The 138,446-nt window shown below is 38.6% G+C and overlaps 4 protein-coding genes, 4 long non-coding RNA genes and 2 pseudogenes across 10 annotated transcripts; 5 read left to right on the forward strand and 5 right to left on the reverse strand.

Annotated features, from left to right (window-relative positions):
• The first annotated feature begins 1,214 nt into the window (after nt 1-1,214).
• Nucleotides 1,215-5,541, forward strand: LOC139938486 (E3 ubiquitin-protein ligase TRIM71-like). The gene is made up of 2 exons (XM_071934045.1): nt 1,215-1,452; nt 2,753-5,541. Exon 2 carries the CDS (start codon nt 2,771-2,773, stop codon nt 4,019-4,021), a length of 1,251 nt encoding a protein of 416 aa, XP_071790146.1. The 5' UTR covers nt 1,215-1,452; nt 2,753-2,770; the 3' UTR covers nt 4,022-5,541.
• Nucleotides 5,542-8,531: 2,990 nt separating this feature from the next.
• Nucleotides 8,532-11,110, reverse strand: LOC139938488 (uncharacterized). The gene is made up of 2 exons (XR_011786161.1): nt 10,753-11,110; nt 8,532-10,094 (listed from the first exon to the last, which is right to left on the reverse strand). It is a non-coding gene; the product is annotated as an uncharacterized lncRNA (long non-coding RNA).
• A 288-nt stretch (nt 11,111-11,398) lies between these two features.
• Nucleotides 11,399-12,750, forward strand: LOC139938487 (E3 ubiquitin-protein ligase TRIM71-like). Its single transcript, XM_071934046.1, has one exon. The coding sequence runs from the start codon at nt 11,748-11,750 to the stop codon at nt 12,657-12,659; it is 912 nt and encodes a 303-aa protein (XP_071790147.1). The 5' UTR covers nt 11,399-11,747; the 3' UTR covers nt 12,660-12,750.
• Nucleotides 12,751-20,924: 8,174 nt separating this feature from the next.
• LOC139938426 (uncharacterized) lies at nt 20,925-93,226 on the reverse strand. Of its 3 annotated transcripts, XM_071933951.1 has the most exons (10): nt 92,788-93,226; nt 91,305-91,494; nt 88,843-88,964; nt 86,009-86,124; nt 84,003-84,092; nt 78,103-78,192; nt 41,859-41,948; nt 39,646-39,735; nt 38,204-38,240; nt 20,925-20,952 (listed from the first exon to the last, which is right to left on the reverse strand). In XM_071933951.1, the coding sequence occupies exons 2-9, from the start codon at nt 91,309-91,311 to the stop codon at nt 38,225-38,227; spliced, it is 621 nt and encodes a 206-aa protein (XP_071790052.1). In that variant the 5' UTR covers nt 91,312-91,494; nt 92,788-93,226; the 3' UTR covers nt 20,925-20,952; nt 38,204-38,224. The 3 variants fall into 3 exon arrangements, 2 of the variants coding, with proteins under 2 accessions (XP_071790052.1, XP_071790053.1); XR_011786154.1 differs by lacking the exons at nt 20,925-20,952; nt 38,204-38,240; nt 39,646-39,735; nt 41,859-41,948 and adding exons at nt 80,334-81,507; nt 82,077-82,200; nt 83,216-83,337 and having other exon boundaries at nt 78,110-78,188; nt 84,003-84,088; XM_071933952.1 differs by lacking the exons at nt 20,925-20,952; nt 38,204-38,240 and having other exon boundaries at nt 39,107-39,735; nt 84,003-84,088.
• On the forward strand, nt 21,050-28,185 carry LOC139939106 (E3 ubiquitin-protein ligase TRIM71-like). Its single transcript, XM_071934844.1, has 2 exons — nt 21,050-21,168; nt 23,775-28,185. Exon 2 carries the CDS (start codon nt 23,804-23,806, stop codon nt 25,067-25,069), a length of 1,266 nt encoding a protein of 421 aa, XP_071790945.1. The 5' UTR covers nt 21,050-21,168; nt 23,775-23,803; the 3' UTR covers nt 25,070-28,185.
• On the forward strand, nt 30,972-34,378 carry LOC139938425 (uncharacterized; annotated as a pseudogene).
• Nucleotides 54,919-57,542, reverse strand: LOC139938851 (uncharacterized). The gene is made up of 6 exons (XR_011786216.1): nt 57,444-57,542; nt 56,891-57,208; nt 56,554-56,671; nt 56,329-56,454; nt 55,869-56,011; nt 54,919-55,390 (listed from the first exon to the last, which is right to left on the reverse strand). It is a non-coding gene; the product is annotated as an uncharacterized lncRNA (long non-coding RNA).
• Nucleotides 61,750-63,234, forward strand: LOC139938094 (uncharacterized; annotated as a pseudogene).
• LOC139938037 (uncharacterized) lies at nt 64,172-66,831 on the reverse strand. Its single transcript, XR_011786114.1, has 3 exons — nt 66,750-66,831; nt 66,566-66,625; nt 64,172-64,327 (listed from the first exon to the last, which is right to left on the reverse strand). It is a non-coding gene; the product is annotated as an uncharacterized lncRNA (long non-coding RNA).
• An 8,369-nt stretch (nt 93,227-101,595) lies between the features above and the next one.
• LOC139938427 (uncharacterized) lies at nt 101,596-104,904 on the reverse strand. The gene is made up of 6 exons (XR_011786155.1): nt 104,687-104,904; nt 104,134-104,451; nt 103,797-103,914; nt 103,572-103,697; nt 103,112-103,254; nt 101,596-102,608 (listed from the first exon to the last, which is right to left on the reverse strand). It is a non-coding gene; the product is annotated as an uncharacterized lncRNA (long non-coding RNA).
• Nucleotides 104,905-138,446: the final 33,542 nt, after the last annotated feature.

A 138,446-nucleotide genomic window follows, 5' to 3' on the forward strand; every position in this document is an offset into this window, starting at 1 on the left:
TATGGCTCAATGATATGGCTCAAGATTTGAGCTGAGCATAGAGTGCCGACACAACTCTATCTTCAGCGTTGCTGGCACATCATGAACACCAGGTGGATTAGAGCAGATGAGCAGAGTGGCTGGGCAGTACGGCAATATTGCTGCTCTTGTTGGATCCAACACCATATAACAATTACACGTCGGAATGTTTTTCTGGCTATCTACTTTGCATAATCACTTTGCATAAATTGTTACTTCCCTGGACCAGGGTTACATAACCTAAAATATCTAAACCTGAAACACCATTAATAAATGAACAAGGGGATAACTAACCTCTATATACCCAAATAAGCCTAATATTAATTAGTTTATTTATTAATACAGTTTATAAATACAGCAAACTATACAGGCAAAATTCAGCAATTTTGTGACAGGTTGAAAGTTTCTGTTCTTTGTGGGATATGTGCAGTGGATTCGGGTATAAAGCCCGTGTGGTAAACGCTCACTTCCCTTAAAGGCACTGGATTCTATTGATAAGTACTCACAGCAACTGATACATAACAACTCACTCTGCTGATTCTGAAACTTAGTCCAGTGCCCCAAACCGCTTTACAACGGGATCACTTACAGAAAGACAGTGACACTATTGGCAATAACTCACAATAACTATTAGCATAAAACCTTACTTTATCCCATATTTACATGCAGCAATATTATGATGCATTTAAAGACACTGGACACTATTGGTAATTGTCAAAGACTAGTCTTCACACTTGCTGTATCTGAACAAATGCTTAAAATAACAAACCTGTGCAAGATTGAGCTCAATTGGTCGTCGAAGTAAAAGAAAAAACACCCATGCCACACGAAGTTATGTGCTTTAATAAGGTTGATTTCAAGACCTCAAATTCTAAATCTGAGGTCTCGAAATCAATTTGGTGGAAAATTACTTCTTCTCAAAAACTACGTCACTTCAGAGGGAGCCGTTTCTCACAATTTGTTATACTATCAACCTCTCCCCCTTACTTGTTACCGAAGTAAGGTTTTGTGCTAATAATTATTTTGAGTAATTACCGATAGTGTCCACTGCCTTTAATGAGAGCTGGTTCACATCTATAATCAGCTTGAAATCAGCCACTCCTCAGTCTCAAAGTCCAAGTGTATAAAAAAGTGCGGGAGACGCAACCATCTGTGCAGATACAGACCAATACAACACCCACACTTGACTGTGACATCATTGGATCTATAATAGGACGGGGATTTTTGTGTTTCAAGGATAGGTGAGCAATGTACCAATATTTCAAGTGCAGAAGGTATCAGTGTGTGTACGCATCATTGTGAACAGACCTACTCACACACCCAGTACTTATCCATGCACAGAGTAGTTGTGGATGTTAAAACACCAGAAGTCACAACTTGTTGGGGTTTACTGATGCCAAGAGACCTCGAACGACATCAAAATCGCATACAATTGTAAGTACATGCTTTATAGTCCATGAAATGTAAGGGTGTGTGGCAAATGGTTATTTCTGTAATTGTTGTCAAATAGTGAACCGCAAGGGAATGTGACGTGGTAACATTTGAACCAATGATGTTGGTGGTCATTCCATTTTGTCAATATCATTCTTCTTGTGTGCAAGTCAGAAGCCAATGCAACCGTTAACTACTGAGTTTACAATGAAACATGGGAAACAGCAGCCATATTAGGGCCACCTACAGGGATGCCATTTTATTTTATTTTTTTATCAAATAATAAAACACAAGTGAAACTGACAAAGTTGTGACACCGTCACTGAGTATTAATCACTGGCTATTCATGGATCATCATCTTAGATGATTTGTCTTTGGTTTTGAAAGCACCACTCTGCAATCTATGGTGTTTTACATGTGCATATATCTACATAAAGTACCTTTCATTTCCGGAAACATTGACAACTTGGGGCCTCTAATAAAGACACTGGACACTTTTGGCAATTGTCAAAGACCGGTCTTCTCACTTTGTGTATCTCAACATATGCTTAAAATAACAAAGCTGTGAAAATTTGAGCTCAACTGGTTGTCGAAGTTGCGAGATAATAGTAAAAGAAAAAAACACCCACGTCACACGAAGTTGTGTGCTTTTACAAGGTTGATTTCGAGACATCAAAATTACTTATTTCTCGAAAACTATGTCACTTCAGAGGGAGCCGTTTCTCACAATGTTTTATATTATCAACATCTTCCCATTACTCGTCACCAAGTAAGGTTTTATGTTAATAAGTATTTTGAGTAATTACCAATAGTGTCCACTGCCTTTCAATTGTACATTTTAAATTGAATACTTGCACAGTCATAGTACCGTAGCAGTCAAAATTACTAGGACATACAGTGACACAACAAGAATTTTCATCTTGGGGTACCTCCATACCGCCATTGGATTGACTAAAAAAAAAAAATGCAAAAATTAAAAGACTGTAGGGTCACTCATTAGTAGCTGGGGATTAGAGGTAAAACTCCTTCAAAGGCAGTTTTGACTACATTTGATTGAATTTTTAAACCAACATAATTGTACCAGAAGAGTGCAGCAAATTTTGGAGCCTCAATCACCCCGCCCCCCAGTAACAAATTACATGTGATAAATCGTATTGTAAATGACGTGTACAATTGGCAATTTTCGTCCTAAAATGTTGATGACATGGTTCCAGCAGACAACACATGAATGGTGCAACTTTGAATAATACGAGTATAGAAACATGTACTTACGAAAAGAAAAAAAATGTGTTTGTGCCAACAGGGAAAGCTAATATCAGAGATGGCTGCCCGTATCACAGTCCATTCAGTGCTTGATAAGATCAGTAAGGATCATCTAGAATGTCCAATATGCACCAATCGCTTCATCAATCCAACAATGCTAGACTGTCTACACAGCTTCTGCTTCACATGCCTCAGGGTGCTTCACCAAAAAGATCCTAACAGCTCCATCCTACTGTGTCCTCTGTGCAGAAAGAAAACAACACTAGAAGACAACAAGGTTGACAGTCTACCTAAGGACTTTAAACTCAATGCTCTGGTGGATGAGTTTACTGTTCAGGAGCAACTCATGGAGGGTCATGGGTCAGAGGTCAAATGTCAAGCCTGTGAAAGAGATCATACGGCTGTTTCCAGATGTATTGACTGTGAACATTTTATTTGTCAAGACTGTCAACAATCACATCAGAATATGGCTGTCTTAAAATCACATCAAATCTACTCACTTGCTCAATTGCAATCAGGTGTTGTAACCTACCGCAGTAAAATCAGGGAGTACATTCCAAAGTGTGGCAAGCACAGTGATCAGACTCTGAACATCTACTGCAACACATGCCAGAAGTTAGAATGCACAACTTGTACCATTCTTGATCATGCAAACCAAAGACATGACTTCACCGGAATACCTGAAGCTTTAGACAAATGCAAAAAGGAAATCGCGGAGCTGGTTGCAAAAGCTGAGAAATGCAAGGCAGATATTAAAACTGCCATGGAACAAGCTAGTGAGTCTCGTCAGAAACTGGAATATTCATATGCTGAAACCAATATGAAAATCTCCGAGAAGGCTGCCAAGGAGAGAGCAAGGATCACTGAAGAGGAAAGGCAGCTGAAACAAGAGGCAGAGAGTGTTTACAAAGACAGAGTCCAGACATTTGAAACTGCAGAGGCAACCAACACAAAAGAAGTGACCCAGGTAGAGCACAAGCTGGATGAAGTGAATCAGTTCATGACCCAAGCAAGCTCTCATGAGATTCTGGATTTCAAGCTGAAACTTATAAACAATCTTAAAGAACTAACTAAGAAACAGGGTGAGATTGCATCTGACAGGCTTTCATTTCTTGAGTTTAAAGAAGGTGAAAGGTCAGTGGGAAGACTGGTGCTGAAAGATGAGCAACAAGCCGCGTATAGGCCGAGGGGCAGAATGCGACGGATGCCTGCTCAAGAACCGCCGCGGACCTTCGTCATCGACCACATGCAATCTAGAAACCAGCGGCTCAATAACCGACAGCGGACCGACATCGGCTACCACAACTGACAGAGGCCTGAACTGGCAGCAGACCGATCCATCGGGAACCACTAGAAAACAACCAGAGGCATGCCGCTCAAAAACCGACAGCGGACCGACGAACCACCGGAAACCCTTCACAGAGACCCACCGCTCAAGAACCGACAGCGGACCGACATCATAAGTTATGAAAGGGAATAGTGACTGGTTCTTAAGACTGGTTCATACTGGCTACGACTGCTTGCACGCACCCGACAATTCGAATTTTGGATTCCAACGTTCATACTTCAAATAGTATGCGACCGTCAATATTTGTGTTCATATACTTTCGTCTAGACTTGATTCAAGTCCCATTCTTGTGTGATGAGAGGTCCCTATAATTTGTGTTATGCATAACACGCAAACGCACTGTCAAACAACCCGTAGCATATAGACGTGCGCGCTCGCCATCAAAATGTGGTCCCGAGAATTATCGGGTTCAACCAACTACATCTGGTTTAAAATGGCGGGCTTTTCCTCTTCACACTTTGCAGATAATGTTCTCATTATTAAAAGCCATTGAACACTTTCTGAACAGAACAAAAATTAAAAGTTCACAGATTTACAAATAACTTACAGGGTTTACAGAAGGTAATGGTGAAAGATTTCCCATGAAATGTTATTCCATGAAATGCTTTACTTTTTGAGAAAACATTACAATTTTAAATTCTCGATATCGAGAATAATGGATGTATTTTAAACACATGTCATGACACGGCGAAACGTGCGGAAACGAGGGTGGGTTTTACTCATATAGTTATATATAACTCTATGGTTTTACTGTTATTTTTTCCCGACTCCGATGACCGATTGAACCTAAATTTTCACAGGTTTGTTATTTTATATATTAGTTGTGATACACGAAGTGTGGGCCTTTGGACAATACTGTTTACCGATGTTGTGCGATTGCTTTAAAGCACGATGAATGGCTTGATGCCAGAATAATTCATTAGTGTGGTCACTTCTGTTAAATAAAATGATGATGATTTTCTTTTCATTTCACTATTTTTATAATTTCCATTTTGGATTAAAATTATGGAAAGCACTTCATCTTTAATATCTGCTGCATATGTAAAAAGCTTTCAAAACAAAAAGACAAGTATTCTGTGCAAATGGCAAATATGTAATGAAAAGTTTAAATGTAGTTTGACCATATAGTGATACCCGATGGGTTTATAGTGCTGGTGGAGTATGGGTTTGGATCCTGGGCTAAATTTATTGAGCTGCAATAAGACCATAAATTAGGTAAGCACAATAAAATAACAAATTAAGGTTATTATCAATCATGACATTCCATATGTACCATCTGCTCTTTTTTTTTTAAGCAACAAAAAATATTTTAAAGCAATATTTATTCCTGAACAGCTCAAGTTTGACCGTGGTTGCCTATGTGGCAGCCCTGTAAAAGTGTACAATAAACAATTGTTGCACGCTGTGACGGGGTCCATGGCGTTTTGCACACCCTCGGTGGCAAATGGCACCCCGGCTTCGCCTCGAGTGCCATTTCCCCCTCGTGTACAAAACGCCATGGACCCCGTCACAGCGTGCAACAATTGTATAATGTACGTCCTGTGTGAGGTGGTAATAGTGATCATTCGTTTTGCACGTTCAAAGCACCGTTGCACGTCCAGATCTTGCCAATGCCCAATCACAAGCTGGATACTGAAGGCTCCACCCTACTCGGACCGTTGTCTTTGTTAAACACTATACATATTCATGTATACGTTATTCAATAGAGGCAGGAGAGCTGATGGAGGCATGTGTAAGCCCCAGGAAAATTCTCTTATTGTCTGCTCCTTGTAAAGCATGCAGGTAGCAGACAATCACTCACAAGACAGTGTAGTGTTAGCATTCATTATTAAGGAAAGATTTACTAAGAATTGCTGTTGTCAACTAGTGCCCAGCCAAATTTAACCAAAGGAAAAAGCGAAAAGGGGAACATTTTGTAATTATTTTTAAGTACCCTCCTAAACTATTTTGCAAAAAAATGTATGTTAAGAAGGGGCCGGGTGAAGTATGTTGGGTGTCACTGTGGCCGAATAACATAAGGATTTATTTTTAACTGTTAAAGCTGATACTCCAGCGTCCTTACTTACTGTTATTATGTGCAAACACAAAAACACCATATTCATATCACTCAGATGTTGGATTGAATCTCCAAAATCCAGTAGTGATCACTCAAAGTAGGGTTTAAAAAGAGAAGAAAAAAGGAATATAATTTTGTAAGTGACCAACTAATCTTGTTTGAATGTGAACAGCAGTCCTGAACATCATTACAGATGAACGTTATCTTATTTGAATGTGAACAGCAGTCCTGAATATCATTACAGATGAACGTAATCTTATTTGAATGTGAACAGCAGTCCTGAATATCATTACAGATGAACGTAATCTTATTTGAATGTGAACAGCAGTCCTGAATATCATTACAGACGAACGTAATCTTATTTGAATGTGAACAGCAGTCCTGAATATCATTACAGATGAACGTTATCTTATTTGAATGTGAACAGCAGTCCTGAATATCATTACAGATGAACGTTATCTTATTTGAATGTGAACAGCAGTCCTGAATATCATTACAGATGAACGTAATCTTATTTGAATGTGAACAGCAGTCCTGAATATCATTACAGATGAACGTAATCTTATTTGAATGTGAACAGTCGACCTGAATATCATCACAGACGAACGTAATCTTATTTGAATGTGAACAGCAGACCTTCTCTTTACAAGTTGAGCACACCTACATTGTTAGGATCCAACTGCCCAACCAAAGGGACTTGCACATGTTGGATTGAGCTCACAAGTAGTGGTATTATACTGTATAGGATATTGTTGCATGTTTTTTACACACCCTGCTTGCTTAGCAATGAATGCTAACATCACCTTGTGAGTGAATGTCCGCTACCTGCATGCTTTACAAGGAGCAGACAATAAGAGAATTTTCCTGGGGCTTACACACATGCCTCCAGCTCTCCTGCTCTATTGAATAACATGAATATGTATAGCGTTTAACAAAGACAACGGTCCGAGTAGGGTGGAGCCTTCAGTATCGAGCTTGTGATTGGGCATTGGCAAGATCTGGACGTGCGACGGTGCTTTGAACGTGTAAAACGAATGATCACTACTAGGCCTACTCACTGAAGAGCACAACTCTCTCGCCATCATTACATAATTTAGGCACAATTTCATAGAGCAGTTTGAGTAGCAAAGATTGGTTGAAGATTGAGTAGGATTTATACCAATTAAAGGTATTTATATTAGGCTGAGAACCTTGTTGTAGGCCTACTACTTTGTGTGTTTTTAAAAAAGCTCTATGAAATTGGGACCTGGCTCAGCACACTTCACCATAGCAAAGCTTGATTATAAAGACATTTATACATAAACATGTTTTGTTTTACTGAAGATATTTGGTCAATTTTGACAGTGCAGTTGTATAAATCTAATCATACAGTGGTTAAGCTTTTCTAAAATTCCAATCAAAAGAAACGAGGTCTAATGTTAACCATGTCTGTTATTCTTAAAAAAATATAAAACATGGACAATGTCTCATTCATAAAAAAAATCGAATATTACACAGTACCTAGTCTTGGCCCAAGACGATGGTGCTTGATTCTGGATAGTGTACTACGCGCGGTTGAATCGCCAAAGCGCGCCCGCCACGGTATGATTTAGTTACGTGGACGGCTCGAAATCTAGACTACACTCTGCAAGCTACCATCGTCTTGGCAATCATGCAGCGCTGCGTGCACTGTGGGCGTTGCCGTATTATGTTAATAAGGCCGTTGTCGAGGTTGTGTAATGCATATTCAACATGTGAACAACATGGCAGCGCCCAGCAGCATGAAATGAAGTCGGGCCACAGTCGGACGTACGGGACGAACGAGTGATACTATAATATGATTTGCCTAGCCATACCATGGAGGAATTCCTCCATGGCCATACTTAACGAACGCAATGCAGGGATTTAAATTCTACATCCCCTTTTCCCAGAAAACCAATTAATAATTATTGTCGTTATTCTGAAGAATAGCTGAATACAGAATGTCTGAGAGAAAACTGACTAAGGAGGAATTAAGTAACAAAATGCTTCGTTACGTGTCGTGTTTGTTTTATGGTTTTATACTTCCCGAATGATTTGTCGTGGGCAGATCACATGAACCACAGACAGACGAACTACCCTCAGTGCATATATTACACCATGGAGGTACCTACATGATTATACTCACATGGAGGTAGAAACCTCCATGATACTACCGTATATAGTAGTTTTACTACAGCAAACACTATTCACTGTACAAGTACAATTTATTGTCGTTCTGAGGCATCGACTTATATGACTTTGCACATGTATTAAACTTTAGGGCTACTAATTGTGTCACAATCACATGAATACCTAATAGTCAGTACGTTATAATTAACAATGATGTATTGTGTCTTAAAACAATTGATACAGTTTAATTCAAATTATTTCTAAATAAAGGCCAACACAAATTACTTGTTCATAAAATTGATTTCTTTCTTTATTGCCAAACACAAATTCTTCACAGAACAGTGGCTATTAAAATGATCAGGTTTGTAAACAGGCTATAACAACGATACCCCACAATTAAAGCCTGAGCGACTAGTGAAATTTGCTTCTCAACTATTCGTGCCTCAAATAGTCGCAACTTCAACACACTAGTCATTTTTCATGCCCCAAAATGCATTGCGACGTATTATTTGCTGCAGGTGCAATAGAGTAAAACTCACGCTGAAAGGATTTAAGGATTGTGTCACTTTATGTCTAGGGCTGGGCGACTAGTGTGACACAGTGTCAAACTTGTCGCACAGTCGAGATTATTAAAATCACAAGTCGTGTTGCGACTACTTTTTTTAATTCCTAATTGAATAATCGTGTACTCCAAAAATAGTAACAACTTCCTGTTTGGTGAACTGTCTATTGTATCGCTCACGACTATTCATGGCAACATAATTTACTTACGAAACACAGTCAGTGACACCAGTGACAATCCTTCAATCCTCTAAGCACGAAATTTACCATATTGCCCCTGCGGCAAACAAGTCATGACTAGTGTCGTAGTCATGACTTTTTGAGGTGTGACTAGTTGAGTAGTAACTTACACAAGTGGCCCAGGCTTACTGATGTCTGGTTGTGTTTCATAGGTAAATTATGTTGCCATGAAAAGTCGTGACTGTGAGCGACACAATTTTTTCAGCAAGCAGGAATAGGAGCAACTATTTTAGTTGTTGTGGTGGCTTGATTTACGGAGTAGGTGAATAATGGCAGTCGCAACTCGACTAAGCAATAACTAGTTGCGATTTCGACATGAATCGTAGTGCGTACCACTAATCGCCAATCACAGGCTTTCCCACAGCAGCATTTAAAGTGCACAGGTATCACAGCAGTTATACACAATACTGTTTGTACTATGTACCTGTATGAGCGGCTGAGCCTACGACCACTCTTCTACATTGTGGGGTGCAATGCAGTTTTCATCTGATTCTCCGTGTCTTAGATAGTTTATGGCAGTTGAAAGACCATGTTGCTCATCTCGCCCAACTCTTCCACTTAGTTGTACATTTTCATCTTGGTGTTCAAAATAATGACAAACATCAACCCCAGTCCAAAAGCATCGGTTGCTAAGAGTATGCACACAGTTCCCACAGTGTTGAAAAAGCTATGTAAACTCATCTTGAAAGTCAATCTCTGTATTGGTATGGTATGATACATGTCGACAATAAATTGTGATACAGTGGTGGAACTTTGCAGCAAAATGTAGAGTACAGTTCTTCACATACGACAGTTAATATGATGTTCCATCTTTTCCTTTTCTCTTCTTGAGACTTCCTCTGCAAAACAGCAAAATATCTCTTCCACAATTATATACGCTTGAATCTTGATTCTGTCACAGATTTGTCTCTCTTGAATCAAGAACTCCATTCCTTAATTGCAGAGCAGTCGACTACCCATTCATCTGACAAGACGAGGCCTAAAAAGTATCAGTACTCCAAGGTGGGCATGCAGCAGTTCTCTAAAAGCCTTTCCTGGAAATGTGCCCTATCAGAAGAATGAAACAAATACAAATCATAGAATAAGTTCAGTGATTATATTGGGTCTTATTGTGCTAAACTTTTTCTGCATCAAGCTTAATGTAAAATGTACATCTGTTTTGATTATAAATATTAAACCGTTGACCAGCGAGGGTTACGATTTACGATCATCAATCAACCCAACTATAGCAATTGCAAACAAGTGTTAATTGCTTGTGCACAGAAGAAAAATGTAAGTTAAAAAAAAAAAAGTCAGCCAATGAGATGAGCCATTTTCAAATCGAGGGATATGAATCTGTGTGCATTGAAGTGTTGGTGACTCAAGTCAGACAAATCCAATCTCACATAAAGCTGGGCTATGTTCGTTCCAAACCGAAACAAAACCAAGGAGTAGGCTCATACTTCCTTCGAATGCGAATGCGAAGTGTATTTTGGTGAGGCAATACTTTTACGAGCTGCCCTTCCATAAGTGAGACACAAGAAAATTGTGCTTCGCATCATGAAATAGCACTGCTATTTAGCAGGAAGGAGGTCTACCTACATAAATAACAACAAGTTTTGAAGTATTCAAACATGACAAACAATGACTACTTACAAATGTATGACTTTACGTTTTCTAATTCTATACAGATTCGATCAATATAAACAAGATTCTCTCCACTCACCACTTTGTGACACTGACAGTTACATAATGACTTGGGATCCATGACTTGCTCAGTTGCAAACGTTGGTCGTATGTGGTATCATGCTCTAGTTCAGAGTTCCCTATAGTTTATTCACACCCGGACATCCTACCTCATAGTCCAACTGCTGCCTGCATGCAGCAGACGAAGCACACGAGAACTGACGGAGTTTATCGCAAAACCAGACCGTCCGCAGAGAGGGCACTAGCTGGTATATTTTGACATAGTCGTTCATTAATTGCCATCTAGATAGCAGATCAATATAGCTTCGGCTCACTTGTTCATCTTTAACATTCATAATCGTGAATATTTCCTATTTTCTTACGATTTTTCCTCCACGACAAACATGAATGACCCCGGGGTCAACTAAACATTATGTTAATTTATTAACAACGATCGCACGCTGATTGGTTCTACAGAAAGCTGTAGAAGAAAACAATGAAAAAGTTAACACAGCGCTGCAGGATTGCCAAGACGATGGTAGCTTGCAGAGTGTAGTCTAGATTTCGAGCCGTCCACGTAACTAAATCATACCGTGGCGGGCGCGCTTTGGCGATTCAACCGCGCGTAGTACACTATCCAGAATCAAGCACCATCGTCTTGGGCCAAGACTACACAGTACCTAAAATTTGTATGTAATATTGTATTATTATTAGTACTATTTGAATACGTTTGGGTTGAACAATGACAAATTGATGACTATTAAGGAAGAGTTGAGCAACATGACTGTAAAATAAGCAACATGACTGCACACACAATTTGAGTTCTTCAGCGCGTCCACATCGCAGCTGTCTGACAGTCTACCTAAGGACTCATTGCCCTGGTGGATGAGTTTACTGTTCAGGGGCAACTCACCATGATAGGGTCATGGGTCACAGATCAAATGTCAAGTCTGTGAAAGAGATCATACGGCTGTTTCCAGATGTATTGACTGTGAACATTTTATTTGTAAAGACTGTCAACAATCACATCACAATATGGCTATCTTGAAATCACATCAAATCTACACACTTTCTCAACTGCAATCCGGTGTTGTAAACTACCGCAGTAAAATCAGGGAGTACATTCCAAAGTGTGGCAAGCACAGTGATCAGACTCTAAACATCTACTGCAACACATGCCAGAAGTTAGAATGCACAACTTGTACCATTCTTGATCATGCAAACCAAAGACATGACTTCACCGGAATACCTGAGGCTTTAGACAAATGCAAACAGAAAGTCGCAGAGCTGGTTGCAAAAGCTGAGAAATGCAAGGCTGATATTAAAACTGCCATGGAACAAGCTAATGAGTCTCGCAAGAAACTGGAATCTTCATATGCTGAAACCAATATGAAAATCTCCCAGAAGGCTGCCAAGGAGAGAGCAAGGATCACCGAAGAGGAAAAGCAGCTGAAGCAAGAGGCAGAGAGTGTTTACAAAGACAGAGTCCAGACATTTAAAACTGCAGAGGCAACCAACACAAAGGAAGTGACCCAGGTAGAGCACAAGCTGGATAAAGGGAATCAGTTTATGACCCAAGCAAGCTCTCATGAGATTCTGTATTTCAAGCTGAAACTTATAAACAACCTTGATGAACGTACTAAGATACAGGGTGAGATTGTGTCTGATAGGCTTTCCTTTCTTGAGTTTGAAGAAGGTGAAAGGTCAGTGGGAAGACTGGTGCTGGAAGATGAGCAACAAGCTAAAGCAGAGGCTCAGGCCAAGGAACATGAAACAATCCATACAAAACAGGGGTGGAATCTGAAGGAAAGTTTCAATAATTGTGGCCTCACAAACTTTGCATTTGCAAGGTATGTTGCATCTTTTTCCAACAATGAAATAGTAGTATTAGATACACGACACAAAGCACACTGCTATGAGATTGTTTTCATCCACTGCAAGGCATGACGGGGAAACTTTCTCTCACATAGTTTGAACTGATCATGGGGCATATATTTCCTAAGTAGGATTTGAAACTTTGCATGGTGGAGATAAGATATAGAAGAGTTTGCGGTAACACCATGTAATAGAGATTGTTATTACATGGTGTTACCGCAAACTCTTCTATATCATATATTTCCTGTTAAAGACCTTGACTTCTAGATTGTCAATCACCTACAGGAGATCATTATTGCCCACAGTGAGTGCTGTTGGGTTAGTAAGTCCTTTGACTTTTAATCTTTTTGGGCAGTGAGTAGATTGTGATTTGTTTGCTGCTAATTTAGGTTTTAATGCAAACAGTGAGTTGTTTCCACTAGTTCATGTAAAATGCAACGTTGGTGACACATTTGCTGGTCACATTTTCATCAATAACATAGTGAATAGGTCAAGTTGTGTCGACATGTTTTGAGACAATATTTGTTGTACCGGGCTGCAATTTTGTAACCGATACTCTGTTTCCAAAAAAAAGAACAAAGTAGAATTATGTAAATTTTAACCAACCAAACCCAAAACAAAGTCACAAATAAAGGGAAAGTTTACCTTTTTTTTTTTACCGTATTGATTGTTTTAGATAAAAATAAAACCAAACAAGATTTCAGAACGTGGTACCGTTTTTAAAATAGTTTATTGCAAACAGTCTGTCAGTAAGGTTTCACAGACTTAAATGTTTGGGGAAGATTATCAATTTTTTTCCCATGACTAAATTGAAAAGAGTCTCAAAATGTGTTTTACTTCTAAATGATTCTGTTCTAACCCAGTAAATTGGCATTGCCATTAATGTTTAGAGTGATAACCAAATGTATCCCTTCACTTCAGAATCGTACAGTAAAGGAAAAGGGGGTATATTTGCATCAACTGAAAATTCAGTCTTCCTGCTTATCATTTTGCAAACAGTCTTATTAATGACTCTCGTTTAAAATTTCTCTCCCCCCCCCCAGACCAGAGAGAGTGTCCATGGTAGGAATACTCGCAATGCAAAACAATATTCAACTCTTCCACTGAGAACATCCCGTTTTAAAAACAGTCCGACCCCTTATTTTATTAACATTTTAAATAAATAATTGTGTGTTTTTGTTTTTAGTTGTTGTTTTAATAATTTGATCTTAAGTTATATTTTTAATATATTTATATGTAGAGTCACATGCAATTTGGCCCTTGGGCCACAATTTGTAGTGACAAGAAAATTAATTTGATCAATCTGTTATGTACATTATGTGTATTATTGTGAAAGGTATCATTGGAAGTGAACTCTTTGGACACCTTGTATTTGATTTGTCAAAAAATCTGGACCATTATTTGCCTGATCCTGAGTAAAACCTCAAGGGGCATCAGCAACCTGAAATGTCTAAAGCCAATGGCGAAGGAGGTAAGATGGCATTGTGTATATTATAAGTGGTCACAGTACACACAGGTTGTATTCAATTCAACTTAATTCAGTAACATTTATTTCAAAGCTGTAATTCATTACAAAAAACACCTAATGTTGAAACTACCCAAGTAACACAGTTGTATATGATCTAAATTACTGTTGAATTGAGGTGAAAAAGGAGTGGTAGAATGTCAAAAGGTTGCATGTGTTGTGTGACACGAGTCTTACTATAAATAACCCAAATGTAAAAAGTTAGAGGACGAGATATGATGTTGTTCCGCAAAGAACTTTCTTGCGAGATACAAATTTCTCGCAGAATCGGATTAAGGTAAAAACCTACAGTAGAAATACACTCATAACCCCAAAACCACCTTGCATCATGGTTGCATGGACACAACATTTTAATCAGTGGACCATACTTCAAATTTGAAGAGTTGTTGCATCCAACTACTGCACTCTGCCTCTTCACACTTTGCAGGTTTTGTTTAGAATTTAATTTCCTAAATACAAAGATGCCGAAGAAAAAAAGAATAAAAACTTTAAAAAAAAATAAAAAATAACAAGATTGTTAAACATCTGTATGCACGTATTGATGTTCAGATGGACAGAGCTTTTTAATTGAAACTTCGTGGTTTTGTTTTACATTTAACTCTAAAAGAGATTAGATTTAAACAAAATTATATAAATTCACTGATTGATCCGGGGCACAAAAAATTAAATTAAAATAAATTAACTTATTGATTGATAAAACCATTGAAAAACGGTCGATAAATTCGACAGATCTAGGTAATGAATACTCTTTAAGGTATTACAAAAAAGGCGATAATGTATTTTATATAAAAAAAAAAAATTGCTGGTGAGTTTTGATTTTCCGGCCAGTCTGGGTCCATGATTTCACTCGAGGATTTGTTATTTATCTGTCATTATACTTTAAATGGCTTGATGTGGATAATAATGTCAATTTATTTCTTAATTGTGCAGTAGTATCATCAATAGAAAGTACCATTTCGCTTTTTTGATAGTTCCAACTTAGAATCACATAATCAAAGATTGCATATTTTCAAAGATTACCATTTAGTAATTTTAAAACCGAGTGATTCAATCTCAGTCAATGAATATTCCAGGAAATTTCTTTGAGGGTCTCTGGGATAAACACCCCCATTTAAAGACACACACTAATTTAGAATCAAAGAGCAACACAACAATCTTGCTCCATTTTACATTTTATATGTGATCAAACTTGAAAATTATAAGTTTCCTGGAAGACATTGAGTTTAGAATTTAAGCAGGGTTGGAACTATCAATGGTGTTTGTGAACAAAATGTGAACAGCGTCAGTAAAATAGCGGTGTACAAAAAAACCTGACTCTCAGATCATACCTAATTATTCCTACTTTGAGTTCAAATTATTTTACAACTTGTAATAGTAAATCGATCGAAGTACTGGCTGCATTGATGAAATAAATACCTTAATACATGTCAGGTATATTTTGGTTTCCAAAAAACCGTGGATTATTTCTTGATTGTTAATTTAATTTGTAAATGTTGTATATGCACGGTATAGAACCATCGCACTTAAAGGAACACGTTGCCTTAAAAAAAGTATACCCGTTTGCTATATGCATATGGTTGGAAAGATGTTTTAAAAGTAGAATATAATTATCAACACAAATATGCCTCGAAATTGCGTGGTTTTCCTTTTACCTCGTCGACTAACACGGTCGGCCATTTATGACCCCCATAAATTGCCGACCGTGTTAGTTCGCAAAGCAAAAGGAAAACCACGCAATTCTGAGGCAAATTTGTATGGATCATTCTATTCTACCTTTCAAACATCTTTCCAACCCAAAGCTTTTTGTTACAAAATGTTTTTCATACTGCCAACTCGTCCGATCCAAGGCATAGTATCGCTTTAATGTTCTCTTCTTCACTCTCAATACACAGCCTTTGTCAAACTCCACAATAAACGATGTACATTTGTTACTGAGGAAACAAAATACAGAAACATCTTTTCCTGCCCTTCATTAGTTGGCGCCATGGCAAACGCCAAAAGCAGGCTAAACTTTGAGAAATTATTTTACAGCTCGAGTGTTTTGGCCCGCCCGACAGACATGAACAATTATCAATTAAAACAGGCAACAAGTCCTTTAACTTTTCATAAAAGCATTGTCTCACCAAAGAGGCAGTTCATAAAAAGACGACCCCTAAAAGCTCATTAGTTTAAAAATCAACCTGTCGCGTGTGCAATACAAAAATGGGACAAATGCAAGCAGAGTTGATGTTTTAGAAGAAGGCTATTGTTGCTGGTTTGCTTATATTATTCAAAAGACTGTATAAGACCATCGTCTTATTTCAAACCCACCAAGTTTGTCTCAACTAATATGGATGTTTATGTTTGCGTCAACAGTGTCTTGAGAAATGAAAGCGAACAATGCTTTCTTGACGCACATTAATCCACTCCCCTGGTCGATTCCAAAGTGACAATCAGGTCCATGTTATTTGAATGACGAGTCTAGTTTGGACAATATAACCGCTGATCCAAAACAATGTTTAAAAAACCAGTCACCGCGACGTACTACCCCCCCCCCCAAGCCCCACCCCTGTTATAACCTAACGACGGGTTTTGGCTACACGAACTAAAGTCCACTCGGAATGCTGGTCAACTCGTACGGAATATTGGAATACATCAGAGCATCTCTGCCACATCTTTCTCAGTTGTCTTAATATAAGCGAATAAAATAATATTTCTTGTAACTGTAGCAATAACACTATTCAAAATTAATGTTGATTTATCAACACAGTTTTGGGTGGGAATTCTTCACACAAAATGCACTGAAAATATAGCAATGAAATCAATAAAGCTGGTTAACTTACAGTCAATCCATTGGTGGTTCTGCCGATTATCTTATGTGCAAATATTTTGTTGACAATTTTCACCCTGCTATGTATGGCTCAAGATTTGAGCTGACCATAGAGTGCCCACACAACTCTATCTTCAGCGTTGCTGGCACATCACGAATACCAGGTGGATTAGAGCAGAGTGGCTTGGCAGTACGACATAGACTGTGCAAGTCTCGCGAGAAATTGAACTTCCGGGACCATTGTGGTCCCAACCTAATGGAGTTTTACGTTGGGGAGATTTTGTTCTGTCAATAATTTTAGTTTAACATAAGTTATGACTCTAAAAAGTGAATATGTTCTTGGGAATGAAAAAATAAGTGATTAAAAACAGAAAAGTAAAATCAATTCAACAAGTTAACGAAGAAAACTAAAGAAAAAAACTTGACCTCCAGTTTCCGGTTTACTCTAAACAATTAAGAATATTACCCAATTGACGTTCCCATTATCGCTGAACCTATGTGATGATCGCACCAGTTGGACGTGATTCACAAACGGGGTTTATTAAAAAAAACCATCCAGGTCGATGTCGAACAGCGATCCTCGTCCCGATAAATGTAAAATTGTTACGTTAATTTAAACAAAACAATTATTATGTACACGAATTAAAATAATAATTATACAAAAAGTACGTTAAAAATAATAATCTTTAAGAATTTAAAAAAAAATAACAATTTCATACAATTTAGTTTGGTACAAAAATATACTTTTTTTCGAATTAAGTTCTCGTTTTTGCTACGTGCGAGACTTGCACAGTCTATTACTGCTGCCCTTGTTGGATCCAACACCCTTATAACAATTACACGTCTGTGCGGCACCTTAATGTAGCCCGAGACATTTAGGTGCCGCACACACGTCGGAATGTTTTTCTGGCTTTCAAATTTGCATAATCACTTTGCATAAATTTGACTTCCCATGACCAGGGTTACAAAACCTAAAACATCTATACCTGAAACACCATTGATAAATGAACAAGGGGATAACTAAACCACTCTACACCCTAGTAAGCCAAACATTAATGTCAACAAAGATAATATTAAAAACAACCTGCGACTTAGACCAATTTATAAATACAGCAAACTATATCGGCAAAATTCAGCAATTTTGTGACAGGTTGAAAGTTTCTGTTCTTTGTGGGATATGTGGAGTGGATTCGGGTATAAAGCCCGTGTGGTAAACGCTCACTTCCCTTAAAGGCACTGGATTCTATTGATAAGTACTCACAATAATTGATACATAACAACTCACTCTGCTGATTCTGAAACTTAGTCCAGTGCCCCAAACCGCTTTACAACGGGATCACTTAAAGAAAGGCAGTGACACTATTGGTAATTACTCAAAATAATTATTAGCATAAAACCTTACTTGGTAACGAGTAATGGGGAGAGGTTGATAGTATACACATATTGACTGCTTCGAGTGCTATGGTTAAAACTATGACTCCCGAGGTGATCCCCGGAGCTGTCTATTTTCCCGAGGCGAAGCCGAGGGAAAATAGAACGCTACGGGGATCACCTCGGGAGTCATAGTTTTAACCATTGCACGAGTAAAAGCAGTCAATATTTGTTTTATAACACCCCAAACATTTCTAAATACTGTACTAATTTACATACCTGAATGCTACAATCCACGGACGACGCGAATACAGATTGCAAAAACTTTTACTGTGCTGCATCATAGTGTCGTGCAATCCGAAATGGTTACAGACTATTAATTTATCATCCTCGTACACGCAACGGACGTCTGGGTACTGCACGCCATGTGCTAGTCTTCGGACTAGCGCACGGCAAACCGACGCACTATCACACGGCCGTCGTCCAGCAAAACTAAGACATGTCATGTGACGCGCTCTAAACCAATGAGCAGGCAGAATACTTGTAAGGGGTGTTATAATATAAAACATTGTGAAAAACGGCTCCCTCTGAAGTGACGTAGTTTTCGAGAAAGAAGTAATTTTCCACGAATTTGATTTCGAGACCTCAGATAGTTTGAGGTCTAGAAATCAACCATCTAAAATAAAATCACACAACTTCGTGGGACAAGGGGTGTTTTCTTTCATTATTATCTCGCAACTTCGACGACCAATTCAGCTCAAATTTCAACAGGTTTGTTATTGTATGCATATGTTGAGATACACCGAGTGAAAAGGCTGGTCTTTGACAATTACTAAGTGTCCAGTGACGTTTATAATAATAATACAGGTTTTAGAAATGTTTGGGGTGTTATAAAACAAATATTGACTGCTTTTACTCGTGCAATGGTTAAAAACTATGACTCCCGAGGTGATCCCCGGAGCGTTCTATTTTCCCTCGGCTTCGCCTCGGGAAAATAGAACGCTCCGTGGATCACCTCGGGAGTCATAGTTTTAACCATAGCACTCGAAGCAGTCAATATTTGTATATTATTATGAATTGAATTGCCTAAACCAACAAGTTGTGGTGCAATAACTAGACAACACTTGTAAACTCTATTCATTGTGACTAGTATACAGATAATTATAGTGTAGACCAGCCAAATCCCATTGAGATGGTTTGAACCCATGTTGCCCTTTTGATGCGTATGGTTTTGTTTGTGATACATCTGGAGCTGATACCCCTCCATTTATCCCATATTTACATGCAGCAATGTATTATGATGCATTTAAAGACACTGGACACTATTGGTAATTGTCAAGGACTAGTCTTCACACTTGCTGTATCTGAACATTGCTTAAAATAACAAACCTGTGAAAGTTTGAGCTCAATTGGTCATCGAAGTTAAAGAAAAAAACACTCATGTCACACGAAGTTATGTGCTTTAACAAGGTTGATTTCAAGACCTCAAATTCTAAATCTGAGGTCTCGAAATCAATTTCGTGGAAAATTACTTCTTTCTTGAAAACTACGTCAAACGTGTGCGCACACGTATGCAATGTCGTGAAACAATTCGCATTTATGTGCGCACACGTATGCAATGTCGTGAAACAATTCGCGAATATGTGCGCAAACGTATGCAATGTCGTGAAACAATTCGCGAATATGTGCGCACACGTATGCAATATCGTGAAACAATTCGCATATATGTGCGCACACGTATGCAATGTCGTGAAACAATTCGCGAATATGTGCGCACACGTATGCAATGTCGTGAAACAATTCGCGAATATGTGCGCACACGTATGCAATGTCGTGAAACAATTCGCGAATATGTGCGCACACGTATGCAATGTCGTGAAACAATTCGCGAATATGTGCGCACACGTATGCAATGTCGTAAAAAAAATCGCGAATATGGGCGCACACATATGCAATATCGTGAAACAATTCGCGAATATGTGCGCAGACGTATGCAATGTCGTGAAACAATTCGCGAATATGTGCGCATACGTATGCGAATTTATTTGCAATGTCGTGAATTTTATTGCATACCGTGTCGCATACCTTTCAATTAAATTCCTAATGAACTGGGGAGTTGTAGCAGCTAGTCTGGAATCTAGACGTACAGATGGATATTATAATGGGACCAGTGCCAATTGCGTACTCCCTAGATCACTAACAAATTGACCGCAACTATGACATCATCCCAAAGGTATGCGACAAGGTATGCAATAAAATTCACGACATTGCAAACAAATTCGCATACGTCTGCGCACATATTCGCAAATTGTTTCACGACATTGCATTCATGTGCGCACATATGTTCGCGAATTGTTTCACGACATTGCATACGTGTGCGCACATATTCGCGAATTGTTTCACGACATTGCGTACGTGTGCGCACATATTCGCGAATTGTTTCACGACATTGCATACGTGTGCGCACATATTCGCGAATTGGTTCACGACATTGCATACGTATGCGCACACGTTTGCGATATGCGATGTCCCTTTAGGGCCACCATACTTATAAGTGCCAATGAATTAATTGACAGACGGCGCCCAATAATATGAGACCCATCCACTATGCACATAAATTGTACATGTATGTACCGCACTTGACTGTGACATCATTGGATCTATAAATAGAGAGGGTAATTTTTTTTTCCGGGAGTGATGAGCAATATGCCACATACAGTGTACATGTTGTATACCGTGCACAATGCATCATACAGACAGCACAGACCAATCAAGTATAATGATGAGTGTTGGAGGTTGTGGATAAAACACCAGAAGTCACAGCTTATTTAATGGATGAACTAATGAAGAAGGACCTTTAACAACCGTATGCAATCGTAAGTTCATGTTCTTAGTCTAGATTAAGTATAAAGGGACAAAATATGTTTGTATGTTCAAGGATGTCTGTGCCGTTACATTGCATGCAACGGAGGAGTCCAACCTAGTTGGCTCATGTACTATAATATGACGGTCTACCCACAGGTCACTCGATATAAGTTTCCTTTGTGATTTATCTGCACGAGTTTGCGTGATTTTTCATGCGTGACATCGGTTTGAATATAATAATTAGTCCAAAGGTCTTTTTCGGCCTTATCTGAAAAGTATTGACAGAAATAATGTTATGGTGGCCCTGAAGGGACATCGCACATCGCAAATATCTTTGCAAATCTTTCCGATATCGCAAATATCTTTGCATACTTGATGACTTGAACTTAACAATTAATCTAATTTTGACTCATTTGCATAATAAATTATGAAACTAGACACAACAGAAGATCCGTGCTACTTCGTGAAACAAAAAAAAGTGCGAACTATGTCTTACTGCGTTTTCACGAAGTAGCACTCGCCTATGCTACAACACAGCTTTTTGTGTTACTTTATGAAACTAGGTCAGCGCGCGCGCGCTCACACAACTTGCGTGCTACTTCGTGAAAACGTTTTTACCACACTTTGACTCGAGTGCGTGCCATGCATACAACAGTAAACAGAGGTTCGGGTGCTCCTTCGTGAAAACAAAAAATGCCACGTTTGTGCCAAAATTGAAAACACTAATTAGCTTAATTAAAAAAAGTAAAGCTGTCTGAGCTTCGAAACATTATGGAATTGTAGGTCTTCGTGCATTATCAACAGAAATGTCGCAAATATCTTTGCAAATATTTGCGATGTCGCAAATATCTTTGCAAATATTTGTGATGTCGAACATTTTATCGCATTCCTTGTCGAATACTTTGTGGCATAGTTTGCATATTTGTGGCGAGAATTCTTTTTATCTACAAAGATATTTGCGACATCACAAATACTTGCAAAGATATTTGCGACATCGCAAATATTTGCAAAGATATTTGCAAAGATATTTGCGACATCGCAAATATTTGCAAAGATGTTTGCGATGTGCGATGTCCCTTCAGGGCCACCATATAATGTAGAAGTACATTGAAATGAAGAGCATATCGTTAAATTTTAAAAAGAGAAATTTGTATGGTGCCCCGACCAGGCAGCGTTAGTCAATAACAAAAGAGCCCGTCTATACCATGGGATGAATGAGCTGATCCTCATTCAACTCATAGTTTAGACAGGCGCTTTTACCATACCAACGAAAAACAGCTTGCTGCCATATTCGGTGATGATGTCATCGTCAGCCAATCACCCGTGCAGGAAATCCATGCTGTCTAATAGTTGATTTTTTCGTAATGGGAGTTTTGGATTAACGGTGGAAATCGCTGTATCCTGACTGGACTAGGTACGATCCGGTCTCGCTTTTAACGTTTCCAGGTAGAATATGAAATAATCTATTCATACATACTAATTGGGGACTGTTGCCGACATTCATAACGGGAAAATTTGCCGTGTTTTTGTGACTTGTTTTCTCTGTTTTTGAAGCCATTTTTACGTACAAATTTCTCTTTTTAAAATTTGAGTTGCACCGATTTTTTGTTTATACTTAACGACAAATATGCTCTTCGGTTCAATTTACTGGTACATTATTTTGGAGGAGACTTTTCAGAAAAGGCTGAATGAAAATGACCGAATTCCAGAAGCCCTTTTGACTAATTAATATTCACACAGAGGTCACGCACGAAAAAACGACGCATACTCTGCAGATAAATCACAAAGGAAATTGCTGCCGTGAATGATACATTATTTTAAAAACTGGGTCAAAGGTCACGATATCATATTAAAGATTACAGTAAACTACGTTTCTAAAAATTTATTTTTAACAAAAGAAATGATTTGAGCATGCAATTCCCATCATTTTTATACCAAATTTGCATATATGTGATACAAATTGACATGTTATGACATATTATTACCAAAAAGGTGGTATTTTACCCTAAAATGTCAGATTTTAGTGGTTTCTGCCCTGACCACATGGTAAGTCGGATCGGGCTAAAAATTGGTGTTGGTCTGACATGGAATTATATAATAAGTACCTGCTGTTTGCAGTAACAATGTAACAGTGATAACTTGGGACGGCACTTTTTAAATAATGTGAATTTGTGATTGCCTAATTGTACCATAAGATCTTAGCAGTCAAAATTGTACTTGCAGCATTTGAATTCACCATAAATTAATACACACATACACGTTCAGCTTGGTTTAAAAAAAGGTCAATCAATGAATGCTGTCAGGGGCAAAAACTCGACCAAATCATCCAGTTCTGCAATTTCAAAGAAAAAATATGGAATGCGTCAGGCCCACATGCACCAGAAGAGGGCGCTAAATTTTGGAGCCGCAACCCTGCCAGCAATCTAAGGAAGTTTGTGTATTTTGTGAGAACATGAACACTGCATAATTTACGTAGTAAATTGGTAACAACATGGTTCCACAACATTGTCTTCCGTGCAAGTACAGTCACCTACGTCACCTACTAATATTTTTAGATTTCGGACATTTCATGGTGTCAAATAAAAAAAAAAATTTTTTTACCTTTTTTAACAAACAGGAAAAGATTCTAACAAGCTAAACTCAAAGATGGCTGCCAGTATCACAGTTCATTCAGTGCTTGATAAGATCAGTAAGGATCATCTAGAATGTCCAATATGCACCAATCGCTTCATCAATCCAACAATGCTAGACTGTCTACACAGCTTCTGCTTCACATGCCTCAAGGAGCTTCACCAACAAGATCCTAACAACTCCATCCTACTGTGTCCTCTGTGCAGAAAGAAAACAACACTAGAAGACAACAAGGTTGACAGTCTACCTAAGGACTTTAAACTCAATGCCCTGGTGGATGAGTTTACTGTTCAGGAGCAACTCATGGAGGGTCATGGGTCAGAGGTCAAATGTCAAGCCTGTGAAAGAGATCATACGGCTGTTTCCAGATGTATTGACTGTGAACATTTTGTTTGTCAAGACTGTCAACAATCACATCAGAATATGGCTATCTTGAAATCACATCAAATCTACTCACTTGCTCAACTGCAATCAGGTGTAGTAACCTACCGCAGTAAAATCAGGGAGTACATTCCAAAGTGTGGCAAGCACAGTGATCAGACTCTTAGTATCTACTGCAACACATGCCAGAAGTTAGAATGCACAACTTGTACCATTCTTGGTCATGCAAACCAAAGACATGACTTCACTGGTGTACCTGAGGCTTTAGACAAATGCAAAAATGAAATTGCGGAGCTGGTTGCAAAAGCTGAGAAATGCAAGGCTGATATTCAAACTGCCATAGAACAAGCAAGTGAGTCTCGCAAGAAACTGGAATCTTCATATGCTGAAACCAATCTGAAAATCTCCCAGAAGGCTGCCAAGGAGAGAGCAAGGATCACTGAAGAGGAAAAGCAGCTGAAGCAAGAGGCAGAGAGTGTTTACAAAGACAGAGTCCAGACATTTGAAACTGCAGAGGCAACCAACACAAAACAAGTGACCCAGGTAGAGCACAAGCTGGATGAAGTGAATCAGTTCATGACCCAAGCAAGCACTCATGAGATTCTGGATTTCAAGCTGAAACTTATAAACAATCTTAAAGAACTAACTAAGAAACAGGGTGAGATTGCATCTGACAGGCTTTCATTTCTTGGGTTTAAAGAAGGTGAAAGGTCAGTGGGAAGACTGGTGCTGAAAGATGAGCAACAAGCCGCGTATAGGCCGAGGGGCGACATGCGAGGCTTTTGCCGACGGCCGCCCGCTGAAGAACCGCAGCGGACCGACGTCAGCGTCCGCTGGCCATCTAGAAGCCAGCGGCCCATCAACAACCGACAGCGGACCGACATCGGCTACCACAACTGACAGAGGCCTGAACCGACAGCAGACCGATCCATCGGGAACCACTAGAAAACAACCAGAGGCATGCCGCTCAAGAACCGACAGCGGACCGACGAACCACCGGAAACCCCTCACAGAGACCCACCGCTCAAGAACCAACAGCGGACCGACATAAGAAGTTATGAAAGGGAATAGTGACTGGTTCTTAAGACTGGTTCATACCGGCTGCGACTGCTTGCACGCACCCGACAATTCGAATTTTGGATTCCAACGTTCATACTTCATATAGTATGCGACCGTCAATATTTGTGTTCATACACTTTCGTCTAGACTTGATTCAATTACTATATTCTCGTGTGAGAGGTCCCTATAATTTGTGTTATGCTCACACGCATACGTACTGTCAAACATCCCGTAGCATACAGTACAGTGCGCGCTCGCCGTCAAAATGTGGTCCCGAGAATTATCGGGTTCAACCAACTACATCTGGTTTAAAATGGCGGGCTTTTCCTCTTCACACTTTGCAGATAACGTTCTCATTAAAGCCATTGGACACTTTCTGAACAGAACAAAAATTAAAAGTTCACAGATTTACAAATAACTTACAGGGTTTACAGAAGGTAATGGTGAAAGATTTCCCATGAAATGTTATTCCATGAAATGCTTTACTTTTTAAGAAAACATTACAATTATCAATTCTCGATATCGAGAATAATGGATGTATTTTAAACACATGTCATGACACGGCGAAACGTGCGGAAACGAGGGTGGGTTTTACTCATATAGTTATATATAACTCTATGGTTTTACTGTTATTTTTTCCCGACTCCGATGACCGATTGAACCTAAAATTTAACAGGTTTGTTATTTTATATATAAGTTGTGATACACGAAGCGTGGGCCTTTGGACAATACTGTTTACCGATGTTGTGCGATTGCTTTAAAGCACGATGAATGGCTTGATGTCAGAATAATTCATTAATGTGGTCACTTCTGTTAAATAAAACGATGATGATTTTCTTTTCATTTTACTTTTTTTATAATTTCCATTTTGGATTAAAATTATGGAAAGCACTTCATCTTTAATATCTGCTGCATATGTAAAAAGCTTTCAAAACAAAAAGACAAGTATTCTGTGCAAATGGCAAATATGTAATGAAAAGTTTAAATGTAGTTTGACCATAGTGATACCCGATGGTTTTATAGTTCTGTTGGAGTATGGGTTTGGATCCTGGGCTTAATTTACTGAGCTGCAATAAGGCCATAAATTGGGTAAGCACAATAAAATAACAAATTAAGGTTATTATCAATCATGACATTCCATATGTACCATCTGCTTATTTTTTTTTTTTTTTTAAGCAACAAAAAATATTTTAAAGCAATATTTATTCCTGAACAGCTCAAGTTGGACCGTAGTTGCCTATGTGGCAGCCCTGTCAAAGTGTACAATAAACAATTGTTGCACGCTGTGACGGGGTCCATGGCGTTTTGCACACCCTCGGTGGCAAATGGCACCCTCGGCTTCGCCTCGAGTGCCATTTCCCCCCTCGTGTACAAAACGCCATGGACCCCGTCACAGCGTGCACCAATTGTATAATGTACGTCCTGTGTGAGATGGTAATAGGCCTAAAGAGCACAGCTCTCTCGCCATCATTACATAATTTAGGCACAATTTCATAGAGCAGTTTGAGTAGCAAAGATTGGTTGAAGATTGAGTAGGATTTATACCAATTAAAGGTATTTATATTAGGCTGAGAACCTTGTTGTAGGCCTACTACTTTGTGTGTTTTTAAAGAAGCTCTATGAAATTGGGACCTGGCTGCACACTTCACCATAGCAAAGCTTGATTATAAAGACATTTATACATAAACATGAGTTGTATTACTGAAGATATTTGGTCAATGTTGACAGTGCAGTTGTATAAATCCAATCATACAGTGGTTAAGCTTTTCTAAAATCCCAATCAAAAGAAACGAGGTCTAATTTAAACCATGTCTGTAATCCTAAAAAAATATAAAACATGGACAATGTCTCATTCATAAACAAAATTCAAATATTACACAGTACATAAAATGTGTATGTATTACTATTATTTGTACTATTTGAATACGTTTGGGTTGAACTATGAAAAATTGATGACTGAAGGAAGAATTGAACAAAAAACGGTGAATTGCTGTAAAATAATCAACATGACTGCAGCCACAGGTCCCATCCACTGTACAACATCTCCATACAAAAGGGTCATTGTGATGGTTCATGTATAAGAAACTAATTACCATATCAGAAGAGGGATCATAATGTTGACCTTTGAAAGTTTGTTATGCTATATTGTGTTTTATAACACCCCTTGCAAGTATTGTGCCTGCTCATTGGTTTAGAGCGCGTCACATGACATGTCTTAGTTTTGCTAGACGACGGCCGTGTGATAGAGCGTCGGTTTGCCATGCGCTAGTCCGAAGACTAGCACATGGCGCCGTGCGCTAGTCCGACAGACTAGCACACGGCGTGCAGTACCCAGACGTCCGTTGCGTGTACGAGGATGATAAATTAATAGTCTGTAACCATTTCGGATTGTCCGACCCTACATGCAACACAATAGGTAAAAGTGTTTGCAATCTGTGTTCGCGTCGTCCGTGGATTGTAGCATTCAGGTCTGTAACTTAATAATAATAATACAGGTTTTAGAAATGTTTGGGGTGTTATAAAACAAATATTGACTGCTTTTACTCGTGCAATGGTTAAAAACTATGACTCCCTCGGTGATCCCCGAAGCGTTCTATTTTCCCTCGGCTTCGCCTCGGGAAAATAGAACGCTCCGTGGATCACCTCGGGAGTCATAGTTTTAACCATAGCACTCGAAGCAGTCAATATTTGTATAATACATGCAAGCAGGAAAGTCAGGTACAACTCCAACAGTTTAATGCCTGAAGCTGAGTGCATGCACTTTCTACAGCATCGGTAATCATTGATATGTAAACAAAGATATTCACACAGAGTGTTAACCTAAACCTATAGACAATTTATTAAAAAAAAAAAGGAAAAAAAAATTGCTGAGCTAAAACTAATGTGATACCATCTTTCATTTGTCCATCAAAAATTTCACTATTTGTTATTGTCAAATGCTGACATCAGAATAAAACCAAGTGACTATATATTCAGTACTGTATATATTGCAACGGTTTCTTATGAAGTTGAAGAGTTTGATTTCCTTTGTCATTCGTGGAAATTTGGTTTTGCTATATACTGATAGAACTGTGAGATTGAACAATCCAGAAACGGAACAGGTCTCTCCAAAGCATAAATGTTGAGTATAGGAAATTGGCTTCATTCAAAATAACTGATAATGTTGAACACTTCTTTTGAAAGTAACTTGATGATGTGAATATGTGATTAGAGCAGGACCAGAGATCCGTTCAGCAAGGGGGAGGCTCGTCGGAAGGGGGAACAGAGTGCCCCCTCCCAAAAAAGGGGGGAGGAGGACACCTACATGTACATGTACATTGACAAACAATCTCATTTGACTGTCACAATACGAACACCTAGAAGCTATACACGTACAAAAACGTGACAAAAAAGTGCCATTGTGGTGGCCTGTGGCTGCCTGCGAACTTGTAGCCTTGATCAAGGCGCTACAGCCAGCCGCGATCTGCAAAATCCCAGTCCCCATCATTGAATTCCGCCAGCGCACCCCCATACATAACCCAGTGCATATACGTGTACAGCGTATGTACACATACGTACTATGTACATGTACCATCAGTATACGGTACACTTACGGTACATGGGTCTTCCCAAGTAGCGCCTTGATGGTTTTGTATCTGCCAAAATTTAGGGCGGAGCTCATTATGCTAATGTTTACTAACAACCCGTTCTCATTGGTTGTTGGTTGACCTATAAACTCTCGCTGCGATGTCAATCACAACGTTGTTCTGCAAGCACTCGCACACATGTGCTCGTCGACGTATTGTAAAGAAGCAGTGGCTGTAGTATAGTTGCAATAATGGCGGCGGGCGAGGGAGAAATCCCTACTAGTAAAACAAAACTGTAAGTCGCTGGAAATCAATGGAGTATAATTTGCAACACAACTACAGAAACTTTCAACAAAATATAACAGCCGCGTTTAATGCATCAATCATGGGTTTAGAAATAGAAGGAAGGAAATTAGACCATGTGAAATGTGTTTGAGAAAGGTTAAAAAAGTATCCAGGTGTCATGGGTTTCCGGCAAGATGGCTACTTGGTAAGAATTCTTAGGTGTTGGGCATAATATGACAGTACAACACACCCCATCCCCTTGAAGCAAAAACACAGACCAGATGAGATAAGAAACCCAGCTGTTTATTTTGTCTTAATGTAGAAATATATTATTCATTACGTTTCTCGCGGTAAATCAAAGTTGGGGATCGAAAATATGTGTTGTCGACAGACGGTAGAAGATGGCATGTGGCTGAACAACAACTAAATAAAGTTCAATTTCATAAACTTACTCTTGCCATACTACTAGTACTACACTACAACGTTACACTTATATAGTACAGCAGCTTCCAATTCAGGGACAAATCTACCAGCTACGTTGTAATTATAGTCCTCGTGTTATAATGAAACGCAAGACAACGGAAGTTGTTCGAAGTTGTTCCACACCATTACCGACCGGGCGAGTCATGTCCGGCTCACCCGTCCGGCAGCGCATTCAGACCCCTTACAATCATAGCTAATATACACCACGCTCCCGACATTGCTATAAAAAGCACGTAGTACACTACATGTACATATACAGCTAGCGTTCAGCGTACACACACATGGATGTGGCATGATTGCTAGCAGTAATACGTCATTCTCAATCGCGCCTGTGATTGGCCAATGTTTAGAATGACACGCCCACATCATGAATACCCGTTTATCGGAATTCCGATAAAGCTTTACACACCCATCAAGGCTGTTGTTTGAGCCACGTGTATGAGGTTGAAAATACAAAGACACGACCGTTCTCACGACTACGCTATACTGTTCTCGCTGTACAATGTATGGTAATGTACATTTGTGAATGTACTGCATGCATGTGCCGCGAACGGGCCGGGGAACAGTACGTCAACAGCCTTGATCAAGGCTAGCGAACTTGCTGTGCCTTGAGGAGTTTTGGACCATTATATTTCCAAACCCAAACTTATGAGGTGCCTAAGAGACTAGTAACATTATTCACAACTACTCCATCAACCATTTTCGAAACCAAACACAACAAACAGGACGCCGAGACATTTGTTAATTTGTCCAGATAGCAGTAGTAGAGTAGAAGAGATTATAATCTTGAAATTTAGTAATGACAAGAACAACTTATAAGAAACTCCCATAAGTACAATACAACATTTAAAACAAACTAATTGTAAACAATGCTGAAACTTTGCAACTTGAAGAAAATACAGAATCAACTGGGTTGGTTTTCTTTCCTCAGCTATCAAATTTAAGCTGTAAAAATCTCTTAAAGACCTGGACACTATTGTTAATTGTCAAAGACTAGTCTTCTCTCTTGTTGTATCTCAACATATGCATAAAATAAAAAACCTGAGAAAAATTGAGCTCAATATTGGTGGTAGAAGTTGCGAGATAATAATGAAAGAAAAAAACACCATTGTCTCATATGAAAAGCTATGACTGATATGTGTTTCAGTGCTGATTGAGACAAACCACGGTATGTGATCTACCCTTATTTCTGATAAACGAACTGTGGATCAACATGTTGTTTTCGTTAAAAACTACTCAAAAACATTAAATAAAAATGGTAAGGGCTTTATTGTTCAACTCCTTAATTAAAAGACTTTCATAACGGCATTAACATGCCATTCTACAATCACTCACTTGACGAATAAATCAGCTTGAAAAATTCCACTTATTATGTTTATAGAATGTGCAAAATAAGACCCATCCACTAATGCACATACATTGTACATAATATTGTACGTACTGCGCTTGACTGTGACCTCATTGGATCTATAAATAGAAAGGGGATTTTTTTTCAGGGCGTGAGAATATGCCACGGTGTTATACATTGTTAATACCGTGCACACAGCCCGAGCCAGTATAATGATGAGTGTGTGAGGTTGTGGATAAAACACCAGAAGTCACAGCTTATTTATTGGGTGAACTAGTGAAGAAAGAACCTTCAACAACCGTATCTATTGTAAGTTCATGTTCTTAGTCTAATCAAAGTATATAGGGAAAAAAATATGTGTGTATGTTCAAGGATGTCAGCATTGCATGGTTGCATGCATGCAACGGATGAGTCTAAACTGCAACCTAGTGTGTGTGTGCTCAACGAAGTAAACGGTTTCACGTGATTGTTGACTAAGATCACTGACTGGTAACTTTATGAATGAAAAATGTAGATTTTCTGTCCATCATTCAGAACAAACCTCTGTTATTAGTTTTTTTCTGATGTTGACTAAAGTTACACGCTCCTTTCACACTTTACCTGATGAATGTCATGTGAAGATTTGTTTGCTTTTCAAATTTGAATTACTGACAAAATATTGATGTATGTACATTAGGACGTCATAGTGCTGTGGCGATGTATGCAACGGAGATTTCCAACCTGGGCTCATGTACTGTATGGAGTAAATGGGCTCATCATCGGCTTGGTAGCTTGAAATGGCTTTAAAATTGATTGATTTACTTTTTAAAAACTTATTTCCCCTTTTTTATCCTGAGATGCTAGGTTAGTGTACTCAACATTCAAACTCAACAAAAACTAGCTGCATGGCAAGCTGAATTTCCTGTAATAAGTACCTGCTATTTGCAGTAACAATGTAACAGTGAAAACTTGGGACTGCACTTTTTAAATAATATAAATTTGTGATTGCCTAGTTGTAGCATAAGATCTTAGCAGTCAAAATTGTACTTGCAGCATTTGAGTTCAAAAATTAATCCACACAAACACGTTCAGCTTGGTTAAAAAAAGGTAAATCAATGAATGCTGTCAGGGGCAAAACTCGATCAAATCATCCAGTTCAGCTATTTCAAAGAAAAAATATGGAATGCGTCAGGCCCACATGAACCAGAAGAGGGCGCTAAACTTTGGAGCCTCAACCCTGCCAGCAAACTAAAAGGAAGTTTGTGTTATTTGTAAGAACATGAACACTGCATAGTTTACGTAGTAAATTGGTAACAACATGGTTCCACAACATTGTCTTCTGTGCAAGTACAGTCACCTGTGTAGGTCACCTACTAATATTTTTAGATTTCGGACATTTCATGGTGTCAAATAACAAATAAGATGTCATAACAAATTAGATTTCGTACATTTCATGGTGTCAATTAACAAATAAAATAAATTTACCTTTTTTAACAAACAGGGAAAGATTCTAACAAGCTAAACTCAAAGATGGCTGCCAGTATCACAGTTCATTCAGTGCTTGATAAGATCAGTAAGGATCATCTAGAATGTCCAATATGCACCAATCGCTTCATCAATCCAACAATGCTAGACTGTCTACACAGCTTCTGCTTCACATGCCTCAAGGAGCTTCACCAACAAGATCCTAACAACTCCATCCTACTGTGTCCTCTGTGCAGAAAGAAAACAACACTAGAAGACAACAAGGTTGACAGTCTACCTAAGGACTTTAAACTCAATGCCCTGGTGGATGAGTTTACTGTTCAGGAGCAACTCATGGAGGGTCATGGGTCAGAGGTCAAATGTCAAGCCTGTAAAAGAGATCATACAGCTATTTCCAGATGTATTGACTGTGACAAATTTATTTGTCAAGAATGTCAACAAGCACATCAATATTTTGGGACATTGGAATCACATAAAATCTACTCACTTGCTCAACTACAATCAGGTGTAGTAACCTACCGCAGTAAAATCAGGGAGTACATTCCAAAGTGTTGCAAGCACAGTGATCAGACTCTGAACATCTACTGCAACACATGCCATAAGTTAGAATGCACAACATGTAATATTCTTGGTCATGCAAACCAAACACATGACCCCATCGGCATACCTGAGGCTCTAGACAAATGCAAACAGAAAGTCGCAGAGCTGGTTGCAAAAGCTGAAAAATGCAAGGCTGATATTCAAACTGCCATGGAACAAGCTAGTGAGTCTCGCAAGAAACTGGAATCGTCATATGCTGAAACCAATCTGAAAATCTCCCAGAAGGCTGCCAAGGAGAGAGCAAGATCACTGAAGACGAAAGTCAGCTGAAAGAAGAGGCGGAGAGTGTTTACAAAGACAGAGTCCAGACATTTGAAATTGCAGAGGCAACCAACACAAAAGAAGTGACCCAGATAGAGCACAAGATGGATGAAGTGAATCAGTTCATGACCCAAGCAAGCTATCATGAGATTCTGGATTTCAAGCTGAAGCTTATAAACAATCTTGATGAACTAACTAAGATACAATGTGAGATTGTGTCTGACAGGCTTTCCTTTCTTGAGTTTGAAGGAGGTGAAAGGTCAGTGGGAAGACTGGTGCTGGAAGATGATCAACAAGCTAAAGCAGTGGCTCAGGCCAAGGAACATGCAACAATCCATACAAAACAGGAGTGGAATCTGAAGGAAAGTTTCAGTGAATTTGGCTTCAAAAAATTAGCAAGTGCAAGATTTGTTGCAGCTTTCTCCAACAATGAAATAGTAGTATTCGATACAATTCACAATGAACTATTTGCATTAAAAACTAAATTAGCAGCAAACAAGTCACAATCCATTCTCCGCACCTGCAAATTAAATGTCAAAGGTCTAACTAAACCAAAAGCAATTACGGTGGACAGTAACGATCACCTAATTGTGCTTGAATATCTAGATGTCAAGGTCTTTAACATGGAATATATGCCCCTCTATCAGTTCCAACTAAGGGCAAGCCATTTGTTCCCATCAAGCCTTGCAGTGGATGAAAACAATCTAATAGCAGTGGGTTATTCAAAACCTCGACAGGAGATCTCACTCCACAACCCTGATGGATCACTCATCAGAACATTCTCTACTCCAGTAAATGTAGACTATTTGACTTTATACAAGGAGAGGATTATCTACAGCAGTCAGGGTGGTAAACATTTACACTCAGTTGATTATCAGGGTAGAAAATTGTTCTCAGTAGATATCAATCAGTCTGAAGGTTTATTTGGTGTGTGCTGTGATAAAGATGGAAGTATCTTTGTTGCTCAATTTACAGAAAGAAGGGGACACGATAGCATATGTCAGTACAGTCCTGATGGCAAGTACATTGGATGTGTCATTGAGGATTGTGGTGATGCCTATGACATCACATTAACACCATCTGGCAATCTTGTAGTGGCAGCACAAACCTCAGTAGATATCTACCAAGATGTTTCACAGTAAGAATAAGACCGCATCACTTTTCATGCAAAAGTGAACTATATGCCTATTAAATCAAAACAAATAGTTATTATAGCATGCAAAAAAAAAACCTATATGGCAGAGGATTCTTCGAAAGGCCCAGGTGACATGCAAGGCTGACGTTATCGGGGTTACCGTCTGGTGCCCTCAACGTCATCTGTTGAAGAATGTGAGTGACGTAGATGAAGAGTTCCATCTGGAACTTGTGCCCACCAAATCGAAAAACACAATTGAATACCAACCACCCTCGTGTGCTAATACCCAAATTTTGAACCACCGCAAGTGACCGGAAAGTCACAAAAAATGTAAAAATATGCCATGATGTTTCCGTGAAACACCACAAACGGTAAATGAAAACGTGTAAATTCACAATTCTTGTCTCCAATGATTCAACTTTACACACGAAGGCAACGGCGCAGTCTGGCGGTACCACACTTTCTGTACAAAGAGACCTAATCCTGCTTGTTAATCGGCCGTCCAGCTGGAGGTCTCCTATCTTTTTCCATTGGTCAGACAGGGCCACTGCGGTTTTGCGGGTCGTTCGAGCTCCTTCCTCCGTGGTTTGACTGCGTATCTCTCTGTGAAATGAATGTAGGTCAAAGGTGCATGTACACGCCGGCTGAAGGCCGGTCTCTGGCGTTATTCACGAGCCTCGAAGTGTGACGTCAGATGTGTAGGCTAGAGTTGAAGGAGGATGATTCAAAAGAGGGCGCTATACCAGTTGGTACAGAACAAAGATTATCGCTCTATAATCTTTGGTACACAGTTCTAGACCGACCTCCATGGTTTTAGTCATTCTGGACTAGACAGAGACATTAGATACTTCGAAAGGGGAGAGAAGGTGGTTTGTAGACCGTATGGGGGACAGAATAATCTCAGGGAGACAGAATCTCCTGCCACATCGGACCAGTTGGACATATATCTGACTGTCCCTTGGTGCCATTTAGACTTAATTTCAAGTCGGAGACCATGGTTATTTATCAGCATCATCCACGCAAACGCCTTATATAACTTGCAATCTCGTGTGATCGTAGCTCGTAGGGCTAGTGACGGAGGTTAATTTACAAGAGGGCGCTATTTCAGGCGATAATGTATTGACCATCTCAGATGTAGACCTTGGAGGAAGGAACTGGGAAGACTAATAAAGCCCGGTTCATACTTCCTGCGATTGGAATGCGATACGAATGTTGACGTCACAAATTTGCAACGAATAATTCGTAGCAGTTCAATACGAAGCGCTTCCGTACATTCAGCGAACGTTGTGAAGACGGTAAATCGCCATCGATTTGTGTAAGCATTTTGGTAAGCCATTGGTACTGTTGGTAAAGCGTGCGTATGTGCGTAATATATTGGTAAGGAGGGGTTTAGGGACGACCGAGAACATATTCACCATCAAATCGCAACTTTGGGGCGAATTCATCGCGAATTTCAAACATTCGTATTCGCAAGATATTCGCTCAAGTGTGAGAGTAGCATTAGGAAATGCTGGTTTTCTCTCCTCTCTCGAGATGTGGTTATCTAACCAGATTTACTTGTGTTAAATTTCCCAACTGAATTTCCAACTGTCCGTAGAAAGAAAACAATGCTATTTTCCCTTTTTGTAAGCTGTTGTGCCTCTCCCGCTCGAAGCTCTTTGAATCTTACATCATCCTCGTTTGCTGAAAATTTGTCGAATAGCAAGTCAGTGTTAACCGTGGTGGGCTAATCTGTGTTTGTTTCACGAAAGTACTGATTTACTAATGTAAGGTATTGACGTGTATCCTCTTGCGTATAGCGGCCTGACCTAATTCTTCTAGCGCCTTTTTTATACGGGGGTATGCTTCATTGAACTAGAATTTGCAAAAACAGGATCTCCGTGGTCTAGTTTGTATGACACTGCTCTAGAATTGCAAAGGTCGTGGGTTCGAATCCCAACCGAGTAATATGACTTTAACTCGGGTAAGTACTGAGTTTACAAGGTTGTTACACACATTTGTGTATATGGGTAAAACAATCGTGGATCTGGAACCCGAGATGCGATCTGGGTCCAATCTCATAAATCTTTAAGCAGAAAATAATGCTTGAAATATTTCTTTTCTAAGCTAAATTGGGCACAATATGAAAACTTAATGTAACCTTTGCAAATAATCTATTTCTGCTTAAGCATTACTTTTATGTGCTTACGTTTTGTTTGTGCCTGCATGCTCTATGAAATCGGGTCCAGTATAAAGCTGCTTAACGGCAAATTTTGCGCTTACTATGTGATTTCCATTTAAAAGCAAAGGCAATCCCTACGGCCCTACTTCTTGGACGAAACACTTCGCTGCTAAACCATCGCTTACAGGGCACTGGACACTATTGGTCGTTACTCAAATAATTGTAAGCAAACAAACTAACTTGGTAATAAGCAATGAAGAGCTGTTTACAGTATCAAGTATTGTGAGAAACAGCTACCTCTGAAGTAGCGTATAAGTTTTTAGAAAGAAGTAATTTATCACTAAAATCTTTTAATTGAGTTCGAGACCTCAGCTGAAGTTTTGCACGTAGGCGGGGAATCGTGATCGTAAGCGCATAATTCGGCGGTAAGCAGAGCCATGAAATGGGGCCCTGGTCTTTGACAATTACCAAAGGTGCACAGTGCCTTGAATTTGGAAGCATTGCAAGATAATAATTTTCCCAATCAGTCTTCATTCCTGGTCAAATCTCTTTACAACAGATTAATGGACAAAGTTTCAAAGTTTGAGGTCCTGTCAAAATTTGGAATAAGAAGATAGCGTAACTCCGACAGGATGTCAGTTGTAGATTTTTTTCATTTTTTATTTCTTCATTGGTTCAAGGTTAATGACGTTTTTCTCCAGAAAATAACTCTTATATTGGACCTTTTATAATCATAATTTTGAGGATATGGTGCACTTATTTTTTTCACTGCCCGCAAGTTTTTCACTTTTGGAAAAAAGTTAGGATAAGTTTAATAAGTAAATTTAATATTGACCTTCTGAATATATTATCATGTTTGGTTACAATCTGTTTAAAGGCACTTAATTGACCAGTGAACATTCGAACTCATTGGTCGTCAGAGATGCGAGAGAATAATGTAAGAAACATCCTTGTCGCACAAGTTGTGTGCTTTCAGATGCTTGAATTCAAGACCTCTCCATTGCTCGTTACCAACAAATATTTTACGTAATTACCAGTAGTGTCCTGTGCCTTCAACCAATATTTGTTTATAAACTAATCGATTTTCCTAGGCGAGCAAAACAGATTTAGAATTGACCCAATCCCTCAATCTATCAGGACAAATTATGGAGAGACTGGAATTTATTATTGCCTTTAAGAGGAGAAAGATTGCATGGACGCTTTTTCAGTAAGTGGTCTTTGACAAGGAATAAAATCGAAATCCTCTCTTACAATATTTTGCTTTATATCCTGCTATATATACAAGGTTTCTCTGTTGTTAAATTAATATCAAATTATTTTGCTTGGGTGTTTTTTTCTGTCTCTCTAATGTATTGTTTGTTGTTTTGTAAAAGGGAAACTAACATTTTGGTTGCTTAACTGGATAAAAAGAAACCGAGAAATATCCAAAATGCCAGGCACCTAGGCATCCACGAGTCAAATAAGAAGTGTTTTTCGGGTTTACAGATCACACTTCAATGGTTGTTAAATTTTACAAAATGTACCTCATGTGAAACGACAACAATTTGTTTCTACTGTCCAAGTGTTATTGCGAAATCTTGTCAAACATTGCTACATTTTACAACCATGCTAAAATTAACCAAGGGACCCAAGTTAAACGGAACAAAGACCAAGAACTTGGACAGTAACTTACCGATCAGAATGATTTCAGGGATTATTTCAGTCCTTTCCTGCATACAAGATACAAGGCACTTGGTATGTAAGGCAAAATCAACCAAATAAATGTACAGGCTCAACAATATATAAAAGCACACCACCATGTCCATTGTTTTAAAACAATAATTTCATCACTCTTATTTCTAAGATTTTAAAGATACCAAATAAGCCACACAGATAGATTAAACGTGATTTCTGTCTACCTTGAAATTCAGATACACGGCATTCTATACGCAGGAAAAAATGGTAAGACATTTTTCAGTACTTATTTAAGTGTGAAACAATATCAGGGTGATAGTAAATTGTGAAACTGGTCTTTGAATGAAAGTTTTTTTTCTATTTATATGAACATCCCTAAAATTATAACCCATTTTCGGGTTTTGGCCCCAAGATTAAGATTTTAACTGGTTAAAAATTGACTTTATTTATAGAGTTAAACAGAGACTTGGCATTTGAAAGTGAAGACTTTCAGCATATCAAGCCAGAAATACAACCTTATCACATTTCAATGTATAAAGACGGAGGACAAGTTGCATCAAACATTATAAAACTAGCCTCTACATTTGAAATGTTTAAAGGCACTGAACACCCTTGGTTATTTTCAGAGACCAGGGGTGGATTTCACAAAGGTAGTCCTAACTTAGGACTAGTCCTAGGCAATGCTAAGAGATAGGACCAGTCCTAAGTTAGGATGAGTTACTGGTCCTAACTTAGGACCAGTCCTATCTCTTAGCATTGCCTAGGTTAGTCCTAAGTTAGGACTAGTCCTAGGCAATGCTAAGAGATAGGACCAGTCCTAAGCTAGGATGAGTTACTGGTCCTAACTTAGGACCAGTCCTATCTCTTAGCATTGCCTAGGACTAGTCCTAAGTTAGGACTACCTTTGTGAAATCCACCCAGTCTTCTCATTGGTGTATCTAAAATTATGCTCAAAATAACAAACCTGTGAAAATTTGAAATCAATTGGTGGTCGAAGTTGTGAGACAATAATGAAAGGAAAAAAAACACCCTTGTCGGAAAAGTTGTGTGCTCCAGATGCTTGAATTTGTCTCTAATTCAATGCACATATTTTAGTGGGAAATTACATCTTTCTCAAAACTACGTTACTTCAGAGGGTTCCGTTTCTCACAATGTTTTATACTTTAAACAGCTCTCCATTGCTAACAATTATTTTAATGTCCACTGCCTTTAAAATTACAGAAAACAAATGAGAATTAAAACACATTGATTAATTGTCATAAAAAAATTATGTCACTACTTTACTTCGAAGTCACACCAATTTGAGAAATGAGAATTAAAATGTGTTAATCAAAGGCTCTTTTTGATACAATTTTATTTTTTATCAGTAGTTCAGGGTTGAATATCATGGGTGTCTGACCAAACATAACTCTTGTTCCGTTCAATTTATAAGAAGCTTACTTTGACTGGCCAAGCAAGATTTCTTGCAATGCTCCATTTGATTGGCTGGAAGGAGTACTCTCTTGGGAAGAAGTCTGTGGTGCTGACTGTCTATGAAAAACAAAGAAATCCGACAGAAATATGGTTTAATTAGGCATTAGCTCTTTTTTTTTGCCCAATTCAAAAACCGACCCTTGGTTGGCTCGTCTGGTATTCACTGAAAATAATGATAATAATGAAGACTTGTAGTGTGCACATATCCACCATGCTACGTGTTCAAGGTGCAGTAATAAATGTACAGGCTCAACAATATATAAAAGCACACCACCATGTCCATTGTTTTAAAACAATAATTTCATCACTCTTATTTCTAAGATTTTAAAGATACCAAATAAGCCACACAGATAGATTAAACGTGATTTCTGTCTACCTTGAAACTCAGATACACAGCATTCTATACGCAGGAGAAAATGGTAAGACATTTTTCAGTACTTATTTAAGTGTGAAACAATATCAGGGTGATAGTAAAACTGTGAAACTGGTCTTTGAATGAAAGTTTTTTTCTATTTATATGAACATCACTAAAATTATAACTCATTTTCGGGTTATGGCCTCAAGATTAAGATTATAACTGGTTAAAAATTGACTTTATTTATAGAGTTAAACAGAGACTTGGCATTTGAAAGTCAAGACTTACAGCCAGAAATACAATCTTATCACATTTCAATCAAACAGTATAAAACTAGCCTCTACATTTGAAATGTTTAAAGGCACTGGACACCCTTGGTTATTGTCAGAGACCAGTCTTCTCATTGGTGTATCTAAAATTATGCTCAAAGAAACAAACCTGTGAAAATTTTAAATCAATTTGTGGTCGAAGTTGTGAGACAATAATGAAAGGGAAAAAACACCCTTGTCGGAAAAGTTGTGTGCTCCAGATGCTTGAATTTGTCTCAAACTCAATGCACATATTTTAGTGGGAAATTACATCTTTCTCAAAACTACGTTACTCATAATGTTTTATACTTTAAACAGCTCTGCATTGCTAACAATTATTTTAGGTAATTACCAATAATGTCCAGTGCCTTTAATATTACAGAAAATAAATGAAAATTAAAACACATTGATTAAATATCGTAAAAAAAGAATGGCCCTAGCAGGACTGAGTAGAAAGTTCAGTTGCGATTTTAAGTTTAACTATTTCATTGGAAAGATACTGAACACATTTGGTAATTGACAAAGACCGGTCTTCTCACTTGGTGTATCTCAACATCTTGAACTGAACTGGTCGTTGAAGTTGGGAGATAATACTGGAAGAAAAAAACTCTTGTCACACAAAGTTGTGTGCTTTCACATGTCTGAGTTCGAGACCTCAAAATCAGTTCTGAGGTCATGAAATCAAATTCAATTATTTAAGTGAGAAATTACTTCTTTCTCAAAAACTACATTTATACTTCAAAGGGAGCTGTTAATCACAATATTTTATACTATTAAGAACTCTCAAATGCGTGTTGACATGATAAGCCAATTTCACCAATGGAATTACAGAAGTTACATACATGAGTTTATTATAGACATAATATACAGATTGTCTTCTAATTTGAACAATATTTATTAAAGGCAGTGGACACTATTGGTAATAATTCAAAATAATTATTAGCATAAAACCTTTCTTGGTGACGAGTTATGGGGAGAGGTTGATAGTATAAAACATTGTGAGAAACAGCTCCCTCTAAAGTGCCATAGTTTTCGAGAAAGAAGTAATTTTCCATGAATATGATTTCGATACCTCAGATTTAGAACTTGAGGTCTCGAAATCAACCATCTAAAAGCACACAACTTTGTGTGACAAAGGTGTTGTTTTCTTCCATTATTATCTCGCAATTCGACAACCGATTGAGCTCAAATTTTCACAGGTTTGTTATTTTATGTATATGTTGAGATACACGAACTGTAAAGGCTAGTCTTTGACAATTACTAATAGTGTCCACTGCCTTTAATTAGCGGAAAACACATCTTGAAAGTGTTTAAATAATGACAAAACAGTATCTGAAGTCAAACATTATGTCACTACTTTACTTCGAAGTCAATTTGAGAAATGGGAAATAAAATTTGTTAATCAAAGGCTCATTTTGATACAATTTTTTTTGTTATCACTAGTTCAGGGTTAAATACCATGGGTGTCTCACTGACCAAACATCACTGTTGTTCCATTCAATTTATAAGAAGCTTACTTTGACTGGCCAAGCAAGATTTCTTGCAATGCTCCATTTGATTGGCTGGAAGGAGTACTCTCTTGAGAAGAAGTCTGTGGTGCTGACTGTCTAAGAAAAACAAAGAAATCCGACAGAAATATAGTGAGCAATTGGCTTGGTTTAATTAGGCGTTAGCTCTTTTTCTTTTCCCAATTAAAAAATTGACCCTTGGTTGGCTCCCCTGGTATTCACAAAAAATAATGATAATAATGAAGACTTGTAGTGTGCACATATCCACCATGCTACGTGTTCAAGGTGCAGTAACAACCAAAAACAAAATGAAAGAAAACAGACAGATAAAATGAGTCCTTGAACACCAGTGACATTTAAGATAAGTTTTGAGAAAAATTTAAATTTTGTGGTACAGTTCCAGTACGACGCTGCACTGTTCCTAGGAGAACCAGCCCACCAGTGGCCTGTCTCACACCAAAGATTCGAGGAAGAAGCTGAGATGATGGGGATTCCCACATCATGGGCCAAAACCAAGATCTAGAACTGTACCAGCCTCCGCATGGCAGCTGTGGCGATCCGCATCAAAAAGCATTGGTTTTTCAGTGATGTTATGTGCTTTCAAATGATACAGAACAGACTACTGAAGACATTTTATCATTGCGGACTGAGCACACAAGCAAAAGTTTGAGATTTATTGAGGATTTTATGAGTTTGGGTTTTTTGGTAAAAAATCAAAAAAAATCTGTGATGCCGGCCAGCACGGGTCAAATTGTCAGAGTTAGGGGCGAAAAAATTATAGGTGATTCGATGCTTTCAAGTGATACAAAACAGACTACCAAAGACATGTAATCAGTGCAGACTGGGTGTATAAGGAAAAGGTTGAGATTTATTGAGAATTTTACGAGTTTAGGTTTTTAGTAAAAAAATCCAACAAAATCTGTGATGGGTCAAACTTTCAGATGGGGTAAAATATTCTTCAGTAATTTTATGCTTTCAAAAGATACAGAACAGAATACTGAACACATTTTATCAGTGCGGACTGAGTATAAGCAACAGTTTGAGATTTATTGAGGATTTCATGATTTGGGGTTTTTGGTCAAAAACCCAATCAAATTTTCATATTTGGGATGAAACAATTCTAGGTGATATTATGCTTTCAATGCTACAGAACAAACTTCCAAAGGCATTTTGTGCAGACTTCGTAGGCAAAAGGTAAAGATTTATTGAGAATTTTATGATATTGGGAAAATTTTCAGCATTGGGGTCAAACAATATTCGGTGAATTTATGGTTTCAAATGATACAGAGTACACTCCTGAAGACATTTCATCAATGCAGACCAAGAAAATCAACCAGAGTTAGACTTATTGAGAATTTTGTAAAGTTGAATTTTTAGTCAAAAATCTGAAATAATTATGTGCCATGCCAGCATGGCCGAAATTTCAGATTTGGGGTCAACAAAATTTCTGTGATTTTTATGGTTTCAAATGATACAGAGTACACTACTGAAGACATTTCATCAGTACAGACCGATCGAGTAAACCAGACAAAGTTTGAAATTTATGGAGAATTTTGTGAAATTGAATTTTTAGTCAAAACTCTGAAAAATGTGCCATGCCAGCATGGCCAAACTTTAAGATTTCGGGTCAACAAATTTTCAGTGATTTTATGGTTTCAAATGATACAGAGTACACTACTGAAGACATTTCATCAGTACATACCGAGTAAATCAACCAGAGTAACAGATTTATTCACAAATTTGTGAAGTTGAATTTTTAATCAAAAATCTGAAAAATGTGCCATGTCGGCATGGCCGAAATTTCAGATTTTGGGTCAACAAAATTTCGGTGATTTTATGGTTTCAAATGTTGAAAGTTAAATGTTGAAAGACAAAATCATCCAGGTGTGGTCCCATTAGTTGCCATTGTTGAAAGTATTTGCAATGACTGCTGCTTTTTATGGGGAGATTACATGTTATTACATGTGCATACATAACGATACTGGCAGAGCAAGCAAACAGTAAACATGGATTACTTTAGGCCTTTACGACATATGCATCCTCTAAGGGGCAGCGACTGTTGGACTGTACAGAGCAGCAAGTAGAACATGTAAAATGGTGCAGGTAGAGCCCGCAATTGTCCAGCTTTCACCTGCAGTTTGGAGGGAAATTGAAAGTGTTATAAAAAAAGTTCAGAATAAATTCTTACACTGATCTCCAACCTTTTTAATTCCAAACCAAGCTTTATTGTAAAACCATTTAAGAAAGATCAAAGTTTTTTTAAAGGATGAATTATCTCCTGTACATTTCAATAATGCAATCAGGAAGTAGGTGCAACAATCTAAAAAGTGAGTTCATTGTGTGCAAATTTTGAGAATACAGATTGTCTTAAATGTTGGTAAAATTAAATTGCATGTGTAACAGTCTAAAGTTTATGGGGCTAGTATTTCAACCCTGTATATCTAGTACACAATATCCAATTGTTGCACGCTGTGACGGGGTCCATGGCGTTTTGTACACCCGAGGGGGAAAATGGAACCCAAAGCGAAGCCGAGGTTGCCATTTTCCCACGAGGGTTTACACAACCCATGCACCCCAATCACAGCGTGCATCAATTGTTTTGTTTTACCTTGGTAACATGATTTTTCCTCTTCTCAAAGTTCTGTTGTCATCTTCAAACATGATTTACGACGAGTATTAAGAGTATGGCAACGATCAAGGTAATGTACATCGGTTAACAAAACTTATGTTACCCGCCGCGCCATGCGTTTTTGTTGCCATGTCACGAGGACCAATCAAACATCACAATTTGTTACCGAGGTGTAACAATACTTCTTGTACCCATTTAATTTTGCATTTCAGTTCACACAGTGTCACGAGTTATCTAAATGTTAGTGTTGTGAAACAGTTTTGATGGGTGAGAGGGTGGGCTTTACCAAATCTTCCAACAACTAAATGCTGAAAACTGCCAAATTTAGCGTAATCTCCAACAACAAATCTTTAACAAATCTTTAACAAATCTCTGACTTTACCGAACAACATAATGCTGAGAATTGCCTGCTATTGAGAGTTGGCTGACCAAATTCTCCAACGCTGAAAATGTTTCCAATGAAACAGAGAGTGCTTGTCTCTTAGAGGTCGACTCGCTGATGAGATCAGGGGAGGTCGGTAGGCATGAAGACCGACAAACTTTTGAGCCGCAACTGGTGAAATCAGTCACCAATCAGTTGCGCGGGGATGAAGTTTTCAAATGATACAGAAAAGAATACTAAGACATTTTAACTGTGCGGACTGGGTATATGAGAAAAAGTTTTAAATTTATTGAGAATTTTGTGAATGGAGTTTTTATGGGCAATTTTCAGATTTGGGGTGAAAAAGATTTTCAGTGATTTTATGGATCCAGAATGGACTACTGAAGCAGTTTTATCTGTGTGGAATGGGTTAAACTGATGACTGTTTTAATGATACAGACCGGACTATTGAAGACATTCCATCAGTACAGTTTGGGCATATGAGTCAAAGTTTGAGATATATTGAGCATTTTGTGAAGTTGTGTTTTGGGTAAAAAATGAGAGCAATGAGAGCCAACATTGGAAGGGAGCACGGAGCCCAACGAGATATGGCAGGGATTGCAGCTGAATGATGAAAGAAATGTAAAATCGTGAGTTAACAAATTAATTGGCCTACAATTATACAAAAAAGGATTTTAGTGGTTCTTTCAAAATCGATGCATGTGATTCATGGGGCGTTTTTTCTCCTGACGGTTATAATTAGTTCTGGCTTACCCCAACTGAAATCAAGTTCTTCTGGCTTTGGTTGTATGGTCTTTCCTGCTTGGGCTTGCCATTCTTAGAACCGTTGTTTGATTGGAGAACTGGTTGGCAACCCTGGCTCCCATTCCTGCTTCTGGAAATTAGAAGTACAAATAATAATTATATAATGTGACAACCTAGATAAAGTATCAAAGTTAACTCTTTCAATGCATTTTGGGAAACCCCAAACCTTGGATCAATTTGGCCGGCAGGCTGGAAATGTGAGATGGATTAATGTTTTCGCTACTCTTCAAGACTAAAAGTATAATAGGAAGAGCAAAATGTCATTGATAGGGACCCGTCTAAGGAAGGCCAATAGTGTGGTCATGACTCTAGCTTTATAATGAGCACATATTGAAGTTTCTGGTTAGGATGGCCAGTCGTCCCTGGATGCTGCCCAAAATTACTTCCATGAACCAACAAGTGATTGTATCTTTTAAAGCTCGTTGATGTGGGGGGGGGGGGGACAGACAACTGCTTAAACAGCCACCTTAAGGGAAAATGTAGGACTGTTGAGATGCTGCCTGCCAACAAACAAACAAACAAACTTTTAAAACAGTCCTATTTTCAGCTCTGAGTATGCATACACACGCTCGGTATTGGCGAGAACTGTTAAAGAGGACCGTCCAAAAGTCTCCCATATACACTGTGTACTGTTGATTCCTGGAAGACTAAATTCATTTCTATCCTCATGTTTCCTGATCCATTGGTTTTATAATAATATAAGCACCAACTCCTGTGACTAGTGGCTTTAAAATGATTCCCCTTTCTTCACTATTGGTCAATGATAATTGTAGTATTTTTCCACTCTCCTGATAATATAGATTTAAAAAACTTTAATAGTAGAATTGACCCAAATTCTCATAATGTTCATCAAACCCTGACCTGGTCTGTTTTTGATTGATAAATACAGTACAACCATGATGGTCATCTAAGTCGTGCTCCAAAGATTCAAGTGTACTGATATTGAGATGTTTCGGTGGTTCCTTTAAATCAGAGCTTGTGGTTTTAGGGCAGGTTTTTTTTTCACCTGATGGTAAGAGTTATGTGTGACTTACCCCAGCTGAACTCAAGGAGTTTTTCTGACTTTGGTTGTATGGTCTTTCTTGCTTGGCCTTGCCATTCTTAATGTCGCCATTTGGATAGAGAACTGGTTGGCTGCCCTGACTCTCGTTCACGCCTATGGAATTAGAAAAAAATAATGAAGACAACATGAATTTTTATCAAAAATGCAATGTGCGAAATCTCAAGCCTTGAATCAATTTGTCAGGCAGGTTGAAGATGCCAGACTGATGTTAAGTTTAAGCCCCTCTTTCAGAGTCAAAGTGAAATCAGCCGAGCAAGATGTCATTGATAAGGGGGCCCCTCTAGGAAGGCCATGGGTGGCGTGGTTGGCTTGTGCATTAAAGTGCTCACCTCTCACCAAGTTCGATACCCGGGCAGGGCCATGTGAGTTAGGTTGTGCCTAGGTTCTCTGCTGTGCCACAAGGGTTCTCATTATCCAGTTTTTCCTCCCTAGGGAAAAAATATAACACTTTCTTTCTCTGGCTATACTCAGAGGTTCGAAATGGGTTGATGTGGCTGGCAGCCAAAGGCACCCAGCACCTTTTGCAATGCCTGCTTCTCAAAAATGTTGTAGCCGCCTCCTTTGCAATTCAGCTCTTAGCTGCAAGTAAAGATGATTTTAGCCTCTCAAAATATTATTATTTTTAGTGTGGCCATGCCTCTAACTTTAATAACTTAAAGTTATTTGGACTGGTAAGTGAGTGGTAACAAACTCGCTAAGCACAGAATAAAGTTGCTCAACAGAATTTCTGTTAAGCAACTTTATTCTATGCTTAGCGAGTTTGTGTGCTTGTTTTATAAAATTGGACCCTGGAACAAGCGTTGTGTGTGTTTGAGTTGACCTGCTTACGACCACTATAATGTGACAGGACCGAGTGACTGCAAGGAAACTGGTTTCCACACAATGTAACGTGTTTTATTCTGTGCGTGCTGGATGACAACAGTACTTTCACACGCAGCAGATACGTTCAAGTAGACTTGGTTCCAAGTCTTTGATCATGGATTTTAGTCAACCTGATAGCTGCTACATTATTGGCTGAAACAGCACCCTCTTGTAGTAAACCTCTGTCGTTTAGCCTGCGATTGCGAGTTGAGCGCTACACTGGGCCCCTGTCTTTAATCCGCAAGGATGAAGACAGGTACCTGCTATTCAGATCCAGTGATTCCATTGGATACAATGATATCATTAGATAAATGCAGTGACTGAAAGCTACCGTGTTTGTTTTGATTGGTCCGAAGTCATCTCGGACAACCAAAAACAGATATCAAAACACAGATATGAAAGCTTGTATGCTGTGTCCACATACATACGTATTGTATACCTTGCTTGCATAATGTGCGTGCTAATTGCGTGCAATGTTGGTGATAATTTGACTGTGTATCTCTATGGATGCGTTGGATTAGCTTTCCGGGTCGACCACGGTGCACTCATCTGGGTGGCACATAATTACCCCACGCTCGTCCTGGATAAGTCACCTTTTTTAAAGGCCACTCGGATGAGCACACGTGGGTCGGCACAGGGAAGCTTATCGAACGTACCCATTATGAAATGAAATTAGGTCAAAGGTGGTAATACATGCCGGATGCGCGGACAGTCTCTGGCGTTATTCACGAGCCTCGAAGTGTGACGCCAGATGTTCAGGCTAGTTGAGCACGCAATAGTTGTTAATGTTGGGGCATTTTTTCGCGTGGCTGATGCAGAGGAATAACCGCGATCTCAGACTTGAAATCAGTCGCACCGACGAACGAATGTGGTCACAAACTTTTTGATCACAGTAAGGATGTACAATGATACTTGAAATTTATGTATGTATTTTTATAATGTGATTTATTTATAGCAAAATGACGGCAGTCGTCATGGTTATTCTTGGTCTGATGGTCTGATCGTAGCTTAATTGCAGGCTGGCCCAGATCCATGCCTTCTCCAGGGTCCAGTGATATTGAGGAAAATTGTTCACTGTCCCACCGGGCTATCGTGTTTTGTGTAATCGATGGCCTGGAGATATTTTCACTGGTCAGGAGCCAGCGGGCCACCACTAATTTCGAACCCTGATTAGGCAGTGACAATCAGGAAACTGTTATACTAATTTAAAGTACTTCAGCATGGCGAGTGATAGTGACATCATCCGAGAGTGGTCTAAAGATGGATTGCACAGCGTCATTGACCACCATAGGCCTACTTGAAACAATGGAAAAGTGCACACATGTCCGAGCTGCGCACAACTCTCAGCCAATAATAGCCTTTTTTTAGTGTGCACGTCTCCTATGAATAGAATACAATAGAATAATGTTTTATTGTCACTTGTAAAAAACAAATATTAGTACAGTGAAATTCGTTTTGGTTTTGCGTGTCTAAAAATATGTTATATAAAAATTGCACTCATCAAAGTTGGTGGTCGATGATGTCATGTGCAATCCATCTATTGACAAGTGGTGTACTTTACCTTCCATGTAGATCCATGAGCCTGGTAACTATTGGTGATCAACTTGTTGTTTCTATAGCACTCCATCTTCTGCATCATATTGATAGAGAGTCCAACTTTTGGAGATTTATCAGGGTCTTGAACTATTCACATCTTTAGCTCTTGACAGGACTGTCAGGGTCCAACATCACACACAGGGGGAGAGTCATATCTATAAACACGAGGATAAATAGTAGTCATATTGAAAGCCATTATTGAAACTAAACTTAGGCATAAAAAAAAAGTTATGTTGGCGTAACAGGCCCCCCAAAATAGGGTTAGATAGGTAGGGATTCCCCCTCCTCCCAGCTGTATCACCCATAAATGTAATAAAAACCATATGTAATAGCAACCTTAAATGTAATAAAAATCAACCAAAAATGTAAAAACAACCAAAGTAATAAAAATCAACCATATTACATTTATGGTTGATTTTTAGTACATTTATGGTTGTTATTACATTTATGGTTTTTATCACATTTACCAGCAACATAAATGACATGTTTTCTAATTGTTAAAGCTGGCAGTATACACGATAACAAAAGAAAACAAGGCTACACACAACAAATAGTATATTTTTAAACTCTTGATGATATTTAATATTCTTTAGGCCCTAACAGATTTTAATCATTAAATTTCTTCCCTTGAAAAAATAAAAATATCCAGGGTCGGCCATAATTATTTTTAGGGTAGGTCGGGTTCCGCCAACATAACAATTTTTGTATGGCTTATTTAAAAGGACAGTACACTGTTGAAGAGTTTAGTTAAAAAAATTAAAAAAAACATAAGCCTAGTGCAATCCAGTCCACATCATGGTCAGGCACTATAAAAGTTTATAAAAGGTCTGAAGAGTTCAGTTAAAAAAAAAAAATTTAAAAAGTAAATTCAGTCAACATCTTTCACAGTGAGTATACCCAGGTTTGAAGAGGTCAGTTAAAAACAATAAAAAAGTGCAGTACAGTGCACTTACACATTTCCTTGATTGATGCACAAAAGTTTATACACTGAGATTTTAGCTGTTAATCAGTTCAAACAAAAATGAAGTTCAGTTCACACATCCTGGTCAAGCACGATACTTCATAAGTCAGGGCTTCAATTTAAGCACTCATTAAAAAACATAAAAAATTAAATAAATAAATTAATAAAATGAAGTTCAGTTCAGTTTACATAATACATGTCCTTGGTTCATATATCAAGATTTGAAGGGTTTAATTTAGAGTTCAAAAATAAGTTCAATTCACATTTCCTTGGTTATGCACAAGAACTCTTAATGCTAAGGTGAAAAGTTTCCGTATCAAGCCACCACTTTTTTCATTTTATTTGAAGATTTCTTGCTGGAAGTTGAAAACTTCCTTCTTGACTTGACATAATTATTGCTCATAATTTCTCCGAAGTTCATGTTATTTATAGCTTTCATGGAGCATGATCTTTGGAAGAAAGTCTGCCTGAAGGTACATACTTACCCTTCAACACCGTCGCATACGACTGTAGTCTCGGTCTCCGGAGGCGCTGCGTGCTTGGCTAAATGCATGCCGTGTGTTTGGCAGCTCTCTCCCCGTCATGCTCGTGTCTCATCCCCGGTCATGTCGTCCGTCTCCGTGCTCCCCCTGGCCAGTATTCGAATGGCTACACTACAGTCGTCAGGCTAAACTCCTTGGAATTCGTACAGGGCCACAGCCAAGGAAGAGTTATTTCCGGCGCATGCAACAAATACCAAAGAGTATGAAAATGTCAAAAACAGTCCGAGTCACATTAAATTCAATGTTCTCCAAAAACCACCACTTTTTCCACGTGCGTTTACAGCATAAAATTCATGTCTTTGTTGTTGTACTGAGATTTGTCTGGCAAAATGGCGTCTCTCTTCAACGTCAAACTTCGGCCAATAGAACGCTTTAGACTGCCTGGCAAGTGGGAAATAAGCCCCGCCCAGCCTCTCACTTTGCTTTCACATACAATGTGGGTGACCGCAAAACTTTGGCTTGATGTCAAGTTCTCCTAATTTGCATACCAGAAAAACAAAATGTAAAGGAATGTAACTAAATTAGGAATGTGCAGGTGTGCAAACCGTACGCTTGCTATTTGGATGTTGAATAGGGATTGGGGATTGAATGCATGATTAGATAATGGTGGACAACATGGGTAAATCTACATGTATACACCCAAGCCAAATGCGTAAACTGCTTTTGGACAAATGAATTGGGTTTTATAACTAAAAATCTTTATTTCGTTATGGGATAGAAACATTCATTTGACATTTTAAATGATTAATTGATCTTGTTTGAAAGAATACAAGTGCAGTTTGGTTGTTCAACTGTCTTTGACAGATACCTTTGTCGCCTTATCTTAAAATATGAACACGTCCTTATAACTATAAATACCCCCACCCCCCACCCCCCACCCCCCCCCACCCCCCCCCCCCACCCCCCCCCCCACCCCCCACCCCCCCCCCCCACCCCCCCCCCCCACCCCCCCCCCACCCCCCCCCCCACCCCCCACCCCCCCCCCACCCCCCCCACCCCCGTGGCGGCCATTTTGTAAGTTGAACAAACAGCATCGCGTGAGCGTTCAATAAAAAAAACCTGAAACGTGTATTTCATATTCAACGCGCGTACAGAATGACGCGCTTGTCATCTTGCGGTCCCGTGGCGTTTGTGCACGAAGCATCACTCGTGCGCCCTCTAGTTCTTTTCGCAAATACTGGGGCGCGCGCGTAAAGCTTGGAATTAGATGCATTGTGGTCTAGCTGGTAGCAAAATTTGATTCATATCTATCCCACAATGCACCTCATTCAACAGTCTGCGCTTGCGCATTGGTATTTGCGATAAGGTCTATGAAGCATCACTCGTGCGCCCTCTAGTTCTTATTATGTAACTCTATGGGTTATAACAATTTATCAACAGAGGGCGCTATTTACAATTAACGGTCTCCAAGTTCTTGGCAATGTCGGCGATATGGCTACGTACCGCTCGTTGGGTGTTATAACCACAGACATAAAGAACCTAGGTTCATTATGTCATTTTCCTTTGACAAAACAATGCACAGTGTTTTACATTATTTTACAATGATCATTCTACATCACACAGTTGCTTCTTGCTTCACATGATCAATGTATTTATTTCAAACTCAAGCCATACATGTAAAATGCGTAATGTTAACCTGGCAAAATAAATTGAACATTTAAAAAAAAACTTACCATACACCTAAAGGGCAAATGAAAACTCGTCAAAGTAAAGTGTTTGGTAATTATATTGATGATTATTACTAGCAATGACATACAGTTACTGGAAATAATAAAAGTTAGAAGAAATATGTATACCAATTTGAAAACAGTGAGTTAATTGAGTTAATACACCGTTGAGATGATTATTCATTAGAGGTCATAAACTGCAAAGAAAGCTTAGATGGACTTTTATGAAAATTTGGCAAAATTTATGAAAGTCCATTGAATGTTCATTAAGGGAATGGATGAACAGTTCGTGAACTTGGTTCATTAATACATGAACTGCTGTGATGAACATGCCATGAAGTGTTTGATGCATAGACTGATCATGAACATTCTTGAAAGTTCATTAAGTCATGAATTCCATTTTGCCTGGGGTAAATGGACCCTTTTCAGGAAACATGCTATTTACATTCTCGCATGCGCACAGCCCCTGTTGGTTGGCAAACGCCATAGAGTTGAGCACTAAGCAGACACACAATCGCGTCTGCATCACCCACCCACTACCCGTGTATAAAACAGCCCGATCGATGTTCCCTCATTTTTTTGCCAACCAAAATGTTAGTGCGCACGCGCTATGTGCAATTTACATTAATTTCATGAGCAGGGTACATTGGTTTGATGCATAGAGCTTTAAACATGTATACCGGTATACATGGTTTTAAAATGGTTTTGTGGATAGAGCTATATAAACATGTTTATATAGAGAGCTCTATTGTTTGATGACAATTAGTTAACAACAGGGTGGACCACGTGAAGGTTGTCATCTCCCACCCCACAAATAACAGTTAAAGGAATCTTTATACATCATTAATGGGTACTCAACACAATAAAAAATAAACACTAAAGACAATGTCATGACCTTGTAATTATAAAACCTTGTTAATGAGCTGTAATACCCTTATATGAATACCATGGACAATGTCATGACCTTTGTAATTATAAAACCTTGTTAATGAGCTGTAATACCCTTATATGAATACCATGGACAATGTCATGACCTTTGTAATTATAAAACCTTGTTAATGAGCTGTAATACCCTTATATGAATACCATGGACAATGTCATGACCTTTGTAATTATAAAACCTTGTTAACGAGCTGTAATACCCTTATATGAATACCATGGACAATGTCATGACCTTTGTAATTATAAACCTTATTAATGAGAACTCAAATACCCTTAACAAATACCCTTAACAATGTCATGACTTTTGTAACAATACATTCCATAAACAAAGTCATGACATTTGTAATTAAACCAATTGTTAATGAAAACTCAAATATTCTTAATAAATACCTTAACAATGTCATGACCTTTGTAATTATAAAACCTTATTGAACAAAACTCAAATACCAGTAATAACAACCCAAAACAACGTCATGACATTTGTAATTATTAAACCTTGTTAATGAGAACTCAAATACCCTTAATACCCTAAACAATGTCATGACCTTTGTAATTATAAAACCTTATTAATGAGAACTCAAAAACCCTTAATAATGTCATGACCTTTGTAATTATAAAACCTTGTTAAACAAAACTCAAATACCAGTAATAAAAACCCTAAACAACGTCATGACATTTGTAATTATTAACCCTTGTTAATGAGAACTCACATACCCTTAATACCCTAAACAATGTCATGACCTTTGTAATTATAAAACCTTGTTAATGAAGTAGAAAATACCCTGAATAAATACCTTAAACAACGTCATGACATTTGTAATTATTAAACCTTGTTAATGAGAACTCAAATACCCTTAATACCCTAAACAATGTCATGACCTTTGTAATTATAAAACCTTGTTAATGAGAATTCAAAAACCCTTAATAATGTCATGACCTTTGTAATTATAAAACCTTGTTAAACAAAACTCAAATACCAGTAATAAAAACCCTAAACAACGTCATGACATTTGTAATTATTAAACCTTGTTAATGAGAACTCAAGTACCCTTAATACCCTAAACAATGTCATGACCTTTGTAATTATAAAACTTTGTTAATGAGAACTCAAATACCCTTAATACCCTAAACAATGTCATGACCTTTGTAATTGTAAAACCTCGTTAATGAAAACTCAAATACCCTTAATAAACACAATGGACAATGTCAAGACCTTTGTTATTATAAAACCTCAGTAATGAGGTAGAAAATACCCTTATTACATACCATATACAAAGTCATGACATATGTTATTATTTAACCTTGTTAATGAGAACTCAAATACCCTTAATGACTACCATGGACAGGGTCATGACCTTTGTAATTATAAAACCTGGTTAATGAGTACTCAAACACAGACAAGGTCATGACCTGTGACATAACAAACTTAAATAAGAGTTACTAAACCCCAAGTGTTACAATATTTACAAGTCTCCATATAGTAACCAATAAAAAACATGGTGGCCACCATGTCAGGGTACCCCAGAACAGATACCACGTAAACAATTAGAATAATAAATAATTTTAAAGACAGAGTGACTTACAATTTATATTTAATTCATTATTACAATACAAAACGTCATTACATAAAATAATCACCACTTATACACACTCCTTAAACACTTGTTTACTTTTTATTGGTATTGAGTTTACTTTTACAAATAACCTTATGTTGTTTCGCACTTTGTACTGAGCAAATATTTGTGTTTGTTATTTTAAGTGGCAAAATATCTATCTATCTAAATAATGTCGCTTCATACTGCAGAAGGAAGGCCTCTTCATCACCAGTCCACCTTGATCTTTCTTGCGCTTGTCGCATCCAAGTGACGCATCCAAATTCTCTGATGTCATCCATCTAACGCCAACTTGGTCTGCCTCTTCGTCTCGTTCGTGTTCTTGTGGTTCATTCTGTTGACAATGTTCATTCTGTTGACAATGTTCATCTGTTGTCATGACGCCTTAGATAAGGTGGTGAAGCAAGAGTTTTTTTGGTGCTGCATAAGGTGGCACAGCATCTTCATTCGTCCAACTCGAAGACGTTCGACTGTGTTAATCCTGAAATATGATCAAAAAAGAAAGAAAAAACAGTTAGATAGAGATTTATATTTAAAGGTCAAAGATGTGTGTATATTAATATCAATAACTGGTTTTTATAAAGCATGCATATCCCTCACTCAGTGACGCTCCTGGCGTTTTAACATACAGTATTCAGGCAAGGTCTACGGTCAACGCTTCTTCAAATATGCTTCTCCTAGACTATGGAACTCTCTTCCCAACAATATCAAAGACTGTGCCCGCTACAAACATTTAAATCTAAACTTAAAACCCATTTTTTCAATCACAGAAGTGCTTAGAGACTTAATTTTGTAATATGCGCTATATAAGAACAGTTATTATTATTATTATTATTATTATTATTATTATTAAGGTATGTGGGACTATGTTTGAATTATGAGACCTAAGAAATGTCTATTTTCTGCACTTTAATGAATTTCTAAAGTTTCAACTCAAGCTTAGCTAAAGCAGATCATACCTTCAAATTCCACTTAGGACCCTGGTGAGTAGCAGTGGAATAAGTCTATCTCCTCAAGCCGTAATGTATCTCTCTCTCTGTACTGTGACGTCACATCTTCATGGTCCATGTTGACGGGATGGCTGAAACGCAGTCACAATCATCTGAAAGAAAATTACAATGCACTCACATCAGTACAAACCATATCAAGACATAGATCACCAGGGTCAAATTTCATAGAGCTGCTTAAGAACAAAAAGGATCCAAGCAAAAACTAATTAAGCCAAAATACCATGTCTTGTGTACAATTTATGACTTTGTACCCTGCTTTGTTTTGCTTAGCAGAGAACAGTTTAGCAATTTTCATGAGGGCTCTTGCAATTGGAAAATTTAATATTTACAAAGCTAAATTTGACCATGGAGCCCCTTTTAAATCTGAACAAAATGTTTATTTCATTCCCAAGCTATTAATCAAACTTACCTTGCCCTGTCGTTTTCCTCGAAGCATACATAGCTCCCATTGATGTCTTCATGGCCAGTTCTTGAATGTCATGTGCAGTTTCCATTGGACTCCCATAGGCAGATAGTTCCACATTAAATCGCTTCACTGTCGCCGTAAAAAATAAATGAAAAATACAAACTATTAGAAAAATGCACTTCGCCAACAGAGTTTTTAGATTTAAGAGATCATTCTCTAGCTATCTACCTATGTTTGGTGCACTTTAATGACAAGTGGGATGTTGTCCGCATAGTCAGGCACCCTCTGGGATGTTTTCATGTTGGCGCTTGTCATCAGCAGGTATCCCCAGCAGAACTGCAGACTCCTGAAATATAAGTCAATTAAGTCATTACAGTAACACTATTCTCACCAAATACTTTCCACTGTAGAATAATTATATTAATGTTGCAACGTTTGTATTTGGCACACTTGTCTACTAGAATATGTTAGTTTTTTTTCACATCACTAATCCAGAAGAGCAAAACAGTTATGCTCCAGTCAAAATCACAAAGTTTGCCATCAATCAAACTAAAGATAAACTTACCTTATCCTGTCGTTTTCCTCACAGAGTATATAGGTCCCAATGATGTCTTCATGGCCTGGCATGTGCAGTTTCACTTGGACTCCCATAGGCAGATGGTTAAACATTTAACCAGTTCACAGTCGCCAAAAATAAATGACAAATACAAATTATTAGAAAAATGCACTTCGCCAACAGAGTTTTGGGATTTAAGAGATCATTCTCTAGCTATCTACCTATGTTTGGATGTTTTCCTATAGCCAGGCACCGTCTGGGATGTTGCATCATGGCTCTTGGTCAGCGGCAGGGAGTACGCCACATCCCCAGCAGAACTGCAGACTCCTGAAATATATGTCAATCAAGTCATTACAAAATCATTCTTCTCATTAAATACTTTTCACCATAGAATAATATTCATGCTGCAAGGTTTATATTTTTTCATGAGGACTCTAGCAATTGGAAAGGTGGTGATTTACAGAGCTTAATTTTAGCATGGAGCCCCTTTGAGGATAAATCTCAACAACTTACAGTCCCTCATTACTTCCCAAGCTATCAATCCAACTTAAAATAAACTGACCTTTTCCTGTCGTTTTCCTCAAAGCGTTCACAGCTCCTATTGATGTCTTCATGGCCGGCCCTAGAATGGCGTGTGCAGTTTCCATTGGTCTCCAATAAGCAGAAGGTCCACCGTCGCCGTAAAAAAAAAAAAAAAAACAGACAATGAGAAAAATGCACATCGAAACAGAGTTTTGAAAATAAAGAGATCATTCTCTAACTATCTACCTAGGTTTGGTGCGCTTCAATCACATCTGGGATATGTATTGTTTGAAGCGTTGCATGGTGTGGAGAAATAACAATTTACGGGGACAACCATGTGTAAACCTCTTAAGGTGAGTATATTGGCTCTGAAAAGAGCCGGTCTGGTCTCGACGCTTCAAACTGTATACTGTGCTCGTCTTCAGGAGAATGCTTGACTGCAGGCGATGGTGGAGCTTTAGTAGCGCTGGATGGATGAGCATTTGGGCAGGATGGATCAAAGCTGTTCTTGGCCGGTGATTCGTGTGAGTTGACTGCTGGCTGGATGTGTGTGCGTTGGAGTGAGACATTCTTGTGGTGATCTGCTGCTGGAAGGGTTGGCTTGAGGATGGGTGATCAGATGTCGTTAATGAAGAAACCAATGTCTTCTGGAACTGTATGGTGTGCTTGTATCTCGATGGCCTCCCTGACTCTGCGCTGGTGCCAGAACTGTACAAGAGCTAAGAGTTTGGCTTGATTCCACTTGATGATGTGGTCGTGTTCGTGTGTATGCTTGAAGATGGCTGATTTGTTGAGGTGTTCCAGTGTGCCATGTGCTTTGTGTTCCTTGATTCTTGTTGAGATGTTGCGCCCTGTTTCTCCGATGTATACTTAACCGTAATCACAGGAAATGCAGTAAACGACGGCTTTTTCTCGAGTGTCTTGCTTGTCCTTGTGTGTGTGGAGTGATGTTTGAATCTTATTTGATGCTGTGTGGAAGGTCTTGACTTGAGCTTGAATGAAGATACGTTGAAGCTTGTGAGAAGATAGGCCAATGTTTGGGAGGGAGAATGCAGCCTTGAACTCTGGTCGTTCATCTGTTGTGAGACTTGGCTTGGGCTGGCTAAGGTTGAATGTCTTGTAGTCGTTAAGTTGAAGTGATGTCTTGATGTGTTGTAGTTCCTGCTTCAAGCTGCCTTTGTCACAGGTGTTGAAGGCCCGGCGGACCAAGGTGTTGCAGACAGCAGACTTGAAACGAGGATGATGGAATAATGAGTTGTGAACGTATCTGTCGGTGTGTGTTGGTTTGCGGTGTACCGTGTGGGCTAGAGTGCCATCAGCTTGTCTTGTTACTTGGACAACTAGGAAGGAGATAGCATTGTTTTGTTTTTGTTCCATGGTAAATCGGAAGCGTGGATATTGACTGTTCAGTTGATAGAAGATCTTTTGGAGTGCTGCCTTGCTGTTGGGCCAAACCACAAAGGTGTCGTCAACGTAGTGGAGCCTGAGGTTGGGGCGAAGATTGGCGTTCTCGATGCTGTCAAGTTAAAACTCCTCCATGAACAAATCCGCCAGGACCAGGGATAGAGGAGATCCCATGGCGGCCCCAGAGGTTTGTTCGTAGAATTTGTCTCGCCACCTGAATCTAAAAGCGGAGAAGCAGGTGATAAGGAGGTCGTGGATTTGTTTTGGAGTGAGTCTTGTGCGATCTGTCAGTGTAGGTTAGGCTTGAAGGCGTTGTTCGGCGATGTTGCATGCTTCTTCGGTTGGTATGTTGGTGAACAGTGACATGATGTCAAAACTGACAAAGATCTCAGTTGGACGGAGATGTATGTACTTGATGATGTCGGCGAACTTGCTTGAGTTGTTGATGTGATGTTCAGTGAGGCCAACTAGTGGTTGGAGGGTCTTGGTGAGGTGTATTGCGTTATTGTAGGTTGGTGACCCCGGGACGCCACGATGAGACGGAGAGGAACATCTGGCTTGTGGCTCTTGGGTTGGCCAAAGAAACATGGTTAGGTGGATGCGGATGGCTTGAGGTGACGATACATGATGTTGTGTATGACCTGCGCTTGATAAAGAGTGCAGAATTTGGCGGTGGGGGTGCGTTCGATGACTGAAAAGGAGTTACTTGGCAGGCATATGTAGGTATCAGTTGACAGGATGTCATTTACTTTATGATCAGAATCCGTTGTGGACATGAACACGGTGGCATTACCAATGTTCGTTGACATGATGTGGATGGACTTGTCTTTGTGCAGGGCTCGGATAGCAGCGTTTTCTTGCTTGCTTGAGTTGGGCTTGGTAACTTGGTGTTTGAAGAGTTTGCAGAATCTGGATGCGGACATGGTTGGCGAATGTCTTGTCTAGATGTTTGAGTGCAGGATCGGTAGGCTGAATGATGTCTTTGACTGGAATCGTGCAATGTGTGGGCGCCCGCACACCTCGCATGATTCAAGTAAATGACATCATTCAGGCCACCGAACCTGCATTCAAACATCTGGACAAGATAGCCGCCAACCAAGTCCGCATCCAGATTCTGCAAAGACTGCAAACGCCAAGTTACCGAGACCCAACACAAGCAGGCGAGAAAACGCCGCTATCTGAGCCCTGAAGAAAGACAAGTCCATCCACATCATGTCAGCAGACAAGGGTAATGCCACTGTTGTCATGTGCACAACGGATTATGACCACAAAGTAAATGAAATCCTGTCAACTGATACCTACAAATGCCTGCCAAGGAACCCCAGCCCAGTCATTGAACGCACCATCACCACCAAACTCTGCACTCTTTATCAAGCGCAAGTCATAGACAACACCATGTACCTTCAACTCAAGCCATACGCATTCACCTGCCCATGTTTCTTCTGCCAACCCAAGATCCACAGGCCAGATGGTCCTCTCTGCCCCATCGTGGCATCCTGGGGTTCACCTTCTTACAACATTGCAACACACCTCACCAAGATCCTCCATCGACTAGTTGGCCTCACTGAACATCACATCAACAACTCGAGCAAGTTAGTCGACATCATCAAGCACATATATCTCCGTCCAACTGATATCCTTGTCAGTTTTGATGTCGTGTCACTGTTCACCAACATCCCAATCAAAGAAGCATGCAACATCGCCAAACAACGCCTTCAAGCCGAACCTACACTGACAGACTGCACAAGCCTCACTCCAGAACAAGTCCACGACCTCTTCATCACCTGCGTCTACGTTTCCAGATTCAGGTGGTGAGCCAAATTCTACGAACAAACCTCTGGGGCCACCATGAGATATCCTTTATCCCTGGTCCTGGCAGATTTGTTCATGGAGGAGTTTGAACTTGACAGCATCGAGAAGGTCGATCTTTGCCCTAACATCTGACTCCGCTATGTTGACGACACCTTTGTGGTTAAGCCCTACGACAAAACAGCACTCCAAAAGTTCTTCCATCACTGAACAGTCAACATCCACGCATCCAATTCACCAGGGAACAAGAACAAAACAACACTATCTCCATCCTAGATGTCCAAGTAACAAGACAAGCTGATGGCACTTTAGCCCACACGGTACACTGCAAGCCAACACACCTCGATAAATACCTTCACAACTCATCATTCCATCATCTTCGCTTCAAGTCTGCTGCGGACCAAGGTGTTGCAGACAGCAGACTTGAAACGAGGATGATGGAATAGTGAGTTGTGAACGTATTAGTCGGTGTGTGTTGGCTTGCGGTGTACCGTGTGGGCTAGAGTGCCATCAGCTTGTCTTGTTACTTGGACAACTAGGAAGGAGATAGCATTGTTTTGTTCTTGTTCCATGGTAAATCGGATGCGTGGATATTGACTGTTCAGTTGATGGAAGAACTTTTGGAGTGCTGCCTTGCTGTTGGGCCAAACCACAAAGGTGTCGTCAACGTAGTGGAGCCTGAGGTTGGGGTGAAGATTGGCGTTCTCGATGCTGTCAAGTTAAAACTCCTCCATGAACAAATCCGCCAGGACCAGGGATAGAGGAGATCCCATGGCGGCCCCAGAGGTTTGTTCGTAGAATTTGTCTCGCCACCTGAACCTAAAAGCGGAGACGCAGGTGATAAGGAGGTCGTGGATTTGTTTTGGAGTGAGTCTTGTGCGGTCTGTCAGTGTAGGTTAGGCTTGAAGGCGTTGTTCGGCGATGTTGCATGCTTCTTCGGTTGGTATGTTGGTGAACAGTGACATGATGTCAAAACTGACAAGGATCTCAGTTGGACGGAGATGTATGTACTTGATGATGTCGGCAAACTTGCTTGAGTTGTTGATGTGATGTTCAGTGAGGCCAACTAGTGGTTGGAGGGTCTTGGTGAGGTGTATTGCGGTATTGTAGGTTGGTGACCCCGTGACGCCACGATGGGACGGAGAGGAACATCTGGCTTGTGGCTCTTGGGTTGGCCAAAGAAACATGGTTAGGTGGATGCGGATGGCTTGAGGTGACGATACATGATGTTGTCTATGACCTGCGCTTGATAGAGAGTGCAGAATTTGGCGGTGGGGGTGCGTTCGATGACTGAAAAGGAGTTACTTGGCAGGCATCGGTAGGTATCAGTTGACAGGATGTCATTTACCTTGTGGTCAGAATCCGTTGTGGACATGAACACGGTGGCATTACCAATGTTCATTGACATGATGTGGATGGACTTGTCTTTGGGCAGGGCTCGGATAGCAGCGTTTTCTTGCTTGCTTGTGTTGGGCTTGGTAACTTGGTGTTTGAAGAGTTTGCAGAATCTGGATGTGGACATGGTTGGCGAATGTCTTGTCTAGATGTTTGAGTGCAGGTTCGGTAGACTGAATGATGTCTTTGACTGGAATCATGCAATGTGTGGGCGCCCGCACACCTCGCATGATTCAAGTAAAAGACATCATTCAGGCCACCGAACCTGCACTCAAACATCTGGACAAGATAGCCGCCAACCAAGTCCGCATCCAGATTCTGCAAAGACTGCAAACGCCAAGTTACCGAGACCCAACACAAGCAGGCGAGAAAACGCCGCTATTTGAGCCCTGCACAAAGACAAGTCCATCCACATCATGTCAGCAGACAAGGGTAATGCCACTGTTGTCATGTGCACAACGGATTATGACCACAAAGTAAATGAAATCCTGTCAACTGATACCTACAAATGCCTGCCAAGGAACCCCAGCCCAGTCATTGAACGCACCATCACCACCAAACTCTGCACTCTTTATCAAGCGCAAGTCATAAACAACACCACGTACCTTCACCTCAAGCCATCCGCATTCACCTGCCCATGTTTCTTCTGCAAACCCAAGATCCACAGGCCAGATGGTCCTCTCTGCCCCATCGTGGCATCCCGGGGTTCACCTTCTTACAACATTGCAACACACCTCACCAAGATCCTCCATCGACTAGTTGGCCTCACTGAACATCACATCAACAACTCGAGCAAGTTAGTCGACATCATCAAGCACATATATCTCCGTCCAACTGATATCCTTGTCAGTTTTGATGTCGTGTCACTGTTCACCAACATCCCAATCAAAGAAGCATGCAACATTGCCAAACAACGCTTTTAAGCCGAACCTACACTGACAGACCGCACAAGCCTCACTCCAGAACAAGTCCACGACCTCCTCATCACCTGCGTCTACGCTTCCAGATTCAGGTGGTGAGCCAAATTCTACGAACAAACCTCTGGGGCCACCATGAGATATCCTTTATCCCTGGTCCTGGCAGATTTGTTCATGGAGGAGTTTGAACTTGACAGCATCGACAAGGTCGATCTTTGCCCTAACCTCTGACTCCGCTATGTTGACGACACCTTTGTGGTTAAGCTCTACGACAAAACAGCACTCCAAAAGTTCTTCCACCACTGAACAGTCAACATCCACGCATCCAGTTCACCAGGGAACAAGAACAAAACAACACTATCTCCGTCCTAGATGTCCAAGTAACAAGACAAGCTGATGGCACTTTAGCCCACACGGTACACTGCAAGCCAACACACCTCGATAGATACCTTCACAACTCATCATTCCATCATCTTCGCTCCAAGTCTGCTGTCTGCAACACCTTGGTTTGCTGGGCCTTAAACACCTGTGACAAAGGCAGCTTGAAGCAGGAACTACACCACATCAAGACATCACTTCAACTTAACGACTACAAGACTTTCAACCTCAGCCAGGCCAAGCCAAGTCTCACAACAGATGAACGACCAGAGTTCAAGGCTGCAATCACCCTCCCATATATCGGCCACACTTCTCACAAGCTTCAAAGTATCTTCAGTCAAGCTCAAGGCAAGACCTTCCACACAGCATCAAACAAGATTCAAGCATCACTCCACACACACAAGGACAAGCAAGGCACTCAAGACAAAGCAGGCGTTTACCGCATTCCCTGTAGTTGCGGTAAAGTGTAATTCGCGGAAACCTGGCGCAGCATCTCAACAAGAATCAAGGAACACAAAGCACACGGCAAACTGGGACACCTCCACAAATCAGCCATCATCAAACACTCACAAGAACATGACCCCATCATCAATTGGAATCAAGCCAAACTCATAGCTCCTGTACAGTCCTGACACCAATGCAGAGTCAGGGAGGCCATCGAGATACAAGCACATCATAAAGTTCCACAAGACTACGGTTTCTTCATTATGGACATCTGGACACCCATCCTCAAGCCAAGCCTTCCAGCAGCAGCTCACCTAAAGAATGTCACACTCCAACGCAATTCACATCCACCCAGCAATCAACTCTCACGCATCACTGGCCAAGAACCGCCTTGATCCTTCCCTCCCAAATGCTCATCCATCCAGCGGTACTTAAGCTCCACCACCGGCGCCGCCTGCATTCCAGCATTCCCTTGAAGCTGAGATTAAAGAGATCATTCTCTAGCTATGTACCTATGTTTGGTGCGCTTCAGTCATCGACAGGTAGTACACCACATTCCCAGCAGAACTGCAGACTCCTGAAATACATGTCAATCAAGTCAAATTAACAAGTGTGAAACCTCCTTAAAATGGTCCATTTATTACAAAGAGCATCCCAAAATTGGGTCCTTGAGTTTTTCGATGATACTTTGTTATGGTTTCTTTCTCTCAGATTTTGTTTACAGTCAAACAGTTGTCATGAACTTGTTGTTTCCATTAAACCAACTTTCAAAAACTTTTTGAGAAGAAACAGACAGGACGGTTTGTGGACTAAAGGCTTAAAGACACTGGAATTGTCAAAGACCAGTCTTCACTCTTTGTGACGTATGTCAACATATGCATAAAATAACAAACCTGTGAAAATTTGAGCTCAATTATTGTTCGTCGAAGTTGCAAGATAATAATGAAAGAAAGAACACCCTTGTTACACGAACTTATGTGCTTTCAGATGCTTGATTTCGAGACCTCAAAATAAACTGCTGAGGTCTCGAAACCAAATTAATAATAATAACAATAATTTGTTCGTATTACATTGCGCCCATTCCATAAAATGTACACAAGCGCATAACAATATAATAAATAAAAATAAAAACAGAATTTAACAACAGGAAAATAAACAGCAATCCAAACAATTGAATGAACAAGAACCTTACAGGACAAATTGCAACACATTAAAGGCAGTGGACACTATTGGTAACTACTCAAAACAATTATTAGCATAAAACCTTACTTGGTTACAAGTAATGGGGAGCTGTTGATGGTATAAAACACTGTGAGAAACGGCTCCCTCTGAAGTAACATAGTTTTTGAGAAATAAGTAATTTTCCACGAATTTGATTTTGAGACCTCAGATTTAGAATTTGAGGTCTCGAAATCAAGCATCTGAAAGCACACAACTTCGTGTCACAGGGTCGTTTTTTCTTTCATTATTATCTCGCAACTTCGACGACCAATTGAGCTAAATTTTTCACAGGTTTGTTACTTTAAAGGCAGTGGACACTATTGGTAATTGTAAAGACTAGCCTTCACAGTTGGTGTATTTCAACATATGCATAAAATAATGCATATTATGCATATGTTGAAATACACCAACTGTGAAGGCTAGTCTTTACAATTACCAATAGTGTCCACTGCCTTTAAAATAACAAACCTGTGAAAATTTGAGCTCAATCGGTCTTCGAACTTGCGAGATAATGAAAGAAAATAATGAAAGAAAAAACCCACCCTTGCCACACAAAGTTGTGTGCGTTCAGATGGTTGATTTCGAGACCTCAAGTTCTAAATCTGAGGTCTCGAAATCAAATTTCTCACAGTGTTTTATTCCATCAACCTCTCCCCATTACTCTTAAGCAATAAAGGTTTTATGCTAATAATTATTTCGAGTAATTACCAATAGTGTCCACTGCCTTTAAGCATATGTTGAAATACAACAAGTCTTTGACAATTACCATTAGTGTCCGGTGTCTTTAAGACAGTAAACCCACATAAATTAGTAAAGAAACAATATATATGCACAAATTCATGGAAAATTACGTCTTTATCGAAAACTACGTTAATTCAAAGGGAGTTGGTTCTCGCAATGTTTTATACCATCAATCTCTCCCATTCCTTGTTACCAAGTAAGGTTTGATGATAATAATAATTTTGAGTAACTACCAATAGTGTCCACTGCCTTTAAACCATAAATGCAGACGCCTGGAATACATGTCAATCAAACCAACATATACCCACTCACGTTAAATACTTTTCACTGTATTTATTTTACTCATGTACCAATGTGTTTGCTTCAGCATACAAACTACAAAAGAGCAAAACAATTCTGCTCCATTAATGAAAATGATGTGGATCTTGAGTTTTGGTGAATTTGAGTTTTGTGATGCAGTCATTTTCCAACATGTGAGTGGAATTTGGGGACACTGCATGTCACTATGTCAAGTTAAAATGGTGCAGAAGACAAATTGCGCTCTTGGTCTGTACATAAGCTCAGACTTGATGTCCTTTTAAATAGAATTTGGAAATGAAACTGAAGAATTTCTGTCGAACAATGTATGGCCCTTTATATTTGAATTGCAATAGAAGGGTATCAAACACAATAGCATGCTACAAATTTTAGACACTCATAATTAATAGCAATAGCAAAATTTGTGACTTACCAAGCTAAATTTGACCATGGAGCCCCTTTGAATCGGAACAAAATGTTTTTTCAGGATAAATTTTTACAAATTACGCTCCCTCATTACTTCCCAAGCTATCAATCAAACTGAAAATAAACTTACCTTGTCATGTGGTTTTCCTCACAGTGTACATAGCTCCCATTGATGTCTTCTTGGCCGGTACTAGAATGGGAAACAGAGTTATTCCATTTTTAGTTTATGATGTGCGTGGTTGTTACGGATGGTGTTTGAGATGTCACATGCAATCATGCTGGGAGATGAGCTTATAGTCAGGGTGATAATATACCTTTTTGGGTGGACGTGATCCCTCCGTTCGATAATACAACTCAATAGAATTCCATGATTTAAAGGTGTGTCCAAATAATTGAGTACCGCTTTATCATCAACAGGATTCTAGTGGTTGCAGGGCAGGTGAAGATGAGCAGGACTCCATACCAGGTTACCAGACTCAGTCATTGCATGTAGGGGAAAAGGGTGACATTTCTAAGTTAGACAACAAAAATCAGAGCACAGTGGTACTATATATGGAGCAAGTTTAGAATAATGTTTGCATTATTAAACACCTTAATGAGCCGGCAACAAGAATGTTTGCATGGGAATGCTATTCATCTTGTTACTAATGTGTTTATTTGGGCGCTATAACACAGCGTCAGTGTGGAGTTGTGTTGTTGCGAGCCCCTGCTGAAAGGTTTGTAAACTTTTTATGTTTACATGAACTTTAAATAATTGAACAATTTATATCTTTTTTTAAATTTTTTTTCATTATTTGTATTATTTATAGTTTTTTGAATTTCAGAAATTTTGTAACTTTCATATTATTTGGAAAATATATATTTTGTAAACTTTATACATTTGTACGCATTAAATATTTCGTAAACTATATTTTATAAACTTTTTATATTTCATTAACTTTAAATAATCGAAAATGTTCACCTTTTTTCAATTTAGGATCATTATTTGTTTTATTTATATAAAAAAAATTATACGTATTGTAAACTATATTTTGGTAACATCATGATATATTCTGTAAACCTTACTTTGTAAAGTTTTTATATTTCATAAACTTTAAATAATTGTAAAATTAATATATTTTTCCTGTTTTTATTTATTTTTTTATTTATACTTTTTCTTAATAGTATACATTTTGTAATTTTTAGATAATAATAAAACTATATATTTTTTAAACTTTAAATATTTTAAGCATTTAATGTTTCTCCTAAACTATATTTGTTAACTTTATATTATGTTTTGTAAACTTTACTTTGTAAGCCTTTTATATTTCTTAAACTTGAAATAATTGTAAAATTTCTTTCTTTTATTTTTGTTTTGATATTTGTTTTTTATCTAAAAAATAGTTAATTTTATACATTTTGTAAACTTATTTTTGTTAATACTTTTTTTAAATAACTATAGACTTAATATATATTGTAAACTTTATTTATACTTAAACTTAATAATTAAACTGAACAATTTATTATGCTTTATAAATGTCCAAACAATTACATGTCCATAGAAAAGGTATAACATGCACTATGTCCTATACAAATTTGTTTAATTGATATAATTAGTTTTCCCCTTGCCACAGAATGGCAAGCAAAGTGCCGCGCATGTGGTTTATTCCACACTTCGAGACTTATTTTTGCGATATCCAGTTTCAAAACACTCGATACGGTCGATAGCTATATAAATGTGACAGTATGAATTTATGTTGTATTGTAGTCGTTATAACTCTAGGAGTCCTAAAGAAACCTGGAAAATATCGAAGAAAAACTAATACTCACAAAACAGCACAACAGCACACAGCACATAGGTCCACAAAAAAGCACTCCCAGCCGTGGCATATCATCGAGTCTATTGGACCATAACGGAAATTTCCACTCAATCACAAGCTACAGAAGAACTGCTGTAGTACTTTCACAACTGGGTTATTCACATTCAAATTAGCCAAGGAGCATGCAATCACCACATCCAAATAACAAAGAAACTGATGGATCCAAAAAGCGCTGGTCTTGCATAATCGCTGATCTCTTATAAGAGAGATTGGGTCAAATGCATGTTATCAATGAAAACTTCGTGGGTTTTTATTTTCTGCGTTATGTATACTAGCGGGAAAACCGCTAGAGGTACCGTATTTTAACCATTTTATACTGATCTTAACCAATGTTCGATGATTCTAATGATTCCAATTAAACAGAACAGTTTAATTAACACATTTCATCAGTGCGGACTGAGTAAATCAGGAGTTCGAGATATATTGAGAATGTAGTGAAGTTGATTTTTTTAGTAAACGAATCTGAAAAATTTGCCATGTCGGTGTCAGATGCAATTGTGTCCGCCATGCAATAATGTCCGCTCCGGACACTTTTGCATATGCAATCTTGTATTGTTTCGATTTCACAAAGCACTAAGATTGATCTTAACCAATAATCGGCGATTCTATGGATTCCAATGATACAGAACAGTTTACTTAAGACATTTCATCAGTGCGGACTGAGTAAATCAGGAGTTCGAGATATATTGAGAATTTAGTGAAGTTAAATTCTTAGTAAACGAATCTGAAAATTTGCCATGTCGGTGTCAGATGCAATTGTGTCCGCCATGCAATACTGTCCGCTCCTGACACTTTTGCATATGTAATCGTGTCCGGGGCTGTGCAAAAACCGTCCGGCGGACATGTACATGACTGTACATGTATGTGCGCGCATTCATGACATTCCGTCGACCAAGGGCGTTTATGTTACTGCAAGGGCGGTTTTGCACGAATGCGGACACAACTGCATATGCAAATGTGTCCGGGTGGACACAATTGCATTATGCAGCAGCGTCCGGGTGGACACGATTGCATATGCCAAACCGTCCGGCGTACATTATTGCATATGCATTAATGTCATCCAGATAGTATTGCATAGAGGACATAATTGCATGCGACACCGGCATGTGCAAATTATCCTATTGGGTCAAATAGTCTTCGCTGATTTTATGGTTTCAAATGGCACAGAACAGCAGACTACTAAAGACATTTCATCAGTGTAGACTGAGTGATCAATCAAAGTTTGAAATATATTTAGAATTCTGTGAAGTTAAATTATTAGTCAAACATCTGAAAAACCTGCCACGGCAGCAAGGTCAAATTTTCAGAATCTGGGGTAAAAAAAAATCGGTGATTGATGGATACAGATGATAAAGAACAGACTACTGAAGTCATTTCATCAGTGCGGACTAAGTAAATCTACCAAAGTTTGAAACATACTCCGACCTAGTCGTGACCGGACCAAGGCATCAAACATGTTTTATAAGGACAGTCAAATATTCCAATAATTGTTAGTGCATTTCAATACACAGTCTTAAAGACAATGGGCATCATTGGTAATTGCAAAAATCCAGTTTTCTCACTAGGTGTATCTCAACATATGCATTAAATAACAAACCTGTGAAAATTTGAGCTCGATTGGTCGTCGGAGTTGCGAGATAACTATGAAAGAAAAAACACCCTTGTCACACGAAGTTGTGTGCTTTCAGATGCTTGATTTCGAGACCCCAATATTAATTATAAACTTGAGGTCTCGAAATCAAATTCGTGGAAAAATACTTCTTTCTCGAAAACTACGTCACTTCAGAGGGAGCCGTTTCTCACAATGTTTTATACTATCAACCTCTCCCCATTACTCGTAACCAAGTGAGGTTTTATGCTGATAATTATTTTGAGTAGTTACCAATAGTGTCCACTGCCTTTAAGTAACACAATTACTTGAACTTGTGCAAATTATGCATACAACTATTTCCGTCATTCCTTTGTTATACATATTTGATTTTGGGTTGTTTCAAGAAACGTTTGCTTGAAGATTTAAGGTGACAGTTTTTTTACTTTTACTATCAGGGCTTATGTATACATACATTAGTGTAAATAGAGGCGAAAGTGACAACTTCAAATTATTTTTGTGCGTTATGAAGATTTTCCCTGCTTAATTTTTCTATTTTTTCGGCTTGTTGTTATGGAGGATTTGAATAGACTGTTGCAAAAAAGAATTCTGTTGCTATTATGTCTAAAGGTCAAGCCATTTTTGTTGCTTTTTTAGACTAGACCATTTGGGCGTATAACGGCCTGATGAACTGAAATCTTCTAGCGCCTCCTTAGGTGATAATATACAACTGGTAATCCTTCATTGAACTAGGAATGGTAGGCCTGTATAGGACTCTTTGTCTGTACTATAAATCCGTACACTCTATTTAAAGGCAGTGGTCACTATTGGTAATTGTCAAAGACTAGCCTTCACAGTTGGTGTATCTCCACATTATGTTTAAAATAACAAACCTGTAAAAATTTGAGCTCAATCGGTCATCGAAATCGAAAGATAATAATGAAAGAAAAAGCGTTTAGATGGTTGATTTCGAGACCTCAAGTTCTAAATCTGAGGTCTCGAAATCAAATTCGTGGAAAATTACTTCTTTCTCGAAAATGATGGCATTTCAGAGGAAGCCGTTTCTCACAATGTTTTATACCATCAACCTCTCCCCATTACACGTAATCAATAATGGTTTTATGCTAATAGTTATTTTGAGTAATTACCAATAGTGTCCACTGCCTTCAATAATACGAAAGTGTAAGGCCGCCAGGTCTATAGGAATGGCAACTATTACCGCGCTGCTGCATTCTTGCAGCCAACCCCCAGTCGTAGGACAAATAGTTTTAAGCGGCGGTCCCAACCCGCCGTACGTGCAAGTGCGTGCTGTCTACTTGCAAAAACGTGGGCAAGATTTGGGGATCCGTGCGTGGTGAGTACCGCCTCAGTACGGATTTGGGAGCACGCAGACACGACGTAGCACTTTTAGTGCATGACGAACTTTCTCTGCGTCACCCGTACGGATTCACCCCCAGTACGGGTGACGTACGGGTGACGCGCGTGCCATATACAGCCAACGAGCGCACAACGCACCGACTCCGTGAGTCCTTTTATTTTTATCAAACGGTCACTTGCTCCACGGACGGCGCACTTAGCACGTGCGTGCTGCGCACGTGATAAGTGCGTGGTCCGTGCGTACTCGGCACTTACCCAGTTCAGCTGTCCAATGAGCACGCAGAACTCACGTGGAATGTACCGAGTACGCACATGCTCCGCACTTGCAACAAACGTACGTTGTGCGCACTGATTTCTGCAGTATAAAAAACAGACTGACGAGTGCCATCATTTCATCTCAAAGATGCCGAAGAAGACACAGAATAACGGACCGCGGAAGATGAGATGGCCAGAGAGGTGACGCCAGAGAGTGGGTCACAGTAAGAACAAAACAAAACCATTTTATCATTTGTTTGACACATAAACTTGCACATGTTTACTCACACATGAATGTATAAAATAAAATCATGAGTTCATTGGATGCCCCAGAGTTCATAAAATTAAATGTGCTCAAACAACCCGATCTTGGCATGGTAGGCGGCCAATTGGGGAACTGTAATAGTCTGCCAAATAGTTTCTAACATTTTACATTTAACATACTATGGTACAAACATGTAATCATACATTTTTAATTTCAGAACATGTTAATTGAAGGAAGGAAACTTATTAATGTGTAAAACTTATGTTCACATTCAGCCGGAGTTCGTCCTATTATATTACCCCCCCCCCTCCCCGACATTGGGCGAAAAACTCACATTCATCGCACTTGCACGCACTTACAACTTGAGAGTAAGGACACAGTACGTGACCAGCACGTGTAAGTACGGCCTCCGTACGACAACGTGGCAATCCCAAGATGAGCGTACGTTGTAAGCACGTTGTAAGCATGTACAACTCACTTACCACGTGCGCAACGTACGATGCACGCAACTGCTCACGGCAAGGCGTGGCGTGCGGGCCACGTACTTATACACCTCGCGCAAACCGTGCGAGTGACGTGCGTTTACGTACCTCCTCCCTGCTCTAGCCACTCCCTCCCCACGTTTTCAGAAAAACGTGGCGGCGTGGCCTCCCCAAAACACGTACGGACAAAAAACACGCACGGCGAGTTGTGACCGAGTATTTACTGTATCGGGCGACATAAACATTACACTGATACATCAGTCTGATTCCACAGCATCGTATCAGCCGCCTTGACCACTCCAACATTTACAAGGAATATCGGTTAAAAAGGTTATGTGTCATTACCTCGAAAAAGATCACGGTTTGCAGAAAGTATATTGTGGCCATCTTGGTATCTACGGTTTTCTTAGCTCTATTTCTTTCTTGGATGCCTCCTCTGATGCTAAAACTCTCTGTCTGTCCTCTGAGGAAATGCTGGTTTTCTCTCCTCTCTCGAGATGTTGGTTATCTAACCAGATTTACTTGTGTTAAATTTCCCAACTGAATTTCAAACTGTCCGCAGAAAGAAAACAATGCGATTTTCCCTTTTTGTAACCCGTTGTGCCTCTCCCGCTCGAAGCTCTTTGAATCTTACATCATCCTCGTTTGTTGTTGCGTTTGTGATCGACTGGAACTTTCAGTCGAAATAATGCTGAAAATTTGTCGAATAGCAAAACAGTGTTAACCGTGGTGGACTCATCTGTGTTTGTTTCACGAAAGTACTGATTTACTAATGTAAGGTGTTGACGTGTATCCTCTTATCTGGCGTATAGTGGCCTGACCTAATTCCTCTAGTGCCTTTTTTATACGGGGGTATGCTTCATTGAACTAGGAATTGCAACTTTTCCCTCGACTTGTTGTTATTGGAAACAATGGACGCTGACGTCGTGGTACTCGCATAAGATTCTATGTGTAACAACGGGACAAACTTTAAGATGTCCCACAGCTTTCATGAGAAGTTGTCAAGGCACCAATTCGTTGATTAACCATGGTTGAAGGATGTTTTAATAAATCTGAGTACTGAGTACTGAGTGCTATAAACACACATTGGTGTATATGGGTAAAAACCAAAAGGAATATTCTTTATCCGTGCAAATTTAACATAATAAATCGTTTGCAGTACCCGCTGCTAAAACAGGATCTCCGTGGTCTAGTTTGTATGACACTGCTCTAGAATTGCAAAGGTCGTGGGTTCGAATCCCAACCGAGTAATATGCCTTTAACTCGGGTAAGTACTGAGTTTACAAGGTTGTTACACACATTTGTGTATATGGGTAAAACAATCGTGGATCTGGAACCCGATATGCGATCTGGGTCCAATCTCATAACAAAATCTTTAAGCAGAAAATAATACTTAAAACATTTCTTTTCTAAGCTAAATTGGGCACACAGCCACAATATGAAAACTTAATGTAACCTTTGCAAATAATCTGTCTCTGCTTAAGCAATACTTTTATGTGCTTACGTTTTGTTTGTGCCTGCATGCTCTATGAAATCGGGTCCAGTATATAGCTGCTTAACGTCAGAATTTGCGCTTACTATGTGATTTCCATTAAAAAGCAAAGGCAATCCCTATGGCCCTACTTTTTGGACGAAACACTTCGCTGCTAAACCATCGCGTACAGGGCACTGGACACTATTGGTAGTTACTCAAAACATTGTAAGCAAACAAACTAACTTGGTAACAAGCAATGAAGAGCTGTATACGGTTTAAAGTATTGTGAGAACCTCTGAAGTAGCGTATAAGATTTTAGAAAGAAGTAATTTTATCACTAAAATCTTTGAACTGAGTTCGAGACCTCAGCTGAGGTCTCGAATTCAAGCATCTGGAAAAACACAACTTGTGCGACAATGTGGTATAAGTTGTTTCTTCCATTAATATCTCGCAACTTTGACGACCAATTGAGTTCAAAATTTGCACAGGTTCATTATTTTATGCAATTCTTGAAATACACCAAGTGAGAAGATTGGGCCCAAATGCATGGCTGCTTACCGTACACAGAATCGGCGCTTACGGAAGCAGGGAATTATAAGCTAACCTCAGGCGTATTTATCAGGTTAGCAGCGAATTTTGGCTTTTGCTACTAGCAATCTACGCTTACAAGGCTAGCGCTGTAAATCGGTGTTGCACGTAAGCGGGGAATCGTGATCGTAAGCACATAATTCGGCGGTAAGCAGAGCCATGAAATGGGGCCCTGGTCTTTGACAATTACCAAAGGTGCACAGTGCCTTGAATTTGGAAGCATTGCAAGATAATAATTTTCCCAATCAGTCTTAATTCCTGGTCAAATCTCTTTACAACAGATTAATGGACAAAGTTTCAAAGTTTGAAGTCCTGTCAAAATTTGGAATAAGAAGAAAGCGTAACTCCGACAGGATGCCAGTTGTAGATTTTTACATTTTGTATTTCTTCATTGGTTCAAGGTTAATGACGTTTTTCTCCAGAAAATAACTCTTATATTGGACCTTTTATAATCATAATTTTGAGGATATGGTGCACTTATTTTTTCCACTGCCCGTAAGTTTTTCACTTTTGGAGAAAAGTTAGGATAAGTTTAATAGGTAAATTTAATATTGACCTTCTGAATATATTATCATGTTTGGTTACAATCTGTTTAAAGGCACTTGACCAGTGAACATTCGAACTTATTGGTCGTCAGAGATGCGAGAGAATAATGTAAGAAACAACATCCTTGTCGCACAAGTTGTGTGCTTTCAGATGCTTGAATTCAAGACTTCTCCAAGTAAGGATAAGTTTAATAAGTAAATTTAATAGTGACCTTCTGAATATACTATCATGTTTGATTACAATTTGTTTAAAGGCACTTGACACGTTTGGTAATTGTGAAAGACCAGTCTTCTCAAAGGTGTATCTAAACATATGCATAAAACAACAAACCAGTGAACATTCGAACTCATTGGTCGTCAAAGATGCGAGAGAATAATGTAAGAAACAACATCCTTGTCGCACAAGTTTTGTGCTTTCAGATGCTTGAATTCAAGACCACTCCATTGCTCGTTACCAAGTAAGTTGTTATTTTAACAAATATTTTACGTAATTACCAGTAGTGTCCTGTGCCTTCAACCAAGATTTGATAATAAACTATTTGATTTTCCTAGGCGAGCAATACATTTATACTGATTTAGAGTTGACCCAATCCCTCAATCTATCAAGACAAATTATGGAGAGACTGGAATTTATTATTGCCTTTAAGAGGAGAAAGATTGCATGGACGCTTTTTCAGTATGTGGTCTTTGACAAGGAATCAAATCAAAACCCTCTCTTACAATATTTTGCTTTATATCCTGCTATATATACAAGGTTTCTCTGTTGTTAAATTAATATCAAATTATTTTGCTTCGGTGTTTTTTTCTGTCTCTCTAATGTATTTTTTGTTGTTTTGTAAAAGGGAAACTAACATTTTGGTTGCTTAACTGGATAAAAAGAAACCGAGAAATATCCAAAATGACAGACACCTAGGCAGCAACATATCGACGAGTCAAACAAGAAGTGTTTTTTCGAGTTAACAGATCACACTTAAAGCTTTTTTCACACGAGAGCACTTTAGCAAGGGTCCACTGCTAGATTGTAGCATGGTTGTTAAATTTTACAAAATGTACCTCATGTGAAAGGACAACAATTTGTTTCTACTGTCCAAGTGTTGTCAAACAAATCTTGTCAAACATTACTACATTTTACAACCATGCTAAAATTAACCAAGGGACCCAAGTTAAACAGAACAAAGACCAAGAACTTGGACAGTAACTTACCGATCAGTTTCAGGGATTATTTCAGTCCTTTCCTGCATACAAGATACAAGGCACTTGGTATGTAAGGCAAAATCAAACAATATAAAGCACACCACCATGTCAATTGTTTTAAAACAATAATTTCATCACTCTTATTTCTAAGATTTTAAAAATACCAAATAAGCCACACAGATAGATTAAACGTGATTTCTGTCTACCTTGAAACTCAGATACACAGCATTCTATACGCAGGAGAAAATGGTAAGACATTTTTCAGTACTTATTTAAGTGTGAAACAATATCAGGGTGATAGTAAAACTGTGAAACTGGTCTTTGAATGAAAGTTTTTTTCTATTTATATGAACATCACTAAAATTATAACTCATTTTCGGGCTATGGCCCCAAGATTAAGACTATAACTGGTTAAAAATTGACTTTATTTATATAGTTAAACAGAGACTTGGCATTTGAAAGTCAAGACTTTCAGCCAGAAATACAATCTTATTACATTTCAATGTATAAAGACGGAGGACAAGTTGCATCAAACATTATAAAACTAGCCTCTACATTTGAAATGTTTAAAGGCACTGGACACCCTTGGTTATTGTCAGAGACCAGTCTTCTCATTGGTGTATCTAAAATTATGCTCAAACTAACAAACCTGTGAAAATTTTAAATCAATTTGTGGTCGAAGTTGTGAGACAATAATGAAAGGGAAAAAACACCCTTGTCGGAAAAGTTGTGTGCTCCAGATGCTTGAATTTGTCTCAAACTCAATGCACATATTTTAGTGGGAATTACATCTTTCTCAAAACTACGTTACTTACACTGTTTAATACTTTAAACAGCTCTCCATTGCTAACAATAATTTTAGGTAATTACCAATAATGTCCAGTGCCTTTAATATTACAGAAAATAAATGAGAATTAAAACACATTGATTAAATGTCGTAAAAAAAGAATGGCCCTAGCAGGACTGAGTAGAAAGTTCGGTTGCGATTTTCAATCTAACTATTTCATGGGAAAGATACTGAACACATTTTGGTAATTGACAAAGACCAGTCTTCTCACTTGGTGTAGCTCAACATCTTGAACTGAACTGGTCGTTGAAGTTGGGAGATAATATTGGAAGAAAAAAACTCTTGTCACACAAAGTTGTGTGCTTTCAGATGTCTGAATTCGAGACCACAAATTCAGTTCTGAGGTCATGAAATCAAATTCAATTATTTAAGTGAGAAATTACTTCTTTCTCAAAAACTACATTACTTCAAAGGGAGCTGTTAATCACAATATTTTATACTATCAAGAACTCTCAAATGCGTGTTGACATGATAAGCCAATTTCACCAATGGAATTACAGAAGTTACATACATGAGTTTATTATAGACATAATATACAGATTGTCTTCTAATTTGAACAATATTTATTAAAGGCAGTGGACACTATTGGTAATAATTCAAAATAATTATTAGCATAAAACCTTTCTTGGTGACGAGTTATGGAGAGAGGTTGATAGTATTAAACATTGTGAGAAACAGCTCCCTCTAAAGTGCCATAGTTTTCGAGAAAGAAGTAATTTTCCATGAATATGATTTCGATACCTCAGATTTAGGACTTGAGGTCTCGAAATCAACCATCTAAAAGCACACAACTTTGTGTGACAAAGGTGTTTTTTTCTTCCATTATTATCTCGCAATTTGATGACCGATTGAGCTCAAATTTTCACAGGTTTGTTATTTTATGTATATGTTGAGATACACCAACTGTAAAAGCTAGTCTTTGACAATTACTAATAGTGTCCACTGCCTTTAATTAGCGGAAAACACATTACTTGAAAGTTACTGTTTAAATAATGACAAAACAGTATCTGAAGTCAAACATTATGTCACTACTTTACTTCGAAGTCACGTCACTTTGAGAAATGGGAAATGAAATTTGTTAATCAAAGGCTCTTTTTGATACAATTTTTTTGGTTATCAATAGTTCATGGTTAAATATCATGGGTGTCTGACCAAACATCACTGTTGTTCCATTCAATTTATAAGAAGCTTACTTTGACTGGCCAAGCAAGATTTCTTGCAATGCTCCATTTGATTGGCTGGAAGGAGTACTCTCTTGAGAAGAAGTCTGTGGTGCTGACTGTCTAAGAAAAACAAAGAAATCCGACAGAAATATAGTGAGCAATTGGCTTGGTTTAATTAGGCGTTAGCTCTTTTTCTTTTCCCAATTAAAAAATCGACCCTTGGTTGGCTCCCCTGGTATTCACTAAAAATAATGATAATAATGAAGACTTGTAGTGTGCACATATCCACCATGCTACGTGTTCAAGGTGCAGTAACAACCAAAAACAAAATGAAAGAAAACAGACAGATAAAATGAGTCCTTGAACACCAGTGACATTTAAGATAAGTTTTGAGAAAAATTTAAATTTCGTGGTACAGTTCCAGTACGATGCTGCACTGTTCCTAGGAGAGCCAGCCCACCAGTGGCCTGTCTCACACCAAAGATTCGAGGAAGAAGCTGAGATGATGGGGATGCACACATCATGGGCCAAAACCAAGATCTAGAACTGTACCAGCCTCCGCATGGCAGCTGTGGCGATCCGCATCAAAAAGCATTGGTTTTTCAGTGATTTTATGTGCTTTCAAATGACACAGAACAGACTACTGAAGACATTTTATCAGTGCGGACTGAGAACACAAGCAAAAGTTTGAGATTTATTGAGGATTTTATGAGTTTGGGTTTTTGGTAAAAAATCAACAAAAAAAATGTGATGCCGGCCAGCACGGGTCAATCTGTCAGATTTAGGGGCGAAAAAATTATTGGTGATTCGATGCTTTCAAGTGATACAAAACAGACTACCAAAGACATGTAATCAGTGCAGACTGGGTGTATAAGGAAAAGGTTGAGATTTAATGAGGATTTTATGATATTGGGCAAATTTTCAGCATTGGGGTCAAACAATATTCGGTGAATTTATGGTTTCAAATGATACAGAGTACACTCCTGAAGACATTTCATCAATGCAGACCAAGAAAATCAACCAGAGTTAGATTTATTGAGAATTTTGTAAAGTTGAATTTTTAGTCAAAAATCTGAAATAATTATGTGCCATGCCAGCATGGCCGAAATTTCAGATTTGGGGTCAACAAAATTTCTGTGATTCTTATGGTTTCAAATGATACAGAGTACACTACTGAAGACATTTCATCAGTACAGACCGAGTAAACCAGACAAAGTTTGAAATTTATGGAGAATTTTGTGAAATTGAATTTTTAGTCAAAACTCTGAAAAAATGTGCCATGCCAGCATGGCCAAACTTTAAGATTTCGGGTCAACAAATTTTCAGTGATTTTATGGTTTCAAATGATACAGAGTACACTACTGAAGACATTTCATCAGTACATACCGAGTAAATCAACCAGAGTAACAGATTTATTCACAAATTTGTGAAGTTGAATTTTTAATCAAAAATCTGAAAAATGTGCCATGTCGGCATGGCCGAAATTTCAGATTTGGGGTCAACAAAATTTCTGTGATTTTATGGTTTCAAATGATACAGAGTACACTACTGAAAGACATTTCATCAGTACAGACCGAGTAAATCAACCAGAGTTAGAGATATATTGAGAATTTTGTGAAGTTGAATTTTTAGTCAGAAATCTGAAAAATGTGCCATGCAGGCATGGCCAAATTTCCGACTCTGGGTCAAACAATTTTCTGCGATTTTATGGTTTCAAATGATACAAAGTACACTACTGAAGACATTTCATCAGTACAGACCGAGTACATCAACCAGAGTTACAGATTTATTCACAAATTTGTGAAAGTGAATTTTTAGTCAAAAATCTGAAAAATGTGCCATGTTGGCATGGACAAACTCTCAGATTTCAGGTCAACAAGTTTTTCTGTGATTTTATGGTTTCAAATGATACAGAGTACACTACTGTAGACATTTCATCAGTACAGACCGAGTAAATCATCCAGAGTTAGAGATTTATTGAGAATTTTGTGAAGTTGAATTTTTAGTCAAAAATCTGAAAAGTGTGCCATGCCGGCATGGCCAAATTTTCAGATTTTGGGTCAACAAAATTTCGGTGATTTTGAGTTTTCAAATGTTGAAAGTTAAATGTTGAAAGACAAAATCATCCAGGTGTTGTCCCATTAGTTGCCATTGTTGAAAGTATTTGCAATGACTGCTGCTTTTTATGGGGAGATTACATTTTATTACATGTGCATACATAACGATACTGGCAGAGCAAGCAAACAGTAAACATGGATTACCTTAGGCCTTTACGACATATGCATCCTCTAAGGCGCAGCGACTGTTGGACTATACAGAGCAGCAAGTAGTACATGTAGAATGGTGCAGGTAGAGCCCGCAACTGTCCAGCTTTCACCTGCAGTTTGGAGGGAAACTGAAAGTGTTATAAAAACAGTTCAGAATAAAATCTTACACTGTTCTCCAACCTTTTTAATTCCAAACCAAGCTTTATTGTAAAACCATTTAAGAAAGATCAAAGTTTTTTTAAAGGATGAATTATCTCCTGTACATTTCAATAATGCAATCAGGAAGTAGGTGCAACAATCTAAAAAGTGAGTTCATTGTGTGCAATTTTGAGAATACAGACTGTCTTAAATGTTGGTAAAATTAAATTGCATGTGTAACAGTCTAAAGTTGATGGGGCTAGTATTTCAACCCTGTATCTAGTACACAATATCCAATTGTTGCACGCTGTGACGGGGTCCATGGCGTTTTGTACACCCGAGGGGGAAAATGGAACCCAAAGCAAAGCCGAGGTTGCCATTTTCCCACGAAAGTTTACACAACCCATGCACCCCAATCACAGCGTGCAACAATTGTTTTGTTTTACCTTGGTAACATGATTTTTCCTCTTCTCAAAGTTCTGTTGTCATCTTCAAACATCATTTACGACGATTATTAAGAGTATGGCAACGATCAAGGTAACGTACATCGGTTAACAAAACTCATGTTACCCGCCGCGCCATGCGTTTTTGTTGCCATGTCGCGAGGACCAATGAAACATCACAATTTGTTACTGAGTTACTGAGGTATAACAATACTTCTTGTACCAATTTAATTTTGCATTTCAGTTCACACAGTGTCACGAGTTATCTAAATGTTATTGTTGTGAAACAGTTTTGATGGGTGAGAGGGTGGACTTTACCAAATCTTCCAACAACTAAATGCTGAAAACTGCCAAATTTAGCGTAATCTCCAACAACAAATCTTTAACAAATCTTTAACAAATCTCTGACTTTACCGAACAACATAATGCTGAGAATTGCCTGCTATTGAGAGTTGGCTGACCAAATTCTCCAATGCTGAAAATGTTTCCAATGAAACAGAGAGAGTGCTTGTCTCTTAGAGGTCGACTCGCTGATGAGATCCGGGGAAGTCGGTAGGCATGAAGACCGACTAACTTTTGAGCCGCCCCTGGTGAAAATCAGTCACCAATCAGTGGTGCGGGGATGAAGTTTTCAAATGATACAGAAATGAATACTAAGACATTTTAACTGTGCGGACTGGGCATATGAGAAAAAGTTTTAAATTTATTGAGAATTTTGTGAATGGAGTTTTTATGGGCAATTTTCAGATTTGGGGTGAAAAAGATTTTCAGTGATTTTATGGATAGGCCTACAGAACGGACTACTGAAGCAGTTTTATCTGTGTGGAATGGGTTAAACTGATGACTGTTTTAATGATATAGACCGGACTATTGAAAACATTCCATCAGTACAGTTTGGGCATATATGAGCATTTTGTGAAGTTGTGTTTTGGGTAAAAAATGAGAGCAATGAGAGCCAACATTCGAAGGGAGCATGGGGCCCAACGAGATATGGCAGGGATTGCAGCTGAATGATGAAAGAAATGTAATTGTGAGTTAACAAATTAATTGGCCTACAATTATACAAAATAAAGGATTTTAGTGGTTCTTTCAAAATCGTTTCATGTGATTCATGGGGCGTTTTTTCTCCTGACGGTTATAATTAGTTCTGGCTTACCCCAACTGAAATCAAGCAGTTCTTCTGACTTTGGTTATATGGTCTTTCCTGCTTGGCCTTGCCATTCTTAGAACCGTTGTTTGATTGGAGAACTGGTTGGCAACCCTGGCTCCCATTCCTGCTTCTGGAAATTAGAAATACAAATAATAATTATATAATGTGACAACCTAGATAAAGTATCAAAGTTAACTCTTTCAATGCATTTTGGGAAACCCCAAACCTTGGATCAATTTGGCCTGCAGGCTGGAAATGTGAGATAGATTATAGTTTTCGCTACTCTTCAAGACTAAAAGTATAATACGAAGAGCAAAATGTCATTGATAGGGACCCGTCTAAGGAAGGCCAATAGTGTGGTCATGACTCTAGCTTTATAATGAGCACATATTGAAGTTTCTGGTTAGGATGGCCAGTCGTCCCTGGATGCTGCCCAAAATTACTTCCATGAACCAACAAGTGATTGTATCTGTTAAAGCTTGTTGATGTGGGGGGGGGGGGGGGCGGACAACTGCTTAAACAGCCACTTCAAGGGATAATGTAGGACTGTTGAGATGCTGCCTGCCAACAAACAAACAAACAAACAAACAAACAAACTTAACAGTCCTATTTTCAGCTCTGAGTATACACATGCTCGGTATTGGCGAGAACTGTGAGGACCGTCCAAATGCCTCCCATATACATTGTGTACTGTTGATTCCTAGAAGACTAATTCATTTCTATACTCATGTTTCCTGATCCAGTGGTTTTAATTAAATATAAGCACCAATTCCTGTGACTAGTGTCTCTAAAATGATTCCCCTTTCTTCACTATTGGTCAATTACACAAACATGATAATTGTAGTATTTTTCCACTCTCCTGATAAAATAGAATTTAAAAACTTTAAGAGTAGAATCGAAACTAGTTTCTAGCTGGAATTTCTGTGGAAGTTAAGAAATCTCTTTGACCCAAATTCTCATAATGTTCATCAAACCCTGACCTGGTCTGTTTTTGATTGATAAATACAGTACAACCATAATGGTCATCTAAGTCTTGCTAAGATTCAAGTGTACTGATATTGAGATGTTTCGGTGGTTCCTTTAAATCAATGCTTGTGATTTAGGGCAGGTTTTTTTTCACCTGGTAAGAGTTATGTTTGACTTACCCCAGCTGAACTCAAGGAGTTCTTCTGACTTTGGTTGTATGGTCTTTCTTGCTTGGCCTTGCCATTCTTAATGTCGCCATTTGGATAGAGAACTGGTTGGCTGCCCTGACTCTCGTTCACGCCTATGGAATCAGAAAAAAATAATGAAGACAACATGAATTTATATCAAAAATGCAATGTGCGAAATCTGAAGCCTTGAATCAATTTGTCAGGCAGGTTGAAGATGCCAGACTGATGTTAAGTTTAAGCCCCTCTTTCAGAGTCAAAGTGAAATCAGCCGAGCAAGATGTCATTAATAAGGGGGCCCATGGGTGGCATGGTTGGCTTGTGCATTAAAGCGCTCACCTCTCATCAAGGTGACCCTGGTTCGATACCCAGCCAGGGCACAACTTTGTGTGACAAAAGTGTTTTTTTCTTCCATTATTATCTCGCAATTTGACGACCGATTGAGCTCAAATTTTCACAGGTTTGTTATTTTATGTATATGTTGAGATACACAAACTGTAAAGGCTAGTCTTTGACAATTACTAATAGTGTCCACTGTCTTTAATTAGCGGAAAACACATTACTTGAAAGTGTTTAAATAATGACAAAACAGTATCTGAAGTCAAACATTATGTCACTACTTTACTTCGAAGTCACGTCAATTTGAGAAATGGGAAATAAAATTTGTTAATCAAAGGCTCTCTTTGATACAGTTTTTTTTGTTATCAATAGTTCATGGTTAAATATCATGGGTGTCTGACCAAACATCACTGTTGTTCCATTCAATTTATAAGAAGCTTACTTTGACTGGCCAAGCAAGATTTCTTGCAATGCTCCATTTGATTGGCTGGAAGGAGTAATCTCTTGAGAAGAAGTCTGTGGTGCTGACTGTCTAAGAAAAACAAAGAAATCCGACAGAAATATAGTGAGCAATTGGCTTGGTTTAATTAGGCGTTAGCTCTTTTTCTTTTCCCAATTAAAAAACCGACCCTTGGTTGGCTCCCCTGGTATTCACTAAAAGTAATGATAATAATGAAGACTTGTAGTGTGCACATATCCACCATGCTACGTGTTCAAGGTGCAGTAACAACCAAAAACAAAATGAAAGAAAACAGACAGATAAAATGAGTCCTTGAACACCAGTGACATTTAAGATAAGTTTTGAGAAAAATTTAAATTTTGTGGTACAGTTCCAGTACGATGCTGCACTGTTCCTAGGAGAGCCAGCCCACCAGTGGCCTGTCTCACACCAAAGATTCGAGGAAGAAGCTGAGATGATGGGGATTCCCACATCATGGGCCAAAACCAAGATCTAGAACTGTACCAGCCTCCGCATGGCAGCTGTGGCGATCCGCATCAAAAAGCATTGGTTTTTCAGTGATGTTATGTGCTTTCAAATGATACAGAACAGACTACTGAAGACATTTTATCATTGCGGACTGAGCACACAAGCAAAAGTTTGAGATTTATTGAGGATTTTATGAGTTTGGGTTTTTTGGTAAAAAATCAAAAAAAATCTGTGATGCCGGCCAGCACGGGTCAAATTGTCAGAGTTAGGGGCGAAAAAATTAATGGTGATTCGATGCTTTCAAGTGATACAAAACAGACTACCAAAGACATGTAATCAGTGCAGACTGGGTGTATAAGGAAAAGGTTGAGATTTATTGAGAATTTTATGAGTTTAGGTTTTTAGTAAAAAAATCCAACAAAATCTGTGATGGGTCAAACTTTCAGATGGGGTAAAATATTCTTCAGTACATTTATGCTTTCAAAAGATACAGAACAGAATACTGAACACATTTTATCAGTGCGGACTGAGTATAAGCAACAGTCTGAGATTTATTGAGGATTTCATGATTTTGGGTTTTTGGTCAAAAACCCAATCAAATTTTCATATTTGGGATGAAACAATTCTAGGTGATTCGATGCTTTCCAATGCTACAGAACAAACTTCCAAAGGCATTTTGTGCAGACTTCGTAGGCAAAAGGTAAAGATTTATTGAGAATTTTATGATATTGGGAAAATTTTCAGCATTGGGGTCAAACAATATTCGGTGAATTTATGGTTTCAAATGATACAGAGTACACTCCTGAAGACATTTCATCAATGCAGACCAAGAAATCAACCAGAGTTAGACTTATTGAGAATTTTGTAAAGTTGAATTTTTAGTCAAAAATCTGAAATAATTATGTGCCATGCCAGCATGGCCGAAATTTCAGATTTGGGGTCAACAAAATTTCTGTGATTTTTATGGTTTCAAATGATACAGAGTACACTACTGAAGACATTTCATCAGTACAGACCGATCGAGTAAACCAGACAAAGTTTGAAATTTATGGAGAATTTTGTGAAATTGAATTTTTAGTCAAAACTCTGAAAAATGTGCCATGCCAGCATGGCCAAACTTTAAGATTTCGGGTCAACAAATTTTCAGTGATTTTATGGTTTCAAATGATACAGAGTACACTACTGAAGACATTTCATCAGTACATACCGAGTAAATCAACCAGAGTAACAGATTTATTCACAAATTTGTGAAGTTGAATTTTTAATCAAAAATCTGAAAAATGTGCCATGTCGGCATGGCCGAAATTTCAGATTTTGGGTCAACAAAATTTCGGTAATTTTATGGTTTCAAATGTTGAAAGTTAAATGTTGAAAGACAAAATCATCCAGGTGTGGTCCCATTAGTTGCCATTGTTGAAAGTATTTGCAATGACTGCTGCTTTTTATGGGGAGATTACATGTTATTACATGTGCATACATAACGATACTGGCAGAGCAAGCAAACAGTAAACATGGATTACCTTAGGCCTTTACGACATATGCATCCTCTAAGGCGCAGCGACTGTTGGACTGTACAGAGCAGCAAGTAGTACATGTAGAATGGTGCAGGTAGAGCCCGCAACTGTCCAGCTTTCACCTGCACTTTGGAGGGAAATTGAAAGTGTTATAAAAAAAGTTCAGAATAAATTCTTACACTGATCTCCAACCTTTTTAATTCCAAACCAAGCTTTATTGTAAAACCATTTAAGAAAGATCAAAGTTTTTTTAAAGGATGAATTATCTCCTGTACATTTCAATAATGCAATCAGGAAGTAGGTGCAACAATCTAAAAAGTGAGTTCATTGTGTGCAAATTTTGAGAATACAGATTGTCTTAAATGTTGGTAAAATTAAATTGCATGTGTAACAGTCTAAAGTTTATGGGGCTAGTATTTCAACCCTGTATATCTAGTACACAATATCCAATTGTTGCACGCTGTGACGGGGTCCATGGCGTTTTGTACACCCGAGGGGGAAAATGGAACCCAAAGCGAAGCCGAGGTTGCCATTTTCCCACGAGGGTTTACACAACCCATGCACCCCAATCACAGCGTGCATCAATTGTTTTGTTTTACCTTGGTAACATGATTTTTCCTCTTCTCAAAGTTCTGTTGTCATCTTCAAACATGATTTACGACGAGTATTAAGAGTATGGCAACGATCAAGGTAACGTACATCGGTTAACAAAACTCATGTTACCCGCCGCGCCATGCGTTTTTGTTGCCATGTCACGAGGACCAATCAAACATCACAATTTATTACTGAGGTATAACAATACTTCTTGTACCAATTTAATTTTGCATTTCAGTTCACACAGTGTCACGAGTTATCTAAATGTTAGTGTTGTGAAACAGTTTTGATGGGTGAGAGGGTGGGCTTTACCAAATCTTCCAACAACTAAATGCTGAAAACTGCCAAATTTAGCGTAATCTCCAACAACAAATCTTTAACAAATCTTTAACAAATCTCTGACTTTACCGAACAACATAATGCTGAGAATTGCCTGCTATTGAGAGTTGGCTGACCAAATTCTCCAACGCTGAAAATGTTTCCAATGAAACAGAGAGTGCTTGTCTCTTAGAGGTCGACTCGCTGATGAGATCAGGGGAGGTCGGTAGGCATGAAGACCGACAAACTTTTGAGCCGCAACTGGTGAAATCAGTCACCAATCAGTTGCGCGGGGATGAAGTTTTCAAATGATACAGAAAAGAATACTAAGACATTTTAACTGTGCGGACTGGGTATATGAGAAAAAGTTTTAAATTTATTGAGAATTTTGTGAATGGAGTTTTTATGGGCAATTTTCAGATTTGGGGTGAAAAAGATTTTCAGTGATTTTATGGATCCAGAATGGACTACTGAAGCAGTTTTATCTGTGTGGAATGGGTTAAACTGATGACTGTTTTAATGATACAGACCGGACTATTGAAGACATTCCATCAGTACAGTTTGGGCATATGAGTCAAAGTTTGAGATATATTGAGCATTTTGTGAAGTTGTGTTTGTGGTAAAAAATGAGAGCAATGAGAGGCAACATTGGAAGGGAGCACGGAGCCCAACGAGATATGGCAGGGATTGCAGCTGAATGATGAAAGAATGTAAAATCGTGAGTTAACAAATTAATTGGCCTACAATTATACAAAAAAGGATTTTAGTGGTTCTTTCAAAATCGATGCATGTGATTCATGGGGCGTTTTTTCTCCTGACGGTTATAATTAGTTCTGGCTTACCCCAACTGAAATCAAGTTCTTCTGGCTTTGGTTGTATGGTCTTTCCTGCTTGGGCTTGCCATTCTTAGAACCGTTGTTTGATTGGAGAACTGGTTGGCAACCCTGGCTCCCATTCCTGCTTCTGGAAATTAGAAGTACAAATAATAATTATATAATGTGACAACCTAGATAAAGTATCAAAGTTAACTCTTTCAATGCATTTTGGGAAACCCCAAACCTTGGATCAATTTGGCCGGCAGGCTGGAAATGTGAGATGGATTAATGTTTTCGCTACTCTTCAAGACTAAAAGTATAATACGAAGAGCAAAATGTCATTGATAGGGACCCGTCTAAGGAAGGCCAATAGTGTGGTCATGACTCTAGCTTTATAATGAGCACATATTGAAGTTTCTGGTTAGGATGGCCAGTCGTCCCTGGATGCTGCCCAAAATTACTTCCATGAACCAACAAGTGATTGTATCTTTTAAAGCTCATTGATGTGGGGGGGGGGGGGGACAGACAACTGCTTAAACAGCCACCTTAAGGGAAAATGTAGGACTGTTGAGATGCTGCCTGCCAACAAACAAACAAACAAACTTTTAAAACAGTCCTATTTTCAGCTCTGAGTATGCATACACACGCTCGGTATTGGCGAGAACTGTTAAAGAGGACCGTCCAAAAGTCTCCCATATACACTGTGTACTGTTGATTCCTGGAAGACTAAATTCATTTCTATCCTCATGTTTCCTGATCCATTGGTTTTATAATAATATAAGCACCAATTCCTGTGACTAGTGTCTTTAAAATGATTCCCCTTTCTTCACTATTGGTCAATGATAATTGTAGTATTTTTCCACTCTCCTGATAATATAGATTTAAAAAACTTTAATAGTAGAATTGACCCAAATTCTCATAATGTTCATCAAACCCTGACCTGGTCTGTTTTTGATTGATAAATACAGTACAACCATGATGGTCATCTAAGTCGTGCTCCAAAGATTCAAGTGTACTGATATTGAGATGTTTCGGTGGTTCCTTTAAATCAGAGCTTGTGGTTTTAGGGCAGGTTTTTTTTTCACCTGATCGTAAGAGTTATGTGTGACTTACCCCAGCTGAACTCAAGGAGTTTTTCTGACTTTGGTTGTATGGTCTTTCTTGCTTGGCCTTGCCATTCTTAATGTCGCCATTTGGATAGAGAACTGGTTGGCTGCCCTGACTCTCGTTCACGCCTATGGAATTAGAAAAAAATAATGAAGACAACATGAATTTTTATCAAAAATGCAATGTGCGAAATCTCAAGCCTTGAATCAATTTGTCAGGCAGGTTGAAGATGCCAGACTGATGTTAAGTTTAAGCCCCTCTTTCAGAGTCAAAGTGAAATCAGCCGAGCAAGATGTCATTGATAAGGGGGCCCCTCTAGGAAGGCCATGGGTGGCGTGGTTGGCTTGTGCATTAAAGTGCTCACCTCTCACCAAGGTGACCCTGGTTCGATACCCGGGCAGGGCCATGTGAGTTAGGTTGTGCCTAGGTTCTCTGCTGTGCCACAAGGGTTCTCATTATCCGGTTTTTCCTCCCTAGGGAAAAAATATAACACTTTCTTTCTCTGGCTATACTCAGAGGTTCGAAATTAGTTGATGTGGCTGGCAGCCAAAGGCACCCAGCACCTTTTGCAATGCCTGCTTCTCAAAAATGTTGTAGCCGCCTCCTTTGCAATTCAGCTCTTAGCTGCAAGTAAAGATGATTTTAGCCTCTCAAAATATTATTATTTTTAGTGTGGCCATGCCTCTAACTTTAATAACTTAAAGTTATTTGGACTGGTAAGTGAGTGGTAACAAACTCGCTAAGCACAGAATAAAGTTGCTCAACAGAATTTCTGTTAAGCAACTTTATTCTATGCTTAGCGAGTTTGTGTGCTTGTTTTATAAAATTGGACCCTGGAACAAGCGTTGTGTGTGTTTGAGTTGACCTGCTTACGACCACTATAATGTGACAGGACCGAGTGACTGCAAGGAAACTGGTTTCCACACAATGTAACGTTTTTTATTCTGTGCGTGCTGGATGACAACAGTACTTTCACACGCAGCAGATACGTTCAAGTAGACTTGGTTCCAAGTCTTTGATCATGGATTTTAGTCAACCTGATAGCTGCTACATTATTGGCTGAAACAGCACCCTCTTGTAGTAAACCTCTGTCGTTTAGCCTGCGATTGCGAGTTGAGCGCTACACTGGGCCCCTGTCTTTAATCCGCAAGGATGAAGACAGGTACCTGCTATTCAGATCCAGTGATTCCATTGGATACAATGATATCATTAGATAAATGCAGTGACTGAAAGCTACCGTGTTTGTTTTGATTGGTCCGAAGTCATCTCGGACAACCAAAAACAGATATCAAAACACAGATATGAAAGCTTGTATGCTGTGTCCACATACATACGTATTGTATACCTTGCTTGCATAATGTGCGTGCTAATTGCGTGCAATGTTGGTGATAATTTGACTGTGTATCTCTATGGATGCGTTGGATTAGCTTTCCAGGTCGACCACGGTGCACTCATCTGGGTGGCGCATAATTACCCCACGCTCGTCCTGGATAAGTCACCTTTTTTAAAGGCCACTCGGATGAGCACACATGGGTCGGCACAGGGAAGCTTATCGAACGTACCCATTATGAAATGAAATAAGGTCAAAGGTGGTAATACATGCCGGCTGCGCGGACAGTCTCTGGTGTTATTCACGAGCCTCGAAGTGTGACGCCAGATGTTCAGGCTAGTTGAGCACGCAATAGTTGTTAATGTTGGGGCATTTTTTCGTGGCTGTATGATGCAGAGGAATAACCGCGATCTCAGACTTGAAATCAGTCGCACCGACGAACGAATGTGGTCACAAACTTTTTGATCACAGTAAGGATGTACAATGATACTTGAAATTCATGTATGTATTTTTATAATGTGATTTATTTATAGCAAAATGACGGCAGTCGTCATGGTTATTCTTGGTCTGATGGTCTGATCGTAGCTTAATTGCAGGCTGGACCAGATCCATGCCTTCTCCAGGGTCCAGTGATATTGAGGAAAATTGTTCACTGTCCCACCGGGCTATCGTGTTTTGTGTAATCGATGGCCTGGAGATATTTTCACTGGTCAGGAGCCAGCGGGCCACCACTAATTTCGAACCCTGATTAGGTAGTGACAATCAGGAAACCGTTATACTAATTTAAAGTACTTCAGCATGGCGAGTGATAGTGACATCATCCGAGAGTGGTCTAAAGATGGATTGCACAGCGTCATTGACCACCATAGGCCTACTTGAAACAATGGAAAGTGCACACATGTCCGAGCTGCGCACAACTCTCAGCCAATAATAGCCTTTTTTTAGTGTGCACGTCTCCTATGAATAGAATACAATAGAATAATGTTTTATTGTCACTTGTAAAAAACAAATATTAGTACAGTGAAATTCGTTTTGGTTTTGCGTGTCTAAAAATATGTTATATAAAAATTGCACTCATCAAAGTTGGTGGTCGATGATGTCATGTGCAATCCATCTATTGACAAGTGGTGTACTTTACCTTCCATGTAGATCCATGAGCCTGGTAACTATTGGTGATCAACTTGTTGTTTCTATAGCACTCCATCTTCTGCATCATATTGATAGAGAGTCCAACTTTTGGAGATTTATCAGGGTCTTGAACTATTCACATCTTTAGCTCTTGACAGGACTGTCAGGGTCCAACATCACACACAGGGGGAGAGTCATATCTATAAACACGAGGATAAATAGTAGTCATATTGAAAGCCATTATTGAAACTAAACTTAGGCATAAAAAAAAAGTTATGTTGGCGTAACAGGCCCCCCAAAATAGGGTTAGATAGGTAGGGATTCCCCCTCCTCCCAGCTGTATCACCCATAAATGTAATAAAAACCATAAATGTAATAGCAACCTTAAATGTAATAAAAATCAACCAAAAATGTAAAAACAACCAAAGTAATTAAAATCAACCATATTACATTTATGGTTGATTTTTAGTACATTTATGGTTGTTATTACATTTATGGTTTTTATCACATTTACCAGCAACATAAATGACATGTTTTCTAATTGTTAAAGCTGGCAGTATACACGATAACAAAAGAAAACAAGGCTACACACAACAAATAGTATATTTTTAAACTCTTGATGATATTTAATATTCTTTAGGCCCTAACAGATTTTAATCATTAAATTTCTTCCCTTGAAAAAATAAAAATATCCAGGGTCGGCCATAATTATTTTTAGGGTAGGTCGGGTTCCGCCAACATAACAATTTTTGTATGGCTTATTTAAAAGGACAGTACACTGTTGAAGAGTTTAGTTAACAAAAAAAAAACAAAACATAAGCCTAGTGCAATCCATTCCACATCATGGTCAGGCACTATAAAAGTTTATAAAAGGTCTGAAGAGTTCAGTTAAAAAAAAAAATTAAAAAAGTAAATTCAGTCAACATCTTTCACAGTGAGTATACCCAGGTTTGAAGAGGTCAGTTAAAAACAATAAAAAAGTGCAGTACAGTGCACTTACACATTTCCTTGATTGATGCACAAAAGTTTATACACTGAGATTTTAGCTGTTCATCAGTTCAAACAAAAATGAAGTTCAGTTCACACATCCTGGTCAAGCACGATACTTCATAAATCAGGGCTTCAATTTAAGCACTCATTAAAAAACATAAAAAATTAAATAAATAAATTAATAAAATGAAGTTCAGTTCAGTTTACATAATACATGTCCTTGGTTCATATATCAAGATTTGAAGGGTTTAATTTAGAGTTCAAAAATAAGTTCAATTCACATTTCCTTGGTTATGCACAAGAACTCTTAATGCTAAGGTGAAAAGTTTCCGTATCAAGCCACCACTTTTTTCATTTTATTTGAATATTTCTTGCTGGAAGTTGAAAACTTCCTTCTTGACTTGACATAATTATTGCTCATAATTTCTCCGAAGTTCATGTTATTTATAGCTTTCATGGAGCATGATCTTTGGAAGAAAGTCTGCCTGAAGGTACATACTTACCCTTCAATACCGTCGCATACGACTGTAGTCTCGGTCTCCGGAGGCGCTGCGTGCTTGGCTAAATGCATGCCGTGTGTTTGGCAGCTCTCTCCCCGTCATGCTCGTGTCTCCTCCCTGGTCATGTCGTCCGTCTCCGTGCTCCCCTAGCCAGTATTCGAATGGCTACACTACAGTCGTCAGGCTAAACTCCTTGGAATTCGTACAGGGCCACAGCCAAGGAAGAGTTATTTCCGGCGCATGCAACAAATACCAAAGAGTATGAAAATGTCAAAAACAGTCCGAGTCACATTAAATTCAATGTTCTCCAAAAACCACCACTTTTTCCACGTGCGTTTACAGCATGGAATTCATGTCTTTGTTGTTGTACTGAGATTTGTCTGGCAAAATGGCGTCTCTCTTCAACGTCAAACTTCGGCCAATAGAACGCTTTAGACTGCCTGGCAAGTGGGAAATAAGCCCCGCCCAGCCTCTCACTTTGCTTTCACATACAATGTGGGTGACCGCAAAACTTTGGCTTGATGTCAAGTTCTCCTAATTTGCATACCAGAAAAACAAAATGTAAAGGAATGTAACTAAATTAGGAATGTGCAGGTGTGTGCAAACCGTACGCTTGCTATTTGGATGTTGAATAGGGATTGGGGATTGAATGCATGATTAGATAATGGTGGACAACATGGGTAAATATACATGTATACACCCAAGCCAAATGCGTAAACTGCTTTTGGACAAATGAATTGGGTTTTATAACTAAAAATCTTTATTTCGTTATGGGATAGAAACATTCATTTGACATTTTAAATGATTAATTGATCTTGTTTGAAAGAATACAAGTGCAGTTTGGTTGTTCAACTGTCTTTGACAGATACCTTTGTCGCCTTATCTTAAAATATGAACACGTCCTTATAACAATAAATACCCCCCCCCCCCCCATTGTCGAGTAATTTAAATCGCTAATTGAAGAAAGTGAGATTTACCTTTCGTACCCATTGTACGCACGGCTATGCCAAATACTTCATAGCGATCAAACAAATAAGTTATGATCACATAAGGGCATAATAACAAGTCAGTTTATCTGATTTCTAAAACAAATATTGTTGTATGAAAGCAAGGCATATCACAGACAAATCAAAGATGGCATGTTATGTACAAACATTATTGTTTGTAAACAATTAAATCGTAGACGCCAACGATTGTCTTGGAATGAAAATTTTGTTACTCACGATCTGCACACTAATTCAAGCATTTTTTTTCTTTAGTTTGTAGTGAAATAACTGCTTTAAAAGCGCCCACAGGAAAAATAACACATGCGCTCGTTTTATATTCATCAACAGAGGGTGCTATTTACAATTAAAGAAACACGTTGCCTTGGATCGGACGAGTTGGTCAAAACAAAAGCGTTCGTAACAGTTTTTTATATAATGCATATGGTTGGAAAGATGTTTTAAAAGTAGAATACAATGATCCACACAAGTTTGCCTCGAAATTGCGTGGTTTTCCTTCTATTGTGCGAACTAACACCGTCGGCCATTTATGGGAGTCAAAATTTTGACCCCCATAAATGGCCGCGACGTGTTAGTCGACGAGGTAAAAGGAAAACCACGCAATTTCGAGGCATGTTTGTGTGGATCATTGTATTCTACTTTTACAACATCTTTCTACCCATATGCATTTTATAAAAAACGGTTACAAACGTTTTTCAAAGACCAACTCGACCGATCCAAGGCAACGTTTCCTTTAACGGTCTCCAAATTCTTGCGCAAGTAGTGATCATTCGTTTTACACGTTCAAAGCACCGTCGCACGTCCAGATCTTGCCAATGCCCAATCACAAGCTCGATACTGAAGGCTCCACCCTACTCGGACCGTTGTCTTTGTTAAACGCTATACATATTCATGTTATTCAATAGAGCAGGAGAGCTGGAGGCATGTGTGTAAGCCCCAGGAAAATTCTCTTATTGTCTGCTCCTTGTAAAGCATGCAGGTAGCGGACATTCACTCACAAGGTGATGTTAGCATTCATTGCTAAGCAAGCAGGGTGTGTAAAAAACATGCAACAATAGCCTATACAGTATAATACCACTACTTGTGAGCTCAATCCAACATGTGCAAGTCCCTTTGGTTGGGCAGTTGGATCCTAACAATGTAGGTGTGCTCAACTTGTAAAGAGAAGGTCTGCTGTTCACATTCAAATAAGATTACGTTCGTCTGTGATGATATTCAGGTCGACTGTTCACATTCAAATAAGATTACGTTCATCTGTAATGATATTCAGGACTGCTGTTCACATTCAAATAAGATTACGTTCATCTGTAATGATATTCAGGACTGCTGTTCACATTCAAATAAGATAACGTTCATCTGTAATGATATTCAGGACTGCTGTTCACATTCAAATAAGATAACGTTCATCTGTAATGATATTCAGGACTGCTGTTCACATTCAAATAAGATTACGTTCGTCTGTAATGATATTCAGGACTGCTGTTCACATTCAAATAAGATTACGTTCATCTGTAATGATATTCAGGACTGCTGTTCACATTCAAATAAGATTACGTTCATCTGTAATGATATTCAGGACTGCTGTTCACATTCAAATAAGATAACGTTCATCTGTAATGATGTTCAGGACTGCTGTTCACATTCAAATAAGATTAGTTGGTCACTTACAAAATTATATTCCTTTTTTCTTCTCTTTTTAAACCCTACTTTGAGTGATCACTACTGGATTTTGGAGATTCAATCCAACATCTGAGTGATATGAATATGGTGTTTTTGTGTTTGCACATAATAACAGTAAGTAAGGACGCTGGAGTTTCAGCTTTAACAGTTAAAAATAAATCCTTATGTTATTCGGCCACAGTGACACCCAACATACTTCACCCAGCCCCTTCTTAACATACATTTTTTTGCAAAATAGTTTAGGAGGGTACTTAAAAATAATTACAAAATGTTCCCCTTTTCGCTTTTTCCTTTGGTTAAATTTGGCTGGGCACTAGTTGACAACAGCAATTCTTAGTAAATCTTTCCTTAATAATGAATGCTAACACTACACTGTCTTGTGAGTGATTGTCCGCTACCTGCATGCTTTACAAGGAGCAGACAATAAGAGAATTTTCCTGGGGCTTACACATGCCTCCATCAGCTCTCCTGCCTCTATTGAATAACGTATACATGAATATGTATAGACAACGGTCCGAGTAGGGTGGAGCCTTCAGTATCGAGCTTGTGATTGGGCATTGGCAAGATCTGGACGTGCGACGGTGCTTTGAACGTGCAAAACGAATGATCACTATTTCGACGATGCCGTGGACTCGTACATACCGCTTGTTGCCGTCATCACCCGCAGATTGTATACGCCTATAGTAATATTTTTGTTCAGAAACTCTAGCCTTCTATTTATTTGGTCCTTATTATACAACATTATGAGCAACACTCGCAGTCTCGTAAGCGTTGGTGACAAATTCGGAACGTTCACAAGAACCTCCTTACAAGGATTATGTTCCTTCAGGGATTATTCTTCATATTTGGACGTAATATTTAACTCTGAAACTTAATGGCAATCACCAATGTGGTAAGAAGTATAGGAGCTTTGGATAGTACGTTGCATCGGTAGTTGAACATTTCACTTCTTGATACATCCTTAGTGTATGAAAAACGGATTTGTTCACTTTTTATTACCCACAAATAGGACAAAATATTCAACTTGAAATATAATGGCAATAAAAACTTATTAATGCAGTAAGAAGTACAGCAGCTTTTGATTATACAGTGCATTTTTAGAAACATTACACTTCTTGGAACATACAGGTATAGAGGGGTAAAACTTGCCCCCCCCCCCCCCCCCCCCACAAATGAACAGAAGAAGCCTTTACGTATTATTCTTCCTATTTGGACATAGTAATTGAACTCTAAAAAATAATGGCAATACAAATATCTCATAAAAAGCGGTAAGAAAGCAGCTTTGGATTATGTACAATGGGGGGAAATTGCCCACAGTTAAAATTAACACATAGACTGGTTTTACACTTGATATCCCACCGAGTGTTGTGATTTATCTAGCTCGTGTATTTCGTGGCTGACCCCCTATTTTAATAAGAAAACCTGACGAGAAGAATGGTTACAACATAGAGTTATATATAAGAACTAGAGCGCGCACTGGCCTATACGCGCCCCGATATGCGAGCAGGCGGCCATTTTCTAAGTTGACAAAACAGCTATCTCACAGCGTGTGTTTGTGCGGCCATTTTGTAAGTTGAACAAACAGCATCGCGTGAGCGTTCAATAAAAAAAACCTGAAACGTGTATTTCATATTCAACGCGCGTACAGAATGACGCGCTTGTCATCTTGCGGTCCCGTGGCGTTTGTGCACGAAGCATCACTCGTGCGCCCTCTAGTTCTTATTATACATAACTCTATGGGTTATAACAATTTATCAACAGAGAGCGCTATTTACAATTAACGGTCTCCAAGTTCTTGGCAATGTCGGCGATATGGCTACGTACCGCTCGTTGGGTGTTATAACCACAGACATAAAGAACCTAGGTTCATTATGTCATTTTCCTTTGACAAAACAATGCACAGTGTTTTACATTATTTTACAATGATCATTCTACATCACACAGTTGTTTCTTGATTCACATGATCAATGTATTTATTTCAAACTCAAGCCATACATGTAAAATGCGTAATGTTAACCTGGCAAAATAAATTGAACATTTAAAAAAAAACTTACCATACACCTAAAGGGCAAATGAAAACTCGTCAAAGTAAAGTGTTTGGTAATTATATTGATGATTATTACTAGCAATGACATACAGTTACTGGAAATAATAAAAGTTAGAAGAAATATGTATACCAATTTGAAAACAGTGAGTTAATTGAGTTAATACACCGTTGAGATGATTATTCATTAGAGGTCATAAACTGCAAAGAAAGCTTAGATGGACTTTTATGAAAAATTGGCAAAACTTATAAAAGTCCATTGAATGTTCATTAAGGGAATGGATGAACAGTTCGTGAACTTGGTTCATTAATACATGAACTGCTGTGATGAACATGCCATGAAGTGTTTGATGCATAGACTGATCATGAACATTCTTGAAAGTTCATTAAGTCATGAATTCCATTTTGCCTGGGGTAAATGGACCCTTTTCAGGAAACATGCTATTTACATTCTCGCATGCGCACAGCCCCTGTTGGTTGGCAAACGCCATAGAGTTGAGCACTAAGCAGACACACAATCGCGTCTGCATCACCCACCCACTACCCGTGTATAAAACAGCCCGATCGATGTTCCCTCATTTTTTTGCCAACCAAAATGTTAGTGCGCACGCGCTATGTGCAATTTAAATTAACTTCATGAGCAGGGTACATTGGTTTGATGCATAGAGCTTTAAACATGTATACCGGTATATATAGCTCTATTGTTTGATGACAATTAGTTAACAACAGGGTAGACCACGTAAAGGTTGTCATCTCCCATCCCACAATTAACAGTTAAAAGAGATCTTAATCATCGTTAATGAGTACTCAAACCCCCTAAAAAACAACAAGGAAAATGTCATGACCTTGTAATTATACAAAATGGTTTTGTGGATAGAGCTATATAAACATGTTTATATAGAGAGCTCTATTGTTTGATGACAATTAGTTAACAACAGGGTGGACCACGTGAAGGTTGTCATCTCCCACCCCACAAATAACAGTTAAAGGAATCTTTATACATCATTAATGGGTACTCAACACAATAAAAAATAAACACTAAAGACAATGTCATGACCTTGTAATTATAAAACCTTGTTAATGAGCTGTAATACCCTTATATGAATACCATGGACAATGTCATGACCTTTGTAATTATAAAACCTTGTTAATGAGCTGTAATACCCTTATATGAATACCATGGACAATGTCATGACCTTTGTAATTATAAAACCTTATTAATGAGAACTCAAATACCCTTAACAAATACCCTTAACAATGTCATGACTTTTGTAACAATACATTCCATAAACAAAGTCATGACATTTGTAATTAAACCAATTGTTAATGAAAACTCAAATACTCTTAATAAATACCTTAACAATGTCATGACCTTTGTAATTATAAAACCTTGTTGAACAAAACTCAAATACCAGTAATAAAAACCCAAAACAACGTCATGACATTTGTAATTATTAAACCTTGTTAATGAGAACTCAAATACCCTTAATACCCTAAACAATGTCATGACCTTTGTTATTATAAAACCTTGTTAAACAAAACTCAAATACCAGTAATAAAAACCCTAAACAACGTTATGACATTTGTGATTATTAAACCTTGTTAATGAGAACTCAAATACCCTTAATACCCTAAACAATGTCATGACCTTTTATAATTATAAAACCTTGTTAATGAAGTAGAAAATACCCTTAATAAATACCTTAAACAACGTCATGACATTTGTAATTATTAAACCTTGTTAATGGGAACTCAAATACCCTTAATACCCTAAACAATGTCATGACCTTTGTAATTATAAAACCTTGTTAATGAGAACTCAAATACCCTTAATACCCTAAACAATGTCATGACCTTTGTAATTATAAAACCTTGTTAATGAGAACTCAAAAACCCTTAATAATGTCATGACCTTTGTAATAATAAAACCTTGTTGAACAAAACTCAAATACCAGTAATAAAAACCCAAAACAACGTCATGACAATTGTAATTATTAAACCTTGTTAATGAGAACTCAAATACCCGTAATACCCTAAACAATGTAATGACCTTTGTAATTATAAAACCTTGTTAAACAAAACTCAAATACCAGTAATAAAAACCCTAAACAACGTCATGACATTTGTAATTATTAACCCTTGTTAATGAGAACTCAAATACCCTTAATACCCTAAACAATGTCATGACCTTTGTAATTATAAAACCTTGTTAATGAAGTAGAAAATACCCTTAATAAAATACCTTAAACAACGTCATGACATTTGTAATTATTAAACCTTGTTAATGAGAACTCAAATACCCTTAATACCCTAAACAATGTCACGACCTTTGTAATTATAAAACCTTGTTAATGAGAACTCAAAAACCCTTAATAATGTCATGACCTATGTAATTATAAAACCTTGTTAAACAAAACTCAAATACCAGTAATAAAAACCCTAAACAACGTCATGACATTTGTAATTATTAAACCTTGTTAATGAGAACTCAAATACCCGTAATACCCTAAACAATGTCATGACCTTTGTAATTATAAAACCTTGTTAAACAAAACTCAAATACCAGTAATAAAAACCCTAAACAACGTCATGACATTTGTAATTATTAACCCTTGTTAATGAGAACTCAAATACCCTTAATACCCTAAACAATGTCATAACCTTTGTAATTATTAAACCTTGTTAATGAGAACTCACATACCCTTAATACCCTAAACAATGTCATGACCTTTGTAGAAAATACCCTTAATAAAATACCTTAAACAACGTCATGACATTTGTAATTATTAAACCTTGTTAATGAGAACTCAAATACCCTTAATACCCTAAACAATGTCATGACATTTGTAATTATTAAACCTTGTTAATGAGAACTCACATACCCTTAATACCCTAAACAATGTCATGACCTTTGTAGAAAATACCCTTAATAAAATACCTTAAACAACGTCATGACATTTGTAATTATTAAACCTTGTTAATGAGAACTCAAATACCCTTAATACCCTAAACAATGTCATGACATTTGTAATTATTAAACCTTGTTAATGAGAACTCACATACCCTTAATACCCTAAACAATGTCATGACCTTTGTAGAAAATACCCTTAATAAAATACCTTAAACAACGTCATGACATTTGTAATTATTAAACCTTGTTAATGAGAACTCAAATACCCTTAATACCCTAAACAATGTCATGACCTTTGTAATTATAAAACCTTGTTAATGAAGTAGAAAATACCCTTAATAAAATACCTTAAACAACGTCATGACATTTGTAATTATTAAACCTTGTTAATGAGAACTCAAATACCCTTAATACCCTAAACAATGTCACGACCTTTGTAATTATAAAACCTTGTTAATGAGAACTCAAAAACCCTTAATAATGTCATGACCTATGTAATTATAAAACCTTGTTAAACAAAACTCAAATACCAGTAATAAAAACCCTAAACAACGTCATGACGTTTGTAGTTATTAAACCTTGTTAATGAGAACTCAAATACCCTTAATACCCTAAACAATGTCATGACCTTTGTAATTATAAAACCTTGTTAAACAAAACTCAAATACCAGTAATAAAAACCCTAAACAATGTCATGACCTTTGTAATTATAAAACCTTGTTAATAACAAAGGTCTTGACATTGTCCATTGTGTTTATTAAGGGTATTTGAGTTTTCATTAACGAGGTTTTACAATTACAAAGGTCATGACATTGTTTAGGGTATTAAGGGTTTTTGAGTTCTCATTAACAAGGTTTTATAATTACAAAGGTCATGACATTGTTTAGGGTATTAAGGGTATTTGAGTTCTCATTAACCCTTAATGAAGTAGAAAATACCCTTAATAAATACCTTAAACAACGTCATGACATTTGTAATTATTAAACCTTGTTAATGAGAACTCAAATACCCTTAATACCCTAAACAATGTCATGACCTTTGTAATTATAAAACCTTGTTAATGAGAACTCAAAAACCCTTAATAATGTCATGACCTTTGTAATTATAAAACCTTGATTAACAAAACTCAAATACCAGTAATAAAAACCCTAAACAATGTCATGACCTTTGTAATTATTAAACCTTGTTAATGAGAACTCAAATACCCTTAATACCCTAAACAATGTCATGACCTTTGTAATTGTAAAACCTCGTTAATGAAAACTCAAATACCCTTAATAAACACAATGGACAATGTCAAGACCTTTGTTATTATAAAACCTCAGTAATGAGGTAGAAAATACCCTTATTACATACCATATACAAAGTCATGACATATGTTATTATTTAACCTTGTTAATGAGAACTCAAATACCCTTAATGACTACCATGGACAGGGTCATGACCTTTGTAATTATAAAACCTGGTTAATGAGTACTCAAACACAGACAAGGTCATGACCTGTGACATAACAAACTTAAATAAGAGTTACTAAACCCCAAGTGTGTTACAATATTTACAAGTCTCCATATAGTAACCAATAAAAAACATGGTGGCCACCATGTCAGGGTACCCCAGAACAGATACCACGTAAACAATTAGAATAATAAATAATTGAAAGACAGAGTGACTTACAATTTATATTTAATTCATTATTACAATACAAAACGTCATTACATAAAATAATCACCACTTATACACACTCCTTAAACACTTGTTTACTTTTTATTGGTATTGAGTTTACTTTTACAAATAACCTTATGTTGTTTCGCACTTTGTACTGAGCAAATATTTGTGTTTGTTATTTTAAGTGGCAAAATATCTATCTATCTAAATAATGTCGCTTCATACTGCAGAAGGAAGGCCTCTTCATCACCAGTCCACCTTGATCTTTCTTGCGCTTGTCGCATCCAAGTGACGCATCCAAATTCTCTGATGTCATCCATCTAACGCCAACTTGGTCTGCCTCTTCGTCTCGTTCGTGTTCTTGTGGTTCATTCTGTTGACAATGTTCATTCTGTTGACAATGTTCATCTGTTGTCATGACGCCTTAGATAAGGTGGTGAAGCAAGAGTTTTATTGGTGCTGCATAAGGTGGCACAGCATCTTCACGTGTCCAACTCGAAGACGTTCGACTGTGTTAATCCTGTAATATGATCAAAAAAGAAAGAAAAAACAGTTAGATAGAGATTTAGATTTAAAGGTCAAAGATGTGTGTATACTAATATCAATAACTGGTTTTTATAAAGCATGCATATCCCTCACTCAGTGACGCTCCTGGCGTTTTAACATACAGTATTCAGGCAAGGTCAACGGTCAACGCTTCTTCAAATATGCTTCTCCTAGACTATGGAACTCTCTTCCCAACAATATCAAAGACTGTGCCACGCTACAAACATTTAAATCTAAACTTAAAACCCATTTTTTCAATCACAGAAGTGCTTAGAGACTTAATTTTGTAATATGCGCTATATAAGAACAGTTATTATTATTATTATTATTATTATTATTATTAGTAGTATTATTATTATTATTATTATTAAGGTATGTGGGACTATGTTTGAATTATGAGACCTAAGAAATGTCTATTTTCTGCACTTTAATGAATTTCTAAAGTTTCAACTCAAGCTTAGCTAAAGCAGATCATACCTTCAAATTCCACTTAGGACCCTGGTGAGTAGCAGTGGAATAAGTCTATCTCCTCAAGCCGTAATGTATCTCTCTCTCTGTACTGTGACGTCACATCTTCATGGTCCATGTTGACGGGATGGCTGAAACGCAGTCACAATCATCTGAAAGAAAATTACAATGTACTCACATCAGTACAAACCATATCAAGACATAGATCACCAGGGTCAAATTTCATAGAGCTGCTTAAGAACAAAAAGGATCCAAGCATAAACTAATTAAGCCAAAATACCATGTCTTGTGTACAATTTATGACTTTGTACCCTGCTTTGTTTTGCTTAGCAGAGAACAGTTTAGCAATTTTCATGAGGGCTCTTGCAATTGGAAAATTTAATATTTACAAAGCTAAATTTGACCATGGAGCCCCTTTTAAATCTGAACAAAATGTTTATTTCATTCCCAAGCTATTAATCAAACTTACCTTGCCCTGTCGTTTTCCTCGAAGCATACATAGCTCCCATTGATGTCTTCATGGCCAGTTCTTGAATGTCATGTGCAGTTTCCATTGGACTCCCATAGGCAGATAGTTCCACATTAAATCGCTTCACTGTCGCCGTAAAAAATAAATGAAAAATACAAACTATTAGAAAAATGCACTTCGCCAACAGAGTTTTTAGATTTAAGAGATCATTCTCTAGCTATCTACCTATGTTTGGTGCACTTTAATGACAAGTGGGATGTTGTCCGCATAGTCAGGCACCCTCTGGGATGTTTTCATGTTGGCGCTTGTCATCAGCAGGTATCCCCAGCAGAACTGCAGACTCCTGAAATATAAGTCAATTAAGTCATTACAGTAACACTATTCTCACCAAATACTTTCCACTGTAGAATAATTATATTAATGTTGCAACGTTTGTATTTGGCACACTTGTCTACTAGAATATGTTAGTTTTTTTTCACATCACTAATCCAGAAGAGCAAAACAGTTATGCTCCAGTCAAAATCACAAAGTTTGCCATCAATCAAACTAAAGATAAACTTACCTTATCCTGTCGTTTTCCTCACAGAGTATATAGGTCCCAATGATGTCTTCATGGCCTGGCATGTGCAGTTTCACTTGGACTCCCATAGGCAGATGGTTAAACATTTAACCAGTTCACAGTCGCCAAAAATAAATGACAAATACAAATTATTAGAAAAATGCACTTCGCCAACAGAGTTTTGGGATTTAAGAGATCATTCTCTAGCTATCTACCTATGTTTGGATGTTTTCCTATAGCCAGGCACCGTCTGGGATGTTGCATCATGGCTCTTGGTCAGCGGCAGGGAGTACGCCACATCCCCAGCAGAACTGCAGACTCCTGAAATATATGTCAATCAAGTCATTACAAAATCATTCTTCTCATTAAATACTTTTCACCATAGAATAATATTCATGCTGCAAGGTTTATATTTTTTCATAAGGACTCTAGCAATTGGAAAGGTGGTGATTTACAGAGCTTAATTTTAGCATGGAGCCCCTTTGAGGATAAATCTCAACAACTTACAGTCCCTCATTACTTCCCAAGCTATCAATCCAACTTAAAATAAACTGACCTTTTCCTGTCGTTTTCCTCAAAGCGTTCACAGCTCCTATTGATGTCTTCATGGCCGGCCCTAGAATGGCGTGTGCAGTTTCCATTGGTCTCCAATAAGCAGAAGGTTCACCGTCGCCGTAAAAAAAAAAAAAAAAAACAGACAATGAGAAAAATGCACATCGAAACAGAGTTTTGAAAATAAAGAGATCATTCTCTAACTATCTACCTAGGTTTGGTGCGCTTCAATCACATCTGGGATATGTAATGTTTGAAGCGTTGCATGGTGTGGAGAAATAACAATTTACGGGGACAACCATGTGTAAACCTCTTAAGGTGAGTATATTGGCTCTGAAAAGAGCCGGTCTGGTCTCGACGCTTCAAACTGTATACTGTGCTCGTCTTCAGGAGAATGCTTGACTGCAGGCGATGGTGGAGCTTTAGTAGCGCTGGATGGATGAGCATTTGGGCAGGATGGATCAAAGCTGTTCTTGGCCGGTGATTCGTGTGAGTTGACTGCTGGCTGGATGTGTGTGCGTTGGAGTGAGACATTCTTGTGGTGATCTGCTGCTGGAAGGGTTGGCTTGAGGATGGGTGATCAGATGTCGTTAATGAAGAAACCAATGTCTTCTGGAACTGTATGGTGTGCTTGTATCTCGATGGCCTCCCTGACTCTGCGCTGGTGCCAGAACTGTACAGGAGCTAAGAGTTTGGCTTGATTCCACTTGATGATGTGGTCGTGTTCGTGTGTATGCTTGAAGATGGCTGATTTGTTGAGGTGTTCCAGTGTGCCATGTGCTTTGTGTTCCTTGATTCTTGTTGAGATGTTGCGCCCTGTTTCTCCGATGTATACTTAACCGTAATCACAGGAAATGCAGTAAACGACGGCTTTTTCTCGAGTGTCTTGCTTGTCCTTGTGTGTGTGGAGTGATGTTTGAATCTTATTTGATGCTGTGTGGAAGGTCTTGACTTGAGCTTGAATGAAGATACGTTGAAGCTTGTGAGAAGATAGGCCAATGTTTGGGAGGGAGAATGCAGCCTTGAACTCTGGTCGTTCATCTGTTGTGAAACTTGGCTTGGGCTGGCTAAGGTTGAATGTCTTGTAGTCGTTAAGTTGAAGTGATGTCTTGATGTGTTGTAGTTCCTGCTTCAAGCTGCCTTTGTCACAGGTGTTGAAGGCCCGGCGGACCAAGGTGTTGCAGACAGCAGACTTGAAACGAGGATGATGGAATAATGAGTTGTGAACGTATCTGTCGGTGTGTGTTGGTTTGCGGTGTACCGTGTGGGCTAGAGTGCCATCAGCTTGTCTTGTTACTTGGACAACTAGGAAGGAGATAGCATTGTTTTGTTTTTGTTCCATGGTAAATCGGAAGCGTGGATATTGACTGTTCAGTTGATGGAAGATCTTTTGGAGTGCTGCCTTGCTGTTGGGCCAAACCACAAAGGTGTCGTCAACGTAGTGGAGCCTGAGGTTGGAGCGAAGATTGGCGTTCTCGATGCTGTCAAGTTAAAACTCCTCCATGAACAAATCCGCCAGGACCAAGGATAGAGGAGATCCCATGGCGGCCCCAGAGGTTTGTTCGTAGAATTTGTCTCGCCACCTGAATCTAAAAGCGGAGAAGCAGGTGATAAGGAGGTCGTGGATTTGTTTTGGAGTGAGTCTTGTGCGATCTGTCAGTGTAGGTTAGGCTTGAAGGCGTTGTTCGGCGATGTTGCATGCTTCTTCGGTTGGTATGTTGGTGAACAGTGACATGATGTCAAAACTGACAAAGATCTCAGTTGGACGGAGATGTATGTACTTGATGATGTCGGCGAACTTGCTTGAGTTGTTGATGTGATGTTCAGTGAGGCCAACTAGTGGTTGGAGGGTCTTGGTGAGGTGTATTGCGTTATTGTAGGTTGGTGACCCCGGGACGCCACGATGAGACGGAGAGGAACATCTGGCTTGTGGCTCTTGGGTTGGCCAAAGAAACATGGTTAGGTGGATGCGGATGGCTTGAGGTGACGATACATGATGTTGTCTATGACCTGCGCTTGATAGAGAGTGCAGAATTTGGCGGTGGGGGTGCGTTCGATGACTGAAAAGGAGTTACTTGGCAGGCATCGGTAGGTATCAGTTGACAGGATGTCATTTACTTTATGATCAGAATCCGTTGTGGACATGAACACGGTGGCATTACCAATGTTCGTTGACATGATGTGGATGGACTTGTCTTTGTGCAGGGCTCGGATAGCAGCGTTTTCTTGCTTGCTTGTGTTGGGCTTGGTAACTTGGTGTTTGAAGAGTTTGCAGAATCTGGATGCGGACATGGTTGGCGAATGTCTTGTCTAGATGTTTGAGTGCAGGATCGGTAGGCTGAATGATGTCTTTGACTGGAATCGTGCAATGTGTGGGCGCCCGCACACCTCGCATGATTCAAGTAAACGACATCATTCAGGCCACCGAACCTGCATTCAAACATCTGGACAAGATAGCCGCCAACCAAGTCCGCATCCAGATTCTGCAAAGACTGCAAACGCCAAGTTACCGAGACCCAACACAAGCAGGCGAGAAAACGCCGCTATCTGAGCCCTGAAGAAAGACAAGTCCATCCACATCATGTCAGCAGACAAGGGTAATGCCACTGTTGTCATGTGCACAACGGATTATGACCACAAAGTAAATGAAATCCTGTCAACTGATACCTACAAATGCCTGACAAGGAACCCCAGCCCAGTCATTGAACGCACCATCACCACCAAACTCTGCACTCTTTATCAAGCGCAAGTCATAAACAACACCACGTACCTTCAACTCAAGCCATACGCATTCACCTGCCCATGTTTCTTCTGCCAACCCAAGATCCACAGGCCAGATGGTCCTCTCTGCCCCATCGTGGCATCCCGGGGTTCACCTTCTTACAACATTGCAACACACCTCACCAAGATCCTCCATCGACTAGTTGGCCTCACTGAACATCACATCAACAACTCGAGCAAGTTAGTCGACATCATCAAGCACATATATCTCCGTCCAACTGATATCCTTGTCAGTTTTGATGTCGTGTCACTGTTCACCAACATCCCAATCAGAGAAGCATGCAACATCGCCAAACAACGCCTTCAAGCCGAACCTACACTGACAGACCGCACAAGCCTCACTCCAGAACAAGTCCACGACCTCCTCATCACCTGCGTCTACGTTTCCAGATTCAGGTGGTAAGCCAAATTCTACGAACAAACCTCTGGGGCCACCATGAGATATCCTTTATCCCTGGTCCTGGCAGATTTGTTCATGGAGGAGTTTGAACTTGACAGCATCGAGAAGGTCGATCTTTGCCCTAACCTCTGACTCCGCTATGTTGACGACACCTTTGTGGTTAAGCCCTACGACAAAACAGCACTCCAAAAGTTCTTCCATCACTGAACAGTCAACATCCACGCATCCAATTCACCATGGAACAAGAACAAAACAACACTATCTCCATCCTAGATGTCCAAGTAGCAAGACAAGCTGATGGCACTTTAGCCCACACGGTACACTGCAAGCCAACACACCTCGATAGATACCTTCACAACTCATCATTCCATCATCTTCGCTTCAAGTCTGCTGCGGACCAAGGTGTTGCAGACAGCAGACTTGAAACGAGGATGATGGAATAATGAATTGTGAGCGTATCTGTCAGTGTGTGTTGGCTTGCGGTGTACCGTGTGGGCTAGAGTGCCATCAGCTTGTCTTGTTACTTGGACAACTAGGAAGGAGATAGCATTATGTTCTTGTTCCACGGTAAATCGGATGCGTGGATATTGACTGTTCAGTTGATGGAAGAACTTTTGGAGTGCTGCCTTGCTGTTGGGCCAAACCACAAAGGTGTCGTCAACGTAGTGGAGCCTGAGGTTGGGGTGAAGATTGGCGTTCTCGATGCTGTCAAGTTAAAACTCCTCCATGAACAAATCTGCCAGGACCAGGGATAGAGGAGATCCCATGGCGGCCCCAGAGGTTTGTTCGTAGAATTTGTCTCGCCACCTGAATCTAAAAGCGGAGACGCAGGTGATAAGGAGGTCGTGGATTTGTTTTGGAGTGAGTCTTGTGCGGTCTGTCAGTGTAGGTTAGGCTTGAAGGCGTTGTTCGGCGATGTTGCATGCTTCTTCGGTTGGTATGTTGGTGAACAGTGACATGATGTCAAAACTGACAAGGATCTCAGTTGGACGGAGATGTATGTACTTGATGATGTCGGCGAACTTGCTTGAGTTGTTGATGTGATGTTCAGTGAGGCCAACTAGTGGTTGGAGGGTCTTGGTGAGGTGTATTGCGGTATTGTAGGTTGGTGACCCCGGAACGCCACGATGGGACGGAAAGGAACATCTGGCTTGTGGCTCTTGGGTTGGCCAAAGAAACATGGTTAGGTGGATGCGGATGGCTTGAGGTGACGATACATGATGTTGTCTATGACCTGCGCTTGATAGAGAGTGCAGAATTTGGCGGTGGGGGTGCGTTCGATGACTGAAAAGGAGTTACTTGGCAGGCATCGGTAGGTATCAGTTGACAGGATGTCATTTACCTTGTGGTCAGAATCCGTTGTGGACATGAACACGGTGGCATTACCAATGTTCATTGACATGATGTTGATGGACTTGTCTTTGGGCAGGGCTCGGATAGCAGCGTTTTCTTGCTTGCTTGTGTTGGGCTTGGTAACTTGGTGTTTGAAGAGTTTGCAGAATCTGGATGCGGACATGGTTGGCGAATGTCTTGTCTAGATGTTTGAGTGCAGGTTCGGTAGACTGAATGATGTCTTTGACTGGAATCATGCAATGTGTGGGCGCCCGCACACCTCGCATGATTCAAGTAAAAGACATCATTCAGGCCACCGAACCTGCACTCAAACATCTGGACAAGATAGCCGCCAACCAAGTCCGCATCCAGATTCTGCAAAGACTGCAAACGCCAAGTTACCGAGACCCAACACAAGCAGGCGAGAAAACGCCGCTATTTGAGCCCTGCACAAAGACAAGTCCATCCACAGTATGTCAGCAGACAAGGGTAATGCCACTGTTGTCATGTGCACAACGGATTATGACCACAAAGTAAATGAAATCCTGTCAACTGATACCTACAAATGCCTGACAAGGAACCCCAGCCCAGTCATTGAACGCACCATCACCACCAAACTCTGCACTCTTTATCAAGCGCAAGTCATAAACAACACCACGTACCTTCAACTCAAGCCATCCGCATTCACCTGCCCATGTTTCTTCTGCCAACCCAAGATCCACAGGCCAGATGGTCCTCTCTGCCCCATCGTGGCATCCCGGGGTTCACCTTCTTACAACATTGCAACACACCTCACCAAGATCCTCCATCGACTAGTTGGCCTCACTGAACATCACATCAACAACTCGAGCAAGTTAGTCGACATCATCAAGCACATATATCTCCGTCCAACTGATATCCTTGTCAGTTTTGATGTCGTGTCACTGTTCACCAACATCCCAATCAAAGAAGCATGCAACATCGCCAAACAACGCCTTCAAGCCGAACCTACACTGACAGACCGCACAAGCCTCACTCCAGAACAAGTCCACGACCTCCTCATCACCTGCGTCTACGCTTCCAGATTCAGGTGGTGAGCCAAATTCTACGAACAAACCTCTGGGGCCACCATGAGATATCCTTTATCCCTGGTCCTGGCAGATTTGTTCATGGAGGAGTTTGAACTTGACAGCATCGAGAAGGTCGATCTTTGCCCTAACCTCTGACTCCGCTATGTTGACGACACCTTTGTGGTTAAGCCCTACGACAAAACAGCACTCCAAAAGTTCTTCCATCACTGAACAGTCAACATCCACGCATCCAATTCACCATGGAACAAGAACAAAACAACACTATCTCCATCCTAGATGTCCAAGTAACAAGACAAGCTGATGGCACTTTAGCCCACACGGTACACTGCAAGCCAACACACCTCGATAGATACCTTCACAACTCATCATTCCATCATCTTCGCTCCAAGTCTGCTGTCTGCAACACCTTGGTTTGCTGGGCCTTCAACACCTGTGACAAAGGCAGCTTGAAGCAGGAACTACACCACATCAAGCATCACTTCAACTTAACGACTACAAGACTTTCAACCTTAGCCAGGCCAAGCCAAGTCTCACAACAGATGAACGACCAGAGTTCAAGGCTGCAATCACCCTCCCATATATCGGCCACACTTCTCACAAGCTTCAAAGTATCTTCAGTCAAGCTCAAGTCAAGACCTTCCACACAGCATCAAACAAGATTCAAGCATCACTCCACACACACAAGGACAAGCAAGGCACTCAAGACAAAGCAGGCGTTTACCGCATTCCCTGTAGTTGCGGTAAAGTGTACTTCGCGGAAACCTGGCGCAGCATCTCAACAAGAATCAAGGAACACAAAGCACACGGCAAACTGGGACACCTCCACAAATCAGCCATCATCAAACACTCACAAGAACATGATCACATCATCAATTGGAATCAAGCCAAACTCATAGCTCCTGTACAGTCCTGACACCAATGCAGAGTCAGGGAGGCCATCGAGATACAAGCACATCATAAAGTTCCACAAGACTACGGTTTCTTCATTATGGACATCTGGACACCCATCCTCAAGCCAACCCTTCCAGCAGCAGCTCACCTAAAGAATGTCACACTCCAACGCAATTCACATCCACCCAGCAATCAACTCTCACGCATCACTGGCCAAGAACCGCCTTGATCCTTCCCCCCCGAATGCTCATCCATCCAGCGGTACTTAAGCTCCACCACCGGCGCCGCCTGCATTCCAGCATTCCCTTGAAGCTGAGATTAAAGAGATCATTCTCTAGCTATGTACCTATGTTTGGTGCGCTTCAGTCATCGACAGGTAGTACACCACATTCCCAGCAGAACTGCAGACTCCTGAAATACATGTCAATCAAGTCAAATTAACAAGTGTGAAACCTCCTTAAAATGGTCCATTTATTACAAAGAGCATCCCAAAATTGGGTCCTTGAGTTTTTCGATGATACTTTGTTATGGTTTCTTTCTCTCAGATTTTGTTTACAGTCAAACAGTTGTCATGAACTTGTTGTTTCCATTAAACCAACTTTCAAAAACTTTTTGAGAAGAAACAGACAGGACGGTTTGTGGACTAAAGGCTTAAAGACACTGGAATTGTCAAAGACCAGTCTTCACTCTTTGTGACGTATGTCAACATATGCATAAAATAACAAACCTGTGAAAATTTGAGCTCAATTATTGTTCGTCGAAGTTGCAAGATAATAATGAAAGAAAGTACACCCTTGTTACACGAACTTATGTGCTTTCAGATGCTTGATTTCGAGACCTCAAAATAAACTGCTGAGGTCTCGAAACCAAATTAATAATAATAACAATAATTTGTTCGTTTTACATTGCGCCCATTCCATAAAATGTACACAAGCGCATAACAATATAATAAATAAAAATAAAAACAGAATTTAACAACAGGAAAAAAACAGCAATCCAAACAATTGAATGAACAAGAACCTTACAGGACAAATTGCAAAACATTAATAGCAGTGGACACTATTGGTAACTACTCAAAACAATTATTAGCATAGAACCTTACTTGGTTACAAGTAATGGGGAGCTGTTGATGGTATAAAACACTGTGAGAAACGGCTCCCTCTGAAGTAACGTAGTTTTTAAGAAATAAGTAATTTTCCACGAATTTGATTTTGAGACCTCAGATTTAGAATTTGAGGTCTCGAAATCAAGCATCTGAAAGCACACAACTGTGAAGGCTAGTCTTTACAATTACCAATAGTGTCCACTGCCTTTAAAATAACAAACCTGTGAAAATTTGAGCTCAATCGGTCTTCGAACTTGCGAGATAATGAAAGAAAATAATGAAAGAAAAAACCCACCCTTGCCACACAAAGTTCTGTCGTTTTCCTTCACATAGCTCCCATTGATGTCTTTCTGGCCGGTACTGGAATGGGATGTGCAGTTAATCACATTTGAACGGTTCGCCGTCGTCGAAAAAAAAAAGACTAAAAAAAAAAAAAAAAAAAATGAGAAAAGTGCACTTTGAAACAGAGTTATTCCATTTTTAGTTTATGATGTGCATGGTTGTTACGGATGGTGTTTGAGATGTCACATGCAACCATGCTTGGAGATGAGCTTATAGTCAGGGTGATAATATACTTTTCTGGGTGGACGTGATCCCTCCGTTCGATAATACAACTCAATAGAATCCCATGATTTATAGGTGTGTCCAAGTAATTGAGTACCGCTTTATCATCAACAGGATTCTAGTGGTTGCAGGGCAGGTGAAGATGAGCAGGACTCCATACCAGGTTACCAGACTCAGTCATTGCATGTAGGGAAAAAGGGTGACATTTCTAAGTTAGACAACAAGAATCAGAGCACAGTGGTACTATGGAGCAAGTTCAGAATAATGTTTGCATTATTAAACACCTTAATGAGCCGGCAACAAGAATGTTTGCATGGGAATGCTATTCATCTTGTTAATAATGTGTTTATTTGGGCGCTATAACACAGCGTCAGTGTGGAGTTGTGTTGTTGCGAGCCCCTGCTGAAAGGTTTGTAAACTTTTTATGTTTACATGAACTTTAAATAATTGAACAATTTATATCTTTTTTTATTTTGTTTCATTATTTGTTTTATTTATACAGTTTTTTGAATTTCAGAAATTTTGTAATTTTCATATTGTTTGGAAAATATATATTTTGTAAACTTTATATATTTGTACGCATTAAATATTTCGTAAACTATATTTTATAAACTTTTTATATTTCATTAACTTTAAATAATTGTAAAATGTTCACCTTTTTTAAATTTAGGATCATTATTAATTTTTTTGTTTTATTTATATAAAAAGAATTATACGTATTGTAAACTATATTTTGGTAACTTCATGATATATTCTGTAAACCTTTCTTTGTAAACCTTTTATATTTTATAAACTTTAAATAATTGTAAAATTAATATATTTTTCCTATTTTTTTTATTTTTTTTTTATTTATACTTTTTCTTAATAGTATACATTTTGTAATTTTAAGATAATAATAAAACTATATATTTTTTAAACTTTAAACATTTTAAGCATTTCATGTTTCTCCTAAACTATATTTGTTAACTTTATGTTTTGTAAACTTTACTTTGTAAGCCTTTTATATTTCTTAAACTTGAAATAATTGTAAAATTTATTTCTTTTATTTTTGTTTTGATATTTGTTTTTTATCTAAAAAATAGTTAATTTTATACATTTTGTAAACTTATTTTTGTTAATACTTTTTTAAAATAACTATAGACTTAATATATATTGTAAACTTTATTTATACTTAATTTATTATGCTTTATAAATGTCCAAACAATTACATGTCCATAGAAAAAGAGGAGAAATGTATTAAAAGAAGGATCCAGAAAAAAAGGTTAGATTAGAGCCAATCAAAGTCTCTAGAAAACATTTGGTGGCTATGAACCAATGAGGGTAAAGTGATGAGGACGAAGAATGGTCCATGAAAGGAGAGGTTGATTTATTAAACATAGGTATGAGGAACCTGTGGAAATGGATATTTATATAAAAACTATAAATTTATATAGTATAAGTATATAAATTATGTATAACATGCACTATGTCCTATACAAATTTGTTTAATTGATATAATTAGTTTTCCCCTTGCCACAGAATGGCAAGCAAAGTGCCGCGCATGTGGTTTATTCCACACTTCGAGACTTATTTTTGCGAGATCCAGTTTCAAAACACTCGATACGGTCGATAGCTATAATGTGACAGAATGAATTTATGTTGTATTGTAGTCGTTATAACTCTAGGAGTCCTAAAGAAACCTGGAAAATATCGAAGAAAAACTAATACTCACAAAACAGCACAAGAACAGCACACAGCAGATAGGTCCACAAATAAGCACTCCCAGCCGTGGCATATCATCGAGTCTATTGGACCATAACGGAAATTTCCACTCAATCACAAGCTTACAGAAGAACTGTTATTCACATTCAAATTAGACAAGGAGCATGCAATCACCACATCCAAATAACAAAGAAACTGATGGATCCAAAAAGCGCTGGTCTTGCATAATCGCTGATCTCTTATAAGAGGGTTTTTATTTTCTGCGTTATATATACTAGCGGGAAACCCGCTAGAGGTACCGTATTTTAACAATTTTATACCGATCTTAACCAATGTTCGATGATTCTAATGATTCCAATTAAACAGAACAGTTTACTTAACACATTTCATCAGTGCGGACCGAGTAAATCAGGAGTTCGAGATATATTGAGAATTTAGTGAAGTTGATGTTTTAGTAAACGAATCTGAAAATTTGCCATGTCGATGTCAGATGCAATTGTGCCCGCCATCCAATACTGTCCGCTCCTGACACTTTTGCATATGTAATCGTGTCCGGGGCTGTGCAAAAACCGTCCGGCGGACATGTACATGACTGTACATGTATGTGCGCGCATTCATGACATGCACTTAGCTTGAAAAAAACATTGCGAAGGTATTCCGTCGACCAAGGGCGTTTATGTTACTGCAAGGGCGGTTTTGCACGGATGCGGACACAACTGCATATGCAAATGTGTCCGGGCGGACACAATTGCATTATGCAGCAGCGTCCGGGCGGACACGATTGCATATGCAAAACCGTCCGGCGTACATTATTGCATATGCAATAATGTCATCCAGATAGTATTGCATAGAGGACATAATTGCATGCGACACCGGCATGTGCAAATTATCCTATTGGGTCAAATAGTCTTCGCTGATTTTATGGTTTCAAATGGCACAGAACAGCAGACTACTAAAGACATTTCATCAGTGTAGACTGAGTGATCAATCAAAGTTTGAAATATATTTAGAAGTCTGTGAAGTTAAATTATTAGTCAAACATCTGAAAAACACAGCAAGGTCAAATTTTCAGAATTTGGGGTAAAAAAAAATCGGTGACTGATGGATTCAGATGATAAAGAACAGACTACTGAAGTCATTTCATCAGTGCGGACTAAGTAAATCTACCAAAGTTTGAAACATACTCCGACCTAGTCGTGACCGGACCAAGGCATTAAACATGTTTTATAAGGACAGTCAAATATTCCAATAATTATTAGTGCATTTCAATACACAGTCTTAAAGACAATGGACATCATTGGTAAGTGTAAAAAGTCCAGTTTTCTCACTAGGTGTATCTCAACATATGCATTAAATAACAAACCTGTGAAAATTTGAGCTCGATTGGTCGTCGGAGTTGCGAGATAACTATGAAAGAAAAAAACACCCTTGTCACACGAAGTTATGTGCTTTCAGATGCTTGATTTCGAGACCCCAATATTAATTATAAACTTGAGGTCTCGAAATCAAATTCGTGGAAAAATACTTCTTTCTCGAAAACTACGTCACTTCAGAGGGAGCCGTTTCTCACAATGTTTTATACTATCAACCTCTCCCCATTACTCGTAACCAAGTGAGGTTTTATGCTGATAATTATTTTGAGTAGTTACCAATAGTGTCCACTGCCTTTAAGTAACACAATTTAATTAAACAATACTTGAACTTGTGCAAATTATGCATACAACTATTTCCGTCATTCCTTTTTTATACATATTTGATTTTGGGTTGTTTCAAGAAACGTTTGCTTGAAGATTTAAGGTGACAATTTTTTAACTTTTACTATCAGGGCTTATGTATACATACATTAGTGTAAATAGAGGCGAAAGTGACAACTTCAAATTATTTTTGTGCATTATGAAGATTTTCCCTGCTTAATTTTTCTATTTTTTCGGTTTGTTGTTATGGAGGACTTAAAGAGACTGTTGCAAAAAAAGAATTCTATTGCTATTTTGTCTAAAGGTCAAGCCATTTTTGTTGCTTTTTTAGACTAGACCATTTGGGCGTATAACGGCCTGATGAACTGAAATCTTCTAGCGCCTCCTTAGATGATAATATACAACTGGTAACCCTTCATTGAACTAGGAATGGTAGGCCTGTATAGGACTCTTTGTCTGTACTATAAATCCGTACACTGTATTTAAAGGCAGTGGTCACTATTGGTAATTGTCAAAGACTAGCCTTCACAGTTGGTGTATCTCCACATTATGTTTAAAATAACAAACCTGTAAAAATTTGAGCTCAATCGGTCATCGAAATTGAAAGATAATAATGAAAGAAAAAGCGTTTAGATGGTTGATTTCGAGACCTCAAGTTCTAAATCTGAGGTCTCGAAATCAAATTCGTGGAAAATTACTTCTTTCTCGAAAATGATGGCATTTCAGAGGAAGCCGTTTCTCACAATGTTTTATACCATCAACCTCTCCCCATTACACGTAATCAATGATGGTTTTATGCTAATAGTTATTTTGAGTAATTACCAATAGTGTCCACTGCCTTCAATAATACGAAAGTGTAAGGCCGCCAGGTCTATAGGAATGGCAACTATTACCGCGCTGCTGCATTCTTGCAGCCAACGCCCAGTCGTAGGACAAATAGTTTTAAGCGGCGGTCCCAACCCGCCGTACGTGCAAGTGCGTGCTGTCTACTTGCAAAAACGTGGGCAAGATTTGGGGATCCGTGCGTGGTGAGTACCGCCTCAGTACGGATTTGGGAGCACGCAGACACGACGTAGCACTTTTAGTGCATGAGGAACTTTCTCTGCGTCACCCGTACGGATTCACCCCCAGTACGGGTGACGTACGGGTGACGCGCGTGCCATCTACAGCCAACGAGCGCACAACGCACCGACTCCGTGAGTCCTTTTATTTTTATCAAACGGTCACTTGCTCCACGGACGGCGCACTTAGCACGTGCGTGCTGCGCACGTGATAAGTGCGTGGTCCGTGCGTACTCGGCACTTACCCAGTTCAGCTGTCCAATGAGCACGCAGAACTCACGTGGAATGTACCGAGTAAGCACATGCTCCGCACTTGCAACAAACGTACGTTGTGCGCACTGATTTCTGCAGTATAAAAAACAAACTGACGAGTGCCATCATTTCATCTCAAAGATGCCGAAGAAGACACAGAATAACGGGCCGCGGAAGATGAGACGGCCAGAGAGGTGACGCCAGAGAGTGGGTCACAATAAGAACAAAACAAAACCATTTTATCATTTGTTTGACACATAAACTTGCACATGTTTACTCACACATGAATGTATAAAATAAAATCATGAGTTCATTGGATGCCCCAGAGTTCATAAAATTAAATGTGCTCAAACAACCCGATCTTGCCATGGTAGGCGGCCAATTGGGGAACTGGAATAGTCTGCCAAATAGTTTCTAACATTTTACATGTAACATACTATGGTACAAACATGTAATCATACATTTTTAATTTCAGAACATGTTAATTGAAGGAAGGAAACTTATTAATGTGTAAAACTTATGTTCACATTCAGCCGGAGTTCGTCCTATTATATTACCCCCCCCCCCCCGACATTGGGCGAAAAACTCACATTCATCGCACTTGCACGCACTTACAACTTGCGAGTAAGGACACAGTACGTGACCAGCACGTGTAAGTACGGCCTCCGTACGACAACGTCGCAATCCCAAGATGAGCGTACGTTGTAAGCACGTTGTAAGCATGTACAACTCACTTACCACGTGCGCAACGTACGATGCACGCAACTACTCACGGCAAGGCGTGACGTACTTATACACCTTGCGCAAACGGTGCGAGTGACGTGCGTTTACGTACCTCCTCCCTGCTCTAGCCACTCCCTCCCCACGTTTTCAGAAAAACGTGGCGGCGTGGCCTCCCCAAAACACGTACGGACAAAAAACACGCACGGCGGGTTGTGACCGAGCATTTACTGTATCGGGCGACATAAACATTACACTGATACATCAGTCTGATTCCACAGCATCGTATCAGCCGCCTTGACCACTCCAACATTAACAAGGAATATCGGTTAAAAAGGTTTTGTGTCATTACCTCGAAAAAGATCACGGTTTGCAGAAAGTATCTTGTGGCCATCTTGGTATCTACGGCTTTCTTAGCTCTATTTCTTTCTTGGATGCCTCCTCTGATGCTAAAACTCTCTGTCTGTCCTCCGAGGAAATGCTGGTTTTCTCTCCTCTCTCGAGATGTTGGTTATCTAACCAGATTTACTTGTGTTAAATTTCCCAACTGAATTTCAAACTGTCCGCAGAAAGAAAACAATGCGATTTTCCCTTTTTGTAACCCGTTGTGCCTCTCCCGCTCGAAGCTCTTTGAATCTTACATCATCCTCGTTTGTTGTTGCGTTTGTGATCGACTGGAACTTTCAGTCGAAATAATGCTGAAATTTTGTCGAATAGCAAAACAGTGTTAACCGTGGTGGGCTCATCTGTGTTTGTTTCACGAAAGTACTGATTTACTAATGTAAGGTGTTGACGTGTATCCTCTTATTTGGCGTATAGTGGCCTGACCTAATTCCTCTAGTGCCTTTTTTATACGGGGGTATGCTTCATTGAACTAAGAATTGCAACTTTTCCCTTGACTTGTTATTGGAAACAATGGACGCTGACGTCGTGGTACTCGCATAAGATTCTATGTGTAACAACGGGACAAACTTTAAGATGTCCCACAGCTTTCATGAGAAGTTGTCAAGGCACCAATTCGTTGATTAACCATGGTTGAAGGATGTTTTAATAAATCTGAGTACTGAGTACTGAGTGCTATAAACACACATTGGTGTATATGGGTAAAAACCAAAAGGAATATTCTTTATCCATGCAAATTTAACATAATAAATCGTTTGCAGTACCCGCTGCTAAAACAGGATCTCCGTGGTCTAGTTTGTGTGACACTGCTCTAGAATTGCAAAGGTCGTGGGTTCGAATCCCAACCGAGTAATATGCCTTTAACTCGGGTAAGTACTGAGTTTACAAGGTTGTTACACACATTTGTGTATATGGGTAAAACAATCGTGGATCTGGAACCCGATATGCGATCTGGGTCCAATCTCATAACAAAATCTTTAAGCAGAAAATAATGCTTAAAACATTTCTTTTCTAAGCTAAATTGGGCACACAGCCACAATATGAAAACTTAATGTAACCTTTGCAAATAATCTGTCTCTGCTTAAGCAATACTTTTATGTGCTTACGTTTTGTTTGTGCCTGCATGCTCTATGAAATCGGGTCCAGTATATAGCTGCTTAACGTCAGATTTTGCGCTTACTATGTGATTTCCATTAAAAAGCAAAGGCAATCCCTACGGCCCTACTTCTTGGACGAAACACTTCGCTGCTAAACTATCGCGTACAGGGCACTGGACACTATTGGTAGTTACTCAAAACATTGTAAGCAAACAAACTAACTTGGTAACAAGCAATGAAGAGCTGTATACGGTTTAAAGTATTGTGAGAACCTCTGAAGAGCGTATAAGATTTTAGAAAGAAGTAATTTTATCACTAAAATCTTTGAACTGAGTTCGAGACCTCAGCTGAGGTCTCGAATTCAAGCATCTGGAAAAACACAACTTGTGCGAAAATGTGGTATAAGTTGTTTCTTCCATTAATATCTCGCAACTTTGACGACCAATTGAGTTCAAAATTTGCACAGGTTCATTATTTTATGCAATTCTTGAAATACACCAAGTGAGAAGATTGGGCCCAAATGCATGGCTGCTTACCGTACACAGAATCGGCGCTTACGGAAGCAGGGAATTATAAGCTAACCTCAGGCGTATTTATCAGGTTAGCAGCGAATTTTGGCTTTTGCTACTAGCAATCTACGCTTACAAGGCTAGCGCTGAAAATCGGTGTTGCACGTAAGCGGGGAATCGTGATCGTAAGCACATAATTCGGCGGTAAGCAGAGCCACGAAATGGGGCCCTGGTCTTTGACAATTACCAAAGGTGCACAGTGCCTTGAATTTGGAAGCATTGCAAGATAATAATTTTCCCAATCAGTCTTAATTCCTGGTCAAATCTCTTTACAACAGATTAATGGACAAAGTTTCAAAGTTTGAAGTCCTGTCAAAATTTGGAATAAGAAGAAAGCGTAACTCCGACAGGATGCCAGTTCTTCATTGGTTCAAGGTTAATGACGTTTTTCTCCAGAAAATAACTCTTATATTGGACCTTTTATAATCATAATTTTGAGGATATGGTGCACTTATTTTTTCCACTGCCCGTAAATTTTTCACTTTTGGAGAAAAGTTAGGATAAGTTTAATAAGTAAATTTAATATTGACCTTCTGAATATATTATCATGTTTGGTTACAATCTGTTTAAAGGCACTTGACCAGTGAACATTCGAACTTATTGGTCGTCAGAGATGCGAGAGAATAATGTAAGAAACAACATCCTTGTCGCACAAGTTGTGTGCTTTCAGATGCTTGAATTCAAGACCTCTCCAAGTAAGGATAAGTTTAATAAGTAAATTTAATAGTGACCTTCTGAATATACTATCATGTTTGATTACAATCTGTTTAAAGGCACTTGACACGTTTGGTAATTGTGAAAGACCAGTCTTCTCAAAGGTGTATCTAAACATATGCATAAAACAACAAACCAGTGAACATTCGAACTCATTGGTCGTCAAAGATGCGAGAGAATAATGTAAGAAACAACATCCTTGTCGCACAAGTTTTGTGCTTTCAGATGCTTGAATTCAAGACCACTCCATTGCTCGTTACCAAGTAAGTTGTTATTTTAACAAATATTTTACGTAATTACCAGTAGTGTCCTGTGCCTTCAACCAAGATTTGATAATAAACTATTTGATTTTCCTAGGCGAGCAATACATTTATACTGATTTAGAGTTGACCCAATCCCTCAATCTATCAAGACAAATTATGGAGAGACTGGAATTTAATATTGCCTTTACGAGGAGAAAGATTGCATGGACGCTTTTTCAGTATGTGGTCTTTGACAAGGAATCAAATCAAAACCCTCTCTTACAATATTTTGCTTTATATCCTGCTATATATACAAGGTTTCTCTGTTGTTAAATTAATATCAAATTATTTTGCTGCGGTGTTTTTTTCTGTCTCTCTAATGTATTTTTTGTTGTTTTGTAAAAGGGAAACTAACATTTTGGTTGCTTAACTGGATAAAAAGAAACCGAGAAATATCCAAAATGACAGACACCTAGGCAGCAACATATCGACGAGTCAAACAAGAAGTGTTTTTTCGAGTTAACAGATCACACTTAAAGCTTTTTTCACACGAGAGCACTTTAGCAAGGGTCCACTGCTAGATTGTAGCATGGTTGTTAAATTTTACAAAATGTACCTCATGTGAAAGGACAACAATTTGTTTCTACTGTCCAAGTGTTGTCAAACAAATCTTGTCAAACATTACTACATTTTACAACCATGCTAAAATTAACCAAGGGACCCAAGTTAAACAGAACAAAGACCAAGAACTTGGACAGTAACTTACCGATCAGTTTCAGGGATTATTTCAGTCCTTTCCTGCATACAAGATACAAGGCACTTGGTATGTAAGGCAAAATCAAACAATATAAAGCACACCACCATGTCAATTGTTTTAAAACAATAATTTCATCACTCTTATTTCTAAGATTTTAAAAATACCAAATAAGCCACACAGATAGATTAAACGTGATTTCTGTCTACCTTGAAACTCAGATACACAGCATTCTATACGCAGGAGAAAATGGTAAGACATTTTTCAGTACTTATTTAAGTGTGAAACAATATCAGGGTGATAGTAAAACTGTGAAACTGGTCTTTGAATGAAAGTTTTTTTCTATTTATATGAACATCACTAAAATTATAACTAATTTTCGGGCTATGGCCCCAAGATTAAGACTTTAACTGGTTAAAAATTGACTTTATTTATATAGTTAAACAGAGACTTGGCATTTGAAAGTCAAGACTTTCAGCAAGAAATACAATCTTATTACATTTCAATGTATAAAGACGGAGGACAAGTTGCATCAAACATTATAAAACTAGCCTCTACATTTGAAATGTTTAAAGGCACTGGACACCCTTGGTTATTGTCAGAGACCAGTCTTCTCATTGGTGTATCTAAAATTATGCTCAAACTAACAAACCTGTGAAAATTTTAAATCAATTTGTGGTCGAAGTTGTGAGACAATAATGAAAGGGAAAAAACACCCTTGTCGGAAAAGTTGTGTGCTCCAGATGCTTGAATTTGTCTCAAACTCAATGCACATATTTTAGTGGGAATTACATCTTTCTCAAAACTACGTTACTTACACTGTTTAATACTTTAAACAGCTCTCCATTGCTAACAATAATTTTAGGTAATTACCAATAATGTCCAGTGCCTTTAATATTACAGAAAATAAATGAGAATTAAAACACATTGATTAAATGTCGTAAAAAAAGAATGGCCCTAGCAGGACTGAGTAGAAAGTTCGGTTGCGATTTTCAATCTAACTATTTCATGGGAAAGATACTGAACACATTTTGGTAATTGACAAAGACCAGTCTTCTCACTTGGTGTAGCTCAACATCTTGAACTGAACTGGTCGTTGAAGTTGGGAGATAATATTGGAAGAAAAAAACTCTTGTCACACAAAGTTGTGTGCTTTCAGATGTCTGAATTCGAGACCTCAAATTCAGTTCTGAGGTCATGAAATCAAATTCAATTATTTAAGTGAGAAATTACTTCTTTCTCAAAAACTACATTACTTCAAAGGGAGCTGTTAATCACAATATTTTATACTATCAAGAACTCTCAAATGCGTGTTGACATGATAAGCCAATTTCACCAATGGAATTACAGAAGTTACATACATGAGTTTATTATAGACATAATATACAGATTGTCTTCTAATTTGAACAATATTTATTAAAGGCAGTGGACACTATTGGTAATAATTCAAAATAATTATTAGCATAAAACCTTTCTTGGTGACGAGTTATGGAGAGAGGTTGATAGTATAAAACATTGTGAGAAACAGCTCCCTCTAAAGTGCCATAGTTTTCGAGAAAGAAGTAGTTTTCCATGAATATGATTTCGATACCTCAGATTTAGAACTTGAGGTCTCGAAATCAACCATCTAAAAGCACACAACTTTGTGTGACAAAGGTGTTTTTTTCTTCCATTATTATCTCGCAATTCGACGACCGATTGAGCTCACATTTTCACAGGTTTGTTATTTTATGTATATGTTGAGATACACCAACTGTAAAGGCTAGTCTTTGACAATTACTAATAGTGTCTACTGCCTTTAATTAGCGGAAAACACATTACTTGAAAGTTACTGTTTAAATAATGACAAAACAGTATCTGAAGTCAAACATTATGTCACTACTTTACTTCGAAGTCACGTCACTTTGAGAAATGGGAAATGAAATTTGTTAATCAAAGGCTCTTTTTGATACAATTTTTTGGGTTATCAATAGTTCATGGTTAAATATCATGGGTGTCTGACCAAACATCACTGTTGTTCCATTCAATTTATAAGAAGCTTACTTTGACTGGACAAGTAAGATTTCTTGCAATGCTCCATTTGATTGGCTGGAAGGAGTACTCTCTTGAGAAGAAGTCTGTGGTGCTGACTGTCTAAGAAAAACAAAGAAATCTGACAGAAATATAGTGAGCAATTGGCTTGGTTTAATTAGACGTTAGCTCTTTTTCTTTTCCCAATTAAAAAATCGACCCTTGGTTGGCTCCCCTGGTATTCACTAAAAGTAATGATAATAATGAAGACTTGTAGTGTGCACATATCCACCATGCTACGTGTTCAAGGTGCAGTGACAACCAAAAACAAAATGAAAGAAAACAGACAGATAAAATGAGTCCTTGAACACCAGTGACATTTAAGATAAGTTTTGAGAAAAATTTAAATTTCGTGGTACAGTTCCAGTACGACGCTGCACTGTTCCTAGGAGAACCAGCCCACCAGTGGCCTGTCTCACACCAAAGATTCGAGGAAGAAGCCGAGATGATGGGGATTCACACATCATGGGTCAAAACCAAGATCTAGAACTGTACCAGCCTCCGCATGGCAGCTGTGGCGATCCGCATCAAAAAGCATTGGTTTTTCAGTGATTTTATGTGCTTTCAAATGATACAGAACAGACTACTGAAGACATTTTGATCAGTGCGGACTGAGAACACAAGCAAAAGTTTGAGATTTATTGAGGATTTTATGAGTTTGGGTTTTTGGTAAAAAATCAACAACAAAATGTGATGTCGGCCAGCACGGGTCAAATTGTCAGATTTAGGGGCGAAAAAATTATTGGTGATTCGATGCTTTCAAGTGATACAAAACAGACTACCAAAGACATGTAATCAGTGCAGACTGGGAGTATAAGGAAAAGGTTGAGATTTATCGAGAATTTTATGAGTTTAGGTTTTTAGTAAAAAAATCCAACAAAATCTGTGATGGGTCAAACTTTCAGATGGGGTAAAATATTCTTCAGTAATTTTGTGCTTTCAAAAGATACAGAACAGAATACTGAACACATTTTATCAGTGCGGACTGAGTATAAGCAACAGTTTGAGATTTATTGAGGATTTCATGATTTTGGGTTTTTGATCAAAAATCCAATCAAATTTTCATATTTGGGATGAAACAATTCTAGGTGATATTATGCTTTCCAATGCTACAGAACAAACTTCCAAAGGCATTTTGTGCAGACTTCATAGGCAAAAGGTAGAGATTTATTGAGAATTTTATGATATTGGGAAAATTTTCAGCATTGGGGTCAAACAATATTCGGTGAATTTATGGTTTCAAATGATACAGAGTACACTCCTGAAGACATTTCAACAATGCAGACCAAGAAAATCAACCAGAGTTAGATTTATTGAGAATTTTGTAAAGTTGAATTTTTAGTCAAAAATCTGAAATAATTATGTGCCATGCCAGTATGGCCGAAGTTTCAGATTTGGGGTCAACAAAATTTCTGTGATTTTTATGGTTTCAAATGATACACTACTGAAGACATTTCATCAGTACAGACCGAGTAAACCAGACAAAGTTTGAAATTTATGGAGAATTTTGTGAAATTGAATTTTTAGTCAAAACTCTGAAAAATGTGCTATGCCAGCATGGCCAAACTTTAAGATTTCGGGTCAACAAATTTTCAGTGATTTTATGGTTTCAAATGATACAGAGTACACTACTGAAGACATTTCATCAGTACATACCGAGTAAATCAACCAGAGTAACAGATTTATTCACACAAATTTGTGAAGTTGAATTTTTAATCAAAAATCTGAAAAATGTGCCATGTCGGCATGGCCAAAATTTCAGATTTTGGGTCAACAAAATTTCAGTGATTTTATGGTTTCAAATGTTGGAAGTTAAATGTTGAAAGACAAAATCATCCAGGTGTTGTCCCATAAGTTGCCATTGTTGAAAGTATTTGCAATGACTTCTGCTTTTTATGGGGAGATTACATGTTATTACATGTGCATACATAACGATACTAGCAGAGCAAGCAAATAGTAAATATGGATTACCTTAGGCCTTTACGACATATGCATCCTCTAAGGGGCAGCGACTCTTGGACTATGGAGAGCAGCAGGTAGTACATGTAGAATGGTGCAGGTAAGATCGCAGGGCGGGAAGAAGAGGCGTAGGGTGTAGAGGCCGCAACTGTCCTGTCTCAGCTTTCACCTGCAGTTTGGAGGGAAATTGAAAGTGTTATAAAAAAAGTTCAGAATAAATTCTTACACTGATCTCCAACCTTTTTAATTCCAAACCAAGCCTTATTGTAAAACCATTTAAGAAAGATCAAAGTTTTTTTAAAGGATGAATTATCTCCTGTACATTTCAATAATGCAATCAGGAAGTAGGTGCAACAATCTAAAAAGAGAGTTCATTGTGTGCAAATTTTGAGAATACAGATTGTCTTAAATGTTGGTAAAATTAAATTGCATGTGTAACAGTCTAAAGTATATGGGGCTAGTATTTCAACCCTGTATATCTAGTACACAATATCCAATTGTTGCACGCTGTGACGGGGTCCATGGCGTTTTGTACACCCGAGGGGGAAAATGGAACCCAAAGCGAAGCCGAGGTTGCCATTTTCCCACGAGGGTTTACACAACCCATGCACCCCAATCACAGCGTGCATCAATTGTTTTGTTTTACCTTGGTAACATGATTTTTCCTCTTCTCAAAGTTCTGTTGTCATCTTCAAACATGATTTACGATGAGTATTAAGAGTATGGCAACGATCAAGGTAATGTACATCGGTTAACAAAACTCATGTTACCCGCCGCGCCATGCGTTTTTGTTGCCATGTCACTAGGACCAATCAAACATCACAATTTGTTACTGAGGTGTAACAATACTTCTTGTACCCATTTAATTTTGCATTTCAGTTCACACAGTGTCACGAGTTATCTAAATGTTAGTGTTGTGAAACAGTTTTGATGGGTAAGAGGGAGGGCTTTACCAAATCTTCCAACAACTAAATGCTGAAAACTGCCAAATTTAGCGTAATCTCCAACAACAAATCTTTAACAAATCTTTAACAAATCTCTGACTTTACCGAACAACATAATGCTGAGAATTGCCTGCTATTGAGAGTTGGCTGACCAAATTCTCCAACGCTGAAAATGTTTCCAATGAAACAGAGAGTGCTTGTCTCTTAGAGGTCGACTCGCTGATGAGATCAGGGGAGGTCGGTAGGCATGAAGACCGACAAACTTTTGAGCCGCAACTGGTGAAATCAGTCACCAATCAGTTGCGCGGGGATGAAGTTTTCAAATGATACAGAAAAGAATACTAAGACATTTTAACTGTGCGGACTGGGTATATGAGAAAAAGTTTTAAATTTATTGAAAATTTTGTGAATGGAGTTTTTATGGGCAATTTTCAGATTTGGGGTGAAAAAGATTTTCAGTGATTTTATGGATCCAGAATGGACTACTGAAGCAGTTTTATCGGTGTGGAATGGGTTAAACTGATGACTGTTTTAATGATACAGACCGGACTATTGAAGACATTCCATCAGTACAGTTTGGGCATATGAGTCAAAGTTTGAGATATATTGAGCATTTTGTGAAGTTGTGTTTTGGGTAAAAAATGAGAGCAATGAGAGCCAACATTGGAAGGGAGCACGGAGCCCAACGAGATATGGCAGGGATTGCAGCTGAATGATGAAAGAAATGTAAAATCGTGAGTTAACAAATTAATTGGCCTACAATTATACAAAAAAGAATTTTAGTGGTTCTTTCAAAATCGATGCATGTGATTCATGGGGCGTTTTTTCTCCTGACGGTTATAATTAGTTCTGGCTTACCCCAACTGAAATCAAGTTCTTCTGGCTTTGGTTGTATGGTCTTTCCTGCTTGGGCTTGCCATTCTTAGAACCGTTGTTTGATTGGAGAACTGGTTGGCAACCCTGGCTCCCATTCCTGCTTCTGGAAATTAGAAGTACAAATAATAATTATATAATGTGACAACCTAGATAAAGTATCAAAGTTAACTCTTTCAATGCATTTTGGGAAACCCCAAACCTTGGATCAATTTGGCCGGCAGGCTGGAAATGTGAGATGGATTAATGTTTTCGCTACTCTTCAAGACTAAAAGTATAATACGAAGAGCAAAATGTCATTGATAGGGACCCGACTAAGGAAGGCCAATAGTGTGGTCATGACTCTAGCTTTATAATGAGCACATATTGAAGTTTCTGGTTAGGATGGCCAGTCGTCCCTAGATGCTGCCCAAAATTACTTCCATGAACCAACAAGTGATTGTATCTTTTAAAGCTCGTTGATGTGGGGGGGGGGGGGGGACAGACAACTGCTTAAACAGCCACCTTATGGGAAAATGTAGGACTGTTGAGATGCTGCCTGCCAACAAACAAACAAACAAACTTTTAAAACAGTCCTATTTTCAGCTCTGAGTATGCATACACACGCTCGGTATTGGCGAGAACTGTTAAAGAGGACCGTCCAAAAGTCTCCCATATACACTGTGTACTGTTGATTCCTGGAAGACTAAATTCATTTCTATCCTCATGTTTCCTGATCCATTGGTTTTATAATAATATAAGCACCAATTCCTGTGACTAGTGGCTTTAAAATGATTCCCCTTTCTTCACTATTGGTCAATGATAATTGTAGTATTTTTCCACTCTCCTGATAATATAGATTTAAAAAACTTTAATAGTAGAATTGACCCAAATTCTCATAATGTTCATCAAACCCTGACCTGGTCTGTTTTTGATTGATAAATACAGTACAACCATGATGGTCATCTAAGTCGTGCTCCAAAGATTCAAGTGTACTGATATTGAGATGTTTCGGTGGTTCCTTTAAATCAGAGCTTGTGGTTTTAGGGCAGGTTTTTTTTTCACCTGATGGTAAGAGTTATGTGTGACTTACCCCAGCTGAACTCAAGGAGTTTTTCTGACTTTGGTTGTATGGTCTTTCTTGCTTGGCCTTGCCATTCTTAATGTCGCCATTTGGATAGAGAACTGGTTGGCTGCCCTGACTCTCGTTCACGCCTATGGAATTAGAAAAAAATAATGAAGACAACATGAATTTTTATCAAAAATGCAATGTGCGAAATCTCAAGCCTTGAATCAATTTGTCAGGCAGGTTGAAGATGCCAGACTGATGTTAAGTTTAAGCCCCTCTTTCAGAGTCAAAGTGAAATCAGCCGAGCAAGATGTCATTGATAAGGGGGCCCCTCTAGGAAGGCCATGGGTGGCGTGGTTGGCTTGTGCATTAAAGTGCTCACCTCTCACCAAGGTGACCCTGGTTCGATACCCGGGCAGGGCCATGTGAGTTAGGTTGTGCCTAGGTTCTCTGCTGTGCCACAAGGGTTCTCATTATCCGGTTTTTCCTCCCTAGGGAAAAAATATAACACTTTCTTTCTCTGGCTATACTCAGAGGTTCGAAATGGGTTGATGTGGCTGGCAGCCAAAGGCACCCAGCACCTTTTGCAATGCCTGCTTCTCAAAAATGTTGTAGCCGCCTCCTTTGCAATTCAGCTCTTAGCTGCAAGTAAAGATGATTTTAGCCTCTCAAAATATTATTATTTTTAGTTTGGCCATGCCTCTAACTTTAATAACTTAAAGTTATTTGGACTGGTAAGTGAGTGGTAACAAACTCGCTAAGCACAGAATAAAGTTGCTCAACAGAATTTCTGTTAAGCAACTTTATTCTATGCTTAGCGAGTTTGTGTGCTTGTTTTATAAAATTGGACCCTGACACAAGCGTTGTGTGTGTTTGAGTTGACCTGCTTACGACCACTATAATGTGACAGGACCGAGTGACTGCAAGGAAACTGGTTTCCACACAATGTAACGTTTTTTATTCTGTGCGTGCTGGATGACAACAGTACTTTCACACGCAGCAGATACGTTCAAGTAGACTTGGTTCCAAGTCTTTGATCATGGATTTTAGTCAACCTGATAGCTGCTACATTATTGGCTGAAACAGCACCCTCTTGTAGTAAACCTCTGTCGTTTAGCCTGCGATTGCGAGTTGAGCGCTACACTGGGCCCCTGTCTTTAATCCGCAAGGATGAAGACAGGTACCTGCTATTCAGATCCAGTGATTCCATTGGATACAATGATATCATTAGATAAATGCAGTGACTGAAAGCTACCGTGTTTGTTTTGATTGGTCCGAAGTCATCTCGGACAACCAAAAACAGATATCAAAACACAGATATGAAAGCTTGTATGCTGTGTCCACATACATACGTATTGTATATCTTGCTTGCATAATGTGCGTGCTAATTGCGTGCAATGTTGGTGATAATTTGACTGTGTATCTCTATGAATGCGTTGGATTAGCTTTCCAGGTCGACCACGGTGCACTCATCTGGGTGGCGCATAATTACCCCACGCTCGTCCTGGATAAGTCACCTTTTTTAAAGGCCACTCGGATGAGCACACATGGGTCGGCACAGGGAAGCTTATCGAACGTACCCATTATGAAATGAAATAAGGTTAAAGGTGGTAATACATGCCGGCTGCGCGGACAGTCTCTGGCGTTATTCACGAGCCTCGAAGTGTGACGCCAGATGTTCAGGCTAGTTGAGCACGCAATAGTTGTTAATGTTGGGGCATTTTTTCGTGGCTGTATGATGCAGAGGAATAACCGCGATCTCAGACTTGAAATCAGTCGCACCGACGAACGAATGTGGTCACAAACTTTTTGATCACAGTAAGGATGTACAATGATACTTGAAATTCATGTATGTATTTTTATAATGTGATTTATTTATAGCAAAATGACGGCAGTCGTCATGGTTATTCTTGGTCTGATGGTCTGATCGTAGCTTAATTGCAGGCTGGACCAGATCCATGCCTTCTCCAGGGTCCAGTGATATTGAGGAAAATTGTTCACTGTCCCACCGGGCTATCGTGTTTTGTGTAATCGATGGCCTGGAGATATTTTCACTGGTCAGGAGCCAGCGGGCCACCACTAATTTCGAACCCTGATTAGGTAGTGACAATCAGGAAACTGTTATACTTATTTAAAGTACTTCAGCATGGCGAGTGATAGTGACATCATCCGAGAGTGGTCTAAAGATGGATTGCACAACGTCATTGACCACCATAGGCCTACTTGAAACAATGGAAAAGTGCACACATGTCCGAGCTGCGCACAACTCTCAGCCAATAATAGCCTTTTTTTAGTGTGCACGTCTCCTATGAATAGAATACAATAGAATAATGTTTTATTGTCACTTGTAAAAAACAAATATTAGTACAGTGAAATTCGTTTTGGTTTTGCGTGTCTAAAAATATGTTATATAAAAATTGCACTCATCAAAGTTGGTGGTCGATGATGTCATGTGCAATCCATCTATTGACAAGTGGTGTACTTTACCTTCCATGTAGATCCATGAGCCTGGTAACTATTGGTGATCAACTTGTTGTTTCTATAGCACTCCATCTTCTGCATCATATTGATAGAGAGTCCAACTTTTGGAGATTTATCAGGGTCTTGAACTATTCACATCTTTAGCTCTTGACAGGACTGTCAGGGTCCAACATCACACACAGGGGGAGAGTCATATCTATAAACACGAGGATAAATAGTAGTCATATTGAAAGCCATTATTGAAACTAAACTTAGGCATAAAAAAAAAGTTATGTTGGCGTAACAGGCCCCCCAAAATAGGGTTAGATAGGTAGGGATTCCCCCTCCTCCCAGCTGTATCACCCATAAATGTAATAAAAACCATAAATGTAATAGCAACCTTAAATGTAATAAAAATCAACCAAAAATGTAAAAACAACCAAAGTAATAAAAATCAACCATATTACATTTATGGTTGATTTTTAGTACATTTATGGTTATTACATTTATGGTTTTTATCACATTTACCAGCAACATAAATGACATGTTTTCTAATTGTTAAAGCTGGCAGTATACACGATAACAAAAGAAAACAAGGCTACACACAACAAATAGTATATTTTTAAACTCTTGATGATATTTAACATTCTTTAGGCCCTAACAGATTTTAATCATTAAATTTCTTCCCTTGAAAAAATAAAAATATCCAGGGTCGGCCATAATTATTTTTAGGGTAGGTCGGGTTCCGCCAACATAACAATTTTTGTATGGCTTATTTAAAAGGACAGTACACTGTTGAAGAGTTTAGTTAAAAAAAAAAAAAAAAAAAAACATAAGCCTAGTGCAATCCAGTCCACATCATGGTCAGGCACTATAAAAGTTTATAAAAGGTCTGAAGAGTTCAGTTAAAAAAGAAAAATTAAAAAAGTAAATTCAGTCAACATCTTTCACAGTGAGTATACCCAGGTTTGAAGAGGTCAGTTAAAAACAATAAAAAAGTGCAGTACAGTGCACTAACACATTTCCTTGATTGATGCACAAAAGTTTATACACTGAGATTTTAGCTGTTCATCAGTTCAAACAAAAATGAAGTTCAGTTCACACATCCTGGTCAAGCACGATACTTCATAAGTCAGGGCTTCAATTTAAGCACTCATTAAAAAACATAAAAAATTAAATAAATAAATTAATAAAATGAAGTTCAGTTCAGTTTACATAATACATGTCCTTGGTTCATATATCAAGATTTGAAGGGTTTAATTTAGAGTTCAAAAATAAGTTCAATTCACATTTCCTTGGTTATGCACAAGAACTCTTAATGCTAAGGTGAAAAGTTTCCGTATCAAGCCACCACTTTTTTCATTTTATTTGAAGATTTCTTGCTGGAAGTTGAAAACTTCCTTCTTGACTTGACATAATTATTGCTCATAATTTCTCCGAAGTTCATGTTATTTATAGCTTTCATGGAGCATGATCTTTGGAAGAAAGTCTGCCTGAAGGTACATACTTACCCTTCAATACCGTCGCATACGACTGTAGTCTCGGTCTCCGGAGGCGCTGCGTGCTTGGCTAAATGCACTGCATGCCGTGTGTTTGGCAGCTCTCTCCCCGTCATGCTCGTGTCTCCTCCCTGGTCATGTCGTCCGTCTCCGTGCTCCCCTAGCCAGTATTCGAATGGCTACACTACAGTCGTCAGGCTAAACTCCTTGGAATTCGTACAGGGAAGAGTTATTTCCGGCGCATGCAACAAATACCAAAGAGTATAAAAATGTCAAAAACAGTCCGAGTCACATTAAATTCAATGTTCTCCAAAAACCACCACTTTTTCCACGTGCGTTTACAGCATGGAATTCATGTCTTTGTTGTTGTACTGAGATTTGTCTGGCAAAATGGCGTCTCTCTTCAACGTCAAACTTCGGCCAATAGAACGCTTTAGACTGCCTGGCAAGTGGGAAATAAGCCCCGCCCAGCCTCTCACTTTGCTTTCACATACAATGTGGGTGACCGCAAAACTTTGGCTTGATGTCAAGTTCTCCTAATTTGCATACCAGAAAAACAAAATGTAAAGGAATGTAACTAAATTAGGAATGTGCAGGTGTGTGCAAACCGTACGCTTGCTATTTGGATGTTGAATAGGGATTGGGGATTGAATGCATGATTAGATAATGGTGGACAACATGGGTAAATATACATGTATACACCCAAGCCAAATGCGTAAACTGCTTTTGGACAAATGAATTGGGTTTTATAACTAAAAATCTTTATTTCGTTATGGGATAGAAACATTCATTTGACATTTTAAATGATTAATTGATCTTGTTTGAAAGAATACAAGTGCAGTTTGGTTGTTCAACTGTCTTTGACAGATACCTTTGTCGCCTTATCTTAAAATATGAACACGTCCTTATAACAATAAATACCCCCCCCCCATTGTCGAGTAATTTAAATCGCTAATTGAAGAAAGTGAGATTTACCTTTCGTACCCATTGTACGCACGGCTATGCCAAATACTTCATAGCGATCAAACAAATAAGTTATGATCACATAAGGGCATAATAACAAGTCAGTTTATCTGATTTCTAAAACAAATATTGTTGTATGAAAGCAAGGCATATCACAGACAAATCAAAGATGGCATGTTATGTACAAACATTATTGTTTGTAAACAATTAAATCGTAGACGCCAACGATTGTCTTGGAATGAAAATTTTGTTACTCACGATCTGCACACTAATTCAAGCATTTTTTTTCTTTAGTTTGTAATGAAATAACTGCTTTAAAAGCGCCCACAGGAAAAATAACACATGCGCTCGTTTTATATTCATCAACAGAGGGTGCTATTTACAATTAAAGAAACACGTTGCCTTGGATCGGACGAGTTGGTCAAAACAAAAGCGTTCGTAACAGTTTTTTATATAATGCATATGGTTGGAAAGATGTTTTAAAAGTAGAATACAATGATCCACACAAGTTTGCCTCGAAATTGCGTGGTTTTCCTTCTATTGTGCGAACTAACACCGTCGGCCATTTATGGGAGTCAAAATTTTGACCCCCATAAATGGCCGCGACGTGTTAGTCGACGAGGTAAAAGGAAAACCACGCAATTTCGAGGCATGTTTGTGTGGATCATTGTATTCTACTTTTACAACATCTTTCTACCCATATGCATTTTATAAAAAACGGTTACAAACGTTTTTCAAAGACCAACTCGACCGATCCAAGGCAACGTTTCCTTTAACGGTCTCCAAATTCTTGCGCAATTTCGACGATGCCGTGGACTCGTACATACCGCTTGTTGGGTGTCATCACCCGCAGATTGTATACGCCTATAGTAATATTTTTGTTCAGAAACTCTAGCCTTCTATTTATTTGGTCCTTATTATACAACATTATGAGCAACACTCGCAGTCTCGTAAGCGTTGGTGACAAATTCGGAACGTTCACAAGAACCTCCTTACAAGGATTATGTTCCTTCAGGGATTATTCTTCATATTTGGACGTAATATTTAACTCTGAAACTTAATGGCAATCACCAATGTGGTAAGAAGTATAGGAGCTTTGGATAGTACGTTGCATCGGTAGTTGAACATTTCACTTCTTGATACATCCTTAGTGTATGAAAAACGGATTTGTTCACTTTTTATTACCCACAAATAGGACAAAATATTCAACTTGAAATATAATGGCAATAAAAACTTATTAATGCAGTAAGAAGTACAGCAGCTTTTGATTATACAGTGCATTTTTAGAAACATTACACTTCTTGGAACATACAGGTATAGAGGGGTAAAACTTGCCCCCCCCCCCCCCCCCCCACAAATGAACAGAAGAAGCCTTTACGTATTATTCTTCCTATTTGGACATAGTAATTGAACTCTAAAAAATAATGGCAATACAAATATCTCATAAAAAGCGGTAAGAAAGCAGCTTTGGATTATGTACAATGGGGGGAAATTGCCCACAGTTAAAATTAACACATAGACTGGTTTTACACTTGATATCCCACCGAGTGTTGTGATTTATCTAGCTCGTGTATTTTGTGGCTGACCCCCTATTTTAATAAGAAAACCTGACGAGAAGAATGGTTACAACATAGAGTTATATAATTATAAGAACTAGAGCGCGCACTGGCCTATACGCGCCCCGATATGCGAGCAGGCGGCCATTTTCTAAGTTGACAAAACAGCTATCTCACAGCGTGTGTTTGTGCGGCCATTTTGTAAGTTGAACAAACAGCATCGCGTGAGCGTTCAATAAAAAAAACCTGAAACGTGTATTTCATATTCAACGCGCGTACAGAATGACGCGCTTGTCATCTTGCGGTCCCGTGGCGTTTGTGCACGAAGCATCACTCGTGCGCCCTCTAGTTCTTATTATACATAACTCTATGGGTTATAACAATTTATCAACAGAGAGCGCTATTTACAATTAACGGTCTCCAAGTTCTTGGCAATGTCGGCGATATGGCTACGTACCGCTCGTTGGGTGTTATAACCACAGACATAAAGAACCTAGGTTCATTATGTCATTTTCCTTTGACAAAACAATGCACAGTGTTTTACATTATTTTACAATGATCATTCTACATCACACAGTTGTTTCTTGATTCACATGATCAATGTATTTATTTCAAACTCAAGCCATACATGTAAAATGCGTAATGTTAACCTGGCAAAATAAATTGAACATTTAAAAAAAAACTTACCATACACCTAAAGGGCAAATGAAAACTCGTCAAAGTAAAGTGTTTGGTAATTATATTGATGATTATTACTAGCAATGACATACAGTTACTGGAAATAATAAAAGTTAGAAGAAATATGTATACCAATTTGAAAACAGTGAGTTAATTGAGTTAATACACCGTTGAGATGATTATTCATTAGAGGTCATAAACTGCAAAGAAAGCTTAGATGGACTTTTATGAAAAATTGGCAAAACTTATAAAAGTCCATTGAATGTTCATTAAGGGAATGGATGAACAGTTCGTGAACTTGGTTCATTAATACATGAACTGCTGTGATGAACATGCCATGAAGTGTTTGATGCATAGACTGATCATGAACATTCTTGAAAGTTCATTAAGTCATGAATTCCATTTTGCCTGGGGTAAATGGACCCTTTTCAGGAAACATGCTATTTACATTCTCGCATGCGCACAGCCCCTGTTGGTTGGCAAACGCCATAGAGTTGAGCACTAAGCAGACACACAATCGCGTCTGCATCACCCACCCACTACCCGTGTATAAAACAGCCCGATCGATGTTCCCTCATTTTTTTGCCAACCAAAATGTTAGTGCGCACGCGCTATGTGCAATTTAAATTAACTTCATGAGCAGGGTACATTGGTTTGATGCATAGAGCTTTAAACATGTATACCGGTATATATAGCTCTATTGTTTGATGACAATTAGTTAACAACAGGGTAGACCACGTAAAGGTTGTCATCTCCCACCCCACAATTAACAGTTAAAAGAGATCTTAATCATCGTTAATGAGTACTCAAACCCCCTAAAAAACACCAAGGAAAATGTCATGACCTTGTAATTATACAAAATGGTTTTGTGGATAGAGCTATATAAACATGTTTATATAGAGAGCTCTATTGTTTGATGACAATTAGTTAACAACAGGGTGGACCACGTGAAGGTTGTCATCTCCCACCCCACAAATAACAGTTAAAGGAATCTTTATACATCATTAATGGGTACTCAACACAATAAAACATAAACACAAAGACAATGTCATGACCTTGTAATTATAAAACCTTGTTAATGAGCTGTAATACCCTTATATGAATACCATGGACAATGTCATGACCTTTGTAATTATAAAACCTTGTTAATGAGCTGTAATACCCTTATATGAATACCATGGACAATGTCATGACCTTTGTAATTATAAAACCTTGTTAATGAGCTGTAATACCCTTATATGAATACCATGGACAATGTCATGACCTTTGTAATTATAAAACCTTGTTAATGAGCTGTAATACCCTTATATGAATACCATGGACAATGTCATGACCTTTGTAATTATAAAACCTTATTAATGAGAACTCAAATACCCTTAACAAATACCCTTAATAATGTCATGACTTTTGTAACAATACATTCCATAAACAAAGTCATGACATTTGTAATTAAACCAATTGTTAATGAAAACTCAAATACTCTTAATAAATACCTTAACAATGTCATGACCTTTGTAATTATAAAACCTTGTTGAACAAAACTCAAATACCAGTAAAAAATACCCAAAACGTCATGACATTTGTAATTATTAAACCTTGTTAATGAGAACTCAAATACCCTTAATACCCTAAACAATGTCATGACCTTTGTAATTATAAAACCTTGTTAAACAAAACTCAAATACCAGTAATAAAAACCCTAAACAACGTCATGACATTTGTGATTATTAAACCTTGTTAATGAGAACTCAAATACCCTTAATACCCTAAACAATGTCATAACCTTTGTAATTATAAAACCTTGTTAAACAAAACTCAAATACCAGTAATAAAAACCCTAAACAACGTCATGACATTTGTAATTATTAACCCTTGTTAATGAGAACTCACATACCCTTAATACCCTAAACAATGTCATGACCTTTGTAATTATAAAACCTTGTTAATGAAGTAGAAAATACCCTGAATAAATACCTTAAACAACGTCATGACATTTGTAATTATTAAACCTTGTTAATGAGAACTCAAATACCCGTAATACCCTAAACAATGTCATGACCTTTGTAATTATAAAACCTTGTTAATGAGAACTCAAAAACCCTTAATAATGTCATGACCTTTGTAATTATAAAACCTTGTTAAACAAAACTCAAATACCAGTAATAAAAACCCTAAACAACGTCATGACATTTGTAATTATTAAACCTTGTTAATGAGAACTCAAATACCCTTAATACCCTAAACAATGTCATGACCTTTGTAATTATAAAACCTTGTTAATGAAGTAGAAAATACCAGTAATAAATACCTTAAACAACGTCATGACATTTGTAATTATTAAACTTTGTTAATGAGAACTTAAGTA

Source organism: Asterias amurensis, chromosome 6 (genome assembly GCF_032118995.1).
Source record: "Asterias amurensis chromosome 6, ASM3211899v1".
Taxonomy (NCBI): Eukaryota; Metazoa; Echinodermata; class Asteroidea; order Forcipulatida; family Asteriidae; genus Asterias; species Asterias amurensis.

Excerpts from the sequence above, each read along its gene's own strand:
- LOC139938486 (XM_071934045.1), top strand. The coding sequence starts at position 2,771 with ATGGCTGCCCGTATCACAGTCCATTCAGTGCTTGATAAGATCAGTAAG.
- LOC139938487 (XM_071934046.1), top strand. The coding sequence starts at position 11,748 with ATGGCTATCTTGAAATCACATCAAATCTACACACTTTCTCAACTGCAA.
- LOC139939106 (XM_071934844.1), top strand. The coding sequence starts at position 23,804 with ATGGCTGCCAGTATCACAGTTCATTCAGTGCTTGATAAGATCAGTAAG.
- LOC139938426 (XM_071933951.1), bottom strand. Across the intron at positions 84,093-86,008 it reads ATATGTCGTAAAGGCCTAAG|ACAGTCAGCACCACAGACTT; the intron begins GTAATCCATGTT and ends TGTTTTTCTTAG. Across the intron at positions 39,736-41,858 it reads ATCTTGCTTGGCCAGTCAAA|ACAGTCAGCACCACAGACTT; the intron begins GTAAGCTTCTTA and ends TGTTTTTCATAG.